The sequence below is a fragment of the Hemicordylus capensis genome, chromosome 1 (assembly GCF_027244095.1).
Source record: "Hemicordylus capensis ecotype Gifberg chromosome 1, rHemCap1.1.pri, whole genome shotgun sequence".
Classification (NCBI taxonomy): Eukaryota; Metazoa; Chordata; class Lepidosauria; order Squamata; family Cordylidae; genus Hemicordylus; species Hemicordylus capensis.
Genome location: NC_069657.1, coordinates 165,016,228 through 165,160,406, shown reverse-complemented (window position 1 = coordinate 165,160,406; position 144,179 = coordinate 165,016,228). Strand labels below are relative to the sequence as shown.

The 144,179-nt window shown below is 42.6% G+C and overlaps 3 protein-coding genes across 7 annotated transcripts in view; 2 read left to right on the top strand and 1 right to left on the bottom strand.

The window, feature by feature from the left end:
* The window catches only part of DDX18 (DEAD-box helicase 18), a 20,561-nt gene extending 2,886 nt beyond the window's left edge, over positions 1-17,675 (top strand). For both annotated transcript variants that reach the window (XM_053285102.1, XM_053285103.1), the window contains exons 3-14: positions 1,382-1,534; positions 2,554-2,689; positions 4,328-4,428; positions 4,536-4,735; positions 4,828-4,942; positions 5,493-5,632; positions 7,663-7,824; positions 10,645-10,797; positions 11,709-11,822; positions 12,767-12,823; positions 14,757-14,934; positions 16,865-17,675. In XM_053285102.1, coding sequence (XP_053141077.1) covers positions 1,382-1,534; positions 2,554-2,689; positions 4,328-4,428; positions 4,536-4,735; positions 4,828-4,942; positions 5,493-5,632; positions 7,663-7,824; positions 10,645-10,797; positions 11,709-11,822; positions 12,767-12,823; positions 14,757-14,934; positions 16,865-17,010 — 1,655 coding nt within the window. In that variant the 3' untranslated portion in view covers positions 17,011-17,675. The remainder of the gene's footprint in view (positions 1-1,381; positions 1,535-2,553; positions 2,690-4,327; positions 4,429-4,535; positions 4,736-4,827; positions 4,943-5,492; positions 5,633-7,662; positions 7,825-10,644; positions 10,798-11,708; positions 11,823-12,766; positions 12,824-14,756; positions 14,935-16,864) is intronic.
* Positions 17,676-35,706: 18,031 nt separating this feature from the next.
* On the top strand, positions 35,707-53,879 carry LOC128329278 (5-hydroxytryptamine receptor 5B-like). The gene is made up of 2 exons (XM_053260170.1): positions 35,707-36,753; positions 50,541-53,879. The coding sequence occupies exons 1-2, from the start codon at positions 35,968-35,970 to the stop codon at positions 50,871-50,873; spliced, it is 1,119 nt and encodes a 372-aa protein (XP_053116145.1). The 5' UTR covers positions 35,707-35,967; the 3' UTR covers positions 50,874-53,879.
* An 82-nt stretch (positions 53,880-53,961) lies between these two features.
* CCDC93 (coiled-coil domain containing 93) lies at positions 53,962-119,098 on the bottom strand. 4 transcript variants are annotated; one of them, XM_053260146.1, is made up of 24 exons: positions 118,925-119,015; positions 117,685-117,759; positions 115,847-115,960; positions 113,299-113,393; positions 111,380-111,491; positions 103,257-103,355; positions 102,420-102,476; positions 93,043-93,143; positions 88,541-88,577; positions 86,368-86,460; positions 84,667-84,717; positions 83,344-83,430; positions 81,156-81,272; positions 76,806-76,868; positions 75,438-75,511; positions 73,890-73,971; positions 72,794-72,865; positions 70,768-70,839; positions 70,372-70,480; positions 65,665-65,747; positions 56,858-56,895; positions 55,906-55,990; positions 55,226-55,339; positions 53,962-54,326 (listed from the first exon to the last, which is right to left on the bottom strand). In XM_053260146.1, the coding sequence occupies exons 2-24, from the start codon at positions 117,685-117,687 to the stop codon at positions 54,276-54,278; spliced, it is 1,809 nt and encodes a 602-aa protein (XP_053116121.1). In that variant the 5' UTR covers positions 117,688-117,759; positions 118,925-119,015; the 3' UTR covers positions 53,962-54,275. The 4 variants fall into 4 exon arrangements, with proteins under 4 accessions (XP_053116121.1, XP_053116107.1, XP_053116114.1 ...); XM_053260132.1 differs by lacking the exon at positions 117,685-117,759 and having other exon boundaries at positions 118,925-119,098; XM_053260139.1 differs by lacking the exons at positions 117,685-117,759; positions 118,925-119,015 and adding an exon at positions 118,676-118,866.
* Positions 119,099-144,179: the final 25,081 nt, after the last annotated feature.

The following is a 144,179-nucleotide window of genomic DNA, read 5'->3' as shown; positions in this document are numbered from 1 at the left end:
TATATGCTAAGATGTTTGATTCCCATGTAGAACTGACCAAAGTGCTGCTTATGCATTTTGAGTGCTAACTACAGTAGGATAAAACCTAGGTGGCTTCAACAAATTTATGGAGAATAAATTTTACAAATTTAGGGGCGCCCGGTTTTTCTGTGGTTATCAGTGTTTATAACTGCATTAGATGCAGCATATCTTGAGAATGAACAGAGCGGCTTACATATCTTGGCAGCTTCCTGGAGGCTTGTGGCCCTGTTGAAAGCAGAGTATTAAATCAGATGCTTTGGATCTTATTCAGCAACACAGTTCTTAGGTTGCAGCTGAAATTACTGCTATCATCCTAACCTCCTTATTTTCCCTTCTGTTCCCTAAGAGAAAATTTCACATTGTATAGAGTTGGCTTGTTCTTTCCTCTGTAACTTAGATGCAAATGACTTTGGTAGGGACCATATGGGACTGTACTTGTACTTGAACGGACAACTGCGTCCATTCCTTGATGATCTCAGAACTGGGGTGCACTCTCTGGTAAATCTAGGCTTGACTACTGTAATGTGCTCTACACGGAGCTGCCTTTGTATGTAGTTCAGAAACTTCATTTGGTCCAAAATGCAGCAGCTAGATTGGAGAGACCATATTATGCCTGTTTTAAAGCAACTGCATTGGCTGCCAATAGATTTCTGGGCAAAATGAAAAGTGCTGGTAACTACCTTTAGAGTCCTAAACAGTTTAGGACCTCGTTACCTGGGAGAGCATCTTCTGCATGATCCCCACCGTACATTAAGGTCATCATGAGAGGTCCATCTCCAGATGCCACTGGCTCATTTGGTGGTGACTTGGGAGCAGGGTGGATTTGATTTAAATCAAACTGATTTAAATCACGATTTAAATCACTAGCAGGGTGGATAAAAATCAATGATTTTTTTAAAAAACTCAAAAAAATCAATTTTTTAAAATTTAAATCGGATTTTTTTGATTTTTTAAAAAAATCATTGATTTTTATCCACCCTGCTAGTGATTTAAATCGTGATTTAAATCAGTTTGATTTAAATCAAATCCACCCTGCTCAGGAGCATGTCCCTAGGCTGTGGAATGCACTCCCTAAAGACATTTGTGGCTTAACATCTTTATCAGCCTTTAGAGGAGCCTTTAAGATGCATTTTTTTTAGTCTGGCTTTTAGTAATTTTTGAATGTTTTAAATTGTTTTGTTTTAACAGTTCGTATTTTTTTAAATTCATTTTTGTGAACTGCCTAGAGTCAGGTGGTATGTAAAATAAATAAATTTAAATATGTTTTATTCATAGTTTTGAAAAACGTTTGCAACTAGTTAATATACTGGATACCAACTGTAGTGTTTGATATGTGACTAATTCCCTTGTATATGTACAGAAACTAAAAAAGCAAAAATTGAAGAAGAAGGTGCTGAAGTAGATGATGAGATGTTGAATGGGGAGCCTTCCAAAAAAGAAGATGCTGAAAGTATGGATGATGGAGAAGCAGATGAAGATGCTGATGGACCTGCCTTACCCCTAGGACTAACAGGCAAGCTTTTTCATTTCTCTGCTCTGCTTCTTGCATAGTGGATTTTTGTGTATTGAAATGTTTGCTTGGATACTGAGTTTTCTTTTGAAACGGATGACTCTTTTGATTATTTTTTTGTAAGTGAACTAAGGCTCCAGTCCTATGCTCCATTAAACTAAGTGTGCTTTATTTCCAAGTAAATGTGCTTTATACTGGACTGCAAAACTAAGAATATACACTGTTGATTTCTGTTGAGTTCAAACCATCCTTTGCATAGGCATCAGTTTGTTGATTGATCAATTTTTATATTGCCTTTATATAGCAGGGGGAGAGCAACTGGCCCTGTCCACCCCCCAGCACAATACCCCTGCAGTGACTGTTGCTGGTGTCTATCTTATGTTTTTTTTGTTTTGTTTGTGAGCCCTTTGGGGACAGGGATTTATCTTTTTAATCTATTATTTATATAAAGTGCTTTGGGAACTTTTGTTGAAAAGTGGTATATAAATATCTGTTGTTATGCCTGATTTGGTGCCCTTTAGATGGTCTCCTGACTGCATGGAAGTCATTTATATGTAAACTGCTCCCATACTGCATATTCATGATGCTGTGTATGGGGTAAAAATGTTCTAAAACCTGATATTGGCCAGCTGGGCTCTTTTTTGCAATCATGGGCTTTTTAGCACTAATACATGTTGCTCCTATCTGAATATTGTAAAAACAATAAAGACACAGCTACACTAAATCTTCTTTAGTGGCCAGCTGATGCCAGAGAGAGAGGGTGGGGAGGATTATTGGGGGAAATTCATAGGATAAACCTGGTGGGGGGTAACACAATTTTTCATGATTTGTGATGCATGTTGGTAAACTTGATGCTACTTTAGCCTGTAGAAAGAAAACTTGATACTGAAATACTAGATTGTCTTGGTTTGTTACTTAAAACCTGTTCTACTTAACTAAACAGATTTGTCTTTATTAATCAAGTTTGATGGGCAAGTTTATTTTGAAGGAAACAGACTGAGATAATTTGTCTCTCTCTACAGGAGCTTTTGAGGATACCTCATTTGCTTCTCTCAATGGTCTTGTCAGTGAGAACACTTTGAAAGGAATAACTGACATGGGTTTTACACACATGACAGAAATTCAACATAAAAGTATAAAACCACTCCTGGAAGGCAGGTAAGAAATGGCCTTTGAAAGCAGGTGTATACTGTCAGAACTCATAGAGGCTATTTGCATGATTTCAGAAAATCAGGCTAGCCTCCGCTAGCCCAATTTTCTGCAGTCGTGAGAACCGCCAGGCTCTGCTGCAAGCCCAATGGTTCTTGAGCAGGTAACCTGCTCAAGTAGCCCGCCCCTAAAACTTGGTTTGCGGAGTGAGCACTCCACAAACCCGGGTTTTTTGATCGTGAGTAGCCGCACCGCGGCTACTCATGAGGAGACCCCCGGAGGGGAGGCGAAAAGCCGCCTCCTGGCTCCAGGGGTCTCACCAGCATGTGCTCACGCAGGGCATGCTGAGCTTCCGGGAGCCAATTGGCCCCCGCCGGCTCCGTCACAGAGCTGGCAATCATGTGGGCAGCCATTCCGGCTGCCCAGGGCTCCCGCCTTGCTCGTGTGCAGAGAGAGTGAGCTTTGCCCGCTCTCCCCGCTCACTCTCACAAACCGGGTCTCACTAATCTTGAGACCCGGCTCATACTCTTTTAAATCGAGATTCATTGTGTCTTATCTAACTATCTTGAATAACTGAAGAAAAATACCTTATTTAGCAGAAATTATTGTATCTGCTTTTTGCATGTTTATGTATTTAAACTGATAGAAATGTCTGTGCTCTCCTAAATGCATTTGCTGCAGCCCATTGCAAAAGCTAGGTATTGGGTGGCTGACCTCCAGAGCAGCCAGATGCAGAGAGCTTGTTCTTGACTCAGCCAAAGTCCTGCCAAGCACTAGAGCATGTGCGCAAGAGGGAGAGGGAGTGATTATTGCTGGTCTACCCAGCTTCCATAAGGGTTCTTTGCCTTCCAAAAATATGTTCGGGGTGTGTGTGTGTGTGTGTCACACAGCACTAAGGAACACATTTTTCAAGGCAGGGTGCACTTTAAGGGACCGGGCAGAGCACTGACAATTGCTGCCCCCCCCCCCCCACACACTGCTTGTACTCTGAGCCCTGACAGGATTCTGACTGAGTCAGGCGCAGCTGCTCTGCTGCATCCCCGGATGGCTGCTCTGTATGTCAGCCAGTGAAATCAGGGCTGCAGTCCTTTGTACATTAAGCCCCACCGTGCATACCAGGATTTATGTCTGAGGAATCTGGCACAGTGGGGAAATAACTTGAATAGCAAGCCAGAGGTTGCTGGTTTGAATCCCCGCTGGTACTATATTGGGCAGCAGCGATATAGGAAGCTGCTGAAAGGCATCATCTCGTTCTGTGTGGGAGGAGGCAATAGTACACCCCTCCTGTATTCTACCAAAGAGACAACCACAGGGCTCTGTGGTCGCCAGGCGTCAACATTGACTCGACGGCACACTTTACCTTTAATCTGGCATATTGATTGTATTGTGTACCTTGCTCCCAGCTAAGTGTTTAGGATTGTGTTTCTTATGTATATAACACATTTGATTGTAAATCAGTATTTTTGGGTCTGGGGAAGTGTGTTCAAGCAAAAGAGAGAGAGAAATCTCCTTGCTGTAATAAACACATGCTTTTAGAGTCATTTTTAAAAATATTTGGCTATTCTAACTTGATATTAATTTCTCCCAGCTGTTCTGTTGGTACTAGAACATTTCCAAATTCTATTCTTGTCATTATTTTATCTGCAGAGATATTCTAGCAGCTGCAAAAACTGGCAGTGGCAAAACCCTTGCATTTCTTATTCCAGCAATAGAACTCATCTATAAGTTGAAATTTATGCCGAGGAATGGTAAGACCCTTTTCTTAGCTCCTTTCTTGAAAGTCTGAGGAGAAAATGGAGTAATCATGCTTTAATGAGGACCTTTCTTCTCCACACACCCCACCCTCCCTTTTTAGGAACGGGTGTCCTCATTCTTTCACCAACCCGGGAGCTTGCCATGCAGACCTACGGTGTTCTCAAAGAACTGATGACACATCATGTTCACACTTATGGCTTAATCATGGGAGGCAGTAATAGATCAGCAGAGGCACAGAAACTTGCTAATGGCATAAACATCATTGTGGCAACTCCAGGCAGACTTCTGGACCATATGCAGGTAGTAGGAAGAGTAGTACTGAATAGTGCATGCAACTTATTTTAGAAGTATTTTGATATTTAATAACACTGTTTGTATTTAATGTCTTGCAGAATACTCCGGGGTTTATGTATAAGAACCTGCAGTGTTTGGTGATTGATGAGGCTGATAGAATTTTAGAAGTTGGGTTTGAGGAAGAAATGAAACAGATCATAAAACTTCTGCCAAGTAAGTCAAACTTTTAAACCATTTTTATTTGATCATACTTTCAGTAATGTTGAGAAGGTATGTCAGAAAAATACTTTAGAGCATATAGTACTCAAATGTTAAGAGCATAACATTTTTCAGTTTTTGTAGCTTCTGCTTACTTTTCTGTGTCTTTGTTCATATTTAAGCAATAAATGAAACATATAATGAGCGTATCTTCTATACAGCGGGTGTATTAATACATTTAAAAGCATATTTCGTTTGGTCTGTATCAGTGCATGCTAATCAGAATACTTCCCATTTGCTGCTACTACAGATGCAATCTGATTCAAGATTATTAGACTTTTAGTTGAAAAGGTGGAACAAAAGAACATCTACTTGATATATGGAGTGCTCTTTAAAGCATTACCTTTACTAGCTTGTGAATTGCATGCGATTTCATAAATATGTGCTAAGCTGCTTGCTTTTCTTGGATATTTTAAAAAGAGATTGGTGTGTAACTTTTTGAGATCTGAAAAACATGGCTGCTCTGTTCCATTTACTTGAGGCCGCTTACCATTTCCCCCCTCAGAACGCAGACAGACAATGCTGTTCTCTGCTACTCAGACACGTAAGGTGGAAGACCTGGCAAAGATTTCTCTCAAAAAGGAGCCATTGTATGTTGGAGTTGATGACAATAAAGAGGCAGCAACTGTAGATGGTCTCGAACAGGTAACCATCAGGCACACAATATTAAAATGCTATTAACAGCAAATATTAAGGTTTGTTTTTATTCCACATTTAGCTTTAGATCTTAGTATTCAGTCATTTTTCTTACCTTCAGATAGCCGCAAATCCTTTTTCCTGAAATAATATAACTACCTGATTCACCTGTACTAGCGCTGGTATTGTTGCTGTGGAAAAATACTTTGGCTTGATGCTCTTGAAATACAAATTTGTATTTCAGATACATATTTGTACCTCATTCAGCCTCCTCATATGGAATGCTTTATTTAGCACATTTCTATACTGCCCCATAAAAAATCTCCAGGCAGTTTACAATTTAAAACAACAATAAAAACATTAACATAATTAAACCAATTTAAAATATAGATTAAAAACTTTAAAACTACAGAATAAAAGTGTGATTAAACAGGTATATCTTCAGATTTTTTCAGATTGTGCCAAATTTAAGATATTCTTGCCAAAAATAATACAAGGTCATTCCAGCAAATTTTTGATTACATTTTAATTATAATATAGATTATATATAGTCTTAGACCTGCAACCAGGCTCTGGCATAGTGGTTTACTGTCTGTGAAACTTCTCTGAATGGAAGATTTGCTCTCACACACTGAGTCTGCGTGAATGGAAGGGTCTTTGTTTGAGTGGAGATTCGCTTGTGGAACACCACCTAATGGCGCAGCGGGGAAGCAACCTGCCTAGAGAGCAGGAGGCTGTTGGTTCAAATCCCCGCCGGTGTGTTTCCCAGGATATGGGAAACTCCTATATTGGGCAGCAGCGATATAGGAAGGTGCTGAAAGGCATCCTCTCATACTGCATGGGAGAAGGCAATGGTAAACCCCTCCTGTATTCTACCAAGAAAACAACATGGCTCTGTGGTCGCCAGGAGTTGACACTGACTCGATGGCAGAACTTTTCCTTTTTTTCACTTATGGAAGTTGCCACCACCTTCCCCCTTCAGCCATCTGCAGTGCATCTCCACTATTGCCAGGGATGTCTCAACCCTCAGGCTTTCTGGTAACTATGTGGCTGTAGCAAGGAGAAAGGGCTAGGGAAAATAGCTTGCTCTTAATTCTCCTTTGCTAGTGTTCTGGATACCAGCTGCTGTTCTTCAAAATGTACACTTTCTTAGAAGATTTGGAGTAATATTAAAAGGCAATTTTCAGCTTTTACAGAAAATAGCCATTTGGTCTTTTCTGTGGCTTTAATCCTAAACATGCTACGTGTGAATCTCAGTGGGTGGTATCCTGACTTTCAGGATAGCAGTATGCCATTGCACTGCTGCACCAGAGGTCTGGATGCTAGCCACTGAAATTAGTTAGGCAGTCTTCCAGATAAACGTGCATAGGTTGGAGCTGTAAGAAGCATAATGATTTGTCTTTATGCTTAATTTCCGCCCCCCTTAAACATTGTTCCTTTTCTCTGACTAGCTTAATTCACACTCTTGTTTTCAAGCTCTAGTCAGAATTATAGTTTATATCAAGTAGGAGAAATTAGAAAAAGAATCTTCAGGAGCTGATTCTGTTGCCAGATCCAGTTAAAATGCAGGTGCAAACACTACTCTTGAAGCTGTTAGACTGCTAGGCTTACAGAGGGATAGGTAGATGGAGGTAGACCTATCCAGAATTATTGGCTCAATTCTGATATCGCTATTGTGAAAGTACCTTTTCTGCTGTCCATACTGCCTCCTGACAATATGTCCTTGAAGATTGGACCTTCAGGGACATATTTGGGCAGGGCAAGTGCATTAGGGCAGTAGAGAAAGAGTGGGTCAGCAAAACTCACTCCTGACCACCTAATGCTGATCAGAAAATACTCCCGCAAGTGCAGCATTAGAATATGAGCCATTGTATTTTAAATCAGGTTGCTGATTTTAAACTGTTCCGTAAGTATTGTGTTGTGCTTTTATGTGTTGATGATTTTTATAAGATGTCATTTTGTGTTGTGTAAGATGCCTTTGGTACAGGTGGCATAGGAATTTGATAAGTAATCATCTAAACTGTGTTCAATTTTTTTAGGGTTATGTCGTGTGTCCTTCAGAAAAGAGATTCCTCCTGCTATTCACTTTTCTCAAGAAGAATCGGAAGAAGAAGCTAATGGTGTTCTTCTCTTCATGCATGTCTGTGAAGTACCACTATGAGCTGCTTAACTACATTGACCTGCCAGTCCTGGCCATTCATGTAAGTATCGGATTAGTAATCGCAGTCTGCTTTAAAGTTGGCAACTGTCTGCTCATTTTTCCCCTGTTATATCTTTTTACCTAGATAAAGTATTTAAGTGTGGAAATAGTGAGGAAAAGTAAAGATGGTTTTTGTATTAATTTCACACCTTTCTTAAAATTTACAATTTTTGGCATTATGTATTTTACAAACATCTTTTCCAATTTCACACATTCAGCTGAAAGTCATTAGTTGCAAAGCCTTTTGCAGCCAAGCAGGGATATTCTTCAAGGGCAGCCCCATGTAGCGCACATTACAGTAATCCAGCCGTGACGTGACTAAGGCATGGGTAACTGTGGCCAGATCTGCCTTCTCAAGAAATGGAAAGCTGGCGCACTAGCCGAAGCTGTGCAAAGACCCCTGGCCACCGCCTCCACCTGAGCTTCCAAAAGCAGAGCCGGGTCCAGTAATACCCCCAAGCTGCGTACTTGCTCCTTCAAGGAGAGTGCAACCCCATCCAGAACCGGTAAAATCTCTTCATCCCGACTGGCTCTCCTACGGACCAACATTACCTCCGTCTTGTCTTGATTCAGTCTCAGTTTATTTAGCCCACATCCAACCCGTCACAGCCTCCAGCCCCCGATTCAGGACACCCACTGCCTCACTAGGATCAGGTGACAAGGAGAGATAGAGCTGAGTGTCATCAGCATATTGCTGACAGCTCAGTCCACGTCTTCGTATGACCTCTCCCAGTGGCCTCAGGTAGATGTTAAACAGCATGGGGGACAAATTCGAATCCTGCGGGACCCCACAGGCCAATGGCCACGGGTCGAAGCACTAGTCCCCCAGCAGCACCTTCTGGACCCTCCCCCCATGAAAGGAACGGAGCCACTCCAAGACAGTACCTCCAATTTCCGTACTCAAGAGGCAGTCCAGAAGGATACCATGGTTGATGGGGATTGACTCTCTCCCTCTCCCCCACCCATTCCTTTGGATCCAAGCTAAATAACTCAAATGTAAATCTATTAATAAAAATGGGAAATCTTTCAAAATGCATTTTTTAAAGTCTGAACTGAACTTACCAAATTTCTTGTAGCTGTCCAACACTCCTACTATTCACTATGTTGCGATTGATGTTTTAGACACTTTGGCCATGTTTGACTAATTGATTTACTAATTCTAATTGTGGCCATCCCAAATGTCCGGCCTTATCTGAGTGAGAAGCCCTGTTTAGGCGTTTCCAAAACATGAAAGTTGTATGCTTATGCCCCAGTGGTCCACATCATGAGGAGACTCCCTCCCCAAGTACAGTGTTTGTCTACTTGTTGAGTACCACAGGGTGTCATGCTAGCAAGTGCATTGGGATTGGGCAGGGCTTGCCATACTTTAGTAATGCCGGCACAAGATGTGATCTCATGCTTATGGGATCAATCCCTGGGCAAGTGTTAACCTACTAAATAGCTCCTCTTGTCACAATAAATATCTTGTGCTTTGAATTACCATGATACCCACTTTTGTATCCCCAGCTGGGTGACTTGATCCAACTCTTCAACCATGAATAATGCATACTGCTTTGAAGTTATTGTAAATTGCAGGTGGCCTTTATGAAGGTTGGGAGGGCATAACAAGAATGTCAGCATCTCAGCAAGATTTCAGCAATAGAGTCATAAATTAACCTTTAAATGCCATCCGGGGAACCTTTCTCTTAAAGCTGTCTTTAAAATGCTTATCTGAAGGACTGTATTCTGTCCACAAGGCTGAAGTTGTTTGTTAGAATGGTGTTTGCTGTCAGTAAACCATTTTAAGTGGCTCCAGGTTGGTGACCTGAAATGCGCCCCCCCCCCCCATTTCCATGATGTAGACAAGACATATCCATAGTTTATGTAGAAAGAAACATGAAAACCACTAATATTTTAGAATTAGTAAGCAAACTGCTGCAGTAGCGGCAGCAAAAATATTCTGGATATTGAGTTTTTAAAACAAAATAGGCTTACTATGGATTTCTGCCTTAAAATTATCTTGTGCTTTTTCCCCAAAAATGTGAAATTGATCCTTTATTGGTGGCTAAGAATATTCACATTCTGCTTTTCAGCCAAAAGTTCACAACACAGTTTGCACAGCAGAGAAGTGAAAACAATTGTTCTGTGTTCCAAAGGGCTCACAGTCTAGAGATACCAGCCACTGAAAAAGTTGTTCTTGTTCAACATATTCTTTCTAAGTTAGCGTGTATGTGTCCCACTTTAGAAAATGGCACTTAAAAGGCTTTTCTGCCTCACTAAAATAAAATGGACTTATGTGTCACAAATGAGATACAAGTCCGTGAACAGCTACCATTTGCATTGCCACACAAAAGGCAGTGATATTTCCTCCTCTTCCTCTTCTCGTCCTCCTCGGCCGCCCACTGTTTCATAAACTGTGTTTGAGAACTGGTGTTTGGTGGCTGAATGTTTGAGCTGTGAGCGAGGAAGTCCCTTGTTTTCAGCCTTGACTTGAGCCATGGAAATCTCCCCCCCACCACCACCTCTCTCTTCTTCAGCCACTGTCTGCAGCATAAGTATGATAGTTGGTCTACCTTACAGGCTTGGTGAGAGAGATGAAGCACTTTGAGCACTCTAAAATGCTACAACTGTACAACTAAGAGATACCTGAGGTGATTTCCTGCACTGTAGTGGTAATATATGTTCACATATTAAACCGTTATGGCCTTATTCATAATCTTTGTTTTGGCATGGTTAGTGAGTGAAATGTGTGATTATTGCATAAGACTGCCTTGGCTTTGAAGTCACATTCATAGAATCTCATACTGTTCAATAACCTAATATTAAATACGTTTTCTTCTAGGGCAAGCAGAAACAAACCAAACGCACAACAACATTTTTCCAGTTTTGTAATGCAGATTCTGGAATACTCCTGTGCACAGATGTAGCTGCCAGAGGATTGGATATTCCTGAGGTTGACTGGATAGTTCAGTATGACCCACCAGATGATCCAAAGGTACTACGCTCTAGTCTTTTAAAAGTGTACAGTCTCAGAGGAATATGGTTTTAAGTCATCTGATTTCATTAGACAAGGATAGTTGTTAAAAGCAATTACTGCGAAGCCTGTCAACTTCTAAATGTATATTTGTATTATATTTTACATTGAGACTTATCTCCAGGTTGCTCATAGTGGTACATTGTAGGTGGTTTCTCATTCAGATTTCCCTGGGTGGCTTCTTGACTAAACAAACACAGACCGGCTTAGCCCTCAGCAAGGTTGTTGCATCATGTACAGCAGACAGTGATCTGGGGCCCTTTAACACATATCATTTGGAACCCTGTTGTACGATATTAAGTCTTCTGTTCTAGAAGTCCTGGTGGTTATTGTGGAATCTCATACAGACTTGGCAATGATCCTCTTAAAAGAGAATTTTACCCTTTACGCAGATAATTAAAAAGAGGGGAGGGAGAAGAGTTGCTGTCATATGGACCTGCATGCTTGCTACTGGCACACACAGTGGCTTGTCTGTGCAATCACAGTAGCATCCTAGGTGAAATAAATGTGACATTGTGTTAAAGCTAGCTAACACATTTCAGGTACCATATAGTTGTAGCATTGTAGGTGGTCCCATGGTGGCCAGAGGCTGCTAGGGTTGCATGAGTTGAGTGTTATAAACATCACTTTTCTGAGGCTTCCGTGCTTTTTATTTTGATTTTCTTGATATTTGACTTGGATAATTCTATAATTGATGATGCAGAAACTTCATTTGGAGAATATTTGGAGAATAGGCTTCATTTGGAGAATAGGCTTTGGTTGCTTGTATGTACAATATATGTATGCATTTCCTTGATTTGTTAGCGTATATAACTTAAAAGTATTGCCTTTTGGAAACATGTTAGTTACTTTCTAATTGTTTCATTAAAAAGGAATACATTCATCGTGTTGGTAGAACTGCCCGAGGTATAAATGGAAGAGGACATGCTCTGCTTATTTTACGACCTGAAGAACTGGGTTTCCTACGTTACCTAAAGCAAGCCAGAGTAAGTCTGTATGGAATACTCCAGCTAAGTTGCCAGAAGTTGTAATGATTAATCAGGTTTCTGTGCTCCACCTATCCAGTTGGTTAGAGAATATTTAATGGAATAAACTTAGCTGAGATACAAAACAGATGCCATAAGTAAACTGCAGCATTAATATATATTTCAGTCACCTGAATGTGAAGTTTCAAAGAATAAACACAAGCAGCTTTTAGAAGCAATATTGATGCTGCTTGGATTTGTTGGTTTGGATTCTAGCTTCTGATCCCATCATATTTCCTGTAATGTTATCTCTTAACTTCCCAAAGCGGCCGTAAACTGCCTGCAATGGTACTTTATGCATTTTTCATAGAATGGTGAGGATCTTGAATATGGTAATGGTGCTGTGGGGGTGCTCAGCAGAACTGTAGTGCATCTGAGAAATAGCCTGGGGAAGCATTCACTTCAGCTTGTTTATCATCCTAAGATGACTCTTGTGCTTTTTTACGGGCATTATGCAAACATGGAAACGTCCATGACGCATTTGAATGGGAATTCATCAGAGTAATGGTTCCATGACAGGTATGAAATGTGGAATGGCCTCAGTTATGAGGGTGCTTTAGAAGGCAATTGCAAAACAACCACTCATGCTGTACACTGACAATTGGTGTTACTTTCTGAAACACTCTTAGAAAAACCACAGTCTGGATTATATGGCTTCTGTTGCTAAACTACTGTGTGAGCACTAAATTAGTATGAAATAACAGGGCTTTGGGCTGCAAGAGGAACAATTGGACTCGAGAGGCTACATGAAGGTCTGATGTAGCTCATGCTCTGGACAGCTGTTCTTGGTTTCCAATCACACATTTCCAGTAACACTAAGACAAAAACTGATGTTAAAATTCTGGCTTTCTTTCAGTAACTTCTGAGAATAACACCCACTCCCCCTCTCTAAATCATTCTTTCAGGTGCCACTAAATGAATTTGAATTTTCTTGGGCCAAAATTTCTGACATCCAGTCTCAGGTAAAAAAATAAAGCTTGTACTAGCTCAATTTAAATTTTATATGGTCTATCTTAGAGGTGTATATAGTTCTTATGACTGACTTTCAGCTTCCTGAAAGGTTAATTCTAGAATCACAGATCTTGCTTGTAGAAGAGCTATTTTGTAATACACTGGCCAGGATCCAAAGAGCTTGTACTACATTTTCCTCTGACCCTCATGCCAATTCACAGCCTGCTTTTGAAACTCCCTCTTTTTCATAAGCAGTTTGCCATACAGTATGGGTGACATTTTCATTCAAAAAGAAAAGTCTCTTTGGAATTTGAATTTGTATTTGAGGGAAAGGGCTGGATTCCCCAGAACTAGCTTCAAAGTCTTGGTGATTTTTTTTAATGCTTTCTGAATTCCTGTAATTGGTGGAGGAGAGGGTTTGTAAACCTATTCCAGCCTTCCTGGACCTCTCTAACCCAATACCATTTCTGTATTCATTGAATGAGTATAGAGGTTATTGAGGGTGCAAGGGGAAGAAATGCTCATTGCTCAGGGACTTGTGTCAATACCAGGAAAAATGCATCAGACACAGAAAAAGTCTGTTGATTTTCCCCTGTGGTTGCAGCCCTTCACACTGTCTCCCAGCCTCTGGGAGGGATTTTCAGAGGGGTGGGATGCAGAGGGCTAAGATAAGAGAGGGGCATTTCCTTTCTTAAATGGAGTAAACTCTGCACTACTTTGGATCCAAGTCATTGCCTCCTGCCCCACCTTGTAATTAATTAATTAATTGACTTGATTTCTATACCACCCTTCCAAAAATGGCCCAGAGTGGTTTACACAGAGAAATAATAAATAAATAAGATGGATCCCTGTCCCCAAAGGGCTCACAATCTAAAAAGAAACATAAGATAGGCAACAGTCACTGGAGGTACTGTGCTGGGGGATGGATAGGGCCAGTTGCTCTCCCCTGCTAAATAAAGAGAATCACCACATTAAAAGGTGCCTCTTTGCCAAGTTAGCAGGTTGTACCTGTCAGTTGAATCTTGAGAGGGTTGGAAAAAGAAATGTGGCTTTTGAAAGCAAGGGAGCTAGAAGCTCTGAGGAGCAGCCATTGCTTGTCATTTGGCAGTAACAGCTGCAGAGTGATGGAGGAGAGGGGTTTTAAAACTTCTTATCCCTGCCTTCTGGGCCTCCTTAATGCAAGCAACAGAGAAACTAGGATTCTGAGGCATGCCTCCCTCTTCTTCAGCTCCCTCACCTTGGGTGTCAAGGAGCTGCTTGTTAAGTATCAGGTCATCATTTCATACACTTGAGTGAGATCTGCTGTAAAATGCTGCAGTTTATCCCCAGCCACTTAGAAGATTACTGTGCAGCCAGCTTTCCTCCCTCCTAAAACTAAATAGTGCAGGAAGGAAAGTATTTAAACACAAACAAAAAACTTGTAGCAGGCATTCTTCTAACCTTAAGGTCCCTTTCAGGATACTTACTGTAAAATGTTAGGACTTCAGTACACCAAACTCTCCTCCATTTTCCTTTCCAACCTTCATTTTTCTGTATCTTTCTCAACTGATAGGATTTTTGCATGTTTCAACTCCCTTTCTCCAAAAGCCCTTTTCACATGTATAAGGGTCAGACAGTCAAGGATAATTTTGCTGCAGTTATCCGAAGTCCCTTTATAGGAGAAGGAATCTTCATGCAGTATCATGTAAAGGAAATGAATGCTTGATGTTCCAATTCTTTGTCAAGCCCTTTTAAAAACACAATGTTAACGTCCAGTATCTCAAGATATTGAGTTAATGAATCAAAAAAGGAAAGTAGACCTTAAATTTGAGTGCCATTTCAGTTGACTTGCTTCATTCTTATTTATGGATACCTATAAATGCCAGCTACCTGCAAAATGTTCTGCTTGATCATTTACTAGTGATTTAGAGTATAATTGGATGTTGCTCTTATCTCTAATTTCAGCTGGAAAAATTGATTGAGAAAAACTATTTTCTTCACAAGTCAGCCCAAGAAGCGTACAAGGCCTATATACGAGCATATGATTCCCATTCTCTGAAGCAGATTTACAACGTCAATAATTTGGATCTGCTCAAGGTTGCCCTTTCTTTTGGTTTCAAAGTCCCGCCGTTTGTGGATCTCAGTATCCTTTTATTGCAAGGTGTTGAATCCCCACCCCCCATTGTGGCACGTTCTCGCAACTGCTTGTGAATCAGCAAAACATTTTGTAGGCCAAAATAATATTTGAACTAGTTGAATTGCATGTTTGAATGTCGAACAGGCCCAGACCTAAGGTGCTATTTTGACACATCAGTGGCTGGAATGGAATCAAACAGTTTTATGTAGGACATGACAGGACAGCACTGAGGGAGGGAGGGAAGTCTCCGTGTGTTTCTGTGTCTGGTTTTTTGCCAGGGCTTGTCTTCGTGGCTTCGTCTTTGAGTTTTAGTTTCTCTCCTGACTGGAGAGAGACAGTGGGAGGAGGAACACTTTGAACTTCAGAAGAGGAAGCTTCTCTAAAATGAGGCGTTTTGTGAAAAGAAAACTGAAAGGGAAGCTCAGGAGAGTCACTTCACTCCAGAGTGCATGGAGTTTATTTAAAACCACAATAATAGAAGCCCAGTTAGAATGTATACTAAAGAGGAGGAACTGTACTACCAAGTTGGGGAGGATGCCAGCATGGCTAACAAGTAAAGTCAAGGAGGCCATAAAGGGGGGAAAGGCTCCCTTCAGAAATTGGAAGGCCTGCCCAAATGAAGAGAACAGAAAGGAACACAAACTCTGGTTCAAAAAATGCAAGCAGACAACAAGGGAGGTGAAAAAAGAGTTTGAGGAACATTTAGCTAAAAGCATCAAGGGGAGTAACAAACTTCTTTAAATATATCAGAAGCAGGGAACCTGCCAGGTAGGTGGTTGGACTGTTAGATGATGAGAGAGTGAAAGGGATTGTTGAGGATATAGAGATTGCAGATAATCTAAATGAGTTCTTTGCAGCTGACTTTATGCCAGAGGATACTGAGTATTTACCTGTGCCTGAACCAAATTTATCCCTACAATCAGGCTCTACCAATTTAACACTGATTTTCAAAAAGGGATTTGGGAGGATCTGGGAAATTATAGTCCAGGCAAACTGATGGAAAACATTCTCAAGGATAAAATGGTTAAGCATATAGACGAACACACCCTACTGAAGGAGAACCAGCATGGCTTCTGCAAAGGCAAATCTTGCCTCACAAACCTTTTGGAGTTCTTTGAGAGCGTCAGCAGGTGTGTGGATAAAGGTGATCCAGTTAACATAATATACTTGGACTTTCAAAAAGCTTTTGACAAAGTCCCTCATCAAAAAGACTCTTGAGAAAACTTAGCAGTCATGGGATAAGGGGACAGGTTCATGTGTGGATTGATAACTGGTTGAAGGGCAAGAAACAGAGGGTAGGTATAAATGGACAGTTGGCAGTGTCCAAGGACAGTCAAAATGAATAGAAGAAATCAAGCTGTGTAATGAATCTTTATAGGGATTTGTTGAGGAAAAGTTATTATACACCAAAGAATCCAAACACTTGAAAAATAGTGATCACACATTTTGCTCCATAACTCCACTTCTACCAGGGCTAGAGCTTAGCTTTTTTAAAAAAATTAAAGTTGGTAATCTGGAGAAATTGATAGGAGGAATCCAAATCTCAAATTCATTTGATTTGGACCTGAATCTAGCCAATGGACCACAGTAGCAATTTATTCTGTCTTCAAATCGCCCAAATTAGCTAGATTCAGGTACAAATCGAAATTGAATCGGGTGCAAATCCAAATTGAATTGGATGATGAAGGGCGACAGATTAATACACAAAACAAATCGGGTGACTTGATTCAGGCATAAATTGAATCAAAAAAATCAATTCATGCACATCCCTAATAGATACGTCCTCCCAAAACAGTTCTAAGCTTATTTTGCACATGTTATACTTTTGTGTTTCTCCCCTCCCCCCTTCGAGCCTCACCCCTTTAGGACATTTAGCATCTTATGCTAATTTTTATTAATTACTTCTAATTTTTGCAAACCTTAACACAATTTCCAGATGTAAACAGCAGCCACGGGAAGAGACTGCAAAAAAGAGGTGGCGGTGGAGGATTTGGCTATCAGAAGTCAAAGAATGTTCAGAAATCCAAAATTTTCAAGCATGTTAACAAGAAAAAATCTGATAGCAGACAATTCTCTCGCTGAAGGGCTTACTCAGTGTTAGTTGAAATGGCTAAAAAGAAAAGTAACATCTTTACCCCATACTGTATAGCAAATAATACATTCAATATAGAATTGTTATGCTATACCTATACTTTTAAAACATTCATTTCTGCAGTCCACCAGGAGCTCAGCACCGACACATGAATTCCTATGAGCTCAATAGATTTCCCCAGCCAGCCAGCCTGCCTGTGCACATAGGCATGTACATAAGGAGCAGGATGGGCCATCAGGGAAAATAAGAGGTCTGTGTGCCTAACCAGCCTCCCCTTCCCTCCTCCTGCCCTTGCCTTGCCACATAGTGCAGTTTGTTCATTCTCCAAATCTGTTGTGCCCATGAGAATCATCTACTCATGGATGCTGTTCTCACAGTGGACTGAATCATGCCCAAAGTATATTTTTTAATATTTTGTTTTCATGTTGTACTAGAGTGCACTCTTTAAATTTAAAGTGTGCTATATTTTCTTCCCAGGTTTCTTTAAGTAGTTTGGCAGTTACGGACATTTGAATATAGGCCATCTGTAAATTTTAGAAGGATGATGATAATATAATACAATTCTTTTTTTCCTATTCAGTGTTTCTGTATTGAGACAATCTTTCTTACATTCCTTTAAAAAACAAAACAAATAAACAAACAAAAACCCCGTAAAGAGCAATGGCAGCCTTTCTCTTTGCCTATGCGATGGGATGTTCAGAAGCTCTTGTGGTGCTGAGGGTCCCCTGGTACCATATTTAGAAATTCTAGAAAAGGATTCTTTTTTTATTGTTTGTGTTGAGTGACACCCCTTTCCCCTGCCCAAGCTTCAAAATATCCTTTTTGCTTTTTGAAGAATAAAGCGTGTTTGAAGAAGAGATCTGCCATCTGAGGCATATATAAGGTGATACCTTGAAAACTTTAAAGCAGTTTGGAAGTATGGTGCACTATGTGAAATGTGTTAAATGGTCAAAATGTGAAGGGTAGGGGGAAATCAAATGGTATAATATTCTGTCATATGCGTGAGCTCTGGGAAGAGAGCACTCCTCTTGGGCTGTTGGCTCTGGCCAACAAATAATTTACTTGCTGCATCTGTAGACCCTGTTGTGTAAACAGTCACACTTTGCACATCCAGCATTAAAACATACGTGTCTGAATTGTTCTTTTGACATGGCAGCAATAGCACAGAGCTCAGAAGCATAAGACACTTGTGCATCCTGGTGATAGTGTTTGCAGGAATGGTCAACGGCAGGCTTCGCACTAATGAAAATGCTTGTGTACTAATGCAGGTAGCATGGGAACAAACAATGGGAAGTTGCTCTGAATTTTAAATTGCAATTTGAATGTCAGTCTTGAAGGCTGCAGCTTTAAGGACAGTCAAGGGAAAAGAGGAGGGTATAAGTGTATCCAGTTCTTTTGTGAATAGGATAGCAGTTTTTGTTAAAGTATTGTAGCCAGACACTTTAAACTGGTAATCATTGGAAATTTGAACTATATACATACCTATGCTATCTAAATAGTTTAAGTAGAAAGCAGGTTGTCAAAATTCCTATACTGTTATGAATATATTCTTTGCAGAAGATTGAGAAACTTAGATCCTTGAAAATAGCCCTCAGAAAATTATTGATGAAGATAGCAGAAAGCAATTGTGAAACAGCTTAGTTTAAGAGCAGTAAATATGCCGACTAGGAACCAAAGAGCTTCTTCAGGGTACACAATGGGGCTTGTGCTACCTCAGTATTTTCCCTTCTTCTTTGAACAAGTTGACCCTTCATACATCACAAACCCTTTTCAGTTTTGAAGGCAGTTTGCTCAGTGGCAGGGGGAGGAATAGGCTGTGCCTGGGGAAAGAAATCTCAAGGCTTCTGCTCCTTCAGCTAGATGGACTACAGTAGTTTCTTTAGATCCTAGTTACTTGACATTAGGTTTTCAGTCTAAATATTAAGCAGAGGGGCCAGTACGGAACAGGAGAAGAATGTGTGTGCATATTGTGCACATATTCTGTCTGGATTAAAACAATGACTGCTTTTTTATTTGTCTTAAGAATAGGTCCATCTCTGACTTTGAATTTGCCACACTGACAGGATGAAGATGTATCCAAATGTTGATACAGCAGGTGCTGCCATTGGCAGTATTTTGGCTCTTGCATGACTGGATTTTTTTTTAAATGCACACAGGACTTGTGTGGTTTTGCTGGCAAAGGAAGTGGAGTCAACAATAGTGTGTTTCACAGTAGGGATCTACAGTGATGAGCATTCAATTAAAAAAAACTACTAAACAATCTAGAAATGATTTAGTTGGGCAGAAGCTTTTCCTGTAGCTTTTATAAATAGAGACATCATTTATAAGATAGTTTGCAGAGAGATGGGATAGGAAGATCCCATCCACCACCCACCCTCCTGGAATCATAGACATTTGGCAGGCTGCCAGATAGCTTGGGACAAGTAAGAATCTCAAGGTGAGCAGATAAGGAAGCTTTATAAAAGTTGGCATTATTTAATGCCACAAATGCCTGACATGGTGTATGTGTGGACAGGTGGACTAGTCTCGGGCTTGGAATCAGGGAACTGCAAGGGGCATGCTGCTTGCACAGTGAGGCTTTCTCACCCCCTCTTCCATCCTGCATCTCCTAGTGCCCACCCAAGCCAAGCCTGAGGGATGGGGGAACCACCAGCCAGCAACTGCAATGTCTGGGGCAAGGAGCTACTGATGGGGGGGGGAGTTGAAATCCTACCCTCCTTGTGCAACTGGAAGTGTCATTCTTCTCACCTAAGCGCTAGTTGAGATCCACTTCATTGGACTTAATTTTCAAGGCTGAACTAGTGTTCTTTGCTAATTGGAAAACTGACTCCAAAGGTATGCTTCTGCAAAGATTGCTTCTCGTTTGATTGTACAGATACAGTTGACTTAACTTCTGCTTTTAGTTACGCCAGGATACAACTGTGAAATTAGTTCCATGAGCCCAAGGGTGCTTTGGATTAGTTTTTCTTGAGCAGTATGCCTCCCTTTCATGCATGGGAAAACGCTTTTGAGACAAGGGAGCTTCAAATAGAGTTTCTAATACAGCATAAGAGTCAACTGTTCAAAGGAATAAAGAAGTTCCTTGTGTGAGCCTAAGCAGCTCTTTGGATCCCAGCTGTATTATATGCTAGCATAACTGCTTAGTCTTATTGAGCATCAGTTATCATACTAGTAGCATTAGAGGAAGCAATAAAAAGCTATAAAAATGGACTGGAAACCTAAGGTTTCCTGTGCACTTTTGCTGTTATCAATCTTACAGGTATTTAATAGACCTTAGCCATCACACACTCAAGGCTTGTCTCATAAAGGTGACTGATGGTTTGGGCATTAATATTGTATTTCTTGAGAAATTGCCTCCCACTCAGAGAACCTTGACGAGGAAATTGGACTTTGTAAGCCAGTTAAAGAGGTGATCAAAATGATCGTGTGGGGAGACTTTAAAAACAATCCCACTATAGACCCATAAAGGAAAAAACACTTGCCTTGCTTCAGCTTCTGATAATAATGAATAAGTTTGGGCCCATCTGCTAGGAATATTACAGTTCTGTGCTGTTTTGTGCAGACATAAAACAGCAGCTATTATCAAAACCATCCAGGAAAAGTGGTATAGATGTGGAATGGAATATATACTTGACTACATAGCCAGCATTTCTTAATTTGGATGAGTCGGGCCTCTTGTCTACACTTTCACAATAGAAACGAGAAAAAACATGCATACCATGTGGGCTCTGGAATAACATGAAACCAATGTTAGATCTTAGTTCTGTGTGGTTTTTCCAAGCCTTAAGAGTGCATGAGCCTTCCTCCTCTCCTGCCTGCACATGAGTAAGAATTCAGCTTCTTTGTGGTTAAAAAACCAAGATTAGTTGTGATATGTGAACTAAAGGGCTTGAAATATACTGCTATCTCAACCCAAGGCACAGAGTAGTTGTGCAGAACCAAGATTTAACCATGGTTCTATATGCTATCTGAACCCAGTCCCCAAGACTGGCTAGAATTAACATGACACACAAATAGATGGTTCAGTTTTTCTAATGAGGGAAGTCCATACTGGGGTCCTTGACCATGAAGGTTGCATGCCAACTTCTAAAAAGTGTTTAAACTAGGAACAGTCTTTGAATACACACCCAATGGATGTTTCCAAACAAAGTTTGGGGCACAATCTGTTGCTGGTGTAGGACAAGATACTGCAATTTTCACTGTATTTGGTGATTCTCTTTATTTAGCAGGGGGAGAATAACTGGCCCTATCCTAATGAGCCAGCGTGATGCAGTGGTTAGAGTGCTGGACTAGGACCAGGGAGACCCGAGTTCAAATCCCCATTCAGCCATGAAACTAGCTGGGTGACCCTGGGCCAGTCACTTCTCTCTCAGCCTAACCTACTTCACAGGGTTGTTGTGAAAGAGAAACTCAAGTATGTAGTACACCGCTCTGGGCTCCTTGGAGGAAGAGTGGGATATAAATGTAAATAATAATAATCTGACCCTTGTTCCTCCTTTATACATAAATTGCATCTTTTTCATAAAAAGTGGTTATTTCCATCATAAAGGTCTGTGCCTCTTTCATAATCTAACCATGGCCAGCAATCTTAGGCTTTCCCTCTTTCTCTCCCTCCCTCCCCCCTAGTGATTTTACACCTGTTCACCAGCCCGTTGAGCATAGATACAGTGTAATGACTTCTAGCAGAAGGTAAGCTGTCTGCTTCATAAAACTCAGCCTCTTCCATGATCCATTCTCAAGGTTTCTTTTTTCTGCCCCTCCCCACTCTGTATTAAGCATTGCTTTTGACGTTTTCCTCCATGCTTAGAAAAATCCTGTTTAAAAAAACAACCCTGTAAGCAATTTGCTTGCTTATAGAAAAATGGTTGAATTTCATGGAAGTATTATAATAAATATTTTATATACTGGTTTTCAACCAAAAAAAGTTATTGGAGTGATTTACATAGAAAAATAAGATGGTTCCCTGTCGACAAAGAAACATAAGCTAGACACTAGTAACAACTACAGGAAAGATGCTGTGTTGGCGTTGGGTAGGGACAGCTGCTCTCCCTTGCTAAATATAAGATAATCACCACATTAAAAGGTGCCTCTTTGCTCAGTTAGCTGGGATTGCCTGCCTTTGCTATTGCTCAGATGAGTATGCTGTTCACATGAGCAGTTCCTTGTGTGAGGGAGCTGAAGCAGTTTTCATTGTGGATGAAAGAAGTGACACAATCTCTTTGTGGTAGCAGCTGCATTCAGTTGAATGTTCAACAGTTGGAATAAGTCATCCGATTTACACTTTACAGAGACACTGTCAACAGAAGAGGCATTTCTTTGCTGCTGCTGTAAGTCTAGTTTTAAAAACATCTGTGCTTTAATCATGGGGTTTTGGTGGAGGTTGGACTACCATCTCCATCCCCCACCCCACTTTATTCCATGTCTGATGCTGTTTAGAGTATCTAGCTGGAACAACTCCAAATTTAGACTGTAAGCTCCTTGGGGCAGGGACCTGGATTAATTTACTACAGTGCAGCCCATGCTGTGACAATGAAAAAGGCAAGTTGAGTTTTCTCATTCTCCTGCCCATTGTGACAGCAGCCGGCTTCTCTATCTCCTTATCAAGGCAGGCTGTCAATGGAGTTGCAACCAGTGAAACATCTGGACACCATTTAATGTTTTTCCATTCTGTATTCCTTGACATCATCGTGTTGAGTGTGTTGTATCCTTGTATCCTTTCATGTTTTTCATAAGTTTGTTCTCCTAGGACCCTAGTAGAAAGGGAATGGGAAGTAGCAAGGGGAGAGAGGGAATGATGAAAGAAAAGAAAGGAGGCAAAAGATGTAAGAGCAAAGAACAAAACAAAAGCAACTTGTTGGTGTTTAAATCTTGCCTACAATATTGTGAACTCATTACCCAGAAATGAGATTTAAAAAACAAAAACAAAAAACCATGATACATGCAGCACTGAGACTATTACACTTCCAGATTATTTCTGAGGACCATGTTCCTGGGGGTAATTTGCACTGGACCTCCTGCAGCAACCAAAACATCTGTGATGGGGCAAGGGTTGTTTCCATCTTCCCCCACCCTAACCTTTACTGCAAAGAAGAGAAGCTGATTAACCAAGGGCCGCTCTTATATCTGCAGCCCAACGAAGAAGTCCTGCCCCCTTTCAGGTGTCCTCTGTTGCCAGGTTTTTCCTAGCAGTTATTTCTATCGGTCCTGCTGCAGCTTTAAGAACCAGCAGCAGCCACCGCCCTAAACCTGATTTTGGTTTGCTTTAATTATGTGTAAACCACTTGAGAAGCCTTAGCCTGGAAAGTGGCATACAAATACACAAGTACAAGTAAATTGCACTACTTGAATGTGCTTCTCAGGATGATCACGATAGAGATAATTCACATAACTGAAAACTGGTTAGGACAAGTGTGTGGGAGCTGTGTGGGAGCAAACTAGGTAGGAGTAGGAAAAAGTGATTGTGTGGAATCAAGGTAGGAGGAGAAGCTGGGTCGGACAGCACTGTCCTGCCCAGCATTTGTTTAAGGTAGGCAGAGAAGCTGTCCTACCCATGTTTTCCTCCTACCTTGATCTCAGTGTTAGCTTCTGCAGAGGCTGAGAAAGCTCTGCAAAGCGTTCAGTTTGAAATACTCCTGCTGTGCACGGAGGGAATTTTTTTCAAAGGCACCTGAGGGAATTTCGGCAAATCTTGTAGCTGGCTTTAATGACAGTATAAATTCTTTCCTTAAAACTGCTCTGTCCATTTAAGCGAATGGGCACAACAGGAGTCTGGAGGAATAAAAGCTAAAATTTATCTAGACCTCTGTTCTCATCTTTTCAGCATGATTTGAAGTTACATACTGGGTTAATAGACACAACTACCATAAACATGCCTCGAGGAACAATTTTCCTTCATGGCAGTACATGATAAATGCTAGTAAAGCCTTCATGAAAAAACTTCTCACTTTCTAATGGTGTGGATGTATGGTAAATTTCTCACCATGTGGGTGGATGCTAGAGAAAACCAGCTTCTCATATATTTGTATGCCTACAGTTACCGCTTTGTAAATGGCTTTGTGTAATTCCTCCCATGAGTCGAAAGGCTTGCTTCTTGGATTCTGTACTAAGCAAATGGAATAAGCTTCAATTTCCTCATTCTCTTATGGGGGAGGGCTTTTATTTCCCCAGCCAGATGCAGAGCTTCTCATGTTCATAACTAGAGGGGAAACCCCTGTGATGCTTAGGACAACCATTGCTTAACATTAAGCCACTGTTTCCATAACAACATACCCACAGATATAGTAACCTGGTGCGTGAAAGTACATAAAGCAACAGTGCTGGTTAGGAGGAAAGCAGAACTATAAAGCAGGGGTAGGCAGAAGTTTCCAGGAGCTACTCTCCCCCCACCCCTTATCCCTGGCAGAGGTGGGGGAGCTGACACCTTAAAAATCAAATTAAGCCCCCCAAACAGTGTGGTGGTTAGAGACACTTGAGAACAATATTTTACCACTGAAATATTTCCAATATTACACTTTTATTAACCCCTTCACAGCCAAGAAGGGAATGAAACGACCCCATAACAGTTAAATGGAATCCTAGATACAGTGAGATGTCTTGAAGACACTGGAGAGCCATATTTTAGCATTGAAATATTTCCAATGTTACACTGTTATTTAACCCTTTCACAGCCAAAATTGGAATGGAAAGGCAGAACGGGCTGGAATGATCCTTAAAAAAAAAATTAAAAATCAAGCTGGATTCCAAAAATGGTGAGATGTGTTAGACACTTGAGAACAATATTTTAGCACTGAAATACTTCCAATATTACACTTTTATTAGCTCATTAACAGCCAAAATTAATACCTCATATCATTTTACATATCACAATATGTATTACCGCATGTTTTACATATTAAAATATGTGGTATTTAAAGTCTTCTATAGATTTAATTTTCTAAGGCATATCCGTGGCTAATCCCTTGCATGGCAGATCCCGCAAGGGTTTGGAGAGCTGCCGGATAGCCACAGGTATGGGTGGGAGGAAAGAAAATGGCTGCGGCCAGCAAAAAAAAGGGCAGCCGTCCAGAAAGCAGCAGGGGGGAAGAAGTGGTGGGCTGGCCAGCGGGAAAAATGGTGGTGGGGCGGGCGGGCAGTCAGCTGGGTGGGGAGGAGAAGTGGGTCGGCTGCCCACCAGCCTAAAAGTGGGGGTGGAGAAATGGGCCATGTGGCCTGCCAGCCAAAAAGTGGTGGGGGTGGAGAAGCAGGGTGTGTGTGGAGAAGAAGTGGGCAGGCCTGCCAGAAAGCCATGGGGGCAGGGGGGGAGGAAGAAAAAGGTGGCGGCGGGTTGGGGGCCTGGCTGGCTGGAGGTGCAGATGCTCTACTCCCAGCCCAGCTAGTAATGTAGTATTACAATATAATATTGTAATATGTGAAATAAAAGTTTAATAGTGGAAATATTTCAAAACTAATATATTGTTTTCTAGTGTCTTCAAGATATCCCACTGTTTTGGGGATCCAGTTTGTCTGTTAGGGGGCCATTCCAGGCCGTTATGTTCCCTTTTGGGCTGTGAACTTGTTAACAAGCCCCTGCTAACTTGGCAAAGAGGCACCTTTTGCCGTGGTGATTCTCTTTATTTAGCAGGGGGAGAGTAACTGGCCCTATCCTAATGAGCCAGCGTGGTGTAGTGGTTAGAGTGCTGGACTAGGACTGGGGAGACCCGACTTCAAATCCCCATTCAGCCACGAAACTAGCTGGGTAACTCTGGGCCAGTCACTTCGCTCTCAGCCTAACCTACTTCACAGGGTTGTTGTGAAAGAGAAACTCAAGTATGTAGTACACCACTCTGGGCTCCGTGAAGGAAGAGTGGGATATATATGTAAAATAATAAATAATAATATCCACTCCCAGCACAGTAGCTCTAGTGACTGTTGCTGGTGTCTATCTTATGTTTCTTTTTAGATTGTGAGCACTTTGCAGACAGGGAGCCATCTTATTTATTTGTTATTTCTCTGTGTAAACTGCCCTGAGCCATTTTTGGAAGGGCAGTATAGAAATCGAATGAATGAATGAAAGTGTAATGTTGGAAAGATTTCTGTGCTAAAATATTGTTCTCAAGTGTCTAACTTTACATCTGTTTTGGGGATACAGTCTGATTTTTAATGGGTTACTCCAGCCCATTCTGTTCTGTTTCAGCCTTTACACAGTCCTGGAGCTACCAGTGTGAAATAACTGGTTAGGGAGCTGCAGCCAGTCACAAAATGATGGCTTGGGGAAATGAAGCCATCACAAAATGTCCGTTTGTATGTACACTAAGAGAATAATTCTGCTGCATGACAGGAGGGGAGCAAGAGGCATTGTTTTGTGGCGGGGGTGGTGGTGGAGGAGATAAATTATTGAGGAATTAAAGGCAACATTTAGCAGAGAGTGTCTGTAAAAATGATGTGGCCATGCCCTCACTCAGCTGCCCAATTGGATTTGCAGTATTGATTGGACAGGAAGGCAGGGAGAAGCAAGCCTAATTGAACTATAGACAGGGATGGAGATGCAGCTAGGTAATTTCACACTCTGGACCGGATGATCTTATGGGGACCCTCTCTTGTTACAGGAGCCCCTTTATCAATAAAAGTGCTCAAAGCAGTGTACATAAATAATAGGTAAGAAATTAATAGATAATGATGATAAATAAGATGAGGGTGAAGAGGGGGCTGCCGCCTAGCATGACTCTTCCATCATTTTCAGTGATGACCACCCTGCCCTGGATGTGTGACCTGTCTGCAACTTGCAAGATGCAGGTAACTGTACAGGTGAAACTCGAAAAATTAGAATATCGTGCAAAAGTCCATTAATTTCAGTAATGCAAATTAAAAGGTGAAACTGATATATGAGACAGACGCATTACATGCAAAGCGAGATAAGTCAAGCCTTAATTTGTTATAATTGTGATGATCATGGTGTACAGCTCATGAGAACCCCAAATCCACAATCCCAGAAAATTAGAATATTACATGAAACCAATAAAACAAGGATTGTAAATAGAACAATATCGGACCTCTGAAAAGTATAAGCATGCATATGTATTCAGTACTTGGTTTGGGCCCCTTTTGCAGCAATTACTGCCTCAATGCGGCGTGGCATGGATGCTATCAGCCTGTGGCACTGATGAGGTCTTATGGAAGACCAGGATGCTTCAATAGCGGCCTTCAGCTCTTCTGCATTGTTTGGTCTCATGTCTCTCATCCTTCTCTTGGCAATGCCCCATAGATTCTCTATGGGGTTCAGGTCAGGTGAGTTTGCTGGCCAATCAAGCACAGTAATCCCATGGTCATTGAACCAGGTTTTGGTACTTTTGGCAGTGTGGGCAGGTGCCAAGTCCTGCTGGAAAATGAAGTCAGCATCCCCATACAGCTCGTCTGCGGAAGGAAGCATGAAGTGCTCCAAAATCTCCTGATAGACAGCTGCGTTGACCCTGGACTTAATGAAGCACAGTGGACCAACACCAGCAGATGACATGGCTCCCCAAATCAACACAGACTGTGGAAACTTCACACTGGACTTCAAGCATCTTGCATTGTGTGCCTCTCCATTCTTCCTCCAGACTCTGGGTCCTTGGTTTCCAAATGAGATGCAAAAGTTGCTCTCATCAGAAAAGAGGACTTTGGACCACTGAGCAACAGACCAGTTCTTTTTTTCTTGAGCCCAGGTAAGACGCTTCTGACGTTGTTTGTTGTTCAGGAGCGGCTTGACAAGAGGAATACGACATTTGAAGCCCATGTCCAGGATCCGTCTGTGTGTGGTGGCTCTTGATGCACTAACTCCAGCCTCAGTCCACTCCTTGTGAAAGTCCCCAACACTTTTGAATGGCCTTTTCCTGACAATCCTCTCCAGGCTGCGGTCATCCCTGCTGCTTGTGCACCTTTTTCTTCCACGCTTTTCCCTTCCACATAACTTTCTATTAATGTGCTTTGATACAGCACTTTGGGAACATCCAACTTCTTTTGCAATTACCTTTTGAGGCTTTCCCTCCTTATGGAGGGTGTCAATGATGGTTTTCTGCACAACTGTCAAGTCAGCAGTCTTTCCCATGATTGTGATTCCTAATGAACCAGACTGAGAGACCATTGAAAGGCTCAGGAACCCTTTGCAGGTGCTATGGATTGATTAGCTGATTGGAGTGGGACACCTGGAGCCTAGACTGTTGAACCTTTTCACAATATTCTAATTTTCTGGGATTGTGGATTTGGGGTTCTCATGAGCTGTATGCCATGATCATCACAATTATAACAAATTAAGGCTTGACTTATCTCGCTTTGCATGTAATGCGTCTGTCTCATATATCAGTTTCACCTTTTAATTTGCATTACTGAAATTAATGGACTTTTGCACGATATTCTAATTTTTCGAGTTTCACCTGTATCTTGCAAGTTGCAGCCATAGATATAAGAAAGTTCTACAGCAGCCTTTTGAGAGCCCAGCTCTTTGGGGCACCTAAAGGGAGTCTAGGAACCGTAGTTCACACCGGCTACAGATGGAGAACCTGGCACAGTATCTGAACTGCAGCTCACCCAATGAACTGCTAGCTGCTGTCTTTCTGCCGTAACAGATTCTCTGGCAGAACCCTTTGAAGAAAGAAGTCAGTGTTGTGGCTTGGAGTGAGGACTTTTTCAGGTGCTCTCTGCACTCCTCCAGAGACAAGCTGGGGGTTTCCACACACGAGATAGGGTGGAGAGATAGGGGTAGTTCTGAACCTGCACCCTAGAGTCCAGCCCAAACAGCACCATTGCCTGGAGAGGTACTGCAGATAACCCTGGGAGCTACCAGCAGCCCCCAAGCTACCTAATATAATGCTCACTTCTGCTATAAAGAATGAGCTAGAAGCAGTAAATTAACGATTATTTGAATGACTTCAAAATCGGGAAGCAATTTGAGAGAAAGACTTGGACAGTAGGGGTGTCCGGTTCAACTGAAATCAGCCCGCTACAAACTGGGGCAGTTCAATTGGTTCCATCTCGAACTGGACAGCCAGTCTGAGATCAAACTGAACCAAACCAAACCTGGTTCAATGCAAAACAGTTCGGTGGTTCAAGGGGCTTGTGAGAACAGTGTCACAGGCTAGGGGGACAGAGAGAGGCACCTTTAAGACTAAATTAAACGGCCCTTACCAGCGCATGTGTGGAGGTCAGGTGAGTGCCAGAGCCATGCTGCCACCCTGTGGGCTACTGAGGAGAGCGCCACTGCCACCGCCACACCGCAAAGCTGCCTGGAGCAGTGGTACAGCTGATAAAGTGTGCCGTCACGTCAGTTTCTACTCCTGGCACCCACAGAGCCCTGTGGTTCTCTTTGGTAGAACACAGGAGAGGTTTACCGTTGCCTCCTCCCACGCAGTATGAGATGATGCCTTTCAGCATCTTCCTATATCGCTGCTGCCTGATATAGTACCAGCGAGGATACAAACCAGCAACTTTCTGCTTGTTAGTCAAGCATTTCCCCGCTGTGCCACTTAAGGTGACTGCTGATAAGGACCGTCTAATTTACTCTCACAGGTGCTTTTCTTGCCATCCTCCTGGCCTCCAGCGCAGCCCTCAAACCACTGAACCAGTTCAACTGATTCAATCAAACTGGTTTGCAAACCCATGATTTGGTCTGAATTTGTACCAAGCAGTGAAAATCGCACACCCCTGTTAAACAGATACATGGCTTTTTGCAGGACTTCTTGTCTCTGCTGCTTTATAGTAAATTGTCAGTCCACCTATTGACATCCCTTTCCTGATTTTCTCCACTCCCTACTAATGTCTTAGAAGTCTGGACCAATTCTTCAAGTTACATAAGCTCAGGCCTTCTGATAACAAGCACAATGATGCAGGTTCTCTTTTTATTAAAAATGTTTCTCAGTAACCCTACCCTAGATATTTATTTTGAAATACACAAGTTATTTCAGAAGAGAAAACCATGCAAATATTACCAAAAATGGTCTACTATCAAAGTTTGTGGTTTACCCTTGTAAAATTAAGTTATCCCCTTGCCAAATGACTAACTCTGCTTCTATGTATATTTTTATCTGAGTGTGGTGAAGTAGCAGCTTCTTCCACAGCATCATTTAAAAACCACTCTTGGAGCTGATTTTCCCCCTGCAGTCCTGGGAAAGGCTCAAGATTTCCTGTGAATTGTAGTTTTTCTTTCTTTCAGGACTGTGGCCATTTCTGCAGCCCCAGAAGAGGCTACAATTCCCAGGAAACCCTGTGCCTTTCCTAGGATTGCAGGATGAAAAACAGTGGCCGACATCCCCACTAGCCATGTGCCTAAAGCCTCCTCCCTGTGGAGAGTTTTCTGAGCTCCAAAGTGGTTATTGTGTGGAGGACAATTTTCACACATCTCTCCTTTTCTCAGAAGTGCTCTGCACCACCTGAAATTATGTCACCAAGGGCTGCATGACCTACAATGACATTTTTGGGTGGCGCAGGGTACTTCTGGGGAAAGGAGAGAGCAGCAAAAACTATCCCTTCTTGCACAATAACTGCTGTGGAGTTAAGAAGCTCTCCACAGCGGGGATGCTTCTTCCTGGCACCTGGGTACATGGTTCGTGGGGACATGTTGGCTAGCTTCCAGGAGTCATTTTAAAATGATGCCATGGGAAACGCTACTATCTTTGAGCACTTGGATGAAAATAAATATAGAGCCTGCCTATCTCCTGTCCATGCCTGTTAAGTTTGTACTGGGGTTGTGTGATGAGGCCTGCTAATTGAGCAGACACCTTTTAAAGTGGTGATTCTCTTATATTTAATGGGGGGAGAGCAACTGGTCCTATCTAATCCCAGCACAGCACTCCCCCAGTGGCTGTTGCTGGTATCTGCCTTTATGTTTCTTTTTAGAGTGTGAGCCCTTTGGGGACAGGGGACTATCTTATTTATGTATTTATTTTTCTATGTTAACGGCTTTGAGAATTTTGGTTGAAGAGCAGTATATGAGGAGGAGGTGGAGGTGGCAGGGAGAGGGACCATAGCTCTAATCCCAAATTCAGCCAAAGTGAAGTTGGATCTCCGGTCAAAATCCCAAATTGAATCAGAGACCCCTAAAGCAGTGGCCCCCAAACTGAAGTGAGACTGCTTTGTACAGCCCTAGTAAGCAGCCTTGAGTATAAGGTGCATTAGAAAAGCAGAGTTAAATAAATGCATAATGGTCTGTAGCCTAACCTTTCGCAGAGTGCTGTGAGTCCTTCCACTCACAGCATTCACCTGCACTTACAGAAGGACTCTTTCTGCTTTAGGAAGGACTCCTTGTGTAAGTGAAAGTCATCTTCTGTGAGCTTCTGATAACAGAGCAGCATTTCACAAAATGATAGAATACAATAAAGAAATAAAAACCATTCTTCATGTTTCAAAATTAGTCGGCAAATCACAAGACCCAATATGTAATTTATCCACAATAATATGACTTTATTCCAGTGAAAGGAGAAACTGTAGATGAGTTTGGATTTTAAATCTTTCCAATACAACACACACACACACACACACACTTATTCTTGATAAATATGTATTGCTTTTCTTGCCTTGGCTTCCCCCCACCCCCCACACACTGTGCTACAAACTCTCAGACAGGTTTTGCACAAAGATCCCAATTTTTCATTGGTTTATGCCTTGATGCTATCACTGTCACACCTTTTCCCTTTATCTTGGAAAACATGGGTCCCACTGAAGGCATACTCAAGCTATTCTGCATTCACTGATCTTTCCTACATTTTCCGCCTTGCAACAAAAGAAATGATAAAAGTAATGAAAAAAATGATGGTATCGGCTGCCACAGCATTAGACATCTTGGGACAGACAGGAAATTGAAGTGAGGCAGGCTATACCACAGATTATGGCTTTGGTCACAGCAAAAAAAAAAGGGAGGGGTGGGTGGGTGGGAGGGAGTGAATTCAGACATGTCTACCATGTCTAATAAACACTACATTTTGCTTAATACTAATTGCAAATGTAATAAGAATTACTGCTGTTTGTTTTGTTTATTTTCCCTCCAGTTCAACTTAGTGGGGCAGTTGCTTTCTCATTACTTATAATTTATGAAAATCTTGAAATTCTTCAGTTTCTTTATTTAAATCTGTCCTCTCTTTCTCAAAATTGCAGCTTTGCTCTTGAGGCGCTGTAATGGGTTGCCATGGTAACATGCAGAATGGTTATCTATGATGATAAAAGCAACTTTCTCAAATATTAAACAGTTGTTGAGAAGGAAATAATAGCAACAAAAAGTGAGGTAGGTGTTTCCACTGAAAACTGTAGAGAGAAAGAAATGAATCTGCCAGACATAATTACCTCCATCCTACTTATGGACAGCACTGCCACTGTACATAAGTGGGATGGAACTGCACATACAACTGTACCAACATTTCAGCCTTCTGGTAGTGGCATCTACTACCCTTTACCTACTTCACTTCTGCTACTTTCCCATTACTTCTATCCTGGCCAGACCTCATGCATGTGAAGTTTATTATTATGAATAATTATGCCCTCGTTTAGAGTGGCAAAGGATGTGGTGGTTATCACTGAAGATGACAATGATGGCCGTTTAGAATATGTTAGACTTGGGACTCATACTGAAAACGTGAACCATTGTCTCAATTTGAAAGCTGGTAGTAAACTATTGAATATCTCTAAGGGGAGATTAGTGGAGACTGAGATACACACACTCTTTTTCTCGTCACAGAAGCAGCCCCGTCTGTGGATTTTCTTCACTATGTAAAAATGAAGTTGGCAGTGCCAGGTTCACTCACATGTGCATTGCAGCCTATATGCATTCCTGGTTAATTAAAAGATAATTTCATCCCAATGTTTATGTCTCATTAAAAGTCTAAAGGTTTGACCGCAGCATATACCACAGCTTTCCTGTTTGTGCAAAAGATAAGAAGTCTGGTTTGAATGTGTGAGAACTCTTTTGACATGTGAAATGTGATTATGGGAGCAAAACTAAGTGGCTTTGAGAAGATTCATTACATGGATTTGTTTTTATAGACAGAGACTGTACATTTCTTTGATATATTCATAATGGTGTGGAGAAAAGGGTCTAGCTCTTGATGAGGATTAAAGGGATAAAGACAAAAGGATTTGAGATTTTAAGAATTTAAACTATTTCGTTTACTTGGATTTCCCATTGAAGTTAATGGATCACTTGGTTTGATGTCAGTAGTTATTTATTTTTAAGCCTGCAGTGAAAGCAAAGATGATGGAAAGGAGGGTTTATATGGTTATTATAAGAAGGGCCAAACTGAGAAGGACCTTACTGGCTCATGATATATGAATGTTATTAAAAAGTTATTCTGGGAGACGTAGATAGACTAGTTTGTTGTGAACGTCAAAAGAACCATATCTAGGGGTGGGTGGTATATTTGGGAAGGGTGAAATTTCTTAAATTAATTTGCATTGAATAATAAGTTGCTTATTACAAATTTAATTAGGGATGACTGAGAAAGAAAAGACAGTGCAGTCTTAACAACTGGCTCCCCACTATGATTACACAGAATAGGATGGCACAACTAGTCAAATGCAAACCAAAGTATTCCAGTAGAGGAATGAAGCAGCTTTTATTGAACCATGTTACCCAACATGTTTTGAACAATTAAGCACTTCATCAAGGATACACACAAAAAGAGCTGCTAATACAGTCTTTGCATAACATCTCTCTTCTCTTGAAAGAGCAGTTCATTCAGTGTGCTAATGGGATGGGGGAGGGAGTGTGTTGGCTCTTTGGAGCTGAAACAAGGAAAACTTTTAAAATATACATTTCCCTTACAAAATGCTAATTGCATGAAATACATTGGAACAATTTTTTTATGCTTAATAAATGTAGCTTTCTCCACCTAATGGAACAATTAGCTTACTGTCATATTAATAAATTGAAATGGAAGTGAATGATCAGTTGCAGCTCTACTTTGAAAAAACAGAAGGGAAAAGAATGGCTTCTAAAAATATAAAATGCTGTTACGGTGTTAAAGTGAAATGAAGCACATAAAGCTACTAATTATGATAAAATGGGTGCAAGACTGATGAAGAGCCACTTCATTTAACATATGGGAACATGTTTAAAATAACAGCAGTGATTTTCTTCAAAGTATGAACCGTAGGGGAAACTGTAATACAGTCACAACCAGGTGGCAGGAGACTCTGAGTAAACTGAAGACATTACAAACACAATGGGTAGTATTTACGCTAGCATAAGTGCTGTTGCACTAGTGTAAGGAGAGCATCATACTCATTGTAAAGAACTAGTTCTTGCATAAGCACGTGTTGCAGCTGGTGTACAACCTCTTCCTCACGCCCCTATATATACAAATGGAAAACTCCTTACACAACAAGAGTTTTGCGTCCTTGCGTTTGGGTGGTTTGTCTTCCATTATTGGTAAAGGTAAAGTGTACCGTAGAGTCGGTGTTGACTCCTGGCGACCAGAGAGCCCTGTGGTTGTCTTTGGTAGAATACAGGAGGGGGTTACCATTGCCATCTCCCACGTAGCATGAGATGATGTCTTTCAGCACCTTCCCATATTGCTGCTGCATGATATAGGTGTTTCTCAGAGTCTGGGAAACATACCAGTGGGGATTCGAACTGGCAACCTCTGGCTTGCTAAGTCAAGTCATTTCCCTGCTGCGCCCTTAGGTGGCTGCACTGCAACCAAAAGGCTCTTCTACATATATGAATAAGAAGAATTTGTACTACTGTGGATACTAGCCATAATACTGAAAATGCCAAAAAGATGCTGGCATTAAACTAGGCCCACCACTGTCACTTTATTAATGCACCCAGAGATTTTAAACCTGAACTTTGTGAACCAGTAGCTTGAATGATCTTAAACACAACTTATTTGGGAGAAATCTAAACTCCCAAGGGTAAAATAATGGGAGAATACACTGTTTTATGTTATTCAAAATCATGGCAAAATCAACAAATTACACAATTTGTAAAGACTAGATGTAAATACAGGTGCTTATTTATTCATAACTGACACTCAGTTTGTAAACTGCCCAGAGATCTGTGTTTTGGCTGGTATACAAATAAAAATTAATATTCAGCATTAAATCTGCAGATGTTTAGATGGCTGTGATTAATTGCATATTAATATAATTACACATATATGCATGCTTTTGATATATGTATGTTTGGTCTCCTAAAAGTAATTTGAAAGATAATTGTCTAGTTTGAATCCTGCCAACTTGCCATCAGTATTTTAAACTGCTAGATGGGCAGAAATCCAATTGGGAGATTTCCCAATCTCTGCTTGGAAAAATTACACCTGTTGAATTTCTTCAAGCCTCTAACACTGCTATTATGTACCGGTATCCTTGCTAGAACAAAGGTAGACTATAGTGGCAAACACTGGTTGTATAATGATGAGGCAGGAAGCGAACGAGAAGAAACCCTCTCAGTGAGGACTGCGCTGGGTGAGTCCTAAACTGGAGGGACGGCAGGCACCCCGTCCCTTGTCCAATGGATCAAGGCCATGATGTCTACAATGGAAACGCCGCATGTAGAGGTAAACAAGATGAGCCGCTTCGGAGCCCTTCCGCGGTCCAGCCAGCCTTTGCCTCTTCGTCCCACTCCAGTCCCTGGTGAGGGGAAAGCCCAAGCGGAGCTGCGCTCGCTGTCTGTCAAAGTCCACGCTGCCACCCGGCGCAAGAGCACGTGGCGATGGCGAGAGCGGCTTTGCAAGGGGAGGAGCCAGCTGGCCGCTTGCTTGCGCTCTACTGCGCATTGCAAGGCTCTCAGCGACCTGCCCACGGCAGGAGTTTCAAAAGCATTTCCTTCAAGAGGACAGAGCAGGTGGTGGCTTAATTCGACCCTCCGTCCTCTGCAGAAGAGCTGAGCGCTTGGAACTGCTTCGTCCTCCTCCGTCCAGGCTCGCCTTTCCCTCTGCAATTCGGCGGCGGCGGCGGCGCCAACCGCCACCGCTGGCCCCTTAGCTTGAGCGCGGCGCGCCCCGAGCTTCATGTGCGCAAAGGAGTCGCCGCCAAGCGCGTCTTCCCGCCACCTGGCCATGACGCTGAACGGCTCCTCAGCCGTGGCGGCAGCGGCCGGGGGCAACCGCACCTTGTCGTCCTCGGCGTCGGGCGGCAGCAGCAGCGGCGAGCCGTTCACCTTCTTGAGCTTGCTGGTGCTCAGCCTGCTGGCTCTGCTGACGGTGGCCACGTTCCTGTGGAACCTGCTGGTGCTGGTGACCATCTTGCGGGTGAAGACTTTCCACCGGGTGCCCCACAACCTGGTGGCTTCCACGGCCATGGCCGACGTGCTGGTGGCGGCGCTGGTCATGCCCCTGAGCCTGGTGAAGGAGCTGTCTGCCGGGCGGCGCTGGCGGCTGGGCCGGGAGCTGTGCCACGTGTGGGTCTCCTGCGATGTGCTCTGCTGCACGGCCAGCATCTGGAGCGTTGCCGCCATCGCCCTGGACCGCTACTGGTCCATCACGCGGCACCTGGAGTACACGCTGCGCACCCGCCGCCGCGCCTCCAACGTCATGATCGGCCTGGCCTGGGCGCTCTCGGCGGTCATCGCTCTGGCCCCGCTGCTGGGCTGGGGAGAGAGCTACTACAGCGCCGAGCAGCAGCGCTGCCAGGTCAGCCAGCAGCCTTCCTACGCCGTCTTCTCCACCTGCGGCGCTTTCTACTTGCCCCTCTGCGTGGTGCTTTTCGTCTATTGGAAGATCTACAAGGCAGCCAAGTTTCGCATCGGGGGGCGCGGCAGGCGGAACACCGTCATGCCCCTCCCAGAAATTGTCCAGGTAAACAGGGTGGGTGGGGGGTGCGGAGGAACGTTTTCCGTTTATTAAATATATATTTTAAATTTAATAATAAATATGTGAGGTGCCGCTCTGAAACGGGGTTAGGAGAAAGACCCCAAAACCTGCAGCCGGAATCACATAGAAGGCGATGCCTCACAAAGGCGCAAGAGGTGTATGTATGTTTTAATAATGTACCGTCCGTGCATTATTCCCAGAAGGCCCAAGTAATGGAACAGGCATCCGCTCTGGAAAGTTTTTAAGAAAGCTTCATTTTAGTCAGATTTATCCCCAGAATTTGTTTCTAACAGCAGTTGGAAATGAATTCGCAGTTCCTGGGCTCACAATTTGAGAGTGCATGGAGCAAGACTCTGTAAAATGCATTTCCTAAAAGCAGCTTCACCAGTACTTAATTTGAACTAGCTTTTAATGTCAGGGTCCAACCCTACAGCTTAGAACTTTATAAATAAAGAATCGGATGTCCTTCAGGAAGTACAGACTAGACTAGAGAGTCTTCCCTTGGACAATAAATATCAGGTAGCCACAACTTTCAGATTGGTGATTTGAGCTACAGAAATCAGCGTGCATGAAACTTTTGTGCAAGCTTTACTAAAAGCATCTCTTTTTTAAAGAACAAAGCATTTGACATTTGGAAATGGGAAAATCAAAGGGGTGGAATGAGGAGAGGTATGGAAAAGTGGAGAGGTGCTGCTCAGTGCAGGGACATCCATCATTTCTGGCCACAGTGGCCTTGTCCAACAACATGTGGGGAACCACGTTTGAGAACTCCGGGCTTAATGTGTTTTCTGAGCTGTGCAGTGTTTCAAGCCAGCCTACTTGAAGTTGTACCCTTTGCCCTGGGCATCATTACCTCTTATTCATGTGTGTGGAGCCTGATGAAGTTACTCAAACTGCAATCCTAAACATACCTATTAGGGAGTAAGTCCCATTGGCACAATAAAATGTACTTCTTGGTAAACCAGCCCTGTCAGTGATATACTGTTAGTGCCTCATCTGTTCCAGGACCAAGTCTGGCCTCTGAAAGGTGCCTTAGGGCAGTTCTGATGACACTGGGCATAAACATCTGGTCCCTCTTAGCAGGAATTCTCAACTTTGGGTCCCCCACAGATGTTGTTGGACTTCAACTCCCGTAATCCCTAATCAAAGGCCATTGGGACTGGGGATTATGGGAGTTCAAGTCCAATAACATCTGGGCATCCAAGGTTGAGAATCCCTGCTCAGTAGAGACATAACGTTAGACAGCTGAGATATTCAGGGTGCTTGGAGAGCTGCAGAGTTGGAGCAGGGCAGGCTTACACAGCTGAAGTGGGAGGTAGAAATACAGATATTGGGCAGCTGGTGGTGCTAAGGTGAATGGAATGGCACAAGTATTACATTGGGGTTGGGAGCAATCCTACACCAATCTAATCTTTTAATGTAAAAGTGCAAATACATACGCTATAGACATCATCTTTTTGCCTGTTCTTTACTCACAAAATACACCTTCGTTGATTTTAAAGAAACAATAAAAAAAATTGTACCTCTTTTATATTTACAGATGCTTTATTTATTATTTTATTTTATTTATTAAAACATTTTTATACCGCCCAAAACTTACGTCTCAGCTAATTAAAGCTAATTCAGCTTTAAGCTGAATTGAAAAATGTCATGAATTGAATTGAAAATGTCATCCGCTCCCCCCCCCCCAGTTTTTTCTACCTCTTTTTTCTTTGGACGAGGAAAGGGTATTTTTTTACACTTAACCTCACTTGTAGCTCTTTTCAGTGAGACCAGTGTCACCCCCCCGCCCCAGTTCCTTTTTTTGATAAGCTGTTTTGAGGGCATTTATTGGCCAGAAAGTGGGATATAAATAACAACATTCATAAATATTTTTGGCATACATACTTGCATCTTCCCTTTTGTGCTGTTTGTGTAGCATATTAGAACTGGTTTGACTATGCGTTATTCTGTCATCATGCCCATTAATTTGTATGAAGGAGCTTGAAAATCCTAATTAATATGAGGAGGACCACCCTTGATTTCATTAGCTGTTTACTCGTCCATGCTTTGTCAGCCCCATAAGTGGACACCTGCATGTATTTGTGTAATTTTGTAGTCACTCATGTGTGTGTTTATTGGATTTATTTGCCACTTTTCATCATATGGTCTCAAATCACCTGTCAGTTAAACAATACAATAAAATAACATATTAAAAGTAAAGATTGTGAGGGCAAAAGTGTGCAGGAATAAATGTTGCATATCACCTAAAGAATGTACCTTACTTCATAAATGATCACATTTTGTTTCAGTGTAACTGCTTGGTACAGTGATGCATTGCTTTCTGTGAATGAGTGTAACAGATTCCAACTTGAAATAATTCATGCAGTGTTTATGTCTCCTCCTTTTGTGTCTCGAATCCACTGCTTTCCTATCACATTGACATGCAGCCTTCTCTCTGCCTCCTGCTTTCTTCCTTAAATTCCCCAAAGTTTATTTCTCAAGCATCCTCCTTCCAGTCAGTCTATTTTTGACAGGCTGATGTTTTCTGAAGCTCAGGTCTCCTGCATTACGCAGAGCAGAGTCTGGGGCTGCTCTCTGTGGGCTCCCTGCTCTGCCTGATGCTGATTCGTGTGAGCAGATTCTCTTCAGCCTTACATTAGAGTGATGGGGAGGACTGATGTTGTAATAGAGTAAAGATTTCTTGGATTTAGCCTACAGTAGCACTAAGCAGTTAACTTGCAGCAAGCAACATGTTTCTGATTGAACCAATGCTTCAGGAGCACCGGTGGGATACGTGGAGTATTGGATTGCCACTGCCCATGTTAGACCATGCAACATGCATGCCACTGAAAATAAAAGTTTCATACAAACATATCTAAGTTAAAGATCTGGGTTACTGGTGTCTGTGCTGTATGCATCAAATTCACCAGTGGGAGCAAAATTCCCCTAGTTTTTTGAGATTTTTTAAAAATTAAAAAAATTCAGAGGTCATTATGAGATTTCTAGAAAACACAAACAAAACAAAACCCAGCTGATTGTGATCATGTTTAGTTTACAGTAGCTTGACCATTGTCTCGTAGGGATGTGCACAGGCGCATCGAGTAGTTCCGGTTACGTCCGGTAAAGGGGGCAATGGAGTGGCAGGGAGGTATGCTCCTGCCCTGATGGACTTTGAGGAAATTGAGCGCCCCAGCAGGGGGAAAGCGGAGGGAGGGGTAAGTGCACCCTCCCCCACCCTAAAGGCAGACACACACACACACCACCTTCAAACGTGGCCCGCCCAGTTCCATGTACATCTCTGCTGTCTCCACTCTCCAGCATAAATAGGACTGAACCCAAAAACATCTCAGCATGCAGAAGGTGTCTTGACTGATGATGAGGAAAACGTGGTTGATACGAGAACTGGTTACAAAATGTGACTACTTTGCAAAGGGGGGGGAAGAAATCAAGCAGTAGCGCAGCAATGGCTTGTTTTGCTGTTCCTTCATGTGTATCTGTCTTTCGTTTGTATGAAAGTGGAAAAGAACAGATGACATGCAGTAAATGATATGTCAGCTCCCTCTCCTCCCACTGTGCTTCTTTCCACTATTTGGGTTACCAGTGCTGAAAATGCAGCTTTCCCCTGCCGTATGCAATACTGTTTTAATTTCAGTCACCCGCTTCATCACTAACTGCATCATTAACCACTCCATCACATAGAATACTTCTGCTAATATGTTCATAAATTACAGGATTGTGCTTTAAATCTCACCCATGTCCCCAAGTTGCCAAAAGGCAGTCAGGAAAAAATGGAACTGAGGCCAGGGAAAACATGGGAGTGCAGTGATCTGGCAATAGTGCCATATGGATTCATATAACTGAGTGAATGATAGTTGTCCTTTCTAGAGAAAAAGTCCAATGTGGAAAAAGCCTGAGTCTGAGAAATCAGGGGTTTGTTTCTTTGTTTAGCAGGACAGATCTAAGAACTGGTTTCAGCCTGAGGAAGGGGGTGTGACTGCCACAGATATACCGCTGCAGTTAGTACAAAGATATCACCAGTCACCAGTGCTTTCTCATCCAAAGGAAAGTTGTCAGCACAGCCCCCAGATTTCTCACCACTTGGATTCTGGAAGTGGGCGGGGTAGAATGCAGTTAACAGATATACACTTCAATTGCAGTGTAATTTTGCCAGTTCCTTCATAGCCACCTAATGGCACAGTGGGGAAATGGCCTGACTACCAAGCCAGAGGTTACCAGTTCGAATCCCTGCTGGTACCTATACCGGGCAGCAGCAATATAGGAAGAGGCTGAAAGGCATCATCTCAAACTGCGTGGGAAGAGGCAATGGTAAACCCCTCCTGTATTCTACCAAAGACAATCACAGGGCTCTGTGGTCACCAGGAGTCGACACTGACTCGATGGCACACTTACTTAACCTTTTAAAAGCGGGCAGCAGCGATATAGGAAGATACTGAAAGGCATCATCCCACTGCATGGGAGGAGGCAGTGGTAAGCCCCTCCTGTTTCCTACCAGGGATATAGGAAGAGGCTGAAAGGCATCATCTCATAATGTGCGGGAGGAGGCAATGGTAAACCCTTCCTATGTTCTACCAAAGACAATCACAGGGCTCTGTGGTCGCCAGGAGTCAACACCGACTCTACGGCACACTTTACTTTTAAGAGCTCCTAAGTTCCATCTTCAGGAAAGCACTATCCCTGCAAGTGTTTGTAAATAGAACCCCAGATAGCCTGTACATAACTATATGTTTAGCCCCCAGGTGGGGGCATGCAAGGGGAAGCCTTTTTTTTTTGTCTGAGAAAGGTGAGGAGGAGTCTGAAAAGGAAGAAGTTTTTACACGGAATATCTGAGGCAGAAGACTGAGAGAAGAGTGAGAGGAATAAGGGAGGAGTTGTGAAGAGAAGGAAGAATATGAGAGAGGGAGCACACCAGCTTGCAGGTGAACAGATATATTGCATTCTTCCCCCCCCCTTTGGAATATATGCATTGCTTAATGCTTTAAGCTTGTAAGGAGGAGTGATATATATGAAGGAAGAGCCCCAAGTGGAACATTAATCTTCTCTACATTTCCTCCTCCACATTGTATTTGATGTCTCTTTGAAATCTCTCCTCCTCCATTTCATCCCTTTTTGTTTACATCCTCTGTTTACTATAATTTATAGTAAATTATTATGTTTCCTTCATAATAATTGTTCTTGTTTGAGGGGGAGGGGGTATGATCAGAGGCCTAGCAGGGATATAAAAGTCAGACCCTGCACTAAGGCAGGGTCAGTCATACCCAATTATGCAAATTTATGCCATATCAGCAGATCTGCTGCTTTTTGCAGGAGGAGTGGAGGCACGAGAAGGGAAACAAGAAGGGAATGACCTGCTCCTCCACTCTTGATACTGTTACTATCTACTACTTAGGTCTCAAGGTGAGAGGGAAAGATGAAGATACTACAGAAATGAAAGGAAGACTAACTCTATACAGATCTGAAGCTGGACAGGAGAGGATTGCTGGTCTTGTGGTAGCAAGCGGAACATAGGAAACTGCCATATACTGAGTCAGACCATTGGTCTATCTAGCTCAGTATTGTCTTCACAGACTGGCAGCGGCTTCTCCAAGGTTGCAGGCAGGAATCCCTCTCAGCCCTATCTTGGAGAAGCCAGGGAGGGAAGTTGGAACCTTCTTCTCTTCCCAGAGTGGCTCCATCCCCTGAGCATCTTACAGTGCTCACACATCAAGTCTCCCATTCATATGCAAGCAGGGTGAACCCTGCTTAGCTAAGGGGACAAGTCATGTTTGGTACCACTAGACCAGCTCTCCACTCCTATATTCCCCTCAGGGGATGGAGCTGCTCTGGGTAGAGCAAAAGGTTTCAAGTTCCCTCCCTGGCTTCTTCAAGATAGGTCTGAGAGAGATTCCTGTCCGCAACCTTTGAGAAGCCGCTGCCAGTCTGGGTAGACAATACTGAGCTAGATAGATCAATGGTCTGACTCAGTATATGGCAGCTTCCTATGTTCAGGAAGAGATAATTATGCTATACCAAATAGATAAGTTATAATGGTGGAATTCCAGTAGCTTTTATTTGGCTTGATGTATAAGTTGCAACTGGATGTAAGTGATGAACTGATAGTTTTTTTAGATGGGTATCCCGGAAGATTATAGTGTTCATTGTCAGATGTGCAATTAGATAAAGAAGTAAGAACCAAGCAGTCAAGTCACGTATGGCTTTTGATTAAGAATGTCACTTCCTTTAAGTCTCACTCGGCTCTCTCATTGCTTCAGAATGTCAAACCTTGGCACAGGTTTCTTTTCTTTTAAGCCTTTTTCTCTCTCTTTTTTTCCCTTCAGTGCACACAAGACTGGACCTTCTTTTGAAGGCTGTTTAGTGTGTGGTTTTCCAGTGGAGCAGTTTTATTGACAAGTAACAATGCCAGGTTACTAGTGCTGCTGACCCTTCAAGTGCGCAGAGTGGTAGTTGTTTCATTCTGTGCCACTGTAATCAGTTCGCTTGGGCAAGGACTGAGAAATTGGCTGCTCCATTTTTCTGTGATACTTTCATATGATCTGTGAAGAAGGTGGTGGTATAGTCTCTATACTGAAACTCACAGCATTTCTGATTTTTTTTTAAAAAAGATGGTATCCTACAGGCCTGGCTCCCATGGTATGATTAAATTTTCATCCTGCTGGAAGCGTTCATTAGAAAGGAAATTATGTCATTATTAATTTCTTGTATCAATGGGCTTTGGAAAGGCGAGATTAATGATTAAGCAGAAGGTGGGGGACATGGAACAGCAAATAAAATTGAGCCACAAGACCAAGTCTATGGTGTTAGACACTCTCAAGTTCTTATATGAATACAATGAATATTTATATACCACTTTTCAACAAGAGTTTCCAAAGCAGATAGATGTAAATAAAATGGTTCCTTGTCTCTAAAGGGCTCACAATCTAAAAAAGAAACATAAGGTAGACACCCGCAACAGCCACTGGAGGGATGCTGTGCTGGGGATGTATAGGGGCAGTTGCTATCCCCCTACTAAATAAAGAGAATTACCACTTTAAAAAGGTGCCTGTACCAACTACGGCTGGTACACCAGCTGCAACCCTTCTTGGAGAAGTCGGACCTGACCTCAGTCACTTATGCGTTGGTAAGATCCAGATTGGACTACTGCAATGTGCTCTACATGGGGCTGCCCTTGAAGACTGTTTGGGAGCTTCTGCTGATTCAGAATGCTGCCACAAGGATGCTTATTGGTGCAAATGGCTTCCTAAGTATTACACCAATCCTGCATCAGCTTCATTAGCTACCGGTCCGCTTCCGGGCTAGATTCAAGGTGTTGGTACTGGCCTTTAAAGCCCTACACGGCTTGGGGCTGGTGTACCTGTCGGACCACATTCACCCATATGAATCTGCCAGGGCCCCTCCGCTCATTATCTCAGGCCCTGTTCATGGCCCCGCCACTAATAGAGATCCGGTTGGCAGAGTCTAGAGACAGGGCCTTTTTGGTTGTGGCCCCTTGGCTTTGGAACGCCCTCCCTGAAGAGCTTTGCCATGCTCCCTCTCTCAGTGTTTTTAAAAAACATCTTAAAACACACCTTTTTAAGGAGGTTTTTTAATGCTCCATTTTTAAAAATCTGGTAGGTTCTTTAGCTTTTTATAGTTTTCAGTGTTTAGCTTTTAAAATAACCTTTAATTTGAACCTAATAATGATTGTGGTTTTTAATCTGACAACTTTTTTGTTTAATTTAGTTCATTCTATTACTTTTATTGTATCTATCTTATTATGAGCCACCCCGAGCAGTAGTGCACTGGAGGGGTGGGGTATAAATATTTTAAATTAAAAATAAATAAATAAATAAATACATCTGTGCTTGAAGGAAGATTTAAGAAGGTTCTGTATGCAGAGCGCCTATGTCTGTGTAATACAGGAAGTATTGAAACAGCAGCTCCTTTTCTGTTATACTGCAGTTTTTATAACAACATTTGTTGTTACTATTTGCTGCCATTTTAAAAAGACTACCCAGGGTATTCTGATAAGTTATATTTTATCAGATAAAAATTTGTTATCTTTAAGTGCAGCAAACCTTTGTTTTACAGCAGGGAAGATTTGACAGAAAGTGATAGGTGGTTGGAATGTTAATTAGCTTCTCGGCCTTTTGGCTAAGAAAGCATTCTCTACTAAACTTAAACTGTTTGATTAGTAGTATCTAAATATTATTTAGTCTTCCTTTCTTTGGTCTGTGATCAAAATAAAGATTCATTCATTCATTCAATAAATATGGATGGTATAGAATCTGCACATTTTTGCACGTATACTTTGTTCACAATGCATGTTCTTGTTTAGTATATGAAATGTATAGAAGATTGCTATTTATTACTAATATATTAGATTTCTAAAACAGAAAGGGGTGAACAGCTAATTATACTGTAATCCCGCATTTCTATAGTTCTCATGCAACCTCTCTTTGCTGCCCACCAGTGATTACATTTCTGCTTTTAGGCTGCTGCTGCTTCTTTTTTTTTTTTAACAGAATGATAAATGCCTTAGGCCATTTTTATGAAGAATGGCAAAATTTATCACACACTCACTGCAAAATGTACAGAAGATTGGACCAGTCTTGGTACAAAGAAGATGCATAGAAGATTGGACCAGGATTGGAGATCCCTCTTTAGGAGTAAAGCAGAGTTGTGCCAAGGTGACATGCAGAAAAACACGGGGGGGACGGGGGGGGGGGACAGGAAGCATCCACTAAATGCCGACAAGAAAAGACCATATCTCAAGATGCTTGCAAACCTTTATTCCGCCCAACTCGTTTCAGCCAAAGGCCTTCCTCAGATAAGGGATGCAGCGGTGGCCTTCTCCCATGCAGGGAAAGGATGGGCAGATAGCCTATTTCCATGCTTAGAACTTGTGCCTCTTGTCTTACTGGTGCCTCTGCACATTCTCTCCTCTGTTCTTGCATTTTGGAGTCATGCCTTTTGTCTGTAATTGAAAACAGCATTATCGGTCCTGGTGACTAATATTTGCCTTTTGCTGACACTTTGCGTCTCTGGGGCTGCTACTCTCCTATCATACTAAAGAGGTTCTTTAGGCATTATGAATCTTAAACAAAGGATACATGTAAATTGAGGTGACATGGCTAGTTCTCTAAAGGGGCCTTCTGAGTTAGATAATGAGTGTTGCTTGGAGAGAAGTACTCCATTCAGTGGGAGTATGAACCATTCTGCTCAGTCAGTTTCTAATAGTAGGATTATTTACATTTAACAAGAATGAAGGCATTGCACCTTTATTATTCAGGCCAGAAGAAACCCATAAGAATACTGTTGGGCAATGCCTTTTGTCAATAAAGCCTGATATATAAATCTGAGCAGGATGCAGCCTCTGAATCTCTTCTCAAAACTAGCCTGTATTATGGCAAATCATGCAGTGCTGTTACTTCTGCTTTCCCCCATATACTGGCAATTTAATGTTAGACATTCACAGATATGACCAATGGGACCTGTTGTATTACTTAGATCCTTTTCAGTCTGGCGTCTGGTCTGGGTTTGGGGTGGAAACTGCCTTGGTCACCCTTGTAGAAGGGAGATAGACCAGGAGTGTGACCCTGTTGATCATCTAGGACCTTCTCAGGGACTTTCAATACCATTGCTTATGGTATCCTTCTGGATCATCTCTCTGAGTTGGGACTTAGGACCACTTGTTTACAGTGGCTCCAGCCCTACCTGGAGTGCTGAATGAAGAAGATGGCATCAGGGAATGCCTACTCTGCCTCTTGGCCATTGGCTTGTGGTATACTTCAGACTTCTGTTGTGTCCCCATGTCCTTCCTTCCTTCCTTCTAACTATATTTTCTATTAGTTCACTGTGACCCGACTTGGAGAAACTGGATCTGGCCTCCATCACCATGCATTGGTTACATGCAGATTGGATTACTGCAATGAACTCTAATTGGGGCTGCCCTTGAAGACTGCCCTTTGGAAGCTTCAACTAGTTCAGAATGCTGCTGCAAGGATGGTTGTTGGTGCTCGCCACTAAGCATTACACCTATCCTGTGGCAGTTTCACTGGCTGCTAGTTTGCTTCTAGACCAGATTCAGAGTGCTGATTTTGACCTTCAAATCCTTATACAGCTTTGTTACAGAATACTTGTCGGATCACATTTGCCCATATGAATTTTTCAGGGTCCTCACATCCTCATCACAGGCTCTGTTTGGAGTTGTTGCTAGAACAGCCTCTTTGCGGGCTACAAACGCACTATGTGATTTGGAACTGTAGGCTTGCAGTCTCATCTTGGCTATGAGCTCACGGGACCATGAACTCTGCACATGCTCATATTTGGCAAAGCTCTCAAGTTGGTCATGAGCAAACATGGGATAACTGTTACCCAAGGTCAGTATAACAAGTGACTGCAAGGTATCACCCTGTGGCCCCTCTCTATCTGGAGAAGGAAGCCGACTGAGCAGTCACGAGTTAAGGAGAAAGACTATTTCTCAAGAGAATAGTAAAACTCACCTTTTTTGTGGGGGCATGAAGCATTAGTTTAACTAATCATTTTCACAGGAATTTAGATGGCTGAGCACTCCAGTCCCACTATCACTGTACTAATGGTCTGGCATGGAATGGTCATTAGTTTCAAAGGAATATTTCTCTCCCCACCTGGAAGGTCTTCCTGATGTGCCAGATAAGCCTTGAGTTCCACTCACTCCATCCCATACAAGTTGCTCAAACTATTTATCTTTACTGTTCATTAAAATCACACTTACCAGTGATCGAATCAAGCAATCTGAATTATTTTACCAACCACGGATCTCAGCCCCAACAGCAAGAAGGTGTGACCTGTGGATGGCCCGAAGATATGATTTTGCATACTTCTAGCCCAAACGCCAACAAATGATGTGTGTGCTTTAGCTATAGCCATCAGCTACTACTTTTACTCCAGCTTGGATCCCAGCCTCTGGTTTTGACCTGTCTCCAGACCCAAACCACACACCATGCTTGGCTGCCCTAGAGAACTGGACCCTAGAGACCAGACCACCTTTGGATTTTTCTTGGAACCAAACCCTATCCTGGTTTCCTGGCTTGCAAGTGGCATGCTTGCCTCTCCTTTTCTCTGCCTTCCTGCCTTGTCCCTGCAAGGAAAGCCACCAATGCGTGCTACCCTGCAAGTGTGACTGACACAACACTGGATATTGGATTAGGTATTATGAATTGCATATCTTCCTAACTCTCTTCACCCCTTTCTCCTTTAGTCTAAAGCTGCTCTTCAGGCCCTTTCTCTAGCTAGCTATTAGCTGATTCTGCAATAATTCAGACCTTAAGCTAAAATGCCTCTTCGTGAGATTCCAAATCAGCATTATTAGTTAATATTTTATTGCCTGCATAATCAATTTTTCCTCTTCCTGTGCCCCTAAATAAATCTGATTGCACTACATTTCCATCTCCTCTTCATTTTCCAGACCAAAACTTTGAACACATTGATGCTCACTACAATCTTACTGATTCCCCACACAAGCCCAGATGTAATCTCTGGGTATCCCAAAAACTGCTCCAGAACGGTTTTGCTAACGGGTAAGGACCAGTGACAGAGCCCTCTCAGTAATGGCCCCCATCTTTGGAATGCCATCTTGGAGGTGCATCAGACTTCCTCCTTGATAGGTTTAAAAAAGATCCAAAACACACATCTTTTTAAAGAAGCATTTTAAAAATTGGTTTTAATTAGGTTTCAATTTTAGTTCTGTCTAAACTAAACATTTAAGTTTACTGTTGTCCAGAGGCGTATCTAGGGAAAAGAGCACCTAGGGCAAACACTGAAATTGCACCCCCTGTCCAAACATCTGACACCCATCTTTCAGATAACTTTACCATAATATCAGCTGAAAAATACAAGTCAGGCTTGTTAATTTTTACTATTTCAAAAACTATTTAGCAGTGGACGTAGCCAGAACAAAAAATGCTGGAAAACTACAAATTTCAGTATGTTGGGGCTCATGAAATACCCAAATACTATCTGGAGGTGTACTTGGAAAACTAAACAGAAGTGCCTGTCTAATTCTCTACTATGCATTGTAGCATCACTATTACATAAATTTTAAAAATAAATGCAGAATTTGACTAAAAATAATTAAAGGATATACAGAGTAAACTATGTCACTGCTTGGAATATCTATATATTTAATCCCCGTAGACGTGCCTCAGCCTCTGTGGGGATGCATCCCGGCAACCCAGCTGATTGGCTGGGCAGCGGAGCGGAGGGACGCACCTGATTGGCTGAGGCGCGTCTGTGGTGGAGGACAGAGGCGGCGGCGGGCCTTGCCGGGCCATGGAGACCAGGGCGGCGGCGGGCCTGGCCCGGCTGGGGAGGCCGGCGACAGCGGGCCCGGCCCGAATGCGGAGGCCGGAGCCGGCCCGGCTGGAGACTGGGGCGGGGGGGAGAGAGGTAGCCGGCCCCCAAAAACATGCAGATGCTCTGTGCGGGGGTTGGCTTGTATTCTAGTATTTCAGAAAGACACTTAAAATGAGAGAAAGAGAGCAAGAAACTCCCAGTGGGCCTTAATACTAAGGATTTCACACTGATTCAAAGACAAACTCACCATTAATAGCCATATTATTAAAACATAACATTTAACTCACTTATTACAAGAAGCAAATGAATACAATCCTAGCTCATAAGCTTCAGCTCAGTATTCACAACCCGATTCCCTGTACATAGTGCCAAACTGAATATGTGTACAGTGTCTTTTATTTATATATATATATATATATTTTTAAAAAAATCTGTAGCCCCTTCAAGGGACTTCCTAAAGGCTGTGAGGGGGGATCTGCAAAAGTTCCACCTCCCCCCCGCTGGCCTCTAGGGCCTCACAGGGACCATTTGAGCATGTGTGGTGGCTATTTTTAATTTTTTTTTTTAAATGGCCACTGAAAACAAAATGGCCACCATGCATGCTCAAATGGCCTCTGTGAGGCCTGGCCTAGGGCCTCACAGAGGCCATCTGAGCATGCGCAGAGGCCATTTTGTTTTTGGTAGCCATTTTTAAATTTTTTTTAAAAATGGCACCCCCTTCAAGTGTTGCCTGGGGCACGTGCCCTGCCCACCTAACCCTAAATATGCCCCTGCTGTTGTCATGTTTTTACACTTGTTTATTATTGTTTTATTGTAAGCCACTCCAAGCAGCAGTGTGCTGGAGGGACAGGATAGGAATATTTCAAATAGAATAAATAAATTTTGCAGTGAGTGTGTTATTTTGCCATTCTTCACAAAAATGGCCTAAGACATTTATCATATCTATAAGAAAATGAAGCCTTCTAAAGTCAGAAATGTAATCATTGTTAAGGAGTGGGGAGAGGTTGCATCAAAACTATAGAATTGTGGATTACAGTATAATTAACTGTTCACCCCCTTTCTGTCTTGGAAATAGCAAGAATAAATAGCAAGAATAAAATAGCACTTAAAAATAGGGAGTAATAAAGATGGGTACTCATACAGAATAAAGGAGTTGCAATAGCAGGGCTGTGGACTTAAAGCTCCAGTATATCGACAGAAGCTCAGCCTTTTGGGATCCCAGCCTATATGATTAGGTGGTACCTGAGCAGTATGAGAACTGCTGAAATGTTACCAGCCCATGGACGCCCTCATAAAATTTCTTCACTCTTTCCCATTCAAGTCACTGCAATACACTGTATAATATGGTTTGAAGTCTAGAGTTGGAGTTTATGAACAGATGATGTTGCCATTTGAAATAAATAATACGCATTTCTTTAAACAAACTCTCTTGGTAAAAATTCCTGTTTGCTTTTGTTGAGGTGAAAGAAACTTCTCATCAGCCACAGATGGTGTTTACAGCTCGTCATGCGACTGTCACTTTCCAGACAGATGGAGAAACATGGAGGGAGCAGAAAGAGAAGAAAGCAGCTATGATGGTTGGCATTTTAATTGGTGTGTTTGTACTGTGTTGGATTCCCTTCTTTGTTACAGAACTAATAAGCCCCCTCTGTTCCTGCACCATTGCACCTGTCTGGAAAAGCATCTTCCTCTGGCTAGGCTATTCAAATTCTTTCTTCAATCCTCTTATTTATACAGCATTTAACAAAAATTACAACAATGCATTCAAGAACCTTTTTGTGAGGCAGAGATAAGACTGACACAGAAAGGACAACAGCCAGGTTCATTGCATTATTCTGCCCTGATTTAAGCGGCAGAGAAACTTTGCATCAGTAAAATGTACATCAGAGCACTATGGGAATTAAGCAATAATATAAAGAAGTATGCTGTGATGTCACAAAGAGAACAGAAATGTATCCTGTTGCAATCTCTTACAATGCAGAGGCAGAATTCAAGAGTGTTCTGGAAAGAAAAAAAAACCCTAAAACAATGGTAAAGGTCCTCCTGCTCCATTGTAATGCAAGGTTTAGGAAGCAAAGAATAAGAACAAGCAAAAATATTTAAAGCTGTGTAATTGTATTGCTTTGTCTAGTGAATGCTAGACTATAAGAACAATTGCTCTACTCACTGCCATTTATGGCAAGTGGCTCATTTACAATAGTGCACAGAAAACAAATTTGCTGTGTATAGCAAGACACCATCAAACACAGCCAGAGATAAATAGAGAACTATATGAAACAAATATAACCCTTTCAAACAGGTCCCCCCCCTTTACTTCACTCTAGTAATATTTTCAGTAAAATATTGCTTGCTAGATGAATAGCATGTGTTGCATGTTCCTGGAAAGGCTACTACTGAGCTGTATAACAAACCTAATTGGGGCCATGAATATATAGATGGCTGCTGCCCTTCATGAACTGCCAAGTTTGGAGAGTGAAAATCAGCAATGGTTAGGATCTTAAAATATTGTAATTGTGTGGCTAGACTTCACAGATTTGTAGACACATGGTAAATAAAACCAAGCAAACATGAGGTGAGATGGCCCACGGAAGCGTGGGGTCAGCTGAAATTTAAAGGTTTGGCGCCATTTACTGAAGACTACAAGAGAGCATCGGAACCAAAATCTCAAAGCTCTCCACTGAAATCACATTCAGAGCTACATAGATATAATGTGTAAGAAGCTTCTTGCACATTTGTACCTACACAATTGACTACCTTAACTTCATTTGCATGCTATAGTCAGCATATGCATTGCGCATTGCTCAACTCTGGTGTGCCTTTGCCAAACGTATTATTTTAAAGCAAGCCTCACTGTTGTGAAAGCTTCATGTGCTCAGTGAAAGAAGAACCACTCTCTTTGATTTTACACCTTTATTTTATTACAATTTTTTTCCCTGCATAAAGAAGCAGAGAACAAGATGTGCTGATCTTGAGATTATCAGAGAGTGGTTTGTGGTTTTTTTTAGCATATTCCAGCAAACTAAATTTCCATAGCTGGTGTTCCTATCTTCTTCCAGAAATATGCTGTTTCACATTTGGCTGCTACAAGGCCATGGCAGATAAATAGAATCTATTCTTGAAATGTCACAAAAGCATTTCATTATAATGAAATAAGTAAGCTGAAGTTATCTGGATAATATGAAAAATATTCAACTGGTACTTCAAAGATTTACAATACAATATCATTATTTTTAAATGTGCAACAACTTGTCCTACTGAACTAGTTAATAACTGAACAGAACATCTTGGATCTTTATTGTACCAAAGCCTATTGCTTTTAAGAATATAAGGGCAGCACATAATATATAAGAGTAGCCAAGAGGTTTATGTTTTAGGATGCTAGCTTCAAGAGCTAATGAAATTTGGGAAAGAGCTTAAAGAAGTTCATCCCCAAAAGTTGCTTTTTCTGTGCCAAAGCAACTTGGGAAGATGGCAGAAACAGGCATGTGAATTAATGTATTTGTAATATGCCAGCATTATGCCAACTCCATCTCTCATACTAAGGAATAGAGACACAGAGCAATATGAAGATGGAAATCAAGGAGCACCCTTCCCCCCCCCACCATTTCTAGTTGTATGGTGCGGCGGTAGCACAGCTGCTATTACGAAGAGGTGAAGAGAGAAGTAGGACTTGCAATCATGCTACTGAGAGTATGCTAAGCAGCACACGGAAACCTAAACACCCAGAGATGTGTGTACTGTACATTCATGGACCGATTTGTTTAAGGAGAAAGGGACAAGGAGTATAAATAATAATATTTGTCATGGAGTCTTCAAAGAACCTCATATAGATTACCTCACTCATCCTTAAACAGACCTGTGTAGTAGAATCTCCAGGTTTCAGCTGGTAGGCTGAGGCTTATCTAAAGCCACTTAGGAAGTTCATAGTTGCAGTCAGGTTTGAACCAATGGCTGCACAACATGCAGCAACAGCTCCTAGTCACTATGTTATGCAATGCATGGATTCTCTGAGTCTTGGGGAATTGGGCACTGAATTTTAATCAGTGCCCAATTGCCCCAAGACCCACTGAAATAACTCAGATTGTTTGTTCAATGGGTACTTACCACAACAGTGTGAAAATAAACATCACTAGTTCTCTCTTTTGTCACCCTTATGGAAGAGGTGGTATAGTACATCCCACATGTTACACTTTATTTTGAGGCATTATAAAAGCAAATTGAACTCAAGTTAATGTTTACTTGGAGGTTTTAATGAGAAGGGAGAGAATGACAGGAAATTGTAAGCCTCCCCCATGCCTGAGCTAAACAGCCTTCTACTTGCACATGGGGCACTTTGAATCCAAGCCTTTATTATTTATTATGGCTGTGTTCATATGATTACAGTAATCCTGGTTAAATAACCAGGACCGTGGAGCACTGTGGAACAGATTATGAGAACCTAGAATTTCCAGGCAATCCTTGTCAAACAGTTGTGGTTAAAACACATTTAACCAGATAGATAACCAGCTTTTCTTTAATCAGGATTGCAGCCTCTCAGTTGTGTTCCACAGTCATGAATTGATAGGGAGCAAGCTGACTGTTGCGGTCTGTGTTCAAGTAGAATACTTACTGCACAAGACTTCAGATTCAGAAGGAACTTCACTGCCAACTTCTGTAGGAAGGATGTGTGCATTGGCTGTGGTATTTATACTTGTTAAATCAATTTCTTATCACACCTGTTTAGAAGGGCTGATCTAATCCTCAGATTCTCTTTCAGTCCTCCATTTAGAAATGTGTTTTCTAAAGTGAACTCAAATTACTTAGCCTCATTTCTTCTAAATGCAAAATTAAAGGCTTTATAAGTAGCACTCTTCATTATGCTAAATTGATCAAACTAAATGGTGGTTTGCTTTAATGCATCTTGATTTATTCTTTTTTATTTTTTAAACAATACACATTTTCTAACATATATGTATTTTCATGAAACATTAAGTAGTGCAAAGATAAATCAAAGTAGGAAAGAATGCCAGTCTTTAGTCTTGTTTACATAAGAAATCAAAGAAGAGAGTAATTTTCTTTTTTGTCTGCTGTACTTCATTAAACCTTTACAGTTTAAATGAATAAATTTAGTCGAAGATTAGGTCAAAATGTGGAGGGGGTGGTTATACAGAATGACAACCTGTCAAGCGTACAAACAAGTCACTGTCTGAAACTCTTCACGTTCTGCCTTTCAACGTGGACAGAAGCATTTCATTTTTACGGCATTCCTGTTGATAAAACACAAACAGATGGCACTTAAAACATTAAGAAAAGAGACATCTAGGTTCAATAACGAGACTAAAATGGCTACCTTGCTTCAATAAATTCCAGCCAGACTGAAACGTCAAACCATAACAAGGCACGTAGAATCTACTTCTAGGTCATTTGTGTTGCCCCAGCAATTCAGTGGGGCACATGCTGTAAAGGGCTTGAAACTGATCCTCATGCATAATTTTGGAAGGAAAAAATCCTTAGTATCTGAAAAGGTACATGCTTTTACTAAGTACAATGGCTTGTTTCTAAAGAACTACAGTGCATGGAAGCTCAGAGAAGCCAACGCCATCCCTGCAACATCATCATCATCATCATCAATTTGATTTCTATATCACCCTTCCAACAATGGTTCAGGGCGGTTTACACAGAGAAACAACAAACTACCTGTGTCCCATGAAAAGCCTCTCCTGTGGGTCAGGGGACCCCTCCAGAAAGAGGTAAGATTGAAGTGGAGGGAATTTCTGAAAGCTGGGTGGAGGAGGCACCTGTGAGCTTCCCTCCCCATTGAATTGCTGGGGCAACACACACATGAGATTCTACATGCCTTCTTGTTATGGTTTGACACTCATGGTCTTTTGGATACTAGGTTATATACTCCCTCTCTTAATGAGTTTCAGCCTTCAACTGTAACAATGAGATCTATTCATTTCCACGATACCACAGTCTGGCATTATTACAAAGTGACAGAATGCAGGGACGTCACAAAATCCCACGCTTAACGAATTTAATCCAGGAGTGTTGGCAAGCCATTCTGTCATACAGAGGGTAACACTTTGAGATAGAGAGTGAGAATCTATCTGCATGTGCGCTCTCTCACTGCTACAACATCACCGCCATCACCCCTTCCTATTACCTCTTTAAATTCTTTGACTGTTTTGAAGTAAAGCCTCTGTTTCTCTAGCAACTCCAGGTATTCATCATTTAACTGGTCTCTTCGCATTTTGTTTTCTTGCTTCTTCTTCTCCATCTGTTGGTAATGCAGAAAAAACAAGTGCCAGCACACATGTGGCATAGTGTGATGAGGGCAGAGCCAATCCACCTGCACTGCTACCAGCTTGCAGTAAAGCCTTGGCAGTTTGGGCCATGTGCACACGAACACAGACGCTTCAAATAGCCCAACTGAGCTCTGAAAGTGCAGGCAAGCAATGTGTTTCCAATCTAACTAGCGCTTCTGGAGCAAATGTGGGCTATTTGAAGTATCTGCACTCTTGCATAAACACATAAACACTCCAAACCACCAGGGATTTACTCTGAGCCCACAGCAGTGTGGGGGCAGATCATGTGGGCCATCAAATCATGCACAATGAGATCTTCAGACTAAATCCTCCAGCACTTTTTCCTCTAGAAAAAGAGGCAACCTTGGGGTTAAACTGTATGTGACTTGCACTTTAAAGAGGTGTGCTTAATCCTGGAAGTGACCCTTAACAAAAAGCCATGGGGTAGCCCACCAAAAGTGTGTTTCTCACCTCTGTTGCATTCCCAGTCTGAATTAGTTTTCCCTCCCTAGCCCCCATGACTGCTATTAGTTCATACCTTCATTCGATTCTGCTTAATCCCTTCCACAATTTGCTCCATCTGCCGCAAAAACTGCTCTCGAGCACCAGATGAGGCCATGGCTCTGAAGAAAAATTGGTTTCAAAGGAAAGCGTTTGGTGAAGCAACAAGTGACCCTGCCTGATGTTTCCATTTTGCAGGGATGATGTTCAGGGTGTGCCTAGCAAGTCAAATTTTGTTTGGTAATGATGAATAACCACTATACAGTATACAAAGCTACAGGATGGCTTTTAAATAAATACAAATCACAAGAATACCACGTGAATGCCGTGATATTTGCTATGGGAGACTGATTAGGATATTTCTAAGTGACCTAATCCTCACCGAGGCGCAAAATACACTGAAGTTAAAAGAAGCTTCTGAGGCCCATTTTATAGGATAGTATGTTATATGTGAAAGGGCCAAATTTAAACAGAAGGCTCTGGGAAATTAGGGAAATGGCAGAAAACGTTTTATTTGTGTGCTCATAAACTTGCAAAGCATTGCAAATGGAAAGCTTATAAGGGACAGGATTGTGGATTTCTTCCTCTCTCCTCATTTACTCCTGAGATTTGGGGAACTCTTGACAACACGATAGCATGTAGCATAGGGGGTTACAGGGGAGGGTGGAATTTGCCAACACTGGGCAGAACCCCACTTGCACAAGGTGCCTCTGTCCAATTTCAGGAGGTTCTGCCCTCCCCAATGCAGCCACTTGTGCCACTTGCCATCTTGTTTCTGAAAGTTCCCTGACCTTCAGGAGTCCTTTTTGGGGAGCCCAGAAGGCTGGTGAGAAAGAGAGAAAAGAAAAGTCACCACCTGTACAAATATTGTAAAAGTACGCAGCCATTTCTTAATCAAGGTGAGTCATCACAAGGAGATCAAACAGTCAAGCTGTGCTACTGCAAGTTATTCTTACATCTCTAGAAAGAATAAAAGGGTAACACCTTACTGTTGGAAATTGTCATGAATCGAATTCAGCAAGTTAACCTGGAAAAGACAAAAGGATTATTTTAAATGCAGAATTTCCATGTAGAAAACAAGTGTAAAGTCTAAACCAGGAAACGTATTCAAGCAAAAGAATTGGTTAGCAGATGCTGTGGACTAGTTTACACAAGACTGTAAAGATTTATCTTTACTAGATTACTTAGTGCTTGACTGCAGTTATGCGTGTGAACCAGCTCCAAAAAAAGATAATGTTCGAGACAATATCTGTTTGTAGAAAGGTCCTTTTTGTTGTGTTAGATCTCCAATGGCTTATTCACACATCCTTGCAGTCATCTAGTGATGAACATGAATGTGTTCATCATGAATGTTCATCACTAGATGAATTCAAATGTGAAATTGCCAACCTTGCTAAAATATATAACTTATCCCTGCAATCGGGCTCTGTACCAGAGGACTGGAAAGTAGCAAATGTAACACCAGTTTTCAAAAAGGGATCCAGGGGTGATCTGGGAAATTACAGGTTGGTTCGCTTAACGTCCGTTCCAGGCAAATTGATGGAAAACATCCTCAAGGATAAAATTGTAAAGCACATAAAAGAACAGGCCCTGCTGGGAGTGAACCAGCATGGCTTCCGCAAAGGTAAATCTTGCCTCACAAACCTTTTGGAGTTCTTTGAGAGTGTGAACGAGTGTGTGGATCAAGCCCTCAACTCCTGCCTGTGGCTTCCAGCGGCATCTGGTGGGCTGCTGTGTGAAACAGGATGCTGGACCAGATGGGTCTTGGGCCTGATTAAGCAGGGCTGTTCTTATGTTTGTGCAAGTCAACATTATGCTACTCCAATATGTAACAGTGCTATTGTATTCAGAGGGCTACAGAAAGTAACTATGTTTACAAGCAACTTGGAATACTGAAAACAAGAAATCAGGCATTTGGGATGTTCTTTTCTGCTGCAATAAAGTACCAGACAGTACTCTCTGAAACATTAGCTAAATTTAAAAACGCATGCCACGAAATTTTATACCAAACTTTTTTTTACTCTCCCACAAAGTTTATATTCAAAATTATTGCTGTGGTAGTCAGCATATTTATATGTTTAGAAAAATATAATTATTAAACAATGAATGCAGTTATCTTTCATTGCCCAAAGGCTTGGAGATCCAGGAAACAGGATAAGAAGTTCAAACAATGGGACGATTTATTCAGGATGCACTACCACAGAAGCTTTGTACAGATGTTCATCCTGTACATGCATTAGAGGATCGATAAATATGTACATGTTTGTGTGTGAATGATTGCATTGCATCTGTGTTTATGTTAAAAGTGAGCCTGGATAAAGGTCCCTCAAATGCAGGATACAGACAGAGAATATACTATGGTACCTACGGACCATCATAGATCTGCATGTGCAAACAGATTGTATGTGTTTGGAACATAATGTGAATAGAGCTTACGTTACACATACATACACTAAAATTAAGCTAGTAAAAATAAAGCTTCTGGCAGCCTGACATGACATCCTATGATACCAAACCACTTGAGTCAAGGGTTCTCAAACTGGGAGTTGACACCCCACCCCACCCTGGGGTCCCAAACAACTCAGGAAGGAGCTTTCAGGAGGGCATGGACTTTACCTGACTGGTCCAAGCTGAGTGGAGGTGGTCAGAGATGATGGGAGGCAGATGGAAACAGAAGCCAACAACTACTTGGCTTCTCTGCCACTCACAAAGATAAGGGCAGGCACAGCAGTAGCACTTCTTTGACTGATGGGCCAGGGAAGACACTCGCTAGAGCTTATCTAGTGAGTGGCCAAAGAAGTGCTATTGCTGTGCTACCCTTGGCTTTGTGAGCAGCAGAACAGCCAGGTGGTTTTATGCTCCTGTCCCACTGTCTGCCTCTCCATGCCTCGGAGTAGACCGAGTGGCTCTTAGCTTTATATTTGCTACAGTGTCTCTTCCTGAATTTTGGATTAGCGAGCAAGTTGAGTACAAAGAATTACGTGAGAAAACCATGAAAAAACTGGCTCCCTTTACTTGATTCCTGTTGTGTGAATTACAGTTTTTGGCAGTTATTTTTATATTATACACACACACATATACATACACACACCCCAATATCAAAAGAGAGCCAGCGTGGTGCTGGACTAGGACCGGGGAGACCCGAGTTCAAATCCCCATTCAGCCATGAAACTGGCTGGGTGACTCTGGGCCAGTCACTTCTCTCTCAGCCTAACCTTCTTCACAGGGTTGTTGTGAAAGAGAAACTCAAGTATGTAGTACGCCACTCTGGGCTCCTTGGAGGAAGAGCGGGATATAAATGTGAATAATAATAATAATAACAACATTCAGATATTTATTAAAAAAGCAATGAGCATGTGGAGTACACAGTTAACAATCAACGGCGAGACACTTGGACAGGTTAGCATTAGAAGAGGCATTTTCCAAGGGGACTCACTATCCCCTCTGTTGTTTGTAATCGCCATGACCCCACTTTCACAAATACTAAACAAAACAGGCCTCGGATACCAAACATCTAAAACATCCAGTAAAATCAACCATCTGCTGTACATGGACGATCTGAGGTTGTATGGAAAGTCCCAGTCAGAAATCGAATCACTGCTAAACACTGTCCGTATATTCAGTAGCGATATAGCAATGGAGTTTGGACTAGACAAGTGTGCTGCATTAATAATGAACAGAGGGAAAATAAGAAAAACAGAAGGAATAGAACTGCCCAATGGAAGCAAGATCAAAAACCTGGAAGAGAAAGAACATTACAAACTAGTATTTTTTAGCCCGTTAAAATAATGGGCGCTAGTTGGGTTACGTTTTTCCCCTCTCCTCCACCCGGCTGGGCCCACCGCCACCTCTGGCCCCACACTCTTGCCTCTCTTCTCCTCCCTCCCACCCCAATCTCTTGCCCTCTCTCCCCCTCCCACCCCTCTCTCTCCCATCCCCTCCCTCTCACCCTCCTGTCCCAGTCACTCTTACCCCTCCCCCACTCCCTCTTACCCCCTCCCCCCTGCCCCACTCCCTCTTGCCCTTGCCCCTCCCCCCTGCCCCACTCCCTCTTGCCCTTGCCCCTCCCCCCTGCCCCACTCCCTCTTGCCCCTCCCCCCTGCCCCACTCCCTCTTGCCCTTGCCCCTCCCCCCTGCCCCACTCCCTCTTGCCCTTGCCCCTCCCCCCTGCCCCACTCCCTCTTGCCCTTGCCCCTCCCCCTGCCCCACTCCCCTGCCCCACTCCCTCCCCCCTGCCCCACTCCCCTGCCCCACTCCCTCTAGTCCTTCCCCCTCCCCCTCTAGCCCCCCCTGCCCCCTCTTGCCCTTCCCCTCCCCCTTCTTTTTTGAAAGTTTTACTTAACAGGCCGCCGAGAAGCTAATGAGGTGGCCGCCAACACCCTTGCTAAGGCCGCCGCCTGCTCCGCGGCCGGGACCCTGAGAAGGGTCGCCAGCCTCCTCCGTCCATGGCGGGGCCGAGTGCGGCCGCCAGCGGGCCGGGCCCAGACCTCTCGCCGCGGCCGCCGCCATCAACCCCAGTCGGGCATCTGCGGCCACCGCAGCCAGCGGGCCCAGTCTCTTCGCCAGCGGGCTCTGTTCCCCTGCCCGCGGCCTCCGCCGCCAGTGAGCCCAGTCTCCCCGCCGCGGCCGCCTTTGCCCTCCTCAACATGGCTGCCAGCGGGCCAGGCCCAGTCCTCTTGCTGCCACCACCATCGACCCCAGTCGGCCTTCCGCGGCCTCTGCCGTCAGCGGGCCCCAGGGCCCTTTGCCCTCCTCAACATGGCCGCCCGTGTCTGGGCGGCCATATCTTTCACGCACGTTCTGGGCATGCGCTCTGCACATGCCCAAAACGGCCATGAAAGAAATGGGCCGCCAAAGGACGGGCAGACACTCTAACGCTTTATTATAGAGGATACTTGGGCATTCTCCAGGCTGATAACATAGCACACACTGAAGTGAAAAGAAAAATTGGGAGTGAATACATCAGGAGAGTTAGAAAAATCCTCAAGTCCAAACTCAATGGCGGGAACAGCATACAAGCCATAAACACCTGGGCTATACCTGTTATCAGATACACTGTAGGAATAATAGACTGGACCCAGGCAGAGCTAGAGACGCAAGATCGTAAGACCAAGAAAATAATGACCATCAACCATGCTCCGCACCCCCGCAGTGATGTAGATAGGCTATACCTCCCTTGCAGCTCAGGTGGAAGAGGAATGCTGCAAGTCCATCAAACAGTAGAGGAGCAGAAAAGAGGCCTTGAAGAATATATCAAGGACAGTGAAGAAGATGCACTTCAAATGGTCAATAACGCAAAACTATTCAACATCAATGAAACAAAGCAGGCCTACAAGAAAGAACAAGTCAAGAACCGAGCAGAAAAATGGAAAAATAAGCCCCTGCATGGTCAATATTTGCACAATATAAGTGGAAAATCAGACATCACCAAGTCCTGGCAATGGCTTAAGAATGGCAATTTGAAGAAAGAAACAGAGGGTTTGATACTGGCTGCACAAGAACAGGCACTAAGAACAAATGCAATAAGAGCAAAAGTAGAAAAGTCAACCACAAACAGCAAGTGCCGCCTTTGTAAAGAAGCAGATGAAACAGTGGACCACCTAATCAGCTGTTGTAAAAAGATCGCACAGACTGACTACAAACAAAGGCATGACAAGGTAGCAGGGATGATACACTGGAATATCTGCAAAAAATACAAGCTACCTGTAGCCAAAAATTGGTGGGACCATAAAATTGAAAAAGTTGAAGAAAATGAAGATGTAAAAATATTATGGGACTTCCGACTACAGACAGACAAACATCTGCCACACAATACACCAGATATAACTGTAGTTCTGAAGAAAGAAAAACAAGTCAAAATAATCGACATAGCAATAGCAGGGGATAGCAGAATAGAAGAAAAAGAGAAAATCACCATATACAAAGATCTACAAATGGAAATTGAAAGGCTGTGGCAGAAAAAGACCTAAATAATCCCAGTGGTAATTGGCGCCCTGGGTGCAGTCCCAAAAGACCTTGAAGAGCACCTCAACACCATAGGGGCCACAGAAATCATCATCAGCCAATTACAAAAAGCAGCTTTACTGGGAACAGCCTATATTCTGCGACGATATCTATAACAATTGACAATAAAATTCTGGCATCCCAGGTCCTTGGGAAGGACTCGATGTCTGGATAAAACAAACCAGTCAATAACACCTGTCTGACTGTGTAAACAAGAAATAATAATAATAATAATAAAAAGGTTAGGACCATAGGATGCTGCCATATACTGAGTCAGACCATTAGTCTATCTAGCCCAGTATTTTCACAGACTGGCAGCGGCTTCTCCAAGGTTGCAGGCAGGAATCTCTCTCAGCCCTATCTTGGAGATGCCAGGGAAGGAACTTGGAACCTAGTTGCTCTTCCCAGAGCAGCTCCATCCCCTGAGGGGAATATATTGCAGTGCTCACACTTCTAGTCTCCCATTCATATGCAACCAGGGCAGACCCTGCTTAGCTAAGGGGACAAGTCATGCTTGCTACCACAATACCAGCTCTCCTCTCCTATTTGTCAAGAAGAGTTTGAGAACCCTTGACTGGTATAATTTCTTAGTAACACAAAATGAAGACTTGTACAACTCTTTCTTTCTCTCCAAAGACTGTCACACAGCAACAATAAACATATTTTGGAAAGGTACCTGGGAAGAGAATCAACTGGGCCAAAGTTTAAATATCAGTTCCCGCTTTCTACTGTCCCAACCCTACTGATCCTCTTAGCCCATTCCTTATGGGGATCACCACAGCCCCCGTGTCTGCTTTTGGTTGCTAGCCACATCAAATAGAGTATCTGACTCTAGCAAAACTTTCTATCTTAAAATAAGGTTAAATCTTTTGTGGAAGAGATCTTGCTAAACACTAAGGTAAGGTACACCCACACTGCAGTTATTTCTCTCATTAATCCTTATTTAAGGAGCTTAAAGACGAGAACCTTTTCACAATCAATTCTGCTTCTGTGCTAGACTACTTTAGCCATTAATAAATATCAGTGTATGTTTAGAACCTTGTCCTGAGTTGTGTTCTGCAATGTCTAGGACCAGGTCTTCAGGTATCAAAACAAGCAGCTCTGCACTGGCTAAGCGGCAGCAAAATCAATTCCCCTTTGCCTCCTACAGGCTGCCACAGTAGCCTCTGCTTGCATTACAAAAGCTGATGGAATGAACAGAATCTGTTTGCACAGCTGAAGAATTCAGACCATGGCAGTGGTTACTGGCTTCATTAAAAAACAAAACTGACTCAGGGAGGCACATTGCCAAAGTTAACAGGGCAATGAAGAACTTCTCTAACTCCACCCATAGTGAGGCCTTGGAGAACTGCTGCCTATTAGACTAGTCAGTACTGGGATAGATGGACTAATGGTCTGATTCTGCATAAGGACAGATTCACATGTGCTTCTTTTTAGGTTTCTCCTACCGCAGCGCCATCTTGTCTCCCTCCCTCCTTACTACCTCTTTTTAGCAAATACCTTGAAGCAGTTGTAATGGACTAGATTAGCTCAAAAGGGTCACTCTAGAATCCACAGTTTGGTTTGTTCATTTCAATCCTAGCCACGTAACATCCTAAGGCGCTTCTCACACAAACAAGGGAGGTAGGGTCCCTGATTTCCACAGATGCAACCCCTCATGCCATATCCCACTTCTCTTGCATTTGCATTCAGCAAACAAGTCCACCAGTGAGAAACTCAGTTCACAGGGCTTAGGAATTCTTAACCATTTGCATCTACCGATCCTCCAGACCCGCAAGTATTATCCATGGACCCCAAGTCCTAAGATTCCAGTAAAAATTGAAGAAAAAAGAAGTACTCAGGATAGTTATTTTCAAGAACTTTATTCTGCTCATTAGGAGCAAATTATATTCAGCGGAACAAAGACATTAACATTTTAAAAGCTCTGGGCCCTTTTCATATGCATTGCTTGGAAATGCTAGAAACCGTAGTGCCTGTTACAATCTGGTGTCTCATGTCAACAATGAAGGAAGAATGAAAATTAAAGAAAAATAAAGATTCTATATTTGATTAAAAATGATGTTTTGAGGGAGCTACCTTCAATAATAATATAGTTAACTTTCCACAGACCAGCTGGACCTGGTTCATGGGCCCAAGTTAAGAACCCCTCCTTTAATCCATTCTTACTCCACTACATGCTACACAACATACATTCTTACAATTAAGGTGTGCACAAAACCAGCTTTGCCAGACCGGACTCGAGCTGAACCAGCTGACTTTGGTTTTGTTCCTGGTTGAACCACCAGACCCAGCTCGACTAGCTCGGATCGCTACTAGTAAAGGAGAATCTGGTGAGGATTCCTATTTATCAGTAAAGGGGCAGGGGGGCTTGCTTAAGGGTTGAGAGGGTGGGAAGCGATCAAGTAAGTACTTAGAAGTGCCGCTGCTGGCGCCCCCCCCGCCCCCGGCCAGCCTTCCCCCACAGTGGGCAGGGCCAGTAGCGGCCTGGTTTGGGCCTCTGCACACGAGGCCATTTTAGTGACCTCCGCGCATGCATGGAGGTCACTAAAATGGCCTCCACATGTGCACACAGACCCAAATTGTGCCTCTGGTGGCCCTGCCTGCTCTGGGGGAGGCCGGCAGGGTGGAGAAGCCACCCCCATTGCAGCCAGCACTTGTAGTACTTACTCCCCTCCCTCCCACTCTACCCTTAGGCAAGCCCCCTGCCCCTTTACTGGTAAAGGTGAATCCTCACTGGCTTCCCCTTTACCAGGAGAGCTCTGAGTTGGCACGATTCAAACTGACTGGCCAATGCCGTTCCGGTCCTGAATCTTTTGAGTTGAGCCCACTCACACACACCTACTTCCAAATCACTGTTTTTCCCTTTCATGGAGTTGTGCTTCTGGTTATCCAATGAGAAAACAAATGATTGGGTTATGATAGACTTCAGAAGAGATTATATAAAATGGGATGGTGGTGGGGGAATTCAGTTGAGTCTTAGACACTTCCACTGCAGTTTTTCTGAGCGCACCAGTTAATTCTCCAAAGATTTTCAAATACCTGTATCCTCTCTCATTAAAGAGCATTCCAACTTTGTGTTTGGCTTTGTTCTTATCAGTTTCACCAACATATACACCCTACAATCTTACTTTCAAAGAGTCATGTGCAGAGGAAGTGGGGGGAATCCTGTCTATGCTAAATTTGTGATGCCAATACCTTGAGGAAAGCTTCATACACAAACTCCCCTGGATATTTTCCATAATTCTTTTAATTTTAAAAAACACAGGCAAACACTCATTTAAGAATTATGATGTATTTACCATAAATATTCTATTTAATGCTTATTCCACTTATTGTTTGCTACTACTGTTTTCACCTGAATCCAAGACTAGGTTTTTTTTCCAAGTTTTTTGATATTAGAAATCAGGAGGTCATCTTAAATTAAGAGTCCTGTTCCTTTCAATAAATGCAGGTATAACCTGTATCTAACCCCTACTTTTTAAGGAGGGTCATCTTACATTTAGAATAATCTTTGATTAGGGCCAATATGGTACCCAACATGTGTACAGCACCAAGTGTTTCTCTGTCCCAGTGTTCAGATTGTGAACACATGCTTCAAAGCTAACTTCACAGCTATAAGGACTAAAAACTTGATTTTTTAAAAAAAGAAAATGTGTGTGCCATGAAAATGGAACTTTTCCTTGAGTCCATGAACCAACTACTGATCCTCAAATTACTATGCCAGATATCATCTAATAAGTTAATATGATAAAAAATATTCTTTGTGGCCAGCCCAAATATCTGAACAGCTTACCTCCTTTTCCAAATAAACCTTCTTATCATCCAGTGTGTTATAGAGGGTGAAGAACTGTTTTGTTTCTTTGTGAGTTGCCGATACTGTAAAAGAATTAAGAGAGTTTAGCCGGGGGTGGAGGGAAGAACAGTGGCTGACACAGCCACTAACAGTGTCGAGGTGTTGCATGCAAAGCGCCTCCACAGCATTTAGTAACCCAGAGTCCCACTGTGTAGGGTGGTGGAGCAATTCTCACTGATCTCCCCTTCTCCTGGAAGAGCCCTTTAACACTCATAATCATTTCTCTGATTATGAATCATTTCCCTGAAGGTTGCACATGTTACACTTCACACTCATGCAGGGACCCCTTTGGACCTCAACCACAGACTGAACATACCATTTTTGCCAAGATTCTTTTTTAAAAAAACTATTAAACCTGCTCTAAAGGATAGGGAGGGAAAGCACACACTCAAGATACTCAGCCTATGATGAAAAACCAGGCAATGTATCTTTTTACATAAAACCAACATCCTGTGAATTGTAGCTCACATAAATGTATTGGAAGTGACAGAATTTCAGCTTGTAAAGCAAAAAAGGTTATTCTAAATGATTTGCAATGCTCGTTTAGCATAGATCAGGCAGACAAAAAGGTAGAATTCTCCCAAATCATCAATTCACTATATATAGCCTTTCTGGGGCAGCAAGACAACATTACAGTCTAAAGAGAAGTAATGCAATTTTTGACATGGAACACTCTTTATAGCCATTAATGATACTGAACGGCCTAAAGAGGCACACAGCAAAAGCCATATATTATCTTGCTCTAGCTGCGAAAAAGGCATCAGCCCACACATGCACAAATCAAGGTGGTGTCTTTTTTTGGTATGTTTCTCAAAAGAAGTATACTGTACACTAGTAAACAAGTCAAACTAGGATTATAACTATAGGAAGGAAACTACTTGTTCAGTATGGAAGAACACACTGATAAATGTTCCAATCCAAAGTATAAGTCACTAAACCATATCTATTAGAAAAACAGTTTTTAAAAAAATGCAAACAAATCCTCAATCCAGACATCTAGATTTGAGTGAGAATCCGGAACTATACTACAATGCAAGGGGTTCCCACATTTCTAAATGCTAAACATTAGAAAGAATCACAATTGCTTACCAAAGATGGAGATGTGAAGATATAAAACGTTGCTGAGACAATGGAGCTCACAAAATGAAACAAGAAGTATTGGTCCAACATGTTTTTTGTGCAACCGAGTGGGTGCAATTTTTGCTTCTCTCCCTTTGCTGCAAAAAAGTCTCTGCTTGCAGGAATATGTTATTGAGGGTCATGCAGCCCTCAGGAACATATGCCTGCGAGTAGAGCAGAAAAGTCCCAGCTGCACAAAAAGCCTTCGCCACAGGGATGAAGAAAGCTCCGTTCAGATACACAGCCCTTCTTTGGCCCATCTTCTGCAGTGTGGAATGTGGGCCATTGGCTTCACACAAGTCCATACAAGCAAGACTCATGTGATTTCCTTCTGTTCAAAAGCAGGTACAGGAAACAAGGAGGGCATGCTGTTGGCCTCTTATTCTTGATCTTGAACAGGAAAAGGGGTCTTCCTTGGTGGGAGCCCACAATTTCAGCTCATTGACAAAGGCCAAGCAGAAATTGTGGTCCCTTGACATCAACTAGACCAGCGCCTAGACCTAATGGTTGGAGGGGGAAACTTGAAAAATATCTAATATATTTCTGGAGAAGGTTAAGAATGCAAAGGTATTGCAATGCTCATGATATCTCAGAATCGCTCAATAGTTAGCACCATCACCTTTACAATTTGCCTCTTGCTTGGAATGAGAAATAGTTCCTAGAAGTCAGCAGCTGCCAAACTCCAACAATGCCGCCATCCAAAGAGAGATGTAGGCAAGCAGGTACATTTTACTTTTGGATGGTGATCTAAACTGATGCATAGTCTACATAACTCTAGAACCACCCAACAAGCTCAGATCTTTGGATGCCTCTAATTCCTACCATTCAGATTCTCTTTTTAAAACAGTGGTACTGTAAGGTAAGTGAAGCAGTGATGCTTTGATGATCAACAGAGAGGCAAAGAATGGGGCTGGGAGTATGACAGAAGACAAAACAAAAAAGAAGGAGGTTGTCTTCTGCCAGTTTGTGGGAAATTATGAGATTAAGAGGTACAATGACACAATACACTTTTTTTAAAAAGGTACACAAAAAGGCCATGATTTTGCCCCCTGAAATACTTGAGGCATCAAGTATAAAATACTTGAGTTGACATGAACACATCAAGTCTAAAATGCAAGGCTTTTAGATATACAACAAAAACATCTTTGAGATGGTCTAACACACTCATCTTGGGAAGACAGAGAGCTCATGTACATGACCAAGTCACCTCAGGCTAAAATAGCAACCTGATACACTGTCTGATAGACAGTTCCATAGGTGTCAGATGAATAAGCTGGTCACCAGTGCATCTCATTTGCACACTGCCCTGAATAGGTTATATTTTCTCAATCCCCTTATAGCTTCCAGAGAAAAGACATTCTTTGTCAGAGAGGGATGGACCTCAAGTGGCCACCCAAGGCTATTTTGTCATTGATAGAAAGATGGCAGCCAGCATGACGCGAAACCCACAAACATGCAGCTCCTCTGATGAAACAAGGTGGGGATATGGGCCAGATCACTGCAGGAATAAGATGAGGATATGGCATGGGTTTATATCTGGCTGACAGAGCCAAGAACAAAAGTACTGAAGACGTGCTTCGTACAAAGTGAAACACCTTGAGGTGGTTTGCAGGGAGAGTGGGCTTAGCCCACTCTCCTTGCACACGAGTAGGGAGCCGTCCCTGGGAGGCCAGATCAGCAGTCCACATGATTACCAGCTCCATCATGGAGCCGGTAGGGGCAGAGGGTATCGGGGGGCACCAGGCCCCTGGAAGTCCCAGGATATTCTGGGACTTATTCTGGGGAAACCCCCTAGGCCGGGAGGTCAGGGGTCTCCGCATCAGTCGTCGTGGCAACTCACGATCAGGAGAAGGGGTTAGTGGAGCACTTGCTCCACTAACCTCATTGAAAGGGAGGAATATTTTGGGAGGTTTGCTGCCAGGAGCCGCGCAACTCTTGTTGCAGCACACAACCTCCCAAAAGCGGGCTGGGCTTTTGTTGTTTTTTTTATTCTTCATCTTCTGATGAGGTTTTCTAGAAAATGCTACTGGAGTGACCAGCACTTAAAAAAACTCAGGGGGCCCTTGTCCATCCACTTTTCCAAGTTCCCTCCCTGGAAAGCATGACTTGTCCCCTAAGCAGGGTCTACCCTGGTTGCATATGAATGGGAGACTTGATGTGTGAGCACTGTAAGATATTCCACTCAAGGGATGGAGCCACGCTAGGAAGAGCAGAAGGTTCCAAGTTCCCTCCCTGGCATCTCCAAGATAGGGCTGAGAGAGATTCCTGCCTGCTACCTTGGAGAAGCCGCTACCAGTCTGCGTAGACAATACTGAGCTAGATGGACCTATTGTCTGACTCAGTCTATGGCAACTTCTTGTGTTCCTATAGCAATAGCAATAGCACTTACATTTATATACCGCTCTATAGCCGAAGCTCTCTAAGCGGTTTACAATGATTTAGCATATTGCCCCCAACATTCTGGGTACTCATTTTACCGACCTCGGAAGGATGGAAGGCTGAGTCAACCTTGAGCCCCTGGTCAGGATCAAACTTGTAACCTTCTGGTTACAGGGCGGCAGTTTTACCACTGTACCACCAGGGGCTCTATGCCCTACCAAATAAAATCAAGCCTGGCTTTGGCCATTCATGCTCTGGATTAAAGGGCTGTAATATGTTTTCTATGGGACTGCTTCCGAAAACCGTTTCAAAACGTCAAATGGTTCAAGCTGTGACTGTCAGCTAGCACGTTATATCATGTCACTCTTGTATTAAGCTGCTCCAATGGCTACCTGAAGGTTTCCAGTTACAATTGAAAATGCGGACAATGACCTTTAAAGCCATAAATGTTCTGGGTCTAGGTTACCTGAAGAATAATCTCCCACATGAATCTGCCTAAAACACAGAGACAGCCATAAAAAGGTGCTGCTCTGTGTCTCTTCATTAGTTGCCATGAGAAGGGTATTATCTGTTTTGGTAACAAGAAGCTGGAAGACCCATCCACCTGGACAGATCCACCTGGCAACATCCTTACTTGTGTTTTGGCTTCTGTTTTTAATTGAGATTTGCTGGGTTTTAAAAAAACATTATATTGTATTTATTATTTTAAATCTTGTTGGATAAAAATGCTTAGAAGTTTTATATGTTTATTTTTATTACTTGGCTGTATAACAGCTGCATATCCTGACACCTCACTGCCCGTGCAGAATTTCCATCCAGTGATTCTATCAACAGGCCATTCATGTTAAACCACTCAAAAAAGAAGTTCTTAAAACACAGATCATCGATCCAGTTAGTTAAGCCAACTGCATACATATGAGTAATCATTCCAAAGAATCAAAACTATCCAATTTTCAGCTTCAAGTAATTTTTTTTAACTGTGTTTTGAAAATCCTGACAAGTAGAGGCTTATGATGTGAATGTCTCAAAAAAAGCTATCAATACCACAGCATTAGCAAGGTGCAGCTGTCATGCTCCACAGGTTTATAGCGTGATTACTCCTTTCCACTGCTTAGCTGTGAGGAACACACTCTGGCTTGATATACATACCCTGGCCATAAAGTTCAATAAATCTCTTCTGGTACTGTGTTAACTCAGCTCTGCTGGGTACTTCGTCAATCTTGCGCTGCAAAATGGCAATTTCTCTATTTCGTCGGGCCTGAGGGGAGTTTAAAAGGAAAAACAACAACTAGAATGTTTGTAATAGATTGGCATTCAGAAACAATCCTATCATGGAATCAAAAGCTACAGTGCCCGCCCACCCCCACCCCCGAGCCAACAGAATCTCTATTGCAAGCGGTAACATTTCATGTAATTACTTTAAAATGACATCTATTCTTTAGAACACTGTTTTTAAAAAATAGCTGACAGTCTCATATCACCAGGAACTGTTCAGGACAGGAGTGAGTTTAGCAAATATCCCAAATTTATGTCTGGAAAACTCACCAGAAGCAGTCTGATCTTTTGCAATTTCTCTTTCTCCATTTTGTATTGCTGGTCTATAATTTTAGCAGGTTCCTAATGTTTAAGATATAAAAGAAGATTAATTTGCTGATCCATATCTACCAAAATCAATCAATCTCACTATTATGCTGAACAAAAGACATGTTTCAGTTATGGATAAGTTAACTGCTTTAAAGTATTGGAAATGAGCTGCAGACTAATGTATTCCTTCCTCTTCCTCACAAAACTTTCATTTTCTTTAGCAATAACCTGAGTTCCCCATGATGTACTGTATTAATCAAGCTGAGCTTAGCAGTGCCCTCCAAACCAGAATCAGAAATAGTGGGCCTCCGATTTCAGTTTGGAGGTTGATCACTTTGAGGCCACCTTCAGCCTCAAAGGCAGGATGCCTCTGAGTACCAGTTGCAGGGGAGTAACAGCCGGAGAGAGGGCAGCCCTCAACTCCTGCCTGTAGGCTTCCAGCGGCATCTGGTGGGTCACTGTGTGAAACAGGATGCTAGACTAGATGGGCCTTGGGCCTGATCCAGCAGGGCTGTTCTTATGTTCATAGTTTGCCAATCTGGGCACTATAGCAAGCAGACAGGAAACTGGAAGAGAAGCTGCAAGCAACAGAGAATGAAATGCAAGATTTGGAAGATTCATCTTTATGGAAGAGTTCCAACCCACACATTCTTCCATGTTTTTAACTTGAGGATAACTCCTCGTACAACCATTAGATTTCCTACCAAAAATATGTACGTCATATCAATTGTGAAAGAAGTGCATCATGCATTTTGCTGTTTGCTTTTTAAAAAAGCATAAAAGCAGAAGGAGATTTGCACTCTTAAATATATTTTAAGATGGATCATGCTGCAAACCTCTCCCTCATCAGCATGACCTAGCATCTGGTAGTTTCTAACCATGTATCGATATCCAAATTCTTCTGCCCACGCATTAAGATCACCATTGGAGGCTTCCACCAATGTCTCTGGGTGCTGCCACCTTCTGAGGTCAGGTGGATGACCTTTCTGGTAGTGGCACTCCAGCTGCACTAGTTCTCATGCCTTTCCAGCAACACATGGAATCCATTTTATTACCACACAGAAGACCGAGTTTCTTTTCCCACCCTGATGGTTGTGTTTGCTTATATTTATTGCTGTCTTAATTTTGCCATTTTAAATCATGCCATCATTTTTATTGTCACTGTACAGGAGAACCTCCATAGTTGCGAGAGTTCCATTCTCTGAGACTACCACATAGATGGAAATCGTGACTATAGAGGCATTGGGCCAACACAAATGCAGAGGTTGGGTTTCCGGAGGTTGGGGAAATAGCAAAAAGAGAGAGTAAAATAACCTTTTAAATGCAGGGGGAACTGGTCTACGGTGCTTCATAGATCTCTAGCAGTGCCCCCAAATAGTTAAAAAAACTGGCTGTAAATCACTGTTATCCCCAGTTTTCTGGGGGAAAGGAGCCATTTTGAGGCCCCCAATCTCAAAATGGCGGCTGGAAATGACCTCAGAGATCATTTCCAGCCACCCCGACCCATAGATATGTAAGGTTAAATCTTTTAAAGCCATTTTCCTCCATGTACACCAAGGTCGGTTGTCAATTACTCAACTGTGGATACACAAAACCATGGATACAGAGTCCACAATTAACGAGGTTCTCCTGTATTGTTTTATTATTGTTATTAATGACTGTTGGTTGCCTTGACAGCAATGCCAACAGGGCAAGGTATATAGTCTTCAAATAAATTCCCATTTATTTATTTGGATAATAATATATATTATTGAGAATAATATATTTAACAAAACGTTCATTTGAAACAGAGTCACTTCAGACATATTTAGGAATTGTCAACTAGCTGGTTAGTAACTCAGCAAGACAAAAATGCCAACAACATTCTAAATGAGGACAATTAATTGGTGCAAAGGGACCATAAGCATTTCTTAGTTCTAATACATTAACAAGGGCAAATGATTTCTCAGCAGTGCTTAATAAAAATGCCTAAGTATTTGCTGTGTACCTTCTCCTCTCCATTTCCAGCTGCTTCCGCTTTCAAACTTTCAATGTTCTGCTGGAGGCGTGCCATCTCTTCCTTGAAGAGCAATAAAATAATAACTGTTTCTTTTCATTAGCAAGCACCATCCTCTTTATGGAAACAGAAGTCAGAGTCGTATTTCTTTCATTAATTATGCATTAGAAAGAAGTCTGAGACATCCATGCAATAAACAAACTGTGGCATTCTGTGCTTAGGGTACCAGAGGCAAAAGTTCTTCATTATGTAAAGTAGTATGCCCTGTTGTCAATGGTCTCATCCTTGGGGTGTGGGGGGGATGGAATACAGAGTCTATTTCTTATGCAAATTAACCTAGAGTAACAGCCCAGGGAACAGCATTGGCTCTAAAATGCCAGCATAGTGACACTCGATTACAAAAACACACATCACCCCCGAAACTACAGCATACAAATGCCAAATGATGGTCTTGTACAAATCCCAAATAATTCTAAGGGGCAGCGCTCAATACGTAGTTCTCAAATACTTCAATAAAAAACTTGTTCTTCAGCAATATATGATAGGCATACCAAAAAAAAAAAAAAAAAGGACAGGGGCTGAAATTTGAACCATTTATGGGGTAACCTTCTGTCAATAATGTCCTGTCAGAATAAAACAATCATCATTTCTGATATTCATACTGTTTCCAAGTGACTAGCATACCTCTTGCACTACAGGAACCACCAATTAAAACTGAAGCGATTTAATATGTTAACTTGGCAACACATTGGTAACATACGCAAGTGTCAATAGTTTCCACACCACAGCTCCACCTGGGATTTCTGGCATGTGAACCAACCGTGTGATCCAGGTGAACTATGTGGCTGCTGTTTCTTTATGACTTCCAGGTCCCTGAAGCAGCTTCCATATGCTACTGCTAAAAAATGGAGCCCAACAATGCAGGAGTGGCTTTTTCTATGGTTACCATGTTGCAAAAGTAATGTATCAGTTCTTAGGGAAACCAATCACAGGGTCTTATACTGCACAAACAGATAGGCACAGGACCTCATCCCTTCTTGAAGGAAGCCTGTGCAGACACAACTTGGAGTGTTGTTTGTGAACTTACTCTGCAGTGCGCTCTGAATTCTTGCTCTTGACTTTTGAGATTCTCATTCATTGCCACCAGTGCTCGAAGTTTCTGCAATACACTAATAAAGACATTTATTGTTAGAGTTAAAAAACATTTATTCAAAAGAAACATTAAGCATGTGCTCAAACTTCTCAGCTACTTTAAAGCAACAACCAAGATGTGCCACAAAATGCAAGACAATAACTGGGCTGAATGACATACAAAAGCAACACTTTTAGAACCATGAGAAAAACAGTAGTTTCTAGTCTTACTAGTCAGATTTTAGATGCCTCCATCATCAGACATAGCATCACCTTTTGCTGTTTCCTCCCAACCCTCTTTTAAAACAGAGACAGACCAACCTCAGATCTTCCATTTCAAATAGATGCTATGCAGGGGAGGGTATAACCAGAATATAATGGCCGTGATCTAACCAAATGTAAAAGTGCTGCAGTCCCATTGATTTCATAAGAACAGCCTGCTGGATCAGGCCCAAAGCCCATCTAGTCCAGCATCTTGTTTCACACAGTGGCCCACCAGATGCCACTGGAAGCCTACAGCAGGAGTTGAGGGCATGCCCTCTCTCCTGCTGTTACTCCCCTGCAACTGGTACTCAGAGGCATCCTGCCTTTGAGGCTGGAGGTGGCCCTCCGACTAGTAGCCATTGATAGACCTCTCCTCCATGAAGTTATCCAAGCCCCTTTTAAAGGCATCCGGGTTGTTGGCTGTCACCACATCTTGTGGCAGAGAATTCCACAAGTTGATTATGCGCTGTGTGAAAAAAATACTTCCGTTTGCTGGTCCTAGATTTCCTGGCAATCAATTTCATGGGATGACCCCTGGTTCTATTGTTATGTGAGAGGGAGAAGAATTTCTCTCTATCCACTTTCTCCACTCCATGGATGATTTTATAGATCTCTATCATGCCCATCAAGTACAGTGGGACTTACTTCAAAGTAATCATGCAAAGGACTGAGCTACATGCTTGATTGGATCATATTTACTCTATTTTTGTAAAGGCTGTACAGATAGCACAAAATCAGGGAGAAATTTTTCAAAGGAAATCTAAGAGAACCACAGTTTTATAGCTCACTTCAGCCATAAACCCACTGGTTGGCCTTAGGAAGACACTCAACCATCTGCAATAATACTGACTTAATTCACAAGGGTATTTTAAGGATTACTCAGCTAATATAAGAAAAGTGTTGAACATTCACAATGTGCTAAGTATTCATGTGGTCATTCTGAAGTCATATTATTGTAGTCATTCCTAATCCTTGAAAATGAAAACAAATCTTAATTAAAAAATGATCGCCAACAGCACCTTGTTGCAACTGTACTAAAATGCAAAATGAATGTGAGAATCTAACCCAACATAAAAGCACATTGTGCTCAAGAGTGTAAACATCTTCCGGTAGCTTTCTTATTACTGTCAACTCGTAAGTACAGGATCAAGGGAAACTAGAGCTGGTATAAACAATGGACACTACTGAATTAATGTACACCATAAAATGTTGTGGGGAGAAGAGATAACAGAACACATACTTCGAATCTGCTTGGGATTCCACCGTTTCTAAGGCTGCCAGCTCCTTGTCCAGTTTTTCACTATAATTCTTAACCTAAATTGTTGGAATTAACAAAAGGGGTAAACACAGTGAGGAGATCAAGTCTGTCTCTCTAAAAAGATATGATCAAATTATGCTGGAAACAAAGCTTTTAAAAAAAGCAAATGTTGCTCAGTTTCTATCTACATAATTAAAAATCCTTGCCAGATTTATCAGGCATCTTTAATCTCCTAGAGACATGACCAGTTCTCCCAAAAAGGATCCAGCATAAAGGGACTTATCCCTTGGTATTAATACTAGGAACCAACCCCCAATCGAGTGTTCTTCTGCCAATACTGCTTCTCTCCAGCTCTTATTTGGCACAGTTCTCCCACAAAAGGGTGTCCACTGAATTTCAAGGACGGTACAGCCTTGAAACTCCTCTAGCCCTCTTTTACAGCAGGGGTACGAGAGGTATATGATCCTCTAACCTCTCAAACAGCATTCTTTAAGAGTTTTTGTTTGCAAAAGACCACCCAGAGCAGATGGGGCTGTATAGAAATGTGATAAGATAGATAATCTTGACACAATGTATTCATCAGTTTGTTTCTTCTTGCCTGTTTCAACATTACTGCTGTGTTATTACAAGATAAAGATGCCATCTAGTATTACATTTGCTTGGTACTGTGATGTCTTGAAAGCATAAAAAGTGAACCAAACAGTACAGTGATTTCTGCAAAAGACATGCTAAAGTTAAGTGATGTATTGGATGCAGAATCAGCTAGTCTGTTAAATACCTCCAATAGTGTTTGGCTGTGCAGGCCTTCAGATACAATTACTTCCACTAGCTTAGATGTAGCACTGATTGCAAGCACCAAGAAAGCAAAACACACACACGCAAACAAAAAACCAGATCTGAGATAATTTCTTCTTCCTTTAAAAAAAATAAAAAATTGGGTTTTTTGCTTCAACTATTTTACATTTACATATTTCACATCACCAGAAGTTAACAAGTTACATTAATGTGAGGCTAAATTAAGCTCTAGAGTAAGCATGATTTGAACAGGTTTGATAGATTTAATAGCAGGTAGCAGAAAATATCAAAAAAGGAGTTGGAAATGACAAGGGAAATCCAAAGTAAAAGAGAAACAGAAGACTATCACCAAGTTATATGGGAGGGAGCCACTGAATCTGGATAATTCAGGTGAGGGACTTCGATAGTAAGACCGAACGGTCCCTTAAGTGACAAGAGTAGTGCTAAAGGCTGAATGTGACTCCTATTTCCCTACATGGAGGCACACACACACTTTAAGCTCATTTATTTTCCAGATGACAGATATTGGTAAGGTGATGGCAGGGGGAAGAATACCTCATTCAGTGTCTTCTTAGCCTCATTACATCCTGCTTGCAGATCAGCAGATTTAGCCTGCAACTGTTATCAAGAGGAAAACAAGGGAAAAGCCAAGTCAACATCCACAAATTCAGTTGGATAGATCTTTTCACTAAAGTGCCACATTTCCGGCAAGTGGCAGTTACTACACATACAGCAATATTGGCCCTTCCATTTGTGCAAGAAGGGGTGTATTTTCACCAATCCCCACCTTGCCTCAGCCTCTGCAGCCCGTGAAAATCTACTCCAGAGGACTACAAGGCTCTCCAAAGCAAAACAGTATGCAGCATGGGAAGGCTGCAGAAGGAAGGACTGGGGGAATCAGCAAAAACAGTCCATCTCCTGTTGCACAAACAGAACTGCTCATGGAAGAGACTAGCCCTATTCAGACATTTTAAAAAACAACAACTGTACACAAGTATAGCCATCCCAGAGTGCTATAGAAGTCCCTCTCTGGTCATCACTCATCCCCTGGAGCTTATAGCAGCATTCATCTGAAGAGGCAAATGGGATAACTATGATGGTGGGCATTTCCGTGAGGTGCTGAGCCTGCCAGTCACAAAATGCCTGCCATCACACTTACAGCATTTGCTTCTACAGATGAATGCTGCCGTAACCATGAAGAGCGGAGGCGGGGAGAGAAGAATGATGTGTTGAGGCAGGACTTCTGCAGCACTTTGGGACTCTTGTAGTAAACCAAGCATAGAGCACATCCCCCATGCTGGGGTCGTGTGTGTGTGTGTGTGTGTGTGTGCGCGCGCGCGCGCTCAGGCTGCAGGCAGCATGCACACACATAGCCGGGTGGCAAGAGCAACTGGCTGAGGGAGGATCCCTTAATGCACCGTATTCCTCGTGCGGTGCATTGAGGGATGCCGGAGGATTTCCTCCTCCAACTCCCTGCTCTGCTCCTTGCTGTGGTGCGGCTCGTGTGCCGTGCAAGCAGCAGAGCCATTCCTCTTGCTCTGCTTGTGTGCAGTGGGGCAGGGAGGAGCCTGCCTCCCCACCAGCCTTTCCCACCGCCAGGTATGTTGGCCGTGTGCACGACCTGCCTGGGTTGTGATAGTTAATGCCATGCAAGGGACTTCAGATATGGGCAAGCATTTCAAAGTTCACATGGCATCCCCAGCTACAGTCAGAAGTGATACAGCCCACTGTTCTACCATTTCAATGTACCACCTCATTAGGGATGCTACATGTGCAACATTGTGGGTATTGCCTAGCAGTTCCTTCTTGAGATGTGGTTCCTTCCCGATCAGTATCACCCCTACGGGAAACTGGTGCAATGCTTTGTGGGAAGGTGCTGCCACATGGGTGCCTTCTACGAGCCCCCAACTACTAATGTTAACTTCATGGTGCATGAGCGAATTGTGCTGCAAGGGCTTCCGATACAAACTTAACATGTCTGCAAGAACTGCATCTGGTAATGGGACAGGAGAGGAGGCATACATTCCAGAACCAGTTTCAGAAGCCTGTCGTACAAATATCTTCTCCCAATATTGATGCTTGTGTCTCACTTTTCTAATATTATATTTTCAAGACACCTTCACAATTCAAGACAGCACACATGTCTTTGGAAACAGTATGAAGGTGAAACTCAGTTACAGACTATTTGATGCTTGGTGCGATTAGTGGTTTAGTAAACTGTTTGGGAATAAAAGACATAGTACTATTAGGAGCGGGGAAATGACTTGCCTAGCAAGCAAGAGGTTGCTGGTTCAGATCTCCGCTGGTATGTTTCCCAGACTATGGGAAACACCTATATTAGGCAGCAGCGATATAGGAAGATGCTGAAAGGCATAAACTTATACTGTGTGGGAGAAGGCAATGGTAAACCTCTCCTGTATTCTACCAAAGAAAACCAGATAGCCAGGAGTCGACACCAACTCGACAGCACACCTTCACCTTTACTATTCACTTTTAAAAAGCTGTAATGTATTATTTTATGTTGCAGAGTGCCTGCTATAATTGATCTTGACTGCTTATTCAAAGACAGAAACAAAAACATGAGCACTAATACTGTTGAGATTCTACTTTTAAGGAAATCTGTATTTGTGACCCTGGAAGGCTTTCGAAGCCAATAGTATATGGAAGATAAAAGGAAACATCAACTGAATAAGTCTGGCACTTGCCAGTTCCAGGACACACCTTGGTTTTTTTGGATCAAAAAAAGCAGATGAAATAAATTGGCCTTCCAATATGCATTATATCCATAGGATTACAGAAGCACACATGATACTATGTTAACATATACGCTGAAAAAAGAACACTGGCATAATAAGCAAACTCTGCAAAAAGCATGAGGAAACATAATTAGCTGAGCATTCCCAAGAAACAGGGTTGATGCTAGTCAATTATATTCTTCTCCATTTCATGAAAATGCTACCAGAAAAAATGGCAGATGGGGCAGAACAGATGGCAATAAAGTTGTGAACGGCACAGATTTTGACAGGCAAAACAATCATTTTAGTAGTGGCCAATGGAACATTTGCAGAATTATAGCAAGCCACCATATGAGGTCCTGGCATTTGGAAAAAGTATCCATGACCCTCTGAAAGAATTTCTATTAACTATACAATTCTATGTGGGTTTATAAAGTGTCATCTTAAAACTGGTTTTGTATTCAGATTATGAGATCTAAAATATAGATGCTTACCCATTGCTTGCGCACAAACACAGCTGATGAATTTAATTCCAAGTCAGCAGCAGCCAGTACATTAAAAAACAACACCCCAAAGATTTCAAGTATGAAACAGTTCAGGGTGTTCACTAATGAAGTAATAAGGAGGAATGAGAAAAGGTACCTTGGGGTGCACTCTGATGAACAAATGTAAATGTCACAATTATTTCCATAGAGATTATTAAGGAGTGAGGACCCTATATCGACACTTACACACATGAGTAAGCTTCTGATTATGTCCAATGAAAAGGATCATATTCAGCAACAAATGGGAGCCCTCCTCTTTCCTGACTTTGGAAATTAAAAGTACTCCTTTCTATGGAATACAGAAGCACTCTGGGATGGGATAAAGCTAGCAACATTCATATGAATTAAGGGTTTATGAGTACCTTTGTCTTAACTGGAGTCCATATTCCTGCTCACCTCTCTGATAATTGGATCACTCTAGAATAGTTTTTAATAAGGTACCCATAAGGCAGAAATTCAACATGCAACTTCCCTCATCCTGAAGGGCCACACTTGCAAAGGATGCACTATTGAACTTCTGTCTATTGCAAGCTCTTACAGGCACATGATTTGTTTCTTGGCAAAAAAAAAATAATCCAGTGCAGGCCATGTTCAAATGCTGTTCTTTTCTTCTTAAGACACCTGTGTTGCAGATTCCATTAACATGTGTGAAGCTACAAAGTACTCTTGTAACTACTTCTATTACAGTTTGTCAGTTTGTTGCAGCAGAAACAAAAAGGATGATGGCCAGAGGTATCAATATATTGTTACTATTTCTTCTTTAATGGCTGCAGGATGCTAGGCCATCAGCATTGTGGCAACAAAACAATATCAACTTCTGTATCACAGTGTTTTCCAGAATAAAACAAGGGCATTTTGTTGTGCTGGTCTCCAAGCAGAAGTGATAACTCTAGTTAGATACGTTGCTAAGAGAGATTTCTTCAGCGTTTGTTGTTGCTTTGTGAGGGGGTTTTTTTGGTCCACAAACATAGCACAGTCTGGTGCAGCAGCCGGCCAAGTGATAAACCACCCAGAACTAATCTGATAATAAATGACTGCAACACTTCCATGTTTATACAGTATAAAACATGCAAGTGTCCCCAACATAAGGCAACCTGCTATCTAAACCCACTCTTCCCTTCCCCTCCACAAAGCTCCTTAACATTTTAAGGGAAAATATCCAAAAGGATACAATGTTCAATACGGCTACATCCAGCTGCACAAAACTGTGACTCATCAAGCCAAAAGCAACCAAGTTGCCAAGTGCCAAGGCCTGCCAGGTGTTTGACAACTGCCTTTCTATTTACGTTTCCAAGCAGACAGCAACACCGAAACATTTGAAACATTTGCTAAGCTCCTGATGAGCCACAGTTGTTGTCCAGTGGGCTGCATTGGCAAAAATGCAGCCCAAATACAGACACAGTGTCCTATAAGAGCCAATTGCACATGGACGCAAAGAGGTCAGATTACACCGCCATCCTGGAAGCGACTGCATTCTTTCTAAGGACTGATTCCCAGTTTGGGACTGTTGCCTGGTCCGGTTTTGTTACTGGAGGCCCAAATGGCATCAGTACCTTTCATTAGCTTTGGGTGGTACACCAGCTGACATTCCAAAACAAGATAAAAGATATTTGTTAGAAACATACTTCATCCAGTAGTTTGGTTTTCTGTAAGATCTGCTTGTTTAGAGATGCAACCTTCCTTCTGTGCTGCTGGGCAGCGCCAAGTCTTTCTGGACGCTCTTCTGCAGAAAGTCCCGATTGCTGAAGGAAGAGCATACAACCACTGCATTACTGCTTAACACTTTGTCAAATTCAGAAATAGCATACCTGTTGCTAATCCCATGCGTGGCAGCTCTTGCAAGATTTCACAAGTGAGGGGAGGGGAAGAGGAAGGTGAGCGGCCAGTGAGAGCCAGCCGCCAGGGGAGGAAGCAGAGCCCAGGCCAGCCATTGAGGGAGAGTGAACTGGGGCTGAAGGGAGGAGGGGAGAATGAACTGAGGCTGAAGGGATGGTGTTGGGGAGACAGGGAGAAATAGGGGCACAGATGCTCTCTGCCAGGTCTGCTATTATTTATTTATGTTCCCTGTTTAGAATAATTACATGCCACTTTTTCAAAAAAATAAAGTTCTCAAAGCCATTTACATATGAAAATAACTTTTTTTTAAAAAGAAAAGAAAATGGCTCCCTGTCCCAAAGGAGCTCACAAGCTAAGCACCACAGGAATGCTATGCTGGGTTCAATCGGTAGAATCGCTCTTCCCCAGCTAAATACAAGAGACACGCCTCTTCAAAAAATGTCTCTCTACGCAGTTAGTAATTACTAGTGTAATCTTTGCACAGACCCACTCTATAGGCTGTAGGGATGGGCCTGGACCAGTCTGGAGGCCATTGTAAAGGCCTCCGGACCGGTCCGGACCTTGGTGGTTTGGTTCAGGGGTGGGGGGTAGCTTTAAGAGCGGCGGGAGGGTTTACTTACCCCTCCTGCCGCTTTCCCGCTCTGGCGCCGTAATGTTCAGAGTAATTGGGGCGGCAGGATACCTCCCTGCCGCCCCTTCCCCGCTGCTGCCTCTGATTGGAGAGGTGGGACCTACATGGGCTAATTTGTGCCTTTACATCCATATTTGTTCTAAACTGCTCCAAGGGCCAGACTCCAGTGGAAGAGTGGGATATAAATGGTTTAATAACTAACTAACTAACTAACTAACTAACTAAATGCACGAAAAGGAGCCAATGAAGATGCCTGAGGCCTCAGAGCTCCACAGACTGCTCTTCTGCCCAGGTCCAGAATCAGCACCAGCAGACGGCAGGTTCCAGCTTTAGATAGCTCCTGTCTATATCTAACATGCCCCATGAGGCATATGCCATATTATTAGGGTGCATGTAAAATACACACCATATTTTTAAATCTATCGATGGGAAACAGAAAACTCACAAATGCGAGGGACCTACTGCAGGGATGGTGGCATTCTCACAGGCCATTGACTTTTCCCGAGAGAACTCCAAGGGCGACAAGTGTAAACCAGATGGCCTGGTTCAACAACAGAAAGCTGGATCTAACTTTTTAAACTTTAATACTATATAATAAAGTTGACACCATGTAATGGTAAGGTTTTTATGGAGCAGATGGGTTCAGGCCTAGCTGGCGCATTACATAGCCAATCCATATATGCATGTGTGGAGAAAAAGGCAGAGGGGGTGCTGGAAAAGCAGCCCCTGGGCTTTTAGAATAGACCATGTGATGCTCACTTACTCAGAAATTGAGTTGTATTCAGGAAGCTGTACTCAGGAGTGGCTAGGACTTCAGCCTAAGCTGCCCAGACAGAAGGCAGCAATGGCAAATCATGGCACCTACAAAGCAGGGGCTTGGAAGAAAACAGGGGTTTCTCCTGCGTCTTCCTTATTCTTGGGCTGCTGGGGCAAATACTCCTCCTCCTGACACTCCAACATTTACTTCTGCATGCTTCATCCCTAAGAATAAGCAAACCTTGGATGGCAGATTTTGGAAGGGAAAGTGGTAGAAGTGTGGTAATAAAAAATAAAGTCAAGATATGAGGAACAAACGGATGGACTTTTTGGGGGGAGGGGGAGTTTGGCTGTTTCAATAAACATTTTTCCTGTGGAGATGAGCTTTGCAGAATGTACTTGGAACCACAGCTATAATTATGTTTTCATTGATAGCCGAACAGCACTGCTTCAACTGCATCAAAGGGCCCTAGTAAACAACCCATGGCTTTTTCCAAAACAGAACCAAGGAAGATGCAGCCCTGAAAGCTGAAGCCTTAATAATCAGTTGCTTAGTATGCTTTGCTAAGCCAGCCAGGTAAGCTACCTACCTTTACAGCATATTCGGACACAATCTGCTTGATCTCATCCGATTGAAGTCCAACGATCTGGCCGACAGAGCTTGCAGTCAGCCTGCCCTGCAAGTACAACACAAGCCTTACGCCAACAGTGGTTGCAATGTTTTGGAAACTAGTACAATTTGATATGTGTGTTTCTCTCTTCTCAGAGAGAGGTTAAATACAAGGCCTGGCCTCCATGAAAGCAGCAGCTAGGATGGCGCTTAGGGGCAGGGTGTACAGTGAGAGGGTACACACGAGCTTGGAAGGGGTGTGTGGTGTTTGCTGGTGATACGAAAGGGGCACAAAGATGGAGATGGTTGGAAGAGGAGCCAACAGCTGCCAAGCCTCCTTTGGGGCCATAAATCTGTCCCCAAGAACAAGAGTGGGCCAACCTTTGCTATATGGAGCTTTTGCAAAGCATACATGGCAACGGCTCAATTACTCCAACACCCCCCACTGCTGGCTTAAAGAATATGTTACAGAGAAGAAACATTTTGGATCTTGTACCCTAGAGAGTGCAAGGGAGGCATATCATTGCAGACAAGTGAGTGGGTACATTAACAGATCAGGAGAAGTGTGTGGCAGATGCCGTGGCTGAATATTCGGATCAACAGAAAGTAGTTTGCATACTTCGTACTGGAAGAATAAGCATTAATGTGAACGCGTCTGTGCACTGCCAAAGAACACACATTGTAAAGCGACAGAACAAAAGATCACTTGTGAATTAGAAAGTGGGTCTCACTAGAGTCTGGCTAAGCAAGAAGGCTCTTGCAGAGTGAGGTTCCAAGGAGGATTGGCATGACATGTCTCTCCTACTGATCCAGTTAAAATGTCGAACAGTATGTATACCTTTTAGGCAAATGCCCAACAGGTAATACAGCTGCTGAGAGGCTAAAAAGCCTTTTGAGGAACAGCACCTCCTAAGCTTTCTAGGCGTTTCCATGTGTCAATTTACACTGTAGTCTAATGCCTCAGGCAATCTCAGTCCAGTTAACCCTATTTCAAAGATTGTGACAGCTCTCAAGCTAGCTTGCAGGTACACAGAGAAATGGTAGGCGAGTGCAAATGGAGAATGATAGGTTCACATCCTCTATTTTTGCCCTCTCTCTTTTTGTTTCCAAGACACAGTTCATCCAAATTTCATTTCAAACCCCCACAAAAAGGGTATCTTTCAGACAGAATAACTCTGGTATGAGTCATATTTGCCAAGATCTTTTTTCATGCTGTTCTATTAACCCGCAATGTAGATCAACGTGCTGCAATAATAATTTCAAAAGTTAAACAGAGCGATGTGACAAACTGCAGACTACTTACCTCTTCTGTTCCCATTGCCGCCATCTCGGTCATCAGAGTTTTAATACGAAGCTGATCAAGAACAAAATGACAAGATGAGAACTGCTGGTTTCTAAATATGTAGTCTGTGTTTATTGTATTTGTCAGTCTCCAGGTGTGACACATGGCATAGCAAGAAGAAGAAGAAGAAGAAGGAAGAAGAAGAAGAAGAAGAAGAAGACACTAACTCCAGTCACAGGTAACTCAAAACCAGAGTTGAAGGGGCCAGAGGCTGCCAAACCCGTATGTCCGAACGTATGACACTCCAGTGAAACTCTGATACCACATGGAGAGCGACCCAAGGTTTTGCTCTCCAAACTCCACTTTGAACCCTGAGTTTTTCCATTCAAACCTGAGGTTAACAGCCACCTGCATTACATGTGAATGCTGAACTTCAGGCTCAGCTGTTTGAAACTGGAGTTGAGAGTGAGCTCCTCCCTCCCTCCAGCAGTGATTGGCTGTGCGGGCTGTCCTTCATGAAAGAAGGAAACCCCCCACAGCTAGTTCGCCCTCCTCTCTGAAGTCTCCCTGACTGCAGAAAACCAGCTCTCTGTTACATCTGAATCCAGACAGGAGGGTGAGAGTGGGGAGCGAAACCGTGGGTTCAGTGGAATGCGGCCTATGTATGTTTATAAGGATTTCAAAATGGGTTTAAAAATGAAGATATGCTTGGCTAAAGCTATAAAAACAGTCTCAATAGTCATGGTATATATGATACACAAGCATTCCCTTTTTCTGTAGACATGGCTCCTCAACTTGTTCTGCATGGGAACTATTGCTCAGTGTTCTTGAGCAAAGCAAGGAGCCTAGGGCCATGTGGGAGGAGCCGACATTGTAGTTCCTCAGCACACCAGCACAGATCTTTCAGGATATTGCACTTATACTAATATGGGAAGGAGACACAGGTTCCTCACATGGATCACTCCGTAATGGCTCTCAAGTTGCCAGTGTTAACAGAACAGTTACACACACATGCACTCTTTTTTGTTCACTAAGTGATTCACACGCATAAAAACAAGGCTCTCATCAGCAAATTCAACCAAACAAGCAGAAGAGCATCAGATACTGCTCCTCTAGCACAGGCAAGCATGAAGCAAAGAACCACCATCCTTTTATTCAGGTGCTCACAGCAATAGCATTCCCCTCCTTGGAATAGATTTCTGGGTGTGGCAGGGAAAGCTCTCTACTGGTAATGTAAACCAACTTTGGAATTTCTAGAATAATAATACTCCATCTATTCACACTTAACATTTTGCACATAAGAACAGATATACAAGCATAAGTACATATATGCTACACTAGTAGCAAATGGCATGTGCCTAACTGGCTTCATTTCCACATTAGTTTCCAAAACCACTTCACTCCATCTATGTCACTATAAGCTTCTTGGAGGGTAGGATACAAATGCAAAACGTTGCACAGAAAATGCACATGTACTACTTGCAGTTGAAACTGTCCTGCATGTATTTTGTATTCCAATATCTGTACAGAAGAATAGAGAGTGAATCCAGCCTGTGAGGGTACACTCCTATTGGTACAAACTGGCAGGGGTGCAGGGAGGTAAGGGACAGAATTTCTTCATGGCATGAGAAATGACACAACCTGTGATTTACGCTCTTCCCAATTATTACTTAATTATTACGTTCTTATTTTCGCTCTTCCCCAATTATTACTTAAGTGCACCTCTTCTGCAGCTTGAAGGTCATCTTCAGTATAGGTCTCAATCTTCCCTACTGATGCAATCCCTGCAGGCAGCACCATTTTCTTTTCTTCAGCCTATTAAAAATTCCAAGAAGAAGGTGTAAAAGGGAACAAAAGACATTCTTGCAGAAGAAAAACAGGAGGTGACACTCCAAATGCAGACACAGAGTGAACAGAAAGATACCCACACACATTAAACATTCACTCCACACACACATATACCACACCTAACAAGAAATATACTGCATGAACAAAACTCTACCAAATCATCTCCTTGCACAGAATTCCAAGCCCTCTTATTACAATGCCAACAATGTAAACAGGAAGTGATGTACAGGAGGACCTCGTTACTTGCGGATTCAGCATCCGCAGTTTCACGTATCTGCGGTCATGTAATTGACACCCAATCTTGGCATCCGCAGAATCCCACCCCCCAGGGGAGGGTTAAATTTGCATATCCATGGATTGGGGGCTGGCCAGAAATGACCTTGGAGGTAATTTCCGGCCACCATTTTGTGGCTCATTTTACAAGAAAGGAACAAAAAAAAAAAATGCAATTTAGTCTCAGGTGGGGGGTGGGTGGGCATTGAGTTGGAATTGAGTCTCTTGGGGGGCACTGCTGGAGACCTGCAGAGCATGGTAGGGCACTTTACTTGGCTTTTTCTTGTGCCCCCCCCCATTTTTTGCCTCTTAGGAACATAACCCCCAGATTTCCATTGCCTTAACGCCTCAGTATTTGCAATTTTAGTATCCGTGGTACTTGCTAACAACGGAACCCCCGCATATCCCGAGGTCCTCTTGTACAGTCAAAGCCATATTTTACAGGCCTCAGCAAAGCAAGTGTGAAGTGGCTTGAGAGACTGTATCACTGCTGCTGCATGATACTTGAGTCCCTTCCATAAAGACTACAAAACAAAACTATGTTACTTGTTCTGCACAAGTAACATATAATGCCACCTGTTTTATCCTCAGCTGGCTCAAAGCCACAAGCAAGGAAGACACATTATCTAGAAGTATAGGTAATCTAGGCTAAAGAACTCTTCATCCTCAGATACGAGTTTTAACTGAGGCATTCCAGGTTATTTCCCCCAGATAGACTAGCTTAGATATCGGCAGAGACTTCTTAACAGCCATTCAACACACCACCAGATTCTTAACCTGTGCTCTCAAGGATGCCAGTGGGCTACAGAATGCTTGCCGAGAATTGTCAAGGTCACAACAAAACATAATGAGGAAAATGCTAAAAGGCCCTTTTCAGAACAAACAGTGACAAATGTCAAATTAAAAATTCAAATAACAAATTGGCTCAGAGTTGTTTTGATGGACCAAGGGGGCGGGGGGAAGGGTGATCAGCAATACGGAACCCACGAACACAAATCTAGCATCCTGCCTGCCTCCACCTCCACCCTCCCCACACCATGCAATCAATATAGCTGAATTGGAGAACAGACAGAATTGTGCCTCAATTCAAGAGTCCTCTGTGGGGACCCACACAACAATCTGCATTGTTCACAAAGACAATGCAAATCATAATAGCGATGTTCCCACAAATTGACTTGTGCAGCCCCTCTTACAGCCCCTACAAATCCACTCTTAAGGCTCAGGGGACCCTCTGGAGCAGCATGGGGTTTGGCACAAGGGGCTGTTGAGGGAGGGGTGATCAACAACAACAAAAATCACTCTCCCCCTCTTGAACAAATAGAAGTGCTTTCCATTCATGCAAACCCAAGTCAGGATAAAACTCTTGATTTCATTTTAAAGCAAACACACACACATTTATATCTAATCCCACTCCCGCCCCCCACAAACAGAGATGCCCCCAAAAGCTACCAATCAAACAAAAATAAATCTTAAACAATTTAAAAAATGCAGATACTAAAAATGCAGCAGCAAAAGGATGTCAACTAAACAAAGAAAGAGAACAAAAGCAGCACAGCATAAATCAAAATGCGGCTGGGACAAGAGTGCCTGCAAGTGTTTCAAGGGCACGGACTAGAAATCTAACCTCCCAGCGCCAGGAGTTCCAGAAACTGGGTGCCACAAAAGAAAAGGCCCCCTCACCACTGGCTGGACGGCTGACAGAAAGAACACCATTCTATCCATCACACATCACCTTGCATCATTCTTTGATCTAGATTTTGATCAAGTGTCTTACCTTCTCAATTTTTCCTTGTCTGCTGAATCCGTACCTCCTATAATACATAAAGTGGGTGGGGAGCAAACAGACCAGATTTTGTGCCTGGATTGTACTTCAAATTCATAAGTGTGGTTTTTTGCACATGCACAAGTCAGTTCTCAAGGCTTTTTAGAATGAAAAAATAGAGCTCAGGGTTAGTTGCACACTCCAAATAAGCTGTAAACAAATGTTTTATAGATTTATGTACAGTAAGTGAGTTTAGTTTTCTGTTACAACACCTTTCAGTATCAACAACTGACAGAGATTTCCACACCTTTGCTGTGCAGCAGTGTCAAGAAGTAGTAAGTTTGCATTCCTATACAGGAAAATATAATTACAGCTGCTACAAATAAAAATAAACCTTAACTGTTAGCCAGAGACCCCAGACTACCTGGGCACCCACCACCATCTTCCGTAAAAGCACACTGTGCTTGAGAACTCTGCTTGTGGGCTTGTTGCTGAATTGCTAATGAAAATCATTTCCATTCCAGGAGCATCTCAGTGTTGTCCTCCAGGGCATCAGCCTCCTAATCTCATTCGCTTTATTTGCTCTTTCTGTACTTGCCCTTTCCGCTGAAGTTCTAGTTTAAACATCTCCTGCTGCCGCTGCAGTATTTGGTCTTCCCACAAGGGACTAGGTCATCTCTGCTCAGACAACCAGGTCTTAATATGCTGCAAAGATTACCCAAAACACAGCATAGATGTCTAGGAATACAAGACAAAAATTCTCCTTATTTAAACACCATTTTTAAAAATCATGTCATTCTAAGATGGCTTTTGTGGTTATTCTGCTGTGCTTTGCTCAGTTGCAATAGATACATGCAAGGACCAAGGCAGGAATAATAATGAGCAACAAGCATTGCAAGAACACCCTGGAGGTAGAGGCTCAAATCGTTTCTGTGGTTTGATTACTCCATGGCCAGGGAGAAGTCAGTGCTGATCAGCAGCAGTTTTCAGCCCATGTCGTTCAGTGGCCTTCTGTCTGGCCAGGAGCAGCAGAAATCAAGAGGTGGAGCTGCAGAGAGGCCAGGCAAGAGCTACAGCACTATCTGCACAAACTACTGGAACTGGCACTCATCAAGCGTGCCTAGCTCTACTCCTCATGCAATCCTCTTGCCATTCCTGAATATTCTCCACTGTGGTAAGGGGTTACGACTTACACCTGAGTGCCAATTCTGACCACACCCCAAGCTCCACATGAAACGGGACTCTCGTGCAGTTCAGTGCATGGGCAGGGCAAGCGTTGGGACTGGGTAAAACCAGGTATGAGAAATATTAGTTCCACTCTATTCTACACGAGCCCAACCCCACTTGAATTCTAGGTACCACCTTTTAAGGAGGACATTGATAAGCTGGAGGAGGTTCAAAGAAGAGCTACAAAAGGTGGTAAGGGGTGGTTAACTGTGCAGCTCTACCTGATGAATGGCCAGCCTGCAGGCAGCATAGCTCTCAGGTGGGGCAGGAGGAAGAGGAGCCACCACTGGGAAGCAGAGGCAGCTGCACCTCCTTTGACACGCCCTCCCCCACCCCCCGCTCATTAGGACAAGCCGCTACTGGTAGGCACACACTATATATTATAAAGCAGTTTTTTATTCTGCTTTTTTTTTTCAGATTAATTTTCATCAAAAAATGGGATGATGGTTGGGTCATTTTATGTAGTACCCAAACAAACACAGACTTGCATGTTCAGACACGCTCCCTTCAGTATCTCCAAAACAGGAGCACTTCTCATCATGCCGTTTCATTTGGGCAACTAGGCCTTGCATTTCTTTCTTGCACCGTTTGCATTTTACACACATGCCTGTCTTACCCACAGGTACAGGAACGTCATTAAGATATTCCAAAATATTTTGGGGATCTTTCATGGCCTGCTGCAATCATAGGCGTCTCTCTTCTATAACTGAGAGTATAGGAGAACCTCATTAATTGTGGGTCCAGCACTCATGTATCCGCGGTGGGGTAATGGACACCTGACCTTGGTATACATGAGGAAAAGAACAGCAAAGCGGGGGTGGGTGGGTGGGTGGGTGGAGCCACCATTGGGCGAACAGGTTCAAAAAACCCGGGCCGCCCCCCCCAGGGGCCACGCCTAGCAGCCCCAGAACCACCACCCCCTGCATTCGATGACAGATGCCAGGTCCCTGCGTCTGACGTCTGCATCTACTTAAGGCAAGCTGAGGGGAAAGAGCAACAGAGCAAGCAAACAGGAGTAAGCCCAGATATGTGTGTATTTGGATATACATCTGGACCAGCATCTAGCTGTGGATGATAGTTTGGATGAGTGCATCCAAATGCACATTTTGGCAAGTCAAGAGCTTCTGAGTGAGGGCAATATGATTTTGTCTGCCCTCACTGACAGAGCCATGTAGCCGATTTTGATTGGGCCCATGATGTCATCGCATCTACTTTGTGATCAGTTGGAATAAAAATAGGTGTGAACAGGCTTTTAAAAGTTGCACAAAATATGGAGTTCTCACCAGACTTTTTGGCTACCCAAATGGCAACCTCCACATTGAAAATCTATCATCATGAAAATTCAGAACAGAGCAATTAGATACCAAACAAGAAGAAACGTTAAGTAAGATGCAAATTCCAGTAACAAGGCCAATTTGAAGTTAAACAAAACACACACACACACCAAATACTCACAAGAAATAATCAGTGAAACTAAGAGGAAGGATAACAAACGAGAGGAAAACCATAACTTGTTTCAGTCTTTCCTTGAGAAATGATTAAGACAGAAACTGTAAAAACTTCCGGAAAAAATAGATTTTGGCCCTTGACATACTGTACTGCTTACATTTCTTCCAGGTGGAATATGAAAACTGGAATTAGCAAGTGTAAAACTCAACAAAAATTTATCACATGTGATTGTTTTCTCCTTGGACAAACCCTAAGGAAGTGTCTCCCCACATCCACTGCCTAGCTTCCTTAAGTGCCAAGTACTGTATATCAATGTTTTGAAACAATATATCATCACCATTGTAAAACAGTCAGCAAGAGACTGCATTCACATATTCATTGGCTATGTATAACATACATCTCTTCCCCCACACCCCAAAAAAGAGATGAGGGGAACAACAGTGCAGCCAGGCATATGTACATACTGCCCACATCACAATTAATACCATTGGCACAATGAGGGGCTCCCATTCACGGCGGGCAAGTCTGTGGACTGGTCAACCTCCCTTTATGCTCCTCCCCACTTTGCTACTGGAGGAAATAGCCTGCTAACCAAAGCTATTCCCTCATTTTGTTGCTTGGGGTGCCCTGCATCATGGCCTCCCAGGTTATACACCAAAGGGCAAAAAAGACAAGTGCACACATGCACAATCCCGGGAGACTGTGATGCAGGGTGCAACAAGGTGAGGGAAGAGCCTTGATTAGCAGACTATTCCCTCCAGTAGCAGAGTTGGGAAGGAAGCCGCAGCAGCCCGAGGAGGAAGCAGGAGGTTCCCTGCTTCACAGCAGACTGGCTGCCTCTTCTCCACTGTTAGTTTCTCTCTGGGCTGGCTTGACTCTGTAAATTATATTTTAACAGCCATGGGCTGTTTTTCTTTTTGGGTGTGTGTGGGAGGGGTGATGGTCGCTGCTAGAAAGGTGCAGTGGCTGAAATCAGTGGCTGTTACTCATGAGTAGGCCCACTGGAAATAAGCTACGTGGTTTTTCCAGCTAGCATCCTTGCCCATCTGCTACCTGCTCAATCCCAGATGGCAGCCACCACCACTGCATTTGACTATTGTACACTGAACACATTCCCCACTCTCCTGTATTTAGTATTTAGGAAGCCTTCTGTGCGCGCACGCGCAGAAAGCTTCCTAAAGAATTTTGCAGACGGCAGGGAAGGGGGCGGGAGGACATCCCCCTGCCGGTCTGGAAAAGTACTTTTACTTTTGCAAAGTACTTTTGCAAAGTAAAAATACTTTTGCAGACCGGCAGGGAAACGGGCGGCAGGGGGATGCCCTCCCGCCCCCTTCCCTGCCGTCTGCAAAAGTCTTTAGGAAGCCTTCTGTGCGCGCACGCACAGAAGGCTTCCTAAAGACTTTTGCAGACGGCAGGGAAGGGGACGGGAAAACATCCCCCGCCGCCCGCCCGTTTCTAGCTAACTTGAGGTCGGGTCCAGGGTGAGATTTAAGGGGGCGGCAGGGGGGCTTCAAGGGGGCGGTGGCAGCAGCAGGGTCTTCAAGGGGACGATTTTTTTAACCACGGAGGAGCCAGCCATGTCATTGAATGAAGCGCGTGGCGAGGGATCCTGCCGCCGGGATTTTTTCAGTAATTACGGCACCAAACTGGAAAGCGCGGGAGGGGTAAGTAAAGCCCCCCCCGCCCTTAATGGAACCCCCCACCCTACCCTCCCGAACCCCGAACCGCCCTGTGTCTGGACCGGTCTGGAGGCCTTTAGAATGGCCTCTGAACCGGTCCGTGCACATTCCTACCCGGAATGCAGTTTGGAAACCATTCAGCTAAGAGAATTAGCTTACCTGCCATATTCCAGAAGGGTGGCGTGAACTTTAGATTCCTCATCGACTAATGTTTCTGCTCCTGCTTGACGTTTGTATTTCCTCTGTGGCTTGTAGACCTCCTGCAAGACAACAAATGAGCACTGTATTTCAGATTTAAAATTATTAGTAAGAGGATTATAAATAAAACAACCCAGTCTCTATATGTTATTATTATTTCTTGTTTACACAGTCAGACAGGTGTTATTGACTGGTTTGTTTTATCCAGACATCGAGTCCTTCCCAAGGACCTGGGATGCCAGAATTTTATCATCAATAATGTTGAGGTTATTATAGATATCACTGCAGAATATAGGCTGTTCCCAGTAAAGTTGCTTTTTGTAATTGGCTGATGGTGATTTCTGTGGCCCCTATGGTGTTGAGGTGCTCTTTAAGTTGTTTTGGTATTGCACCTAGGGTGCCAATTACCACTGGGATTATTTTGGTCTTTTTCTGCCACAGCCTTTCAATTTGTAGATCTTTGTATTTGGTGATTTTTTCTATTTCTTTTTCTTCTATTCTGCTATCCCCTGCTATTGCTATGTCGATTATTTTAACTTGTTTTTCTTTCTTCTCAACTACAATTATATCTGGTGTATTGTGTGGCAGATGTTTGAAGTTGGAAGTGCCACAATATTTTTGCATCTTCATTTTCCTACCACTTTTTCAATTTTATGGTCCCACCAATTTTTGGCTACAGGTAGCTTGTATTTTTTGCAGATATTCCAGTGTATCATCCCTGCTACCTTGTCATGCCATTGTTTGTAGTCAGTCTGTGCGATCTTTTTAACAACAGCTGATTAGGTGGTCCACTGTTTCATCTGCTTCTTTACAAAGGCAGCACTTGCTGTTTGTGGTTGATTTTTCTGCTTTTGCTCTTATTGCATTTGTTCTTAGTGCCTGTTCTTGTACAGCCAGTATCAAACCCTCTGTTTCTTTCTTCAAATTGCCATTCTTAAGCCATTGCCAGATCTTGGTGATGTCTGATTTTCCACTTATATTGTGCAAATATTGACCATGCAGGGGCTTATTTTTCCATTTTTCTGCTCGGTTTTTGACTTGTTCTTTCTTGTAGGCCTGCTTTGTTTCATTGGTGTTGAATAGTTTCTCGTTCTTGACCATTTGAAGTGCATCTTCTTCACTCTCATTGATATATTCTTCAAGGCCTCTTTTCTCCTCCTCTACTGTTTGATGGACTTGCAGCATTCCTCTTCCACCTGAGCTGCGAGGGAGGTAGAGCCTATCTACATCACTGCGGAGGTGCAGAGCATGATTGATGGTCATGATTTTCCTGGTCTTACTATCTAGCATCTCTAGCTCTGCCTGGGTCCAGTCTATTATTCCGGCACTGTATCGGATAACAGGTATAGCCCAGGTATTTATGGCTTTTTTGGTGTTCCCGCCATTGAGTTTGGACTTGAGGATTTTTCTAACTCTCCTGATGTATTCACTTCCCATTTTTCTTTTAACTTCAGTGTGTGTGATGTTAGCAGCCTGGAGAATGCCCAAGTATTTGTAATGTTTTTTCTCTTCCAGGTTCTTGATGCTGCTTCCATTGGGCACTTCTATTCCTTCTGTATTTGTTGTTTTTCCTCTGTTCTTTATTAATGCAGCACACTTGTCTAGTCCAAACTCCATTGCTATATCGCTACTGAATATACGGACAGTGTTTAGCAGTGATTCGATTTCTGACTGGGACTTTCCATACAACTTCAGATCATCCATGTACAGCAGATGGTTGATTTTACTTGATGTTTTATATGTTTGGTATCCGAGGTCTGTTTTGTTTAGTATTTGTGAAAGTGGAGTCATGGCGATTACAAACAACAGAGGGGATAGTGAGTCCCCTTGGAAAATGCCTCTTCTAATGCTAACTTGTCCAAGTGTCTCGCCATTGATTGTTAACTGTGTACTCCACATGCTCATTGCTTTTTAAATAAATATCTGAATGTTTTTGCTGACACCAGTTGTTTCTAAACATTTTAGTATCCATATGTGAGGCAATGAGTCAAAGGCTTTCTTGTAGTCAATCCATGAAACACTTAGATTGGTTTTTCTTCTCTTTTGTCAATCAGCAGCTGGTCTTTTGTGCCTCTGGTGTTCGGGCAATTTCCTTTTTGTTCAACTGGAAGCTGTTTGTTATTAAGTGTTGCATTACTTCATCTGCTATTATTCCAGTTAATCATTTGAACATGGTTGGCAGGCAGGTTATCTGTCTATAATTACTTGGAACTGCACCTTTTGCTGGGTCTTTCATGATGAGATGAGTTTTCCCCGTTGTTAGCCATTGTTCAATATCACCGCCTTGCAAAGTGTGATTGAACAGTTTTGATAGTTGTTTATGAAGGCTTGTTAGGTGTTTAAGCCAAAAGCTATGCAGTTCATCGTTGCCTGGTGCAGTCCAATCTTTAATTTTCTTTGCTCTTTCACTTATTAATTCTGGTGTTATTATTAGATCTAGCATTTGTTGGTTACATTTTTTGACCTCTTTCACCCAGCCTGCTTTTTTATAATAATCTATTGGATTGTCCCATAATTTCCCCCAGAATTGCACTGTTTCTTCTTTGTTTGGTGTTTTGATGTTTCTTGCAGTTTCTCCTTCTATGCTTTGGTAGAAACGTCTCTGATTTGACTGGAATTGGAGATTCTGCCTGTGTTGTGTAATTCTGGCTTCGTATCTGCTAATCTTCTTTGACACTGCTGTTATTCGCTGCTTTATTATTTCCAGGACTTCTCTAGTTTTCCTTAAATCTAGGTGGTATTTTTGGATCAGATACTGTTTGGTGTTTTCATTCTTCAGCTTCTTGTCTTTCATATCTTTTAATTTACTAGCATCTGATCTGAGCCTGGAGATTTTATTTTCTAATCTAATCTTCCATTTAGGTGATGTACTACTTTCTTTTTTTACAGCTCCACTGATCTTATATCCGAGCTCTTGTGTTGTTATTGTTGCTGCACTGTACATTAGTTGGTTTGTTTCTTGCAAATTCTTGGTTGTTATTTCTGCAAGTGCAGCATTGACATCTTTTAATGCCTGAGCAAGTTGTTCATTGGCGACTGTTTTTAGAGCTGGAAGTCGAACCCTGGTGGTTGTTTGGTTCATGTGCTCGGTTATTTTTTGCTTTAGTTCTTGTTGCTTTTCTGTTAAACAGCATTTGGGTTTTTGAGGTGAAGGCAAAGGGGAGGTTGCCTGGTTTTGATTTTGAAACAGTTCAGCAACAGTGGCATCCTCTATTTCCAACACCTCCTCCACCTGCGCCTGAGCAACTTCTTCAGTTGGTGGTAATTCTTCTTCCATGTCTTGAGCCTGTGTTGCTCTTTGCAATTCTTCCAGCTCAACTCCTGTGAATACTTTATTTCTTATTATGAATCTTCTCTGGTCTGCTAGCCTTTGTTCTGTTATTTCTGTATCTTGATGCTTCTCTTTCCAAATTTGGTACATACTTTTAAAATAACCTCTTCTAGTTGGACTAGACTTGTAATAGCAGATCATTATTTCCTTTTTGGCATTTTTTGTATTATTGTTGTTATTATGATTTTACATTTTATATCCCGCTCTTCCTCCAAAGAGTCCAGAGCGGTGTACTACATACTTAAGTTTCTCCTCACAACAACCCTGTGAAGTAGGTTAGGCTGAGAGAAAGGTGACTGGCCCAGAGTCACCCAGCAAGTATCATGGCTGAATGGGGATTTGATCTCGGGTCTCCCCGGTCCTAGTCCAGCACTCTAACCACTACACCATGCTGGCTCCTATCTTTGGACATTTTCAGAGGCTTTGGAGCTCATTATGGGCAATCGTGGGTTTGACAAATTAAAGGCTTAAAAGGAGGCACACCAGGGAATGTAGATGCTGAGGAAACGCAGTACTGACACTATGTGTAAATACATCTGCACAAATGTTTGGGGTTGCCAATGCTAGTTAATTCTAATCCAACATCACAGAAATTGTTTGGCTGATCTAGATTTTCCCACCGTATATATACACTTCCCAGTTTTAAACATGGCAACTCCAGAATGATCAATTTGTTCAATACAATATCAAACATATCTGCAAGACATATGAACAACATGCCTGGGAAAAAATGTATTCCTAATATTCTGTATAATTAAACAGAGAAGATTTAATTTTGAGTCACCCAGGTTAAGTGCTTGTTAATTCTACTTCTATCCTCTTACGGAATAATTATGCTAAGTTACTAACCACTTAATTATGGCTGATTTAACCAGTGACACAAGAAAAGAAATTGATTTTTGCATAATAGTGGGGGGGGGTGATGGTGGGAGAAATGAAAAACATTCTAGCACATTATTAATAGATACAAGCCACAGTACTTCAGTTTTAAGGCAAAGTACTCAAATTGGAACAAGTGACTAACTTTCAAACCAACCCTGTGCCAACACAGGTTTCCTGAGGCATGAGGAATGTGTGGGTGATTTTTGGAGATCCTCCATTCTCTCTATAGCCATCTGTGCTGTAGAGAACCTCAGGAACAGTGTTCAGGAGGAATAGGTGGCTGAAGAGGAAAGAGGGGAGAAAGCCCAAAATTGTGGCCCCTCCTCCCACAATGGAAAACCTTGGTGCATCAGCGCAGGCTTAATCCGGATATCAGCCAGTGTGTCTAATACTGAGATTTTATGCATCTACTTTAGCTAGAGAGAAAAACATGGAAAAAGAAAATCTAGTTTATAGCATCCCAACAAAAGCAGCAGCATCTTATCTCTGGCAAGAAAAGAAAAGCTGTTTCAAAGCCATTTTATTTTGCTATTTCTAAAGGAGGCCAGTGCACAATACTACCAGTCTTGTAGAAACATGCTATGCCCACCTCTACGCCAGTGCTTCTGAAGTGAAGACGCCTTTTCATAACTTTGCTGAGCCAATGCAAGAAAGAGAAGATCATGCCCACAAAGCAAAATCAAGAAACTATGTGCCTTCTTGTGTGCTGCTTTGGTTCAACCGCTGCACAAAAGCATGAATTCTGAACCTGTACCCACAGGAGATACTTTCTACCTAGCCTTCTGTGCGGTTGCAACTCCATATTCTTCTAAGAACACTGGCTTAAAATCATGCATGTGCCACAAATAAAGACTCCTCCCCAAATAATTACTCAGCATCTCTGTACCTTTCTAGCCACCTATTGCTTTTTAGTGCAGGAAGGGCTGCTTTGTAATGGTATACGACAGAACCATGGGTCATAATTACTTCAGTACAATAGGCAAATATCAAAGTGGCTGGCAGTGGGTGGGTGGGTGGGGGATAGAAACATTATAAATCTAAGCTCAAACAGATCCTTTTCTATTAAAAAAAATCCAAAGATCCAACTTCAACAGAGCCAATAGTTCTTGTAGTGTGCGACAATAAAAAATAATTAATGCCAGATGCTCACTCTTTTTCTAAAAAGCGGTACTGTCGAAAAACAGTGCCTGAACTCCTCCTGATGACATCCCCCACTCCCTTCCAGAAACAGTGACAAAGGCAGTTTACTCTCTCCCAGATACAATGACAAATGAGATCATTGTTTCCACAACTTGGCTTCTCTACTCTGTTGACTCTGCCTGAGGAAGATATGTCAAGAGCTTTTCTTCTTCTTTAAAAGGTGTTTTGATCAATGCTGGCAGCTTCACAAATGGGAAATCTTTTAAAACTAGAGCATATCAGTTGAGATGCAACAGAATCCATTCATATCTGCACTCTTGTGTTCACAGCAGCATAATGTTCTATTTCATGTGATATTTTAAACTGACATGGCTTCATAGAAAGAGACAACAGAAGGAATATGCACAGCTAGTATTAAAAAATCTGCACAATGGGATTTCAGTCCACCAAATCTCCATGAGCCAAGCATGGAATAGAACTAGAATTAATAACTTAATGTAGCAACACAGTCTGCATTTATTACTTTATTGTTTTGATACTTTGCTTTTCAGCCAATATTGGCTCCCAAAGTGTCTTACAATAAAAATCCATGAGAAGACATGATGGCCAACATTCCACAGGACAGGAAGTCAGTGTTAGAAATGTGGTGGATATAGCTCTATGGAACCACCTAAAAGCTGTTTCAAGTTGCTCTACAGCTGCCACGTCATGCTAAACCATTGGGGATGCTTTTCAAGTTGTGCGGCAAGTCCCTAACACTGACATCAATTAATATAAGTTGGGGTGTGTGTGTGTGTGTGTGTATACACACACACACACACACACACACACACAGAGTGAGGAGAAGTAAGTAGTGATGGTTGCATCTCACTAATCCAGTTGTATGTTTTGAGTTGCTCTTGCCATAGCCTGCTTGGCATGTTTATTCCTTCTGTGCATTTTTAACTAAGCCTAATTGCTGAATCTACCAAAAAGAGAGAGAGAGAAGAAAGAAGAAGAAGAAAGCAGCAGCAGCCACAATTGGTATTCCAACAACTGTAGAGGGATGTACAGTACTTCTACTTCTATGTAATGGAAAAAACTTCAACCAATAATATCATACCTTTAGGGCCTGGTGGAACACTAAGTACTGTTGTGGGTAACAGGACTGGTTCAGACATAGAAGACAGGAAAAAGTGCTTACACTACCAGGACCTAATCATGGATTAATGCTTTCCTACCTCCCACCATGAGATGAATTTTTCAAGATCCATATGGACCCTGGAATTGTAAATGGTCCCTCCATTTTCTTACTGTTCATAAGAACTTTCATGCACAGTTGTACAAATGTTATATCTTGTTAATCATTTAACATCTGACAATAGCCTCATAAAATGGCCACCAAGTGCCTCAGAAAAGTTCACAACTTGTGCAGAGCTGCAACAGTGTGGTGATCAAGTATGCCATTGTTTTTGAACCCCACAAAAGCATATCTCCCTTTCAGCTACTTTTGCGAAGGAGACAAAGCATTACCTACTGGCAAGGAAACACAATTAGTTAGCAATGAAACCTCCAGTGCAATGCAGACAGGCAGAGAGCCAGCCTAATTGGTTACATGGCATTATGACATCATCACTCTCATTCTGAGTGGCTGGGATCATGAAGAGACAAGTTGTTCTGGCAAGAACAAATCTGCCCACTTTCCTTTCACTACAATCTTAATCGATAATTACCATCCCTGTTTATTTTTTATTTTTACATTTATATCCCGCTCTTCCTCCAAGGAGCCCAGAGTGGTGTGCTACATACTTGAGTTTCTCCTCACAACAACCCTGTGAAGTAGGTTAGGCTGAGAGAGAAGTGACTGGTCCAGAGTCACCCAGCTACTATAATGGCTGAATGGGGATTTTGAACTTGGGCCTCCCCGGTCCTAGTCCAGCACTCTAACCACTACACCACGCTCGCATGCGCATGTGTGTGCACTTACAAGTTTTTGGATATCTGCTTAGTTCATTTTAGATCCCACTCAGGTTGAATCAGGAAGGCCTCATTCTGAATGTAGGTGCACACACACTGCCTTGATACTAGCGCCCAGAACAAAAGTCATTCTGCACAGAGATGAAAAAAATTAGAGGGACGACTGATTACTATCCTCACAAGTTAACTTACTTCAGCCTTCACATGTCTTCCATCTTGAATTGGAGTGGATGACATCATTACAAACTATGCCCTTGAGCCACCCAATGTGTTCCTGCACCTGTAGCAAATTTGGTTCAAATCATTTAGGTGGTTCACAAGTTAGCCCACCTGCATGCCAAATGTTCATGGGTCCACCATTTTGAATCAGGGTGGGTGACATCACTACAAACTGCGCCACTGAGGCATCCCTATGTGTGTCTACTGCTGTAGCAAATTTGGCTCAAATTGGTTAGGTGGTTCATGAGTTAGCTCACTCGTCCTTCAAATGTTCACGCGCGCCTGCCATATTGAATTGGTGTGGATGACATCATCACAAACTGCCACAGAGGTATCCCTACGACTGTTCCAAATTTGGTTCCTAATGGTCCAGGCATTACAAGGTTGATAGTGGGAACACACACACACACACACACACACGATGCCAGGTGATCTCAAAAGTTTACTTTCCTTAAGGAAAGGAGGCTTTAAAAATATATATAGAAATGGTCCTGATTCAGCAGCATAGCAGGGAACCAGGCTGCAGACAGGTATTGTGTGGGGCAGGGGGAGTGAACTGATCAAAGATAGGGAGATTAGGGCTGGGTATACCATACTGACCCCTTGGAAGTACATCTTTGTATTAAAGTCATTCTATTTTAGTTCTTTTATTCCCTTTATATGGTCATGGAAATAAAATGGGAAACATCAGTGAAAGGGGCAAATCCATGCTTCTTATACCTTTTAACTTGCCATTTAGCTTCCAAGATTTATTTGACTGCACAAGAGAAACACAATCCTTACAAGGGCAATTTGTGTGTTTTGTATCAACAGTAACACTGCATTCTTAAAGTATTTTATTTCCGAGAAGCTGAGTTTCTGCCTCATGTCAAGGTATGACATGCCACATCTAACTGCGGCTTCCTCTTTTACTAACCTAGGACAAGCTGCACTCAGAGCATGACATTCCATTAGTATTACACAAAGTAAGTGTGCTGGAATTCCCTTTAGCATTCCATAACTTGCCTAGAAAATGCTTACTGAGCAGATTACCAATGATGTGAAATGAAAATGTCCCACCACTAGATTTTTCCACAGAAAAATGTTCAATTTTTAAAAATGAATTGTTTCATAAATTAGATACATAATGAATTGATTCATGACCAGTCAAACTGCCCAGGTGACTGTCCCTAGGAAGTTAACAGGTAATATAAACACATGACCTATTTAGTTGTACAGGCAAACCCCAGTATCCAAGAGGGTTCTATTCTCGGATACATAGTGGAACCGCAGATACCAAATCATTGAGGCAACAGGATTCGGGAGCGGGGGTAGGTTCCTGGAGGCTCCAAAAAGGGGATGGGGATGGTGATAAAGGGCCCTGAAAATGGCTTTTAAAAAGTGCCCTACCAAGCTTCGCGGATGTCCAGGTGTCCATCAGTTCCCCCCCAAAAGTCCCAAATCCAGCATTGTAACATGAAAAATCATAGGTTTAAAAAAATATTTAAACACATGTTACACAAAATTGCTCCTTTCCTCAAAATTGCAGCTGGAAATGACCTCAGAAGTCATTTCCAGACACCCTGAACCCACGGATGTGTATAACTAACCTTCCCCTGCACTCCGCATATGCTGAGGTTGGGTGCCAATTACCTGACCGCAGATATGTGAAACCGCAAATGGAGAAGTTTGCCTGTACAGTAGAAGATAATGGATAGAAAATCAAAACCCAAGCAGATATAATCCAAGCATTCTAAAGCATTTCCCAACAACGCAATTTAGGAATTAGAACATTTTCCAGAAAACCAACATCACTGCATGTTATACTTACAGAGATCTCACCAACTGCTTTGACAGCCTTCTCTTTTCTTTGCATGAAGTCATCATCCTACAAAGCATTTAATTTAAATAACTTTAAAACCACACACACAAACACACAAATATTCAGCCTCAAAAGTGCTAACAGAGATTAGCCAGCTTAGCCAACTTGCTTCTGGCTGAAGTGTTCAAATATTAATTAGGTGGAGAAGTGTCAATTGTGTTTGCTGTCCACACCAGATAAGTGAGATCCATAGTAAATTTCAGAAGATACTTGGTCCAGAAGGAAGTAAAGAATACAGACTATAGTACAGTACTGGCATCTGAATAATCACTTCCAGTTGGGTGGCAAATGACGCACAGAAAGATGCTAAGAAGCTATACAGATATAGTCAGACATGGGGAGAAGAACCTATCTTGGGTTATTTTCATCCAAGCACTTTTAAAAATTTGAATGATCTGGTGTATGCGCATTACCTTATTGTAGTGGACAAATGCATATCTTAATATTGAGTTATCAATATCTAATCACCTTGTAGTCATAAAGAAACATAGCATCTCTTTTCCTTCCCAGTCTTCTCCTGAACTAACTGGTGAGAAAAGTAATTTTAAGAATGGGAAACATACTGGAGTTTGCATAAACATATGTAAGTTTGCCTGATGCTATTGCACATGCATGGAAAGTTAAAACTAGATTGAAATGTCTTACAGAAACAGCCCAGGCACCTTTAAAGGGAATATAATTTCTCCCATGTCAATCATACTGAATAAGTGTATTGTCTCAAAGTTTCTTCTTATTATTTTAACCGTCTTTTTGTAGCTGTAATTACAAAATATGCTGAACATTTACCTCAGGGAGGCTATGTGTCTTTTGAAACTGAGATATGGAATATGAGCGAATATAATCTCCCATTTCTTCTCGGGTTTCTATGGCACGTTTCACCAGCCACTAGGAACAAACGAAATAGAAAAGGAGGAGAATTGCTAGCATTATTACAACAACTTGGTTCTAAATGGAAGGTTACATAGGAAGCTGCCTTCTATTTAGTCAGACCCATGCTGTGTGTATCTAGTTTGATATGTCTACACTGATTGGCAGAGGCTCTCCAAGATTTCAGATTTTTCTCAGCCCTACCTAGAGATGCCAGGGATTGAACCCATCCCGGGACATTTGGCATGCATGTAGATTCTCTTCCACTGACCTACAGTCCATCCCTAAATGCATGCATGCAATGGCCAACATCTAGACTGCATACATACAATGGCCAACATCCAGCAAAATGCCAGAGGAAGAGTGATTTTCAGCGAATTCCTCTTCCCTCTGCAACTGCCTACATCTCAAGAAACTATGTCCCTGAGGGTTTAAGACCCTCAGATAGTTTTGGGAGGTATGGGTGGAGAAAGAATGCAGAGGGAAGAGGAGATCGCCAAAAATCACCCCTTTTGAAACAAAAAAATTTGGTGTATTGGCAGAGAGATGTCAGCCAACATGATTAGATATATTTAATCAAAAATGCAATTTCAAGGAAGGAACAGCAACAGTCTCTATTACAGGAAAAACTACATATATTATACCGTGTTTCCCCGAAAATAAGACAGTGTCTTATATTAATTTTAGGCCCAAAAAATGCACTAGGGCTTATTTTCGGGTAGGTCTTATTTTGCACACACCTCCCCTGCCACGGCAGGCAAGCACAGAACAACTTACTCCGAGGTAGTGCCCCAAGTTTCAACCCCGTCTTCTGCCGTTCTCGATCCCTGCGGCCAGCGCGCGGCCGCAAACCCCCGCCTCCCGCCTAGGTCTTATTTTCGGGGGAGGGCTTATATTAGCGGCACATCAGAAATTACTGCTAGGTCTTACTTTCGGGGTAGGTCTTACTTTCGGGGAAACACGGTAGCTACAACTTTATTGGTTATTACCTTTAAAGTCCTAAATGGCTTAAGGTCCAGGTTACCTAAGAAAGCGCCTTCTTCTGCCATACATTAAGGTCATCAGAGGAGATCTATCTCCAATTACCACCAGTACGTCTGGTGTTGACTTAGAGGCAGGCCTTCTCTGTAGCTGCTCCTGGGCTGTGAAATGCGCTTCCAGCAGAAATCCGTAGTTTGAGTTCATTGTTGGCCTTCAAGAGAGCCCTTAAAACCTATCTGTTTGGTCTGGCCTTTCCAGGGTTTTTTAACTGGTTTAAATATTTTAATTGTTAATGGTTTTAAACTGTTTTTAAGATTAATTTATATTGATTGTTTTTAAAATGACCAATTCACAGGTTTTGTTTTTGTTATTGTGCACCGCCCAGAGCCACTGGCATGGGGTGGTATATACAATAAATAAACAAACAAGCAAACAAACAGCAATGACTTTTAATGGCCATTACAAGCTAGTTTGGTGTAGCAGATCAAATGTTTGACTCAGACTAGGGTGACCTGAGTTCAAATGTATTATTATTATTAATAATACTTTATTTGCTAGCCATCCCATAACAAATAAGTTGTTCTATGGGTGGCTCACAACACAACATTAAAACATCCAATAAAAACACATACACATCAAATCACAACATATGCACATACAACAATTTAAAAACTTTTTAAAATCTATTTTAAAAACCAATATTAAAAAGCCTGATTGAACAGAAAGTTCTTCACCTGGCATCTAAAAGAACAAAGTGATGGTGCAAAGCAAACCTCACCAGGGAGGCTGTTCCATAAATGGGGTGTGATCACCAAAAAGTAGGGTTGTGCAAATTGATTCGGGCACAAATCTAGCTGATTCGGGTGATTATGAGACAAAACAAATCACCCCTGTGGTCAATTGGCTAGATTTGGGTACAAATCAAATCGCGCCTGATTCAATTCAAATCGATTTGAGATTTGGATCCCTCCCATTAATTCCCCCAGATTCCCAGCTTTCATTTTTTTAAAAAAGCTAAGCTCTAGCCCGTGTAGAAGCGAAGTTATGGAGCAAAACGTGTGGTCACTATTTTTCAAGTGTCTGGATTCTTTGGTGTATAATAACTTCCCCTCAATGAATCCCTATGAGAATTCATTACACACCTTCATTTTGACTGTCGTTTCAACAGCGCCAACTGTCAACTGCCATGTGCCAACTATACCCCACTCCCACCCGAAAGGCAGTGGGGTAGTACTCAGTTTATGTTCTAGGATTCTTTTCAAGTGTTTAGACTCTTTGGTGTCTAATAACCTTTCCACATAATGAATCCCTATGAGGATTCATTACACACCAAAGAGTCTGAACACCTAAAAAATTCCTAAAATATAAACTGAGTACCCAGTGGCTTGTGGGTTGCAGGGTTGTTGCCACTAATTCCCCACTCCCACCTGCAAAGCAATGGTGTCAAAATGAACAGAAGAAATGAAGGTGTGTAATGAAGACACCAAAGAATCTATACACTTCAAAAATACCTAAAAAAATAAACTGAATACCCAGTGAGTGGTGGGGGTGGTGGGGTGTAGTTGGCACATGGCAGTTGACAGTTGGCACTGTCCAGTGACAGTCAAAATGAACAGAAGAAATGAAGGTGTGCAATGAATCCTCATAGGGATTCATTATGAGGAAAAGTTATTATACACCAAAGAATTGAAACACTTGAAAAATAATGACTGCACATTTTGCTTCATAACTCCACTTCTACAAGGGCTAGAGTTTAGCTTTAAAAAGAAAGAAAGAAAGAAAGAAAGAAAGAAAGAAAGAAAGAAAGAAAGAAAGAAAGAAAGAAAGAAAGAAAGCAAGCAAGCAAGCAAGCTGGGGATTCATTTTAGGGCTAGGATATGGCAACTTCGAATCCCCATTGTTTCCTATGGCAGAAATGTTCAGAATCAGTAAAAACTAAAAAAAAAGAAAAAAGAAATCATTAAAAATCAACTGCGTGTCCCACTGCCTTCAAATTTGGGTGGTAGATGGCACCCATGGGGAACTACCCACTACCTAAATGTGGTGCCCCTAGGACCTTGTTAAGTGGTCTGAATCGGTCTGAATCGAATTAAAGCACATACAAATTGAATCTGGATTGATTTAGAGGGGGTAGATTTGGATACAAAACAAATCAGGGGTGATTTGTTTGGGGCACAAATCAAAACAAAAATTCAATTTGTGCACATCCATACCAAAAAGGCCCTCTTCCTAGTAGCCTTCCCTTGCCTGGCAGGGGCATTTGGAGAAGGGCCTCCAAAAAAAGATCTTAATGTCTGGGTTGGGACAAATGGGGCAAGGCACTCTCTCAGGTAACCCATCCCCAAGCCATTTAGGACTTTAAAGGTTAAAACCAGCACTTTGAACTGGGCCCAAAAACAAACTGGGAGCAGTGCAAACTTTTGATATGACACAAAGCTCAATGGAGGATCTTGGGCCACATCATAGAATGGCTTGAAGATAAAATGGGGACTATTTCATGTATTCTAGCTCAAGCTCTTTGAATACAGTGGGATACAAATATGACAGACAAGGCAGCATTAATCTTCACCTTTGTTTCATTAATACATTCATTCCCTTACAAACATTTCAGGCATATTTCAACTTGGTTCCTTTGATGCTCTAATCAGTGTGGACAGTGTGGGTTCATTTGTCTGAAGTCCTGACTCAGAGTAAGGGGCTAGGCCAGATGTTTCCCAGTTCTGCTTTTTATGCTCCTGGTGCCAACAGAAAATGGATGCAAGCGGTAGCAAAACCCATGAGCTGTCTTGCTTGCACAATCTAAGGGCTTAGCTCATATTGTTAATTGCGCAATCTAAGAACCTAGCTCATATTGTTATTTGGCAAAACTGAACTAGACCAACATCAGTGCTGCTAACACAAGCATTAACGGAAATTGCTCAGAGGGTAGAGATAAAAAGAAAACTTTAAACATGTTTTTGCTATAAATTAAGAAGCAACTGGCAGTCCTGGGCCAAATCTGGCTCCATAGTTGATTCTGAGCCTCTCTAGATGGAAATTTGAACCAATTTACTGGAATAATGATTTTGACTGATTGACCACACCAGTCAATCCCACAATGTACTGGGCATCTGGCAAGCCCAGCTCTCTTTCTCAGCACCACCTCCTCAGCAGGCGAGGGGGCAAAAACCCACATGTGGGGACAAGAAAAGACAAGAGAACTAACTGAAATGTTTGTACAGCCCACACTGGCTCTGGTTTAAATAAAGTGCACACATCTACGAATCCTGCCGCAAAAAAAAAAAAAAAAGTTCCAGTTTAGAAGACCTTGTAATGTGGTCACTCTCAGTTGTCAGCTTCAGAGGCAAAAGAGGGATGTGGATAAGCAGCAGAGGCTGTGACAAGAGATTTGGCTCCAGCCCTTCAGGGGATGTGGCGGGGGCGGGGGGGGGGGGAGCGCTGGAGACGTACCTCTTTTGGTCTAAAGCAGCCATCACAAAACTAATTGTTGACTAAGCCTGTAGATGTAGGAGCCAAAAGCTTTATTCCACTTTTTGTAGGTATTGCTGAAGTATACAAGAGAAAGCCTGTTCCCTAAGCAACCAGTTTCCCAGACAAAGGATTTAACAGTACCTGCCAAAAAGAGATCCACGCAATATAATCCATAAGCCACACTCTGGCTTGGCTTGCCTGAAACTTTAATTTTGGAATTAAACACTATCACATAACAGCACCAACAGCAACATGAGCAGAAGGCAGATTACCAGAAAGAGAAACCAACGCAACAATACAACAGTTCCAAGGACTCGGGGCAAAAGAAGACAGTTTGAAGGCACTCTGCCTTGTTGACAGCTTTTAAAAAGTTAACTGTTTTTGCTTATGTTTATTTAATGCTGCAATTCTATAGAAAATGACTTTGAAATTACCAAGAAAAAGCCTCATTGAAGAGGGGAATTAAAAGAAGATGGGACAGAAATGTTTAATAAAGGGCTCAAGGGCCAAGTTAAACATCAGGCTTAAGAAGTTATGTCTAACACTGTTCAGGATCTAAACATATACTGAAATTATAAAACTGCAGACACTCAAGCATTTCATCTCCTTTTGGATGTATTTCTCCGTTTCATAGATTATCTCTAACCCTTGCCTTTTAAACTCAGTAATCTTGTGGTAAGGGTTGCTGAGTTTTAAAGGCAAGGGTTAGAAATTATTTATTTACATTTAAAATGTAAAATTATTTTTACATTTTATATCCCGCTCTTCCTCCAAGGAGCCCAGAGCATTGTACTACATACTTGAATTTCTCCGCACAACAACCCTGTGAAGTAGGTTAGGCTGGGAGAGAAGTGACTGGCCCAGAGTCACCCAGCTAGTTTCATGGCTGAATGGGGACTTGGACTTGGGTCTCCCCGGTCCTAGTCCAGCACTCTAACCACTACACCATGCTGCGAGGTGGGGACCACGTAGTTGCAACTCTGATCACTCTATGCAGTTTTCCCCATAGTTGTGTGAAGGGAGCACTCTGGTCATTGTAACTTGTTCTAAAATTTCTGTTCTTGTATATCCATCATATCAAAGTAATAATTAAGAAGACATTTTGCACTTCTGATATGTCATTCCAGAGTTATCAGATTAACTGCTTACAGCAAGCACTGCAAAGCTACCAGAAAGGTTCACTCCAAAGCATTTGGGGAAACATTTGTGACAAGGCAAACATGATCTATTTGATCTATCTACTCCCAATCCAGTGCTGTTTGCTCAATTGAAACTGTTCCTTAGGCCAGGGGTTCCCAAGCTTGGGTCCCAAGATGTTGTCGGCCATTGTGACTTGGGATGATGGGGAGTGTATTCTTTCATAAGTAGACCCCAAGGTCCAGAACCCCTGCTTTATATTATTAGTTCTGTTGGAGTATTTGCCTTCCCCCTGCACAGTGGCACTCTTACCCCTGGACTCCGGGGCCAAAGTCCAGGGACTCCACACCCCCTGGGGGAGCCCCCATATCCTCTTTTGTCTCTCCTAGGTGGTGTGGTCACCGCTGGCCCACACTGCACCAGGCAGCCGAGTGTGATTATGACCTGTACCGCTGTACCAGGTGCTTTAGAGATCGAGTGGGGAATGAAATATGTTAAGTTGCGTGTTGAAATATTTCTGCTACTGCGTATTTGCATAAATATACCTGATCTATATTCTTACATTCTTATGAGTTCAGTTGCTGATTGTGCCCTCAAGAACCCACGTGTTAAAAATACTCTGTTTGTCGTGTGTGTGTGTGTGTGTGTGTGTGTGTGTGTGTGTGTGTGTGTGTAGGGGGATGATGCTTAACTTGTGACAGGGGCGGCTCCAAAGGCTTTTAGGTCCAGCTTCCAAAATTACCTACAAAGTGGAGCCAACAGAAAATTAGGGTAACATTTCCATTTCCTTTTTCTGCCAGCAAACTCTTTTCAGTATTCAAGAGCCTAATGCAATTCTCACCTGGCTTCCTACTTAACTCCTTGTGTTCAGAACACCAGACAAAGAGTAGGGAACCCAGCCAGCCAGTTGCACTCTCTCACTCTAACATACATCACAGGGTTAGGGCAAAGATAAAAGTGGGGGGGGGGAGGCAGAAGAACCTCCAAGAGTCTTTGAGGGAGGCCAGAACAAGCAGACCTTTTTCCTCCCAGATACCTAGACCGCTTGCACTGCTAACATGTGCCAGACCTCTGCTACACCAGGGAGGCCTCAAACTGCAGCCCTCAAGCTGTACAACTCCCAGCATCCCCAGTGACAATGGCCAGTAGCCAGGGATGATGGGAGCTGTAGACCGACATCTGCAGGAAGGGAGCATTTGAGACGCCTATACTGAACTATGAATCTACCTCACCTTTCAATAAGGTGCTTCAAACCCGAGATCTTGCCCACCTAAAGCAGTAGGTGTGCACAGAAGCCTTCTCCTGCTGCCTGAGCTCCAAGGGCCTAAATCTCAGGCATAACACTAGTATGTAAAGCTGCTCAAGGCAGGGAAGCCAGCTAACCCTGACTTCCACTGTCCCCACTAACAATAAAAGAGCCTTGCCAGAGTGTGTTCCTGCTGTGGTGGGATTCTCCTGCATCCTAGCACTGTATGCAATTCGTCACATGCAATTTAAATTATTTATTACATTTATATCCTGCTCTTCCTCCAAGGAGCCCAGAGCAGTGTGCTACATACTTGAATTTCTCCTCACAACCCTGTGAAGTAGGTTAGTCGGAGAGAGAAGTGACTGGCCCAGAGTTACCCAGCTAGTTTCATGGCTGAATGGGGATTTGAACTCGGGTCTCTCCGGTCCTAGTCCAGCACTCTAACCACTACACCACGCTGGCTCTCTAACTTGAATCAGGTCAACAGCCCTGGCATAGCCTCTGTCTCTTGACCAATGGGAGACAATCTTGGTAACCTGTGGAGCTCAGAGGCTGACGCAAAGCACATTTCTGCACTTAGGAGCTACCGTTCAGTAACAGAGCACTTGCTTTGCATGCAAAAGGTCCCAGGCTTAATTCCTAGTTAAAAGATCTCAAATAACTGATGTTCAAAAATATCTCTGTCCAAGACCCCTAAAAAACTGTTGCCAGTCAAAGTAGACAATGCCAGACTAGATTGACCAATAGTTTGACTCAACATAGCGGTTTATATACTTAGGTGTTCAGCTAATAGGTTGCAACACCAGCTTTGAGGAAATCACTCTATTTTATTCAATGCATACAGGACCATTATGTCTTACCGAGTTTATAGGCACTATTTGTGTAAATATTTTTATGTGTTTTCTTGTTTTCAAAAAAGACTTTTTGAATCTATCCTGATAAGCCTGATTCAGAGTGGATACCAGAACCATTAATCTTGCGAACACTGAAGGCCATGCTTTTTCCATTATTCAGTAAGTAAGTATTCTCTAACTTTACTGGGAAAACTTTTCTTCCCTCAAACTATTGTGCCCTAGAATTAAATCAGTACATCTGCTTCCATAAAGTTTCTTTCTGAAGCGCGCGCACACACACACACACAGGGGAATTCTGAATGTGATAAATGGATGTGTGTTCTAAAGCAGCTCTGAATCAAACACTGTACCTGTACAACAGGAAATATGTGGATGAAATCCAGCCCCTGTATTTGATGAGGCTCCAGGCGATGAGGGCACTTCATTTTTGGCAAGACTGACACAATTTTCTCAGTTAAGGCACTGTAAGCAAGCAAAGCAGGAGACTGTTTAGGTGAAGAATTTCTAATCAACATTTAGCAGTCTGAAAGTGCCCTCTAGTGGCTGAAATCAAATGCTAAGGTTTCTTTAAAAAGAAATGAAGAGAAATCATGCCTATGTCAACAACTCGTTTGTACAACTGTAAACACCTTTTACATAGCTCTGCATCAAACAGGAAAGCTATAAAGTACAAAAGCTTGCAAACACTTCTAATGTATACTCATGGTTTTTATTTAGCAAATTTATTGACCACCTGACTTCCATAGACTCAAAGCGTTTTACATAAATTAAACACAACAACAAAAACAATCATTCTTATTCAACATGTTACTTAGTAAAATAATACAGATAGGGCCTGGGGAATTGTCTGCTATTATAAAAATGCTGTAGCAGTCTTGAAACGAAGCAGATCTGGCCCCGATCCAGAGCATGGATGGAGAACAACTGGGGGGCCCTTTGTAAACCATTCTGAGCATCTAAGCCACATATAATATGTAACAAAAATAAGTTACTTCAGCACAATCATGTTTACCCTGAATATAAGACTTCTTTAAGAGTTCAGTGGGATTTAGGCATAGTGAGGATTGCAGATTTAGACCAGCACAGGTTCTCAACCTCTTCCCAGATGTTGCTGGACTAGAATTCCTATAACCTCCAGCCATCATGGCCAATGGCTGATGGGGTTGATGGAAGTTTATAGTCTAGTTCCATCTGGGAAACCAAGTTTGAGAACCCTGGTCTAACATATTCCTAGGTAAGCTAAGGACATTCCAAACAAGAAATGAATGGATCAACGGAAATAGCATCCAACTGAGATAGAGCAAGAAATATAGCAGCATGTAGTGTATTGAGGGCTTCTACGTATTCTTATTAAGCCAATAAAGTAGTCATCTCCTGTTCACGGCTATTTTTACATACAGGATGAGAAGGACCCAACAGAGGCTTTTTAACTGGGGCAGAAACACCAAGATAACAGAACTTAAGGGATCTGAAGTGAGGAGGGTCTAAATTTCTAATTTCTAGAACTCAGTTGGGACCAAACCAGACATGACATGAATCATGTCATTGGTCCTGGCACGCTTGCTTCCACCCAACCCTCTATAAACAGCATGTGTGGGAAACATGTGCCCAGTCAGGACTGAGACCACAAGGGGGAGGTTGCGGGACTTCAACTTTACCCACCAGCTGCAGTCCCAGTTTGGGTTTGGGCTACCCCACACATAACTGAGGCCTGTGGGTGGCATTCGGTTCTTTAGCCGAGAGGTGGTCCTGCAGTGGAGGCTCCTTCCTTAAACAGGTAGAAGGACCCCTTGTGCAAGTGCAAGACTCTTTCCATCAACAAAACTTTGCTTTGTCATAAACCCTACTGAGATCATGAGAGGCCTAGTTGCAGTTACCTCTAGTTTGTTTCATGGTGACTTCGAACCAGGCCTTCGCCATAGCGGCCCTGGGACTGGGGAATGTGCTTCCTGTCAGAATAAGGGTTTCCCCATCGCTAGCTACCTTTAAGGAAGCTCTTAAGACACACTTTTCTTCAGGCTTTTAGTTTAAAAAAAATTATATTGTTTTTGACTGTTCGTTTTAGTGGACTTAGTTTTTTTTTAATTTTTTATGTAAACTGCACGTGTTAAACAATGAAGCACCGCTGTGCTAAGTCTGAATGCTGCTCAAAGACACGATTCAAGTTGCATCCAGTTTGGCACTTAACCTTTTGCACAAATGTCACCTGTTGCGCGGAATACATCAAGGGGGGAAAACCCTGTTTCTGACTAGTTCTCTGCCAACTTACATTTTTTGACCAATGGTTGAGTTTTCCTGAAACAGCAAGTCCACATCAATGTCAAAGCTGCATGTTGTAATGCACCAAGTCATGCCGCCTACTACCTATAAGGCAAACACACACTTGATCACAAGTAATTCCAGGGGCCACTTATACATTTTAACACACACACACACACCCATGCCAAAAGTGGGGGGGGGGAAGAGAGAATCAAAACAATGATGCTATTGGAAAACATATATCTTACAGTTGTTTGCCTGTTAACCCATTCTGTTAACTAGGACTGGCACCAAAATTCCAATAAATTCAAAGCAAATGTCGGGGGTTTTCCCAAAAGCAGTATCTGACAGTGTTTAAGGGATGGCAAATTAGTTTCTATAGGACATGTAAGATCTATCAGGCAGTTCCTGCACATCCCTACCGTTAATCTCCTTTCCCCCTGAAGGTGCTCCCTTCTTTCGATGAACCCCTTTATTATTGCTCTTTTTCTGCTCTATAACATTCGCCTCTTTGCATCCCACATCACAGGCATTCTCCTGCCCTTCCTGCATAGCTACCACCAGGCTACACACCATCTCTATCATATACCCCCCTTATTTTTCTGCCTCCTCTCACATGGATCTTTCTGCATCTTCAGCTCACAGCTACCCTCCCCCACTCTTCTCTCTGCATTCTCATTCCTTAAGCCTTTCACTCTCCCCGTAAATCATACACAGAGGTCATTTACACCCAGGCTTTCCCCCTACCTTGCTTCCACACAACCAAAAATTGAAAGCGCACACAGCTCCCAAACCCGGGCAAAACACAGTTTTTGATTGTGAATGACACAGAGTGAGTCTCAGACTCATTTGGGCTTTGCAATATGTCTGGATGACTGCAGAAGGCTGGAAAAAGTTGTGCCATTTCCACCCTATATCTCTAAATCCAGAAAAGGGGGAGAAACAATGCAGAGAGGAATGATGCAGGAATTCTCCCATCCCACTAACAGGCTTGAACAAGTCTTTAATATTCTACAAAGATCTTGGAAAGGGCGGTAAACAATGGGTATTTGGAATTCCCCCAGTGGGGTGCAGCTAGGGAGCTACTCACATGCTAGCGTTAAAAATGTAATAACTGCCTTGCTGGATCGGATCTAGTCCAAAATTGGAATTCCCTAGCATGGGATGTGGTGATAGCCACCAGCCTGGATGGTTTTAAGTGGGACTTAGACAAATTCACAGAGGACAAGTCTATCAGTGGCTACTAATCTTGGTGGCTATAGGCTACCTCTGTGTTCAGAGGCAGGATGCCTCCAAACACCGGTTTCAGGGCAGCAACAGCAAGAGAGAGGGCATGCCTCCATCTTCGGGTTGCGTGGCTTCCCAAGGCATCTGTGGGAAACAGGGTGCTGGCCTTAGGTCTAATCCAGCAAGGTTGTTCTTAAAACCGCTTCCTGCACCAGCCAGCCAGGTGCCTCTGCAAGCTCACACATTGGAGATAATAGATTTTATCTTTGATTTGCCACCAGCATCTGTTACTTACAAGCCCGCTGCCTCTGAACATGATTAGGCAGAAAAGCTAAATGGAACCATTAATTGACCTATTAATGGACTTTCCTTCCATTTTAAAAAGCCATCTAATAGTAGTGAACTCCAATGTAAAAGCAACAGGGGATGTTGGTATGGTTGCCTTACAATCACGCACCTAATTAGGCCTATTTGTTTTTCCAGTTTCCATCTAAGGTTAACTGTTCCAGCCAGCCTACAGCAATATCCAAAGTTATGCTGCTACGTTCAATATAGAGGAGGGGTCTCAAACCACAGCCCTTCTGGTGACTGGCTGTTGTAACTGGGGATAATGGGAGTTATAGGTCAACAACAGCTGGAGGGCTGCAGTTTGAGACCCCTGGTTTGAAGTGAAAAGGTATGGGAATATCCTGACTAGAACCAGCTAGGGGCCCACGGCAAGACAGATCTGCCTGAAGACTGGGAGTTCCTACTGCAGCCATGACTTGTTGGCACAGTGAGATCTACCACCTGTCTGCTGAAGAGAAGACTATTTCTAAGAATCCCTTTTTCATTCCCAGAAATGGCTCAGGACATTTTGGTAGCCAAGGCAAAAAGTAGAAGTTCAGCCCTGTTACCCGTCCACCACTGTGATAGAACTATAATATAAATAAGATTGCTATCCTTTAACACCACCCTAGAATCTGTCACACAAGGCAGGCTTTGTAGGTTCCGCTCATCCATCATTACTCTAATACATTAGAACCCAGGGAGTCTAATAAAACTAAATTGCACATATAAGTCAAAGCCCAGCTGGATTAAATTTGCACTATTTGCACCGATTGATGGATCCACTAAAGTTTTAGTTGACTAATCAACCCAATTCTATTTATTTAATTTGATTTATACTGCCCTTCCTAAAGTGGCTCAGGGTGGTTTACACTAGAATTTAAAAAAAATCATAAAATCAAAATCAAAAGCAGATTCAAATTACAATTAGAACTAGATAACATTAAAACCTTATACTGCCCTATGCCCAATGTCCTGTTAGTTATACAAGCTTGCAGTCTTACCTTATCAAAGGGGGAAAGCCCTTTGATTCTTGCCCGGAAGTATCCAGCTGCTACCAGCAGCTCTAAGATTTCAGCTAACTTAATATTTTGCTCTTCATCTTCTCGGGTTTCAACCTAAGAAATGCAACAAAAGTAGATGTTTTAAAAGTTATATTTGCCTTCTAATGCACTGGGAAATGCTTCCTTGTAGAAAACATGCAGATTACATCTTAACAGTTTAATACTCTTACCACTGGTTCCATTCCATCAGCTATGCAAGCAGTCTATAGGTTAACTGCATATCCACCAGGAAGGACCATGCAAAGCAAGGTGGAGAAAGACAAAACAGGACAAAAAGCCTGCTACATTTAAATCCCAAGCAGGATTATTTGGGTGTAACAGAGTGAGTAGGAAAGGAAAGATTGTGCTATCCAATCGGTGTCAACTCCTGGCGATCAGAGCCCTGTGGTTTTCTTGGCAGAATACAGGAGTGGTTTACCATTGCCTTCCTCCTGCACAGTATGAGATGATGCCTTTTGCCTTTGTCCCTGAAGTGACCATCTGCCTCCAGCACCTTCCTATATTGCTGCTGCCCGATATAGGTAACAAATATATATTTACTAGGCACAGTCTGGGAAGCATACCGGCGGGGATTCGAACTAACAGTCTCTTGCTCTCTAGACAAGCTGCTTCCCCACTGCACCATCGCAGCTGATCAACAGAATGACTACTTAAAAGGAAATATACTTAGCATGTGTACAGTGCTTTGACTGTGCAAAGCACTTCACATTACCATGATATGATCCCGACAACAATCCTGTAAGGTATGTAGGTATATTCTCCCCACATTGCAGTTGAAAGGAAGTGGCTTGCCTAAGGCTACCTAAGTAAGTTCATGGCAGAAGTGAGATCTGAACCAGCCTCTCAGTCACTATGCTACATCAGCTCTCATCTTCCATGGTTCCTACTCAGGACTGCAGCTTTAGGGCTGTGTATTAGAACTGCCCAAGTATGTTGCAGTGTCTTCTTCAATTAGTAACTGCTTAAATTTCCATGAGGTTTTTTTTTGTTTTGGTTTTTTTTGATTGCACAATATGGAAAGGAAAGAAATACATCTTCCTTAACTGAGGGAGTTGAGACTTAAAATAATTTGCCATTTGTGAAGACTAACAAGAGTACAGCATTTAAAATGTATAACAGTTTAGCCTGACTACTGAAATTCTAAAATGTATCACCATTGTACTGCAAGCACTAATATATATTTTCCTTACATCTCAGTTTGAAGCGGGGGGGGGATGCGCTTTTTCAGATATTTAGATCCTGGAACTGGCAGGAGGTCAGACATGAAAATGTCAAGCTGTTAAAAATACACTTCTGTTTGGACTTAAACACAATACAGTATTGCTTTTATTTACACCACTGAGCACTTTATTTTTCCATCCAATTAAAAGGTCTAAGGACAGCTTCAGTAGTTATAAAATTAATGTATATGGTGTGTATACACAGTGCTGTGGGGACTCCCACTGTTCCACATATGTACACAGTTGCTGATGCTGTTTTTAAAAGGTGTGTTTCCCTTCCTCCAAGTCACAAGGTACCTGAGAATTCGGCAATGTATGACATGGCCCTAGGAACGGAGACCAGCTATTTGGCTTCAGATTCCTGCTTACCCATGGACTCCCTGGGTAAGACTAAGCAGCTGTGTCTCAGAATAAGTCTCTAGAACAGAAATGGTCATGGTTTGCCTTATAGGTTTGTTGTGATCAATAAGAGAAATATTATTCTTATTCCTTAAGCAGACAGGCAAAGGTTTTCTAATTGATTTAACAGTAAAACACATTAATGAACTAAAATATTACCATGCCTCCAGATTTAGGTTTGAAGACGACAACAGTTTTCCTGATGCAGCAATTCTCAAGTTACAAAATGTACATCTGTAGAGGAGATGCATTTCCACGTACAAAAACGTATCACAGGAGCAAACCAAGAAAGCAAAGTCTCTCTCCCTCTCGGTCCATCAGAGCAAGAGAGCAAACGTTCTAGTGACAAAGCAGAGTTTCTACTTCCAAGGTTCCTAGATGCATTACAGCATAATGCACAGTAGTTTCACAATCCACAGAGATCTTTAGGGTATACTACATTTATTGGACTACCAGTTTAGATTCCTGAACGATAACAGAACTGTGGTATTCTTTCCATGATGTTCTGGGGGGTATTTCAAACACAAGATACAACAGCCTCTGGAACAGAACATATTGCCTATAAACATCTGCCAATCTCATACTAGCATCCCTAGACAACCCACACACATTTAGGTTTGGAGGCAGAAGCTTGCTTGAGTCAGGCAGACTCACTCGATCTGAGTTCAGTCTTCTATTGTCAATACCAATACCTGGATTAAACCATTTTAAAGAGAAGAGCGCTCTTTGAGCACGTGCAGAATATCTTTTGCTCAACAAAGATCAATCCAGCTGCTCGCCCCCACCCCCCCACCCCCCGCCGCATACAACACACACCAGCCAGTACCAAAGTCTCCAGGTAGTATCTCCTCAGGAAGCACTTCCAGGAAGCCTTTAAACCCTGCCAGCGCAATTCGATGCATGCTTACGCAAAAGTAAGCTTAAGTGTGTTCAATGCAGGACCGCGCACCATATCCTGTTGTGCATAGGATCGTAACCTACATTTCTCATTTTACAAACAAACAAACAATAAGGGTGGGGAGGGGCGGTCCAAGCTGTGGCACCCAAAAGACTTATTTATTGTAGCATAGGCTTTCCTGTACTAGAGGCTCGTCGCCTTCTTCACTCAATGCATTTTAGTAAAGAAGGGCTGCTCGAAAGACACACCCACCATTCCATAGGAGACTAAAAGGTATCACGCAGCCACCGTTCCCAAAGGCTCCCTAGTTCTGAAAAGCAAGCCTCTCCAACCTAGCTCCTCCGAAATTGCTGTCCCCCTGCCAGGATAACTTCCAGTCCTAAATCACTGAAGGGAAGCAGCATACGCAGGGCCAAACCAACTACGTGAAGAGGGTGAGCTGGAATCAGGGGGAAAACAACATCGAAGCCCTGCTGCAAAACCCCCGCCCCCGCCCCTTACCTCCTGGGGAGGGTGATGTTCTTGTCCCTTAGGAGTACCCATGCCCACTCGAGCTCCAGCAGCCACACCACTTTTGACACTGTCACATCCGCTCGCTGCAATGTAAAGAATCCCTTAGTCAGATGTAGGAGAGAAAGACCTCTGTGTGATGTTTCTCCTTCCGCAAAATCTGTTTCCCCCTCTGTCTTTCATTGGTTAGTCCCATGCTTCGGCACGCCCAGTTCGGCTGGACTGTACCATTCCAGAAATAAAGGGGTGAAAGTGAATGAACTCAGTCTGCTCATGTGACTGCCTGGAACGGAAGACAAGACGAGGGGGTGGTGTTTTGGTTTACTGGCGGGTGGCTGGTCTGGTCCTTAGAGCAGATATTTGCTATGTTAAGGAGCCTCGAGGCTGGAATTAAAAATTTAGGGTAATGCCGCGCCTCGAATGAATGAATGAACGAACGAACGAACGAACAACTTTGTTACGATCAAAGATCAGACGTAGCCTGCCTTTACAATTTAAAGTTTAAATTGTTGGTTCTATGCATCATGACGCTTAGTGTGTAATAGAATAATAAAGTATCCCTTATTTGAAGAACCACCCTTTATTGCAGGAAAGTACACACCTCTACAGAGCATAAGGATTTCTTCACTGCCCATCTCTCGCCTTGCAGCTAGCTTTGTCACAGTCCGTGCAAGCTCCCCCACCCACCGACTTACCACCTTTCCCCCTCCCCTAAGTCGATACCAGAATGGCTGCTCCCATTGTTACTGTTTCAGCAATTAACCCTCAAAAGTCCAGGTTTTGTCCAGCATAGATATAACCAGCATCTCTCTCTCTCTCTCTCTCTTTCCCCAAAGGCTACCTCATTTTTCAAATGTTCTCTGTATTTCTTGACTGCTGGATGCTTTACTGTTGATGGTCGATCCTAAAAGACAGAAGCTATCCACCCCTCCAATGTCTTCATTGTCAATTCTGTTGCTGTACCCGTTGACATTAGTTTAGTCTTCTTTACATTTAGTTTTAGTCCCATTTTTTCACTGTGCTCCTTGACTTTCATTACTACAGGGCAAGGGGAGACAGTTGTCTAGGGGCCCACTGCCTTGGGGGGCTCCCCAGAGGCAAGTCACATGACTGACTCCTCCAGTCGCGAAACCGCTCGAGTTTCCTTCAGTTGTATTCATCGTCCCAAATTGGTGAGAGCGTTAAGACCTAGAGCTACCAGAACAGCATGTCTTTCTCGAGTACCATTAAATGACTTGCATCATCCACAATTTACAAAACCCTTGCTATGCCTCTGATTACTAGAGCTTGCAGATCATCCACATTCTCAGCTATCAGAGTGGTGTCATCAGCGTAGCACAGGTTATTGATGTTTCTTCCTCCAACTTTAAAACCACGCTTATCTTCTTCCAATCCAGCTTCTCTCAGTATATGCTTAGCATATAAATTGAATAAAGAAGGAGAAAGTAAACAGCCTTGTCTTACTCCTTTGCCAATCTGGAACCAGTCTGTTTCACCATGTTCCATCTGGACTGTAGCTTCCTGTCCTGTGTATAGGTTTCTCATGAGAACAATGAGGTGTTCTGGGATGCCCATTTTCCTAAGGATATTCCTCAACTTGATATGACCAATACAATCAAAGGCTTTTCTGTAGTCAATAAAGCACATATTGACTTCTGGTATTCTTTGTCTTTCTCAATTATCCATCATCCATCAGCAATGATGTCTCTGGTTCCTCGGCCTTTTCTGAAACCAGCTTGAACATCCAGCCTTTCCCTTTCCACGTAGAGTTCTAATCTGTGTTGGATGATCCTGAGCATTATTTTGCTAGCATGTGAATTTAAGGATATTGTGCGATGGTTTGTGCAGTCTGTTAAGTTTCCTTTCTTTGGTATGGGTATGTAGACTGACCTCTTCCAATCTGTTGGCCACTGTGTCATTCTCCAAATTTGCTGGCATAGTTTGGTTAGAGCCTTGATTGATTCTTCTTCTGTTGCCTGCCATATTTCTGTAGCTATTTCATCCATCCTGTAGCCTTCCAACTTGGTAATGATCTAACTTCATCTTCCCATACTAGAGGTTCTTGTAAGTAGGAAATAGAGTATCTTGGATGTTGACGTCCCTGCTGTACAGATTTTCAGTACACGCCTTCCATCTCTGTTTGATCTTCTCTGAATCAGTTACTATCTGTCCTTTGGCATCCCTTAACATACCAATTCAAGGTTGGAACCTCCCTCTGAGTTCAGAGATCTTTTGGAAAACTTGTCTTGTTTTCTGTTTCTATTTCCATCCTCAAGGTCTTTACAGATGTAATTGTAGTACTGCTCCTTATCTCTTCTAACAGCTCTCTGAAATTCCCTATTAAGTTTCTTCCTGAGGTCTTTATCTTTCTTGACTTTAGCTTCTCTCCTCTTCTTGGCTATTTCCACCACCTCTTCCGACATCCATTTTGCTATCTTCTGTTTCTTGGTCTTTGGCAGTCTCTTTTCACATTATCTTTGATTTCATTCCGCAGTTCCTCTGGTTCCCTATCAATGAGGTTCAGAACTTCAAAGCGGTTCCTGATGTTCTCCTTGAGAATAGTGGGTACATTCTCAAGATCATATCGTGGGAGCTGGATAGCTTTGTTTTTCCGCTTCAGCTTGACTTGAAACTTGCACTTGAGCAGTTCGTGATCTGTTCCACAGTTGGCTCCCGGCCATGTCTTTGCTGTTATAACTGAGCTCTTCCACCTCCTTGCATCAATAATGTAATCAATTTGATCTCTATGTACTACATCTGGTGCTGTCCATGTGTATATCCACACATGGACAGAAATCTAATAAATAAAATAAATGGGCATCACTTTGGTTGTTTGAAGAATGTGTTAGCAATGAAGAGATCATTGGCTTGGCAGAAACTAATAAATCGTTCTGTTTTGTTTCTGTTACCTAAGCCATATAGGCTGACTGTGTTTTCCTCCTTACCTTTTCCAACTTTGGCATTCCAGTCTCCAATTACCAGCATCACATCTTGCTTGCACGTTCTGTCAATTTCAGACTGAACTTGAGCATGAAACTCATCAACTTCCTCTTCTTCTGCATCAGTAGTTGGGGTATAGACTTAAAGAACTCTCATGTTAAAGGGTTGTCGACACAATGAAATTGATATTAGTCAGTCACTGACCTCATTGTACCCAAGTATGGTCATTGCTATATCCTTCCTTCCTATGAAAGCAACACCATTCCTTCTTTGGTTTTCGTGTCAATTGAGGTAGGCGAGCACTATTTTCCTCAGGATTTCAAGCAGTATTGTCATGCTGAATACTAAGCATTGCAATGCAAAGCACATTCTGCTCAATCCGAATACGCAGCAACAGATGGAAGGTTTTCCCTAGGTTCTGGCACCCAACTGCTTGGAGCTTGTGGAAGTGAAAGCTTTATGGGACAGTAAAGCCCAGGTGTGCGTAGTGCCAAGGCAATGTATGAAGGCCAGTCTTCTCCCGATACCAATAAAGAGAATACTAAATTAATTGGGCAAGGCCAAGCAAGACCTGCAAATGGCATGCCTGCCTATTGATGAGTGGGCTGAAAATCAGTTTCAGTTACAGGATTGTGGCCAATGCACATTGCACCAAAGTTGGCTGCAGCTCAAAAGACAGAAGGTCCTGTCACTGGGTGGAATGTTATTGAAGAGATGGGAAGCCCAACTGAAATTTCCCCGTCAGTTCTTTATAGTCATTTGGCAGTAGCCTTTCCTGGTACAACTGAAATTAACATCGGAAGGACATTAATGCACTGTTCCTGCTCCCACATGGCTAACAAAACCTGGAAACCTGGTGTGGTGAAAGTCAGAAGGTAGAAGGCTATTATTAAAAGGGATGTGTAATACAGCCGAAGGGACTAGCATGTCTGAAGAATCCAATACTGACACTTTAGCCAGTTTTGAACCTAAGACTATGCTGGTATGTCTCTTGGTAATGGCATGGTATTGTTCTTCCTCCCTCCACTATACTGGGGCAGTTACAGATGGTATGCTGTATTCCTAAAGCCACCATGTCAGACAGTGACTATGGAACATGGGGCAGTGGGAAAAGTGAGCTTTGTCAGGGTCACTGAGGAAATATCACATGAAGAAAATAAACTAGATTGGATACCCCCCCCCAATGGAATTAAGTCACCTTACTCCACAGCAACAACAAATGGCCAAAAACGATGATATGAAAGGAAACAGGAGCCCCTAAGAAGAATGACGGAGACATAGAGCAGCTTAAACATTTGAGAATGCATATTTCACTCAGTGACCCAGTACAGAAAGGGTATCATACAGCCCTAAGACCAAAGATTAGGTGCAAGGTTTATTTGACCATGGGCGGTGGGGCACTGAATCTTATTCCTTTTAATCTTTACACATACCATTCAGTGCTATGCATAAAGAAGAAGGATGGTTGTTTATACCTTTATATTGGTTATTATGAACTGACCTGAAAAACTATGCCAGATCTTCAACTTTTCTCTTGTATCCAAGATGTATTAGATGATGGGGGAGGCCAGGGGTGTAGCTATAATTGAATAGATAGGTTCAAAGAACCCTGGCCCCCAAGCTCCTGAGGGCCCCCCAGCTCCACCTTCTTCATTGAGGCTATTCTCACGATGGGGGGAAACCAGCCTAGAGGAGCCCAGCCCGGTTTTCCCCCATCATGAGAACCACCAGGCTCGCGGGCAAGCCTGTTGGTTCTCTGGTTGCTAGAACTCCCTTTAAACGGTGTTAGTGGAACAAGTGCTCCACTAACCCCCTTTTTCCAATCTTGAGTTGCCACGGCAGCGCCGCACTGTGGCGACTTGTGAGAAGACCCCTGCCGGGAGGCTAAAAAAACTTCCCGGTCTCAGGGGTCTCCCCAGGGTGTGGGGCATTCTGGGACTTCCAGGGGCCGGATGGCCCCTGATCCCTGCAGCCCCTACCAGCTCCATGACAGAGCTGGCAGCCGAGCCGGCCACCAAGCAACAAGCGACTGCTCGTCTGTGGGGAGAGCGGGCTAAGCCTGGTCTCCCCACAGAGCCCGGTAAGGCTCTCCACATTGCTTGTGTGGAGAGCCTTATCTCCCTCAATCCAAGGGGCCACCAGAGAGAGGGATGTACACAGACCCCCCTCTCCCCTAGCTATGCCGTGTGTGTGTGTGTGTGTGTGTGTGTGTGTGTGTGTGTGTGTGTGTTGGATAATGGTTTTCTTTTTTAGATGAGGGTAAAGCATATAATCAGAGATTCATGAATGCTCAAAACAGGCCTCTCACAGCTTTTATTACATCCTGAGAACTATATGGATGGGTTAAGATCCCACTCAAGCTTATGAATATTCCTGCTGAATGTTAAAGATTCATCGAAGAGTGTCTGGAAGCCTTGAGAGGCTGTATTTGTGTTACTAAATGGACAACACCTGACTGTGTAGTAGAAATTTTGAAGAGCATGCTCGCAAAGTTCTCCAACAATTTCAGGAAAGGGAGTTAAACTGAAATCTGAGAAATGTAACTTGTTTGAAAGAGGTGTGATACTTTGGAAGAACTGTAACCACTGAAGTGTATAAGGTTGACCCAACTGATTCTCTGGCTGTTTAAAAAAAGAAACCACCAGAAAAGGAAAGAGGAAAACACTTTTTTGAGAGAGCTGAAGGAAATTAGGACTGTTAAATTATTATCAGCAATATATTAGGAATTTTTCAAAGATAGCAAGGCCATGTCCTATCTGTGTCACTCACTGCATGTGGGTTAGTGAGGGTCTTACAGAGTCCTTTTGGTAGTTAAAGACAAGCGTCTTCTTCTGAGTTAATTAGCTGGACTGGAAAGCATCTGACCATTTTAGAAACATCATCATCATCATCATTATTATTATTAATTCGATTTCTATACCGCCCTTCCAAAAATGGCTCAGGGCGGTTTACAAAGATAAATAAAACAAATAAGAAATAAAACAAATAAGATGGCTCCCTGCCCCCAAAGGGCTCACATTCTAAAAAGAAACATAGGACACACACCAGCAACAGTCACTGGAGGTACTGTGCTGGAGGTGGATAGGGCCAGTTACTCTCCCCCTGCTAAATAAAGAGAATCACCATGGTAAAAGGTGCCTCTTTGCTCAGTTAGCAGGGGTTAACATGGCTTGTTATGTCGACACAACCTCTGTTATGGCTTATTCATATTCTATCTCAGCCATTTATTTTACATATTGATGCTTCTTCTGTAAGGTTAGGGGCATTGCTGTATCAACAACAGCAAAACAAATTGAATGTACTCTCAGATAAATTGGAATGTTTGACCCTGAAATGGGCAATCACCAAATGATTTAGGGAATAGTTACACTATGTATCACCATTTACGGTATATAAAGATTATCCATTGATGTATATTCTTAGCTCAGCTAAATTAAATACAACAGGTCAGAGATGGGTACTGACTTTGGGAAGATATTTTGTCATGCATGCCTCTTCAGATATATCTGATTTTATAAGGTACTGAGGAGACCTTTATGGATACTATGGATGCTATACTGAAGTCTGTCCAAACTGAAGCAGACAACGTGTTCTCAAGGATCACTGCTATTACAATGGGCACTGTGTCACTGGTGGGAACTGATCCTACCATCATTTCTCCAGTATTAGAGCCAATTTTATTACAAGAGCTGAAAGCAGCATAGTAGACTGATTCAATTTTGTAGAGGCAAAGATTAAATGAGGCCATTAGCAAAGAAAAAACAGAAAGTAAGGATAGAACATATGTTTCATAGTATGAGTGCAAGTGACTCTATCTAGATAAATGTGGCATACTTCATCGTAAGATGGCCATGTGAAATCAGCTGTTGTTACTCGGAAGGTATCAAGTGAGAGTTTATAAGGAATTTTAAGAAAATATGGGACATATATCTTTGTTGCTTGGGTGGTTATTCTGGCTAGAGACGTGGCCTATTGGCCACTTATGGCAAAGGACATCAAACACTATGTGAGAAATCTGTTCACTAGCTTACCCCAGATAGAGCATCAGCATGCTAGTACTTGATTGCTCCCCTCACCCCCTGCCACAGCCCCCTCACCTCAGAGATCTCTCCACCCTCACCTGAACCATGCTCCTGCTCCTCCTCCTGTATCCCATTGCTTCCATCCCCCTCACCTCTCTTGGTTGCTCCTCCATCCTGTTGCTCCACCCCCCTCACCCAGGCTATGTGAGCTATGGTGTTGCCGGCCCACAGCTATTGTGTTGCGGCTATGGTTGGGGATATGGCGTTGCAGGGCCCGGTGCCAATTGGCCAAGCCGCAGCCCCCTAACCCCAGAGACCTCCCCACCCTCACCTGAGCCCCGTTCCTGCTCCTCCCCACAATAGCAGCAGCAGCAGAGGTTGACCAGGCCCTTCCTTGCTGCCTCCACTGCCATGGCCGCTTGTTTCCCTCAGGATGCTGACAGGCCAGGATCCATCCCTCGCCCGTCTGCCTGCCTGCCTACCTACCTACCTACCTACCTACCTCTGCCAATGGCCTCAGTAGCCTCGAGCAGCAGCGGCTGACTGGGCCCTTCCTTGCTGCCACCGCCATGGCCACTCGATCCCCTCAGGCTGCTTACAGGCCTGGGCCCATCCCTTGCATTTCCTTCTTTCTCTCTTCCCCTCTTTTCTTTTTCTCTCTTTCTCTCTCTCCTCAATCAATCATCTTTATTATGGTCAAAGACCAGCACAGGATATAAAACAAGATACAATAAAATAAAAGGTCATTAAAATTATTGTAGACCAAATTATCTTGAAATAATTACAACTAAATTACTCAAACTTAATAGTCTATAAAATTATGGTATAGTTATTAATTTTTAGTAATTAATTATAAAATTATGATTAATAAAGTACAACACTAAAAATTATGGGGAGGCTAATAAAATAGAGATAAAAAGGGTAAATATGAAGAAATTCATAGTTACATGAGGTACAATAGCTAAAATGTGAACTAACTACAATAGGGCAATCAAGTAAAATAGTCAGTACAGTAGTTAAAAATATGCTCCATGAGTTATGGGCTAGCATTCAGGGTCCAGCGGATCTTGCATGCTGCCACACAGAACCTGGCAGCGTTGTATGTGAAGGTCCGATTTTCATCCAAGAGCGCCATCTTGGTATAGTCTTGACTAGGGCAACCAGGACATCTGAGAAGCAGAGGGAGTATGAGCTTGTCTCATCTGTCTTTATAAAAAGGACAAGAGAGGAGTATATGATCTATAGTTTCCACCTCTCCAGAGTCACAAGGGGAAAGCTTTGATGTGAATGGGATCTTCCTGTATTTGCCTTCCAGAACAGCGGAGGGAATGGCTTGACACCGGGCAAGGGTGAACACCCTTCTGTGGCTTGTTATTTCCAATTGTGTCAAATATTCAGAGAGGGATACAGTGAATCTGAGGCTGAGACCAGGAAGCCCGGTGCCCTACTTAGATCCACCTGGTGTTCCGTGTCCAGGATCCTCTGTTTGATGGCCATTTTTGCCTTGTCATGTCCATAACAAGCAGGAGGGACAGGGAGAAGCCCAGTAGCGCCACTTTGTTGTAGACTGCCCATTTCCAAGAGGATTGCTCCGCTTGCTCTTCCCCTCTGTCTTTCTTCCCCTCCCTCCTCCTCCTCCTCCTCCTCCTCCTCCTCCTCCTTCTTCTTCTTCTTCTTCTTCTTCTTCTTCTTCTTCTTCTTCTTCTTCTTCTTCTCCTCTCTCTCTTTCTCTCTCTCTTCTTTCCTGAGTTAACAGATCATGTTCATCTTGTTTCCTCATCTAATTTGCAAAATGGCAGCCTCCTTTTCCTGAAGAGGCTCTTTCCTCCCTCACGACCCCTCTCTTCGCAGACCCATGCCCACTATCCTTTTACATAAATGGATTCTTCTCTCCTCTACAATCAAGCACATCTTCTGACCAATAACAGTTGCATTCCAACTGACCTTAACCATCACAGGCTCCTCCTCCCTATCTGCATATGGAATCCCCACTGCCCAATCACTACAGTGCTTCTGCTCACTAGGACTTTGTTGATCTCCTTGACCTCCCTGCCACAGCCATATATTATATAGATAGATAGATGTTTAAAGCAGAAAAACAAAGATTGAAAAAAGCTTCTTTACATTGTATTCCTACCACAGAACCATATGAGATGATCTCAGATTAGCTTGGAAAGCTGTAGCAGGGGGATATGAATACATCTTGCTTATCATGGATCATGTTACCTGATTTGCTCAGGCATACTGCACAAGGAAATAAGTTAGGACAGACAGCAGCCAAAAGAATTCTTAATGATTTCATTTTTATTCCCAAAACATATTCTTCATTATGAAAGTGGTGAGTCTGAAAACAAGCTGTTTTGCAGATTGTAGCAGCATTGTCAGGTAATTGGGTCTTGAGCTTCTCTTTGCCATCTGGAAAGGAGGAGGCAGGTGGGATGATTTAGTAGAACCTTGTTAGGTATTTTGAGAATTCTTCTTGAAAAGCAAAAGGGGAATTGGAAAGGTGCTTTAAATAAGCTAGTTTATGCTTGTAATCATAGCAGTAATTAGATCATTAGACTATTTCCCTTTTTCTTATTGTATGCCAGACTCCTTGTTTGTCTATCGATCTTTTGTTTAGATTCGGGATAGATACTGGACTTGGGAAAAACTGTAGTGATTATATTAACAAGGCAGAAAATCCAAATGAAAGGGCCTTTAATTAGGGACGTGCACAAAACTGATTATGTATTCTGTTTTGAGTTTGAAACAAAATACAAATGACAGAAACATTCAATCGAAACAACCAGTCCTACTGATCGGTTTGATGGAGCAAATGTGAAACATTTTGAGTGTTTTGGCCAGGGGTGTAGTGGAGAGGGTGTGTGTAGGGACAGAGCGCCGGTACCTTTTGGCTTCTCTGGCTGTTGGGGTGGGCACGGCCATGGGGACTGTCATGGAGTTCACTGCACTTTTGAATTTGCAACTACATCACTGGATTCGGTCATAGGGAACAATGGGGAAATGTGAAGCAGCGGGGTTGCCCTTTGGGAGGCGCAGGCAAAGGTGAATATGTCCACATGGGCTGGTGGGCTGGAAGGGGGCACGCTCTGACAGCTACTTGGCGGAATTTGCCAGGACCAGCTAAGCAGTCTCTGCGGTACTCATCCCCATGGCTTTCCGCCATAGAGCATCCTGGCCCAATCTTGAGCACCTAGTGGCCTTGTACTCTTGTGAGAGAGCAGTCTATGAAATAATGGGTGGTATGTGCTTGATTATCATCTGATAAATTTGAAAATAGTGTTCACATACAAGCAATGTTGCAGAATGCAATGAGCACCTCAGAGTGCCCCCACCTACTCTACACTGATGGTTCTTCTCATGAGTAAGCCTAGGGACCAATAACTCCCAAGGGGAAGGGGCTGGGCCCCCCTTACCCAACTTTGGGGTTCCAGCTTGGGGCTGACTATTAAACCCAATCATGGAAGCCCCACCCACTCCACATGCCAAATGTTCCCCTCCTAGTGCTGTGGTGGGGTGCCTTGCTTACGTTGCCACGTGGAGTACTTGTGGACATACATTACTGTCGCTTGCTTCTTGGGGAGGAAAACACTTGGTGCCCGTCCTGTCATCCTGTCCTCTTTCCCTCCTGCTTGCTAGGTGGGAGGAGCAAGGGACAGAGTTGGGACAAGGAATGTCCTTTGAGAGGATGATAAGGCTGAAATGGGGTGTCATGGCATCCCTGTTACCGGGCAACTCCATAGCAGCATAGGTGACAGGAGGGACAGGGCTGGTTCTCTGAGAGGCGGCCTGCAAGAAGCGCTGCTGGCACAGAGCAGCCAAATCCCTGGGCAGTTCTGCGACGCTGCCTCTATGATTGGGGTTTGGAAATCAGCATGAAACCACGGTTATGGCACTGTCCGGAGTCAGATGTAACGCCTCGGTGGCCAAACCTCAGGTCTTCGTGGCAAACCTTGTGTAAACCGAAGATTCAAATTGGAGATTGGCAAGGCAAACTGGAGACTTTACAGACAGGGCTTCTATCCCAAATCTCCTTCGGGAGAGAGTGTGTGCATTCACACACCAGCCAAACCTACCCCGAAGTCCCTTCAAGATCCTTGGACCCACTCCACACAGAAATTGGGCTTTGTCTTGCAAATTGTAGCTTATCTCGAGGTATTTCCGGGTTTAAAAACGCTGGTTTTAAGCTACTTTTTCCTGAAAATGCAGGAGCAAATAGGGAGAGGCACTGACATCATTAGCATGATAAGAGGGATACTGTCTTTGAAATGCACATGTAGCTCCTTAGTACTCTCTCTCTCCCCTCCCCCATTGGCTAGAAGTAAAACATGGAGGAAAACATGTGAACTTCCATCAAAACAAAACCCAAGAGCAGAGGGCAGGGGCTGCTTCCCTCAATGCTACAAGTGTGATTCAAAGTGGCTTTGCTCAACATTTACCCCGCAGCATGAAGCCATGTGCGGATAACTCCCTGGAGATTGCTTTTGCCATGAAACCATGGTTTCACGCATTTGGATATACTGGAGTTCCAACCTCTGCCATGTTTAACTCCAGTTTCACATTACATCTGAACCAGGCCTCTCTCTCTCTCTCTGCTGGGCCAGGCAAGCTAGGCCACCACCACCAGTCTGCTCTCTGCTCTGCTGCAGTCTCTTTCTGATCCAATGTATCCTCTTTAAGAGAGGCACACTAAAGGGCTCTCTCTGCCTCCCAGTCCCCTTAAATATATTTTGAAACTCCCTACTTTTGTGTTCTCCCTGCCTCCTCCCTCCCCTCAGCCAATGGGGCACAGTTGCCCATGACAACACTTTATTTGTATGATAACAAGCCAACTAAGAAGCAAGGAAATCTCAAGCCAATCACAAGCTATTGCCAGAAAACTAATCAGCAAGGGGAAAACTGGCATCCAAAATGGTGCTCCGAATATCAAAATGTTCCAATTGAAATGAGGTTGTTCTCCTCCGAGTCTGAAACGGGTTTTTTTTTTTTAGTTTAGAAGACCTGTTTCATGCTCAAGACACTCAAAATGGCCCATTTCAAGTTGAAACATTTTGCCAGCAAAACACCCCTACTTGTAATAATGTAAATAAGAATGCAAGATGTGCAGCTGTACAGAATTATTATTTCCATGCTGTCCATAACACTGCAATTTTTCCGAGTGATTAGGTGTTGGTTCCAAAATTGTCAGAGTAGGGAAACCAGGAAAACTAAGAACTTACTGGGAAAATGTAAGCCATAAAGTGCTTGAACCCTCTATCAATACTGTATATAAACCAGACACAGAGACTGTGAAAGAGAGAAAACAAGCACATTACATTTTATTATCTTGTGATTATTTAGCTCTTTATATTCCCGTGATAAGTAGGGAAACTGAACCAGCCAATAGACTATTCTGGAAATCACCATTCTCCTTACACACCCAAGAGTTCTGATGATGGATTTAATCAGTTATCAATCAAAATAATCACAAAATAAAAATATACAACCACTTCCGGCAATAAGGGAGTTAGGGTTTACCAAGGCCAGAGATACTATAAACTAGTGTATAAGTGACATAGCTAGACAGAGCGATATTAGTAAAGTGGGGTATGGAGTACGGATGGGAGCCCAAATAAATAGACAATATTTGGCACGATACTTATGAAAGATAACTTATGTGGAGCATCGTAGGGCCTTAACAGTGGCTAGGCTGAATGTGTTGTAGTCGGCAGTGATGGAAGGGAGATTTCATAAGGTTCCCTATAACCAGAGATTATGTCCATGTTTGTCAGGAGAAGTGAAATCTACTGAGCATATATTGTTGAAATATAGTTTCTATAGGGATCTCAGAGAAGAGTTAATTACCCCTGTATTAAGTCAGTTTGAGTCAGCTTCAGAGCAAGTGAAAGTAGATTTTTAATTGGCAGATTTGAACGATTCTATTTCCTTGAGAGTTGCAAAGTTTATTTATTTTATTTTTATTTATTTATTTGATTTATATACCGCCCTTCTAAAATGGCTCAGGGCGGTTTACAAGTTCTGCTTTATAGCAGGCAAATTACGGCAGAGGAGGGTCGAAAGGAGTGATGCATTTGAGTAGCAGAAATTTGGTGAAGGTTTACTGTATTAGTATTTGCTTTTTTGTTGTTTTATTGTATTATTATCTGCTTTTACTCTGTAACCTGATTGTATTATTCTGTAGTTGTTTTATTTTATTTGGCCGTTGGCCGTAATAAAGTGGATGATGATGAAAAATATACAACACATTGGTTGTTCAAGGACATTTTTTGATGTTGTCTTCACTAGCTCACTTAATGCTGATGCTGAGTCTTACTATCTTTTGAGAATGAAAAATGTTAATGGAGACAATTGTGCGTTTTATCTCCAAGAACCTCTGCTTACAGCAGCAGAAACAGATGGCAACACCATCAGCTCCACAGAGATCTCTGCTTGCACCTGAACAAACAGAAGGTGCTTTCAACAATCCACAAAAATATAAACATAGTCCAAAAATGTTAACTTATCACTTTGGAACTCCTAAATATTTTGTTAGGGACTTGCACCAATTAAAGTATCACATTTTTTTAATTATTAAAAGGCTATTGAAGCTTGTGTTTATGTTTTAGTACTTGTATTTCCCCCACCCTCGCCCTTGTATTCTGCTTTCTTTTAAGTTATATTCTGGGATGTATTTAATGAGTAAAATGTCAGGATGACTTTTTCTGTAAATGCAGAGCTAGACCATCTAAAATTCCACTATCCCTCTTCTGATGTTATAGAAAGCCAGGCCACTGTACACAAGTACAACTTCCTTGAGAGCGTGCTTTGAAGCATCATCCCTGTGCTAACGCACTCGGAAGCCTTGCCTTGTCTGTAGAGACAAACACTGTACTCAGATTCTTCCCACGATGCAGAACACTGAGGGTCTGCAGCATTCCGAACATGGGAAGCATCTCTCCATGAGTACAGTGTTTGTTTCTGCAGACAAACACTAATTGTGGACAGTGGGAAGGCTAGGCTACTGAGCATATCAGGGTGGTTCTCTTAGGATGCTGCATGTACTTGCATGCAGCATCCTCAGTTTTTATAATGTCTGAAGTGGGAAATAGTCAGCCCTGCTATGGTGGTTATAGTCTGGGGTGGAATCATCTGAACAGAAGGTTTGAGAAGCTGGAAGGATAGAAGAGGACTAGAATAGTTTCTATTGCATTGTTCTGATTGTAAGCTGGGTTTGTATCAATAAACAAAACCTTGTTGGCTCAAAAACAAGTGAACAAGTATGTTCCAAATGGAGCCTGGATCAGGTAGACCAAAGATGGTCTGAAGATATCTGATGCAGCAACCTTGCTTGAAACTAAGCAAGTCTATATCTGGTCAATGCCTGGATGGGAGACCATTTGATGGGAGGCTATAGCTCAGTGGCAGAGAATTTGCATTGCCTGAAAAACATTCCACATTATACTGGCAACTCAAGGTAGGGCTGGGAGACAGTGCTGCCTGAAACCTTGGAGAGCTTTGCCAATCAGTGTAAACAATACTGAGCTAGATGGACCAATGGTCTGATCCGGTATAAGGCAGCTTCCTATGTTTGTTACCCAAACTGCCCTGGAGTGCTAGATGCTCCAACCAGTGTTCCCTCTAACAGGGATTCCCAGATGTTGTTGACTACAACTTCCAGAATCCCCAAGCAAAAGCCATTGCAGCTGGGGATTCTGAGAGTTGTAGTCAACAACATCTGGGAATCCCTGTTAGAGGGAACATTGGCTCCAACTGTACCTTTGGCTTAAAATGGGGAAATTTTCCAAACTTGGGGAGCAGTTTGGCTTCAGTATCAATTTGAGCAAGTTATTGCATTTTGGAAAAGAGGAGAAAGAAATACCATTCATCAAATTTTATGGAGGATATCTGGGGGTGCAAAATGCAAATGTTTAGTTAGGCAAGGTATTATCTTAGCTGATATTCTAAGCAAGAGTAAGACTAGCAGCAATTTAGCTTGAGGTCCTAATTATAGATCCATCAGCTTGGCTCCAGCACTTGACCAGAGCCTGGCTTAAGGCTTGCCATAGAAAGTGCTCCAAGGCAGGGAGGAAGGGGAAAGGGCAAGGAGACAGAGAGGCAAGGGGTTAGTTTACCTGTGCTTGGTCCGGTGGTGTGTTCATAGCACTTGTAGGTCTCCTCTCAGGAAAAGGGCAGAGAGGTGGTAAGAAAAGGGCAAGGAGTGAATGCTACCACTCGATTTGAGAGTCCATGGATAGTAAATCCAAGCAGATTCCGAGGCCATGTGCTTTATATATACCTTGAAACTTGCCCTGAGGCAGTTTCCAGGCCATTCTGCTTAACCAGTGGGTGGCAGATTCCATGCAAGGCAAATAAATATATTGCCACTCAAACTTAATCACTCTGAGGGTAGCTTGCCCAATAGAGAGGCATGGGTAAAATTATGTAAATGTGTTGGTCATGTTGCATAGAACTGGTGGGCTGACTATCTAAAAGACAGGATGCCTTCCTTCAGGTGTCTAGATCACACACCTCTAATTATGATGAGTCCTCTAATTCCCTGAGTCCTTGCCTGCTAATTTGTTGATTTAGAATGGATTGGGAAATGCACCAATTATCTTTGTCCCTCCTAAGGAGTGCTCCACCATTATCTCCTGTGAAAAAGAGGATTCCTTTCTTCATTAATTCACCTTTTGAAATGGGGTCTATTGCCTTCTCTCTGAAAGAGATGGGTGGGTGATGTCACAGCCAGTTGTTGCAATTCTGACCTTGGGGTGCATTGCCCCACACATTGCTCATGCTGAGCAATCAGCTGTGAGTCTTCCCAAACCCAAGCAGGTGAAAAGTTCACCATGAGGACTGTGATCCCACAGTCTCGGGATGTATAGCCTTCCCAGATAGTATAGATAAAGGGGTGCTCTCTGAGCTACCCTAAAATTGAGCTGTCTGGCAACATGTTCTTGTAGTCTGGGTATTGCCCATATTGCCCATCTTGAAAGTGCTGATTTGCCTACTGAAATGCTGCGTTGCCAACCGCCTGGAAGATTGCAGCTCTAGCCACACATAAGATCATGCCTTTGCATTGAGTTATGCAGAATCAGCTTGCGCCACCTGGTTCCATACAACTACTGGTGGGAACTGGAGCAGAAGTTTCATTCATAAATATGCACTTGGGACGGGGGATTCCCTGTTCCCTACTGTTCCTCCTGGATCAGATACAGCTTCTCCGACAAGCTGAACCACATGTGATAAAGATGTGTGTGCCATGATTGTGCATGTCCTCTCCCTCCCAGTGTATCAGGTCACCTTTTTCTAATGCGGGGGGGGGGGGGGAGTCCAAACCATTCCTCTACATAAACAGACTTTCTCTCACACAATTAGGGAAAGGTGCCCCAGCATCCTTGTGGAGGTGGCAAAAAATGTGCATGCCATAGTATGCACATGTGCAGGGATGTAGCTAGGGGAGAGGGGGCCTATCTTTGCCACTCTCCCTGGCGGCCCCTCAGAGTGAGGGAGATAATGAAAAAAATTGGGAGAAGTGGAACTGTGGGGCCCTCAGGAGCTGGGGCCCCTGGGTTCTTTGAACCTATCTGCTCAATTATAGTTACATCCTTGCACATGAGCTTATCATATATAGTTGGGACACTTGAACAACTATCTTTCAAAGCAGCCAGATATCTACAAGGTAATTAAAGGGTGTTCAGATGTTACCAACCTGTAGCAAATGATCTTGAGTACAGGCCTGACAAATATTTAGAACTGAATTGAAAAAGAGATGTTTTTAATCCTCCAAGCTGGTATCAGATCTATCATTTATAATGACATCAAAAGAGAAAAATCTGGTCTCTACTATTTCTCCTACTGGAAAGCAAAGTAATGGGATGCAGTCCAATCATAATGCAGCTCAGTGTTATCAGCATATAGATTTGTACTAAGGTTTCAGCGGCTTTAAAGACGAATTTATAAGCAGATGAACAGCATTTCAGCATTCCACTGTTATGTTCTATATTCACCATTGCTCATTTTATGATTATTTCTAACTACAAAAAAAGCAACACTCAGCACAGTATCTGAAAATCGAGCCATGTTCTTTCTGCTCCATGGCTCAGCATTTGCTATCAGCACCTGTAATTCTAATTTGAAAATCAGCAATATGATGGCAATTTCCTTGTTGGTGCATGGAGGAAGCATGATAAACTATCTCCCACTCTTCTGCAGCAACACTGACTTGTGTTCTCTTCAGTAATAATTATTTGTTAGCAAGCCAAGCCGGTAGTAGGAGCTGCTGTGCCAGATCCATCTAGCATCTTGCATCTGGCAGCGGTTGATACCTGATACTTGAAAGGAAAACAGACAAGCAAAACAACATACATAATAAATTAATGTCTTGTTCACACATGGATTTACCTTTGAGGGCTGTAACCTCAGCTGTTGTAATCCTGGGAAGCAGCAACATCCATTCTAACTGCAGGTATAGCAAGTCATTTGGGAGTACTAACCAGTGTTCTCTCTAAGAGAGATTTCCAGATGCTGTTGACTACAACCCCCATAATCTCCAAGCAAAAGCCACTGCAGATGGGGATTCTGGGAATTGTAGTCAACAACATCTGGGAATCCCTCTTAGAGGGAACAGTAGTACTAACATATTTCCAGAGACCCATATTAACAGGTACCTACTACAATGCAAACCACCTTAAGTGGTGCAGCGGGGAAATGTTTGACTAACAAGCAGAAGGTTGCTGGTTTGAATCCCCGCTGGTACTATATCGGGCAGCAGCAATATAGGAAGGTGCTGAAAGGCATAATCTCATACTGCACGGGAGGAGGCAATGGTAAACCCCTCCTGTATTCTACCAAAGAAAACCACAGGGCTCTATGGGCACCAGGAGCTGAAATCGGCTTGACAACACACTTTACCTTACTACAATGCAAGTGACCTGAAGTTAACCAAGGGGGAGGTGATGTGGGCTAAAGTGAGGTTCAACTATCTCATGCCAATGAAATTACCAGCAGCTGTAATGATCTGGTGACATTCTTTCTGCACTGGATTTACAACTCCTCTTCCTGACCCTTATTATTCACAGATGTTTCAAGTATCCCTGTTTACCAATCCCTGGTGCCTTTTCCTGGAAAGTTGCTATCCCTAATTGGTCCTGTTTTCACCTTTTGGGATACCTTCTTACATTTTTGTTAGTGTGAGTGGTTCTGGTTTATTTATTACTAGATTTTCTATCCCATGTCTCCCAAGAAGTAGTCCAAGATAGCAGTAAAATATAGTACAACCACTGCGGTATAAAACTACAACAACTGGTTAAAAGATTTGGAGCGGCAGCTTGAAACCAAACCTTTCTCCCAACAATTAAAACAATGGTTGAATTGTTTAAAAAAAAAAAACTACAAAAAAAACCCCATATGGTTCAAATGATCATTCTTTGGGGTTTTGCTCTCTCCCCCAAAGTTAAAGTCTCAAAAATTTAAATCTAAGAAAAGAGAATGAATGCTGGAGACAAGATGCACATGTACATGTAGATACATGCACATGAACACTAAGGTACCTTGCAATGCACAGCCTCCAGTCCATGAATTGCAGCTGCTGAGCTCCTTTATGTTGAACAAGTGATAAGATATTGCAGGGAAAATGATGATTTGCTAGTGTATCTTTAACCAAATGAACAAACACACCCTTGGTTTTTAAACCAGTGATAGATAAGCAATTGCCGAGGGACCTATTACAGTATCCAGTGTGTGGAGAAGCACCTTCAGCAATACAGCAATATTAATAATACTCTCCAGCATTTAACGGATGATAAATGGACAAGCTGGTTGCATCACATGCCTCCATTATCAGAGCAAAGATTACTGTCCAAGCCCTATCTCAGCTATTACATATTAGCCCTATTCAGGTGTTATTGTATCATTTTATTTGTTTGTTTATTGTTCAATTTCTATATTGTCTTTCATAAAATGCATCTCAAGGAAGTATACAAAAATTAAAACACAAGAAAACTCCATTAAAAATCATGTTTAAAACATTAAAATCCGTTAAAACAATAAAACCCATAAAACACACTCTCACACAAAAAACAATCATTAAAAAAAGAAAAGAAAAGACAAACAGAAGCAGGAGAGCTGAGAAACCTAGCAGCCCCTAATGGGTAAAAGCCTGAACAAATAAAAAGCTCTTTAATTGTTACTGGGTTTTTTTAAGCAACCACAGATGTCAAAGAGTGGACATTCCCTGGGAGAGCATTCCAGAGCCTGGGGGCAACAACAGAGAAGGCCCTGTCCCACACGCATGACACTTTAGCCTCTATCAGTGTCAGCACACAGAGCAAAGTTCCTTCTGACAACCTTGTTGAATGGGCAGAAAACCCTTGGGACCTGGAGGTTCTTCAGATATCCAGAGCCCAAACTGTTAACTGTGTACAGAATACACGACTTTCAAAGTTTGCAAGGATTGGTCTGAAAAGGGGCTGGCCTCCCATCAGGTAGGGATGTGAGTGAATTGTGATTCAAAGGGCGATTCGTAACACATCCCCTGCACCTTTAAAAAGCATCCCCTACCACTTGTCATGCCTTCCTAAATTGGCAGCACTCCTCTCAGCTATTTTTGCATGCCAACAGTACTCTCCCCCAGCTGCCCCCGCGTGACACCAGCACACATGAGGCCTCTGTGCATGGTGTGGTGGCCATTTGCATGGCCAGCCTGGTTGCTGATCACGCAAATGGCCACCATGCAAATGGCCACCATGGATGCACAGAGGCCACATGTGTGCTCGAATCACATCGGGGCAGCTGGAGGAGAGTGTCGTTGGCGCGTGAAAGAAGCTGAGAAGAGCACCACAGATTGGAAGTGGTTACGAGTGGCAAGGGAGCAGGATTGCATCTGCTCTCCTCTGTTTTAAAGATTCAGGGGATGTGTTAGAATTTGCCCTTTGAATCATGATTCCTGCACATCTCTACCATCAGGGGCATGGCCCATGGCAGCATATGGAGCCTCACCTCAGGCACCACAACACCTTGGGCCACCTCTGGAGCTTTGGCAGTAATGTTTACTCTGGGAATGGGTTTTTTAGAAGTATATCAATTTCTCGGTGCTAAGTGCTGGGGAATATATATGAGTATCAATCAATGCACCTATATTAAGAAATAATATATTAATACTATATACTATATACTATATACATATATATACACACACACATCTCTGATTGTAAGCCCCTCCATATTTTCTAGATCCTTGTCAGTCGGGTTTCAGACGTATGATGGCATAACACAGAAAAGGCACTGGTTGCTCTGGTTGATGACTTGTATCTTTCAATATGTTCAACCATGATATCCTTCTGGAGCACCTGTGCGGGTTGGGTATTGGGGGCACTGTTTTGCAGTGGTTCCATTCCTTCCCTAGTGGGCGCTTTCAGTCAGTGTGCATTAGTGGAAATTGCTCTGCCCTGTGGCCACTCCTTTGTGGGGTGCCTCAGGGCTCGGTTCTCATACCCATTCTTTCTAACATCTACATGAAGCCACTGGGGCAGGTCATCCATCGGTTTGGGGTGAGATCTCATCAATATGCCAATGATACTCAGTTGTATATTGCCACTCCAGGCCACTTTGGAGATACAGTGTTTGCACAATGTCTGGAGGCTGTCAGGGTATGGACGGGCCAAAACAAGCTCAGACTTAATCCCTCCAAGACTGAGTTGTTTTTGCTTACTCCTCAATCTGGCCAATTGTCGAGTCTGAGTCTCTCCCTGGACGGGGTTGCGCTGCCCCTGAAGGAGGTGGTCCGCGACATGGGGGTCCTCTTGGACTCATGGCTCCTGCTCGTTCAGCAGGTGGAGGCCATGGCCAGAAGTGCCTTTGCTCAGCTTTGGCTGGTCCACCCATTGTGGCCCTATCTCAACTGGCAGGCCTGAGCAATTTCCAGACCAGACCCTACAACGGGGTCAGGATGTATTTTGGAAGTGTGCTTACACACTTCCTGCGTTGTGACACTGCAGTCCTTACGCGGACAGCAGGGTGCTGTTCACATTTCCAATGCCTTGTTGCGAAATTAATCACTGCAATATAGAGCAAGAACGTTGTATATCCGGCATGAAAAAGTTGCTGTTTTTTCTAGTTGTTAGTTGCTGCAAGACTGCTCCCCCTGCTGTTTACGTTCTGAATCTGACTTGCCCAAATGGAGGCATTTTGCTGCTGTTCCAGCAGCTAGTCTGGAAAGCGCCCTGGCAACGGTAACTCATGCGCTCGTCATCTCTCATCTGGATTACTGTAATGCGCTCTACCTGGGTTGCCTTTGAAGACAACCCGGAAGCTTCAGTTGGTCCAGAACGCAAGGGCTCGCCTACTTATGGGTGCTAGGAGATATGATAGTGTGACACCTCTCTTGCTGTCGCTGCACTGGTTACCTATTTGCTTCCAGGTCCAATTCAAAGTGCAGGTTCTCACCTTTAAAACCCTTCAGGGCTTAGCACCTGCTTACCTGCAGAACCGCCTCTCCCGGCCAGTCCTGTCCTGTCCTGTGAGATCTTCTCAGGTTGCCCTTCTTTTGGTCCCTGGTCTCAGAGAGGTCCATAGTACTAGGGCCCATGGAAGGGCTTTCTCTGTTGCTGTCCCTTCACTTTGCTATTCTTTCCCCCCCCACCACCCAGATTCAGTCTGCCTCCTCCCTTTCAGCCTTTAAAACCTTATTGGAGAAATTTCTTTTCCACCAGGCATTTGCCCTTTAATATATATATATTTTTAAAAAATCTCAGATGCTGTTCTTGTTTGTTCACTGCCCTGAGTTGTGTGGATTGGGCGGTATATTAAATCTCTTAACAAACAAACAAACAAACAAACAAACAAACAAACAAACAAATATGGACACATATAACAAAACTGAGCAGTGCTTATAATCTAATTGAAATAACTGTATTATCAGTCTTTACAACATCTGATATATATAATTGACAAGACAGTTTGGCATTTGACTGTGGAATTCTGATACACTATTAAGTTAATTAAAATTAGTTATACTCAAGTTTTCCTTTACCGCTCAATTTTATTTGGTCTAATTTGTGCCTTCTGATGTCTTGCAAATTTCTGCTATGTTGCAGTGAAAATATACCAAAGAGATCTATGTTGTTGAAGGACTTACTTCTTCTTCTTTTTTTAAAGACACATTGCTGGATTTAGAGCTAAACATAGTTGGAGAAAATCTCATTTAAGATGTCAGCCACCATTTTCCAAAATGTAACTGCTCTATTCAATCTATCTCACAAGAGATAGCAGAAATCTCCTTTAGATTTTTTTTTGGTAGAGCCAGCATTTCCTGTTTCCAACTTTATGTATTTTAAATATTTCTACCCTCATAATGTTGTTTTAATGCTACTTTGTAATACTTTCCCCTAATGTTTAAAGAAATGGTAAGCCTTTTTCAAAATTAGAAATGTCATGAGGTATTTCTGTGTGAAAGTCTCAATTGCATTTGGGCATGCCACTCTTAAATTTAGACATGCCACTCTTATGCAATTGCATTTTGATGTCAAGTTTGATTTGATACAATTTAGTTAAGGTTTTTTAAACCAATTTTTAAAAATCAGAAGTGAAATACAATCATAAGCAGTGTTTTCTCAGAAGTAAGCCCCATTGAACTCAGTGGGCTTTTGCTCTAGTAAGTGTTTGCTGCTAGTCCTGAGTATGTTATATATACACATGTGGACAAATGTGTTGGTACCCCTCCAGGAAAAAAGAACCCACAATTGTCTCTGAAATAACTTGAAAATGACAAAAGTAACTGGGCAAAGAGGCACCCCGTGGTGATTCTCTTTATTTAGCAGGGGGAGAGTAACTGGCCCTATTCACCCCCAGCACAGTACTTCCAGTGACTGTTGCTGGTGTGTGTCTTAAGTTTCTTTTTAGAATGTGAGCCCTTTGGGGACAGGGAGCCATCTTATTTGTTTGTTGTTTCTCTTTGTAAACCGCCCTGAGCCATTTTTGGAAGGGCGGTATAGAAATCATATATTATTATTATTATTATTATTATTATTATTATTATTATTATTATTAATTGACACCCATCATCATTTATTCCGCATTTAACAAACATCAGACTTTGCTTTAGAGTTTTGATGCAACAGAATATTTCAAATAATAACACAAATGAAAATGGCATGGACAAAAATGATGGGACCCTTAATCTAATATTTTGTTGCACAACCTTTAGAGGCAATCACTGAAAACAAGCGATTCCTGTAGCTCTCAGTGAGACGTCTGCATCTGTCAACAGGTAGTTTGGCCCACTCTTCCTGAGCAAACTGCTCCAGCTGTGTCAGGTTTGAAGGGTGCCTTCTCCAGACTGCATGTTTCAGTTCTTTCCATAGATGTTCGATAGGATTCAAATCAGGGCTCATAGAAGGCCACTTCAGAATAGTCCAATGTTTTGTTCTTAGCCATTCTTGGGTGCCTTTAGCTGTGTGTTTTGGGTCATTATCCTGTTGAAAGATCCATGACCTGCAACTGAGACAGAGCTTTCTGACACTGGGCAGTACGTTTCACTGCAGAATGTCTTGATAGTCTTTTCATTGTTCCCTGCACAGACTCAAGGCAACGTGTACCAGACGCAGCAAAGCAGCCCAAAAACATAACCGCACCTCCTCCATGTTTCACAGTAGATATGGTGTTCTTTTCTTTGAAAACTTCATTTTTCTGTCTGTGGACATAGAGCTGATGTGACTTGCCAAAAAGCTCCAGTTTTGTCTCATCTGTCCAAAGGACATTCTCCCAGAAGCATTGTGGCTTGTCAATATGCATTTTAGCAAATTCCAGTCTGGCTTTTTAAATGTTTTTCTTTCAACAGTGGAGTCTTCCTGGGTCTTCTTCCACTGAGCCCACTGTCACTCAAAACGCGATGGATGGTGTGATCAGACACTGATGGACCTTGACCTTGGAGTTCAGCTTGTATCTCTTTGGAAGTTGTCCTTGTTTTTTGGTCTACCATTCTCACTATCCTTCTGCCCATTCTGGGGTCGATTTTCCTCTTGCGGCTGCGTCCAGGGAGGTTGGCTACAGTCCCATGGACCTTGAACTTCTTAATAATATTTGCAACCGTTGTCACAGGAACATCATACTGCTTGGAGATGGTCTTATAGCCTTTGCCTTTAACATGCTTGTCTATAATTTTCTTTCTGATCTCCTCAGACAACTCTCTCCTTTGCTTTCTCTGGTTCATGTTCATTGTGGGACACACAATGATGCCAAACAGCAGAGTGACTACTTTTCTCCATTTTAATAGGCTGAATGACTGATTGCACGATTGGAGACATGTGTGATACTAATTAAAGAAAACAGCTATTTTGAAAAATCACTCTAATCCAATTATTCATGATCTTTTCTAGGGTCCAGGACACTTTAGAAAATATGATTGCACAAATGAAACTACAATATAACAATTTTTATCCAAAATAATAATAAAATGACTCAGCAATAAAATAGCTAAAGTTCATGTATAGAATAGATGGCTTAGAAAACCAAACAGAGAGGCGAGAAAGCAGGGTGTGTAGGAACCCTGATGACCCACTACTAAGGTGTGCAAATGCTGGATTGGGGTCTGGTTTTAGATGTTGCTGCTAGTCACTGTTGGATAAACATGCTTAATTAGGTCAGGTGATAGATTATCAATGGTCTCAGGCAGACCAAGGGCCCTGTTTCAGACAGTGGATCTGGGACACACTTTAGAGGGGGGAAATTTGGGGCAGATTTTGCTCTGGATCTGCAACCTCTTGTAGGAATAGGAGAACAGGATGGGGAGAATGAGAGAGTCATGTCCCCATGAAAGATTTAGATATGAATACTTGCTTTTAAAATTGCCACTTATATTAAATGGCCATGCTCTTTAACTAACTTGACATACAAAAATTAATCAGGGGGCTTTCCCCGTCACTTTATTCCCAGTCTTTAAAAAAACCTTTTACTTGCTAAATTTTTGTGGTTTAGGCTGCTTTTGAAAACACAAGAGCTAAGTCAGCGAAAAGGACGACAATATTTAATTGCATTAGGGCAACTCCATCTTTTATTCAGAGAAACATAGTTTCTGTCCCTTTATATTCACAATAGAAAGTTAAAATTATTTTTCCACTATCTATATTGACAAGGTTTTCCTTCAATTTTTGCAGTCCTTCCTTTGAATCAACAACAGATGGCGCTGAAGGTAAGCAAATGAATGAACCTTTGAAAACGCAACTGAATTTGGCTGTCCAATTATTGCAAACAGAGATCAGTGTTTGGTGAATATATTCATGAAAAATGTTTTTCTATCTGGAAGG

What these genes read in the sequence shown, in the direction of transcription:
- LOC128329278 (XM_053260170.1), top strand. Translation starts at nt 35,968, where the DNA reads ATGTGCGCAAAGGAGTCGCCGCCAAGCGCGTCTTCCCGCCACCTGGCC. An exon ending in CCCTCCCAGAAATTGTCCAG is followed by an intron (nt 36,754 to 50,540) that starts GTAAACAGGGTG and finishes GCTTTTGTTGAG; the next exon opens with GTGAAAGAAACTTCTCATCA.
- CCDC93 (XM_053260132.1), bottom strand. Translation starts at nt 118,966, where the DNA reads ATGGGTACTCCTAAGGGACAAGAACATCACCCTCCCCAGGAG. An exon ending in CGGCAATGGGAACAGAAGAG is followed by an intron (nt 83,431 to 84,666) that starts GTAAGTAGTCTG and finishes TTGTACTTGCAG; the next exon opens with GGCAGGCTGACTGCAAGCTC. An exon ending in ATTCATGACAATTTCCAACA is followed by an intron (nt 55,991 to 56,857) that starts GTAAGGTGTTAC and finishes ATTTTTCTTCAG; the next exon opens with AGCCATGGCCTCATCTGGTG.